The sequence below is a fragment of the Erigeron canadensis genome, chromosome 9 (genome assembly GCF_010389155.1).
Source record: "Erigeron canadensis isolate Cc75 chromosome 9, C_canadensis_v1, whole genome shotgun sequence".
NCBI lineage: Eukaryota > Viridiplantae > Streptophyta > Magnoliopsida > Asterales > Asteraceae > Erigeron > Erigeron canadensis.
Window position 1 is genome coordinate 34,277,546 of NC_057769.1, and position 115,418 is coordinate 34,392,963.

At 32.2% G+C, this 115,418-nt stretch overlaps 13 protein-coding genes and 2 pseudogenes across 13 annotated transcripts; 7 read left to right on the plus strand and 8 right to left on the minus strand.

Moving 5' to 3' along the window:
* Nucleotides 1-5,411: 5,411 nt before the first annotated feature.
* On the plus strand, nucleotides 5,412-10,071 carry LOC122582559 (alpha carbonic anhydrase 7-like). The gene is made up of 7 exons (XM_043754964.1): nucleotides 5,412-5,618; nucleotides 5,793-6,010; nucleotides 6,550-6,656; nucleotides 6,760-6,862; nucleotides 7,046-7,213; nucleotides 9,746-9,799; nucleotides 9,890-10,071. The coding sequence occupies exons 1-7, from the start codon at nucleotides 5,528-5,530 to the stop codon at nucleotides 9,965-9,967; spliced, it is 819 nt and encodes a 272-aa protein (XP_043610899.1). The 5' UTR covers nucleotides 5,412-5,527; the 3' UTR covers nucleotides 9,968-10,071.
* A 1,232-nt stretch (nucleotides 10,072-11,303) lies between these two features.
* Nucleotides 11,304-16,568, plus strand: LOC122582911 (alpha carbonic anhydrase 4-like). Its single transcript, XM_043755341.1, has 7 exons — nucleotides 11,304-11,475; nucleotides 11,903-12,120; nucleotides 15,034-15,140; nucleotides 15,280-15,394; nucleotides 15,861-16,028; nucleotides 16,170-16,223; nucleotides 16,336-16,568. Exons 1-7 carry the CDS (start codon nucleotides 11,388-11,390, stop codon nucleotides 16,402-16,404), a joined length of 819 nt encoding a protein of 272 aa, XP_043611276.1. The 5' UTR covers nucleotides 11,304-11,387; the 3' UTR covers nucleotides 16,405-16,568.
* Nucleotides 16,569-17,030: 462 nt separating this feature from the next.
* LOC122581734 (aquaporin TIP1-1) lies at nucleotides 17,031-19,785 on the minus strand. Its single transcript, XM_043754002.1, has 2 exons — nucleotides 19,341-19,785; nucleotides 17,031-17,588 (listed from the first exon to the last, which is right to left on the minus strand). Exons 1-2 carry the CDS (start codon nucleotides 19,722-19,724, stop codon nucleotides 17,220-17,222), a joined length of 753 nt encoding a protein of 250 aa, XP_043609937.1. The 5' UTR covers nucleotides 19,725-19,785; the 3' UTR covers nucleotides 17,031-17,219.
* A 21,805-nt stretch (nucleotides 19,786-41,590) lies between these two features.
* Nucleotides 41,591-42,623, plus strand: LOC122583268 (zinc finger protein ZAT5-like). The gene has a single exon (XM_043755691.1). The coding sequence runs from the start codon at nucleotides 41,637-41,639 to the stop codon at nucleotides 42,498-42,500; it is 864 nt and encodes a 287-aa protein (XP_043611626.1). The 5' UTR covers nucleotides 41,591-41,636; the 3' UTR covers nucleotides 42,501-42,623.
* A 3,958-nt stretch (nucleotides 42,624-46,581) lies between these two features.
* On the minus strand, nucleotides 46,582-50,399 carry LOC122582632 (ras-related protein RABC2a-like). The gene is made up of 6 exons (XM_043755051.1): nucleotides 50,115-50,399; nucleotides 49,334-49,402; nucleotides 49,152-49,217; nucleotides 48,585-48,706; nucleotides 48,019-48,147; nucleotides 46,582-46,994 (listed from the first exon to the last, which is right to left on the minus strand). The coding sequence occupies exons 1-6, from the start codon at nucleotides 50,251-50,253 to the stop codon at nucleotides 46,884-46,886; spliced, it is 636 nt and encodes a 211-aa protein (XP_043610986.1). The 5' UTR covers nucleotides 50,254-50,399; the 3' UTR covers nucleotides 46,582-46,883.
* Nucleotides 50,400-54,313: 3,914 nt separating this feature from the next.
* LOC122583662 lies at nucleotides 54,314-54,811 on the minus strand. The gene has a single exon (XM_043756042.1). The coding sequence runs from the start codon at nucleotides 54,809-54,811 to the stop codon at nucleotides 54,314-54,316; it is 498 nt and encodes a 165-aa protein (XP_043611977.1).
* Nucleotides 54,812-67,908: 13,097 nt separating this feature from the next.
* Nucleotides 67,909-69,662, plus strand: LOC122582378 (UDP-glycosyltransferase 73E1-like). The gene has a single exon (XM_043754762.1). It carries the CDS (start codon nucleotides 67,909-67,911, stop codon nucleotides 69,388-69,390), a length of 1,482 nt encoding a protein of 493 aa, XP_043610697.1. The 3' UTR covers nucleotides 69,391-69,662.
* A 7,325-nt stretch (nucleotides 69,663-76,987) lies between these two features.
* Nucleotides 76,988-78,489, plus strand: LOC122583877 (UDP-glycosyltransferase 73E1-like). Its single transcript, XM_043756250.1, has one exon. It carries the CDS (start codon nucleotides 76,988-76,990, stop codon nucleotides 78,482-78,484), a length of 1,497 nt encoding a protein of 498 aa, XP_043612185.1. The 3' UTR covers nucleotides 78,485-78,489.
* A 1,389-nt stretch (nucleotides 78,490-79,878) lies between these two features.
* Nucleotides 79,879-81,485, plus strand: LOC122582941 (UDP-glycosyltransferase 73E1-like). The gene has a single exon (XM_043755372.1). It carries the CDS (start codon nucleotides 79,928-79,930, stop codon nucleotides 81,416-81,418), a length of 1,491 nt encoding a protein of 496 aa, XP_043611307.1. The 5' UTR covers nucleotides 79,879-79,927; the 3' UTR covers nucleotides 81,419-81,485.
* Nucleotides 81,486-82,495: 1,010 nt separating this feature from the next.
* LOC122582639 lies at nucleotides 82,496-84,709 on the minus strand (annotated as a pseudogene).
* Nucleotides 84,710-87,609: 2,900 nt separating this feature from the next.
* LOC122581318 (UDP-glycosyltransferase 73E1-like) lies at nucleotides 87,610-89,259 on the minus strand. Its single transcript, XM_043753528.1, has one exon. It carries the CDS (start codon nucleotides 89,164-89,166, stop codon nucleotides 87,655-87,657), a length of 1,512 nt encoding a protein of 503 aa, XP_043609463.1. The 5' UTR covers nucleotides 89,167-89,259; the 3' UTR covers nucleotides 87,610-87,654.
* A 1,094-nt stretch (nucleotides 89,260-90,353) lies between these two features.
* Nucleotides 90,354-92,060, minus strand: LOC122581585 (UDP-glycosyltransferase 73E1-like). The gene has a single exon (XM_043753820.1). It carries the CDS (start codon nucleotides 91,970-91,972, stop codon nucleotides 90,458-90,460), a length of 1,515 nt encoding a protein of 504 aa, XP_043609755.1. The 5' UTR covers nucleotides 91,973-92,060; the 3' UTR covers nucleotides 90,354-90,457.
* Nucleotides 92,061-98,527: 6,467 nt separating this feature from the next.
* Nucleotides 98,528-100,100, plus strand: LOC122580859 (UDP-glycosyltransferase 73E1-like). The gene has a single exon (XM_043753012.1). It carries the CDS (start codon nucleotides 98,569-98,571, stop codon nucleotides 100,036-100,038), a length of 1,470 nt encoding a protein of 489 aa, XP_043608947.1. The 5' UTR covers nucleotides 98,528-98,568; the 3' UTR covers nucleotides 100,039-100,100.
* Nucleotides 100,101-100,131: 31 nt separating this feature from the next.
* Nucleotides 100,132-101,806, minus strand: LOC122580860 (annotated as a pseudogene).
* A 1,370-nt stretch (nucleotides 101,807-103,176) lies between these two features.
* Nucleotides 103,177-104,830, minus strand: LOC122583663 (putative pectinesterase 14). Its single transcript, XM_043756043.1, has 5 exons — nucleotides 104,430-104,830; nucleotides 104,178-104,349; nucleotides 103,866-104,072; nucleotides 103,459-103,694; nucleotides 103,177-103,336 (listed from the first exon to the last, which is right to left on the minus strand). Exons 1-5 carry the CDS (start codon nucleotides 104,828-104,830, stop codon nucleotides 103,177-103,179), a joined length of 1,176 nt encoding a protein of 391 aa, XP_043611978.1.
* Between the last annotated feature and the right edge of the window lie 10,588 nt (nucleotides 104,831-115,418).

Sequence of the window (115,418 nt, forward strand, 5' to 3'; positions counted from 1 at the left end):
CCTAATTTTGCTAACGATCTGAACTCGATAAATCAAAAGATAATATTTAAAAAGTGATTTATTATCTAAGATTTTTTTTTTTTTAACTACATAATTGATTTAAAAATAATTGATGTCAAGAGATAATAAATAAATTTTAAAAGATAAATAATTGTAATTTAATCACTTTAGACATTTTCCATATAACAGGGTTATTCTTTAAATAATATAGTATAGATGTATAACTATTTTATTTATAATGTCCAATAAAACAAACCACATTTTGTTTTTCCTTAAACTTTTTACCTTTGAAAAATTAAAAATACCTTCTACTTTATTAACTAATTTAAACATCTTCATCTAATATACATATAATACCATTAATGAAATAATTTACAGTATAAATCCTCAACACATAAAATAACTACAATACCACATTTAACATCAACTATTTTTACATTCATCACCATCGTCGCCCCATCACTGCCCCACCACCGTCACTAACATCCCCTTCCGCCATTACTATCCCCACCGCTGTCGCATTATGTGGACATAAGTCAAGTGTACTTTAATTAAAACTTTTATATTTAACAAAAAATCTTTATATATTTAAAAAAGTGCAATTACAAATGTTAGTAAAGTTTTCCATAATTAAGGAGAGTTTGTTGTAAGATGTAACGCTAAGGATACGAGTTTATTTGGACCATCTCCGATTATACATTTATTTTTATTACACGGATATCCACGCGATGCAGTGGTGATGGTAGTAGCGACGACGGCAGTGATGGCGACAATGTGTTGCGGCGGTGACAGTGGTGGTGGTGTGATGGTGAATATAAATTATTTGATGTAAGAGGGGTTAAAATGATTATTTAAGGGTTGGGGAATCTAAATTACAAGTTATTTAATTAAGAATATTATAGGTAATTAGATGAAAATATTTAAGTGAGTGAATAAAAAAAGAAGAGTATAATACGCTATCGCATTCAAGTATTGTGTTTGCCTCACAATCGATTAATGATATTGTCCATAAGATTGAACTTAAATAATATTAAAGAGTTAAAATTTCTGGCTCAAAAGTAGGCAACTGCCTATTTTTTTCATCATATATTATATCCTCGTTATTTTATGTTTTTCGAAACTAATTATCTTTTTGCAATAAACGGACAACTTATTCTAATCCTTACATTATATAAATCTCACTTCAAAATTTGTTAGTTATTGCCTATGTGGCATGCTTAAAAATGCAAGAAAGCTCAAAAATCATTACAATATTGCTCCTTGGAAGGTCTACGGATTAGTTATGCTTTCAAGAATTAGTTATGCTTTCAAGAAGTTCAAATTTTCAAAAATTTGAATATGTAACCGTTCGTGTATTGCTTGTGGCGGTTACTTCCTTGCATGTCTATGTCTATATAAGGCTACTTCCATTCAGTTTTAAGACATTTCAAAAGGTAAACACATAACAGATCAATTTTAGCATGGCTTCACTAAACCATGTTTCAATTAGAAATTTGCGTCGAAATAATAAGCCATGTACGATAACGGTTAGAATTTGCGGCTATGGAAGCAACCTCTATATGGAAATGTTAATAACATAGGTAGTATTGAGATGATCCTGATGGACGAACATGTAAGTATTCTTTGTTTGTGACTTCTTTTTTTTTTTATTAGATTACTTTTTAACATAACTTTCTTTCAAATTTATAACTAGCTTTTTAACATTCTAATGTATAAACATTTTCATTTTGACAGTTTGATAAAGTGGTTGTTGTTGCAACAATCAGTTTTATTCGTACCGACCAGTTATGGTATTCAATGGAATGTGTGAACTGTTCTCAAGAAGTTAAGTTGATCGATCTCTACATGGATGCAGTCGACATTATTGATGCTTTAAGGGACAACAAAATGTGGATTTGTTATTCATGTAACAAGGAAGGAGTTCTCATCAATCCTAGGTATATATTTATATTTCATATTAAAACTCTATAATCATTAAGTTGTGTGGTAAAATTGTATCTCTGTTTTTTTTGGTAGGTTTAATGTGCAAGTTAGGATTGTAGATGTCACTGGTGCTATTGGAGTTAAAATGAATGATCAACAAATTTCAAATCTTATACAAAGAATAGCCTATCAAATTTGTGATGAAAATTATGAGGTATATTTAGTTTATTTTAGTGCTAAATAAGACTTTTCTATGCATTTTAAGTCATTAATTTTTTTTTAAAATGGTCATTAGTTGTAATAGGAGTACATTTACTTCGCTACATGCATGCTTGAACTGGTGTTAAAGAAATTATTTAAGGTTATAGCGCATCCAAGTGGGTCTATATATCAAAGTGGGGGAAAATTCATAATACTTATCACATCCAGGTAACCAACATAATCCTTCTTATATGCGCCTACTATGGGCAATCAATTTTATAATTTCTCTCTGGCGAGCAATGTACGCGTTTTAAACCCTCGTGTATCATTAATAAATCCCAAGGTATATCTAGCAATTTTAATCTTTAAATTAATCAACTATAAGAATATTTTTATTATGTCCAACTCAGTTATATTTATTCATTGATACAATCTTAAAATAAAGTTTAAGAAAAATTATTTAGGTTTGTTCGTGCATCGCACGGGGTCTAAGCACTATCTATCTATTATATTAATAAAAGAAAATTGTGATGACAAAGATTTTTTAAAAGTTTTCTTATGTGATATTAGCACATATCATTTTAATTTAATTATGACATCATCATACTTTGTTAATTTAAAATACCATTCTTTTTTTAATATGTAGCATTAATATAGATTTTTATTAAATGCCCACATTATTATGTAAAATTTTAATCACCTTAATATTTCGAGATAGTAGGCCAAAAATATGGTGCCTCTTCGAAAAACTGTTTTATTTTTTGTTTTTGCCAACCGTATGTGCTATAACGTGTGTCCACAACTACACAATTTTTATTTTCATTTAGTTTCGTTTTTTGCATAATAATTTATTACAACTTTTCAACTTATTCAACGTTGTAATTATATATTTTAATATGACAACATGTTTCAAAGCTACCCAGGTATTATTCAGTATATTTACAAAGCATGTATCAGTAAACCCAGATGATTAGCTAGTAGTTAGTTACAAAACTACCAAATTGTCATATTAAAAGAGTTATTAGAAATATAGTTTTTAGATTAATTCAATGTGAACAAAATATTCCAGTTTATTTAGTTACTATATATTTAGTTACTAAATATTACAAAAAGTACTTCTTATCTATACTATTTAATAAAATAAATCATTTTTTTTCTTTTAAATTTTCAACCTTTGAAAAACCAAAAATACCACTCTTTTTTTCTTAATTTAAACATTTTCATCTAATATACCTATAATACCTTTAATGAAATAATTTACAATATATATCTTTCAGCCCTTAAAATAATCATACTATCACTTTTAACATCAATTACTTTTATATTCACCACCATCGCCGCCTCCACCTCCGTCATCCGTCGCTGCCATCATTACCCTCACTGCTGCCGCATTATGCGGACATACGTCTTAGTTTTCTAACAATATGGACATACATAAAAATTTTAAACCTTATAAATTTTTCAATACGCCAAAAGACATGACACCAAAATGCAACATACAAGACCAAAAGATCCCCTAAAACAACAAGATGAAATCATACTCTTGTTAGATTACATCAACACCCAATTACACCGATACACCTGACATTTTATCAATAGCCACAAGATAAAAGGTTTTATAGACTTGATTTGTCCAAAACATAGTGGACAGAGCGTAGAGGCTAAATTAACATCTCTCTTTTTTGGGGATTCTCACTTATTAAGAAGAGAATTTTGTGTGCGGTAAAGTTAATAAGCGATGAATTTTGTGTCCAATAATTATATATGACTGTGGTTAAAATTGAGATATTTATTTGTATACCACTAGCACCTTATCCGTGTAATGCGGCGGTGGTCGTGACGGCGACGGTGTGATGATGAGGGCGACTGTTGGTAGTGGAGACGAGTGGTGTAGATAATTGATGTAAAAATAATTGATTTAAAACTATTAATGAAAATATTTTAAAAAATAGAGTTGTTTTTGTAAGAAGGGATCTTTTAGACAATTATCTTGTGTAACTTTGAATATGTGTTTTTTTAATTAAGTGGTATAGATAAAGTTGAGTTAAGCATGAATAATAAACAAGACATCTATACATTAAACACGAATATATTGACATATATATATATATACCATTAACCATTGTACCCAAAAAAAAAAACGTTACTAAGTTAAATCTGGATGAAAGCCAACCGAAATTCATGTTATTTAAACACAAATTAGAAAACGAGACATTTTGATGCAAAGTATTATTAAGTTAAGTTATTGTACAATTAATAACCTAGACTTTATTGTACAGTTGCCCTATACGTTGACATAGCTTCTTGTGACATTGACTTTCTCTCGCCTGGCTACGACTATGCGAGTGACCTCTCTAGTTCCTCTGGCCCCTCCGAGTGGACTCGTCATCATGATGTCATCGATGTGTCAGCAAGAGAAACGGATTGCAGCAACTTGTCACGGACGTCTCAACTAGCTCGACACCAAATTAATTTGATTCTGGCGATGACAAAATGAAGACGAGAGGGTAGAGAGAGATCAAGTCAATTCACGTAGTATAAGCCACATAAGTTTTTAACTCGCCAATCTCTTTTTCAACATCTCGGTCATTGTTTATTACAATTGGTCACTTGCTATGGTTAAAAGGATATTTCACCCCGTACCTATTATTTATTATAGCTTTTGTCCATTTTATATATACTTCATTTGCATCACATTTATTTCCCAATTCTCCTTTTATTGTTTGAGTTGATTTGTAACATATCTGGTTTTAATATAAGGGTTGAGATTTATCTAAGTATGTTGTTGTGTTTGAGAGGATACTTAAGGGATATAAACAAATGTAAATGTTAAGTCATCATGTATTAAACATATTAACAATATCTTTAGCTACATAAGCAACTTACCGGAAGTTATTAGTAAATTAGATGGTAAAAGGAACAAAAATTAAATAAAAAACTGTTTCAAAATATGAATACATTCCTTTATGTTTTCCTTAAACAAGATTCTGGTGCGACATATACACACGTAGACGCACACGTTTGTAAAAAAAAAAACAAAAAAACAATAAACATTCACCAATAATGCTATGACACTTCTATACACCTATCTTTGTTCAAATTGATGTTGTCTCCCTTTGGCTTCTCGAGTTCTCCATCATAACTACTATCAATCCCTACCAAGCCAATAATGAAGAAAGTTCGATGTCGTTTCGCACATATAATGGTGTCCCTTTTTGCGTGTGATTTATATGTATATAATAATGTCCTTATATGAAGGGTACAACTATATAAGAGAAAGCACATTTTCATCTCTTTCTCCCCTCTATCAAACAAAACTTTATCAACTCTCTCTATCTTCCTTCAAAATAAACAAAAAATATAATACGTACACACATTTATATAATTCTCTTTATATATATAAATGATGAATAATTTAAACTTTTTGGCACTTGAATTTCTCTTGCTTATGATTATTTTCTCTCATCCATCATCAACCCAAGCTCAAGAAGTTGGTAACGCCCTCAACTTAACATTCTTCACTATATAATACTCGAACTCGATTGATATCTAACTGTAATTTAGGAACGTATACAAAACTCATTGGTGTATCAATTAATGTAGTTAAATTGTTTTTGTTTAATATGGTAGTTTCTTGACCTTTTGTTTATATATATGTGTAAATGAAGAAAATCAAAGCGAATTTGATTATGTGGGAGGCAGCCATATGGGACCGGAGAATTGGGGCGACATAAAGAAAGAATGGTCATTATGCAGCAACGGGACGATGCAGTCTCCTATCGATATGTCGAGTCAGAGGGTAGAGATGATGCTCAACTCTAAGAAGCTTAACAGAAGCTATATGGCTTCTAATGCTACCATCAAAAATAGAGGACATGACATTATGGTAATTACATAATTATACTATTGCATTACTTGTCTATACTTTAACAACAACTTGAACTTTTCGTGGGGAGAGCTTAACGGCATAAAACTAACACATTTTGACGCGGGACGAAAAGTGAAAAAGGTATCAAATTTAGGAATTTATTTACTATTTGTTTACTTTAGGGGTGAAAAGTAAAAAATGCGTGACAAAAAAAATGTGATTTTCTTTTTTTTTTTTTATGGACAAATTTACTCTACTCCAATAAATTAAAGATCAGTGAATGGGCTTTATGAAATGGGCCAACCCACATTTACAACTGGGTCTTTAATTGGTTAATGAAATTATCGAGTTGGCACACCTAAAATCTACCTCGATATTAGTATTAATAACTACGTACTCATATGGAGTTGATGTGTCTACGCGTAATTTATAGGATCATACCAATAAAATTAACTTTTACTCTTTCACCATGAGAAGATATTCGAGAATACGTACCATTTATCAGATTTGTAATAATTCATACATATGTTTGATTTTAATGTTATATATATATATAGCTTAAATGGGAAGGAAATGCGGGATCAATTAGCGTCTATGACACCGAGTATATTTTGAAACAAGCGCATTGGCACTCGCCTTCAGAGCATACCATCAACGGCCGAAGGTATTTTTACTTTAATTTGTTATGATTTAAAAATTGTATGTAAATCATCATAAATTTAATTAAATCAACAACGACACGTTATGATTCATGCATTCGTGAACAGATATGACATGGAACTGCATATGGTCCATCTTAGCAACGACAACAAAATAGCTGTCATCGCTGTTCTTTACAGTCTTGGCGAGCCTGACCATTTTCTTTCTAAGGTATACCGTACTGTTCTTATTCTTCACTTTTAAAGTTTATAGTTTTCAGAGTAAACAATATTTTATTTGTTCGCGTTGGAAATGAATATTTTTGAATTCTACTTTTGACGCATTTTACTTACAAACAATTTGTTTTCATAATTGAACATATTTTCATCTGACTAAAAATCGATTTGTGCGCAGTTGACGGTCAACATATCGTCTATGATAGATGAAAAGGGGGGACGTGGATACAGTGGGATCATAAATCCCGGAGAGATACAAATAAGTAGCAGGAGGTATTATCGGTACTTTGGTTCACTAACTGTTCCTCCTTGCACCGAAGAGGTTCTTTGGACCATTAGCAGAAAGGTACTAAATTACACTATTAATTAATAACAATATCAAAGTAGTGTAAACAAGAGTGTCTATATCTCACCTCCATCAGATCCCGCTCATAAGGATTGAGTCTTGTTGTATATATATATTATAGATAAAAAAAATAACATCTTAAAATTGCTCTAATAGTTATCAATTTGGACCTCTTTACTACATGTCTCATGTTAGAATCTCGTTAAGTACAATCGTGAAAGTGGCTTGGGAAAAATTCGATAACGGTCACGGCCTCACGACATATCCTTGTTAGATCACGTACATTAACTAGAGTAAAAGTTAGGTTCGTCTTTTTCATGTATCCTGAATTTAAAAAATCGTCCATATATATATAATTATTAAAACAGTAGTTAACCGAGCAAATCTAAGCACTCTTCTAAACTAAAGCTGTGTTAAAATACTGACACATAGGATTTATCCTATGTGGCATCTTCATACTTTTTCATGATATTTTATCTTATATTTATATAAAACAAAAATTAATATAAATAAAAATAAAATATAGAAAATATATATATAAAAAAGTGAAAATAAACTTTTAAGCAAACTTATTAATTAAGTATTCTTTAACCAAATTTAGAATCGTTATATTTTCATTGGAATTATATTTTACGTATTTTAGTTTATTATTTATGACTTTTTGATATTCACCAAAATTTGGTTTCAACTTTAATGTGATTATATCTAATCCATACATTACACATTTAGATTCATTAAGATATATTTTTCACTAACAAGTTTGGCTATTTATTAAAAAAAAATAAAAGTCTGCAATAATGGTCAATATTTTGATAACTTTTTATTGTTCTTTTTACAATTATATAGTTAATTTAATATGATTTCAAACCTTATTTAGAATGATAATTTTCTTTTTCAAAGTTTCATCTCTTTTTATATGATTGGGGTAAAATCTTAAGAGTCAAAAAGCAAGTTTTTGTGCCGAGTCAAAAAACGAGTTGACTAGTAACAAATTTTTTTTTTATCAATTCAGTCACTTAATGATTAATAATTTATTAATTTAAAGAGTTTTATTTAAATTACCAAAACAAGTTTCGAGACACATTTATTCTTCATGTACATTAAACATAGTTTAAAATACGAGAATACAATACCTTAATTAACTTTTAGGTTTAATGAAAAGATTTAAAAATAAATTCAATATAAATTTGAAGATTAACAAAAGAAACAAGTTACTACAGATTTATTTTAACTATACAAAATGTATGCAATCTTAAAAATAAAAAATCTTTAAATATTAATTTAAAGTTTCGTTAAACCAAATATAGATACCGAGAATTCAAACATTGTTTTTTATCTTTATTTATATATCTACGAAATACACAATATTAGTCAAAATTTTGTTGAATGATTGTTTTAAACAGCCGCACATCGTGCGAGTAAAAAACCTAATATATCTATATAAATATTAAAACAGTAAGAATCCTATCCTTTTAAGCCATCCTTCCTAAATCAAAGTTATGCTTAAATGTTGCCACATAAGATTTATCCTATGTGGCATCTCCATGTTTTTTTTAAATTATCAATATTTTTTTATAGAAAATATAGTATAAATTAGAATATAAAAACTATAAAATTAGATATATCGTATATGAAAAACAATATATTTATGGGATTGATCAACATTAATTTGGCAAAAATATTACAAATCCACAAATTCTTACATACCCTTTATTATTATTGTTGTTGTTGTTGTTATTATTATTATTATTATCATCATTATTATTTATTTTTATTTTTAATTAAATCATCACTTAGTACGTATGATTACAAATTCTATATTACTAAATCCTTAAATTTGTTAGAATTGTACATACGATTACAAATTCATTTGTTATTGATTCCATTTGTATGTATTTAGGATGAATGGTAATATAATCTAATAACATTAACAATTCTATAAAAAAGGTTTTTTTAAGCTTTATTTTGTGTATGTATATAATTGCTATTTAACAAATAGTTAAACATTTATCAAGCTCTATGTAGTCAAAAGATTCAATCATCATGATGTGGAAATAATATACTCTATATGAATTAATAGACGATAATAGATGTATCAAAATAGGTTGGTTCAGAGTCCAGACATCTTCACCTAATTCTTGATCATATATTCTGGGCACTCCAATAAATCGAATTCGCGTGTTTCAACTTTACATGTAGGTCTACACTACACTTCATTGTTTTGTTGACCTAATTGTATGTTGCGGGTATTCGACCAACTATAACAATTCTTTAAAGTATAGTCAAAGTCCTCAATGCCAAATTTCAATCTGAATTTAGGTCTATTTGTATGTTAAAACATTATGCATGGAGTTCACATTACATAATCTATCATCCAAGGATTAGAGGTCGCTATATTTTTCATGTTTCATAATATAGTTTATTATTATACTGCTTTAAAAAAAATACGCACATAGTTTGGGTAAAAGACCTAATGTGTGTATATATATATATATTACTGACACTGTGTTTATTTTTATTTTATGTATATAGATAAGAACAGTTTCAAAAGATCAAGTTAAACTACTTCGAAAGGCTGTACACGATGTAAGCACAAATAAAACCAAATTGATATTGATTTTCTTGTAGTTTAATTTCCTTTTTAATGCTGATTATCTATCGATGACTTTGTTGCAGTATGCTGAAAACAATGCAAGACCAATACAACCACTTAATCAACGCCATGTACGATTTTATGGTCCGATCTCAAGATAGTTAAGAGCGAATGTTTTAGATGAACAAGTTTCAATAATTAGTAATCCGGCCATTTTGGATGTTTTACATATCTTTTATTTATAGCTGTATCATATTTCTACCTATTTATATGAGACTATTTAATTTAGAAAAAATTACTTGCATTTGTTACAAATCACAAATCTCAGTTTAGTAACTTTTTGGGTATACAAATAATATTGAGCTTAATTGATTAATTAATGGTGGATTAGGGTTATGTGTATGAATTTAGTGTGTGGATGATGGGAGGTTGAATATGAAGAGGAAAAATAAAATAGGTTAAGTGTGTGTTTCTTAGTCAAAGGCTTAGTTACAAATGCAATTACGACGGATTATATATTTCTAACTAGATTATTAACCCGCGTAATACGCGAAAAACACATTAAAAAATATATATTAAAATTTAGAGTGATCGACATGAATCGTCCTTATGGTTTGCCCAAAAAAGTCTGATTTCTTTCTTTAACTTTAAAATGGTATGGTCTCTAGGATCATCCTTTATAGATGGAAAATGATCACGTTTCATCCTTTTCGAAAATGAATGTTAACTCGAATCTGTAACCCCCTCACGTGCATTCCACGTGAGGGTATTTTCGAGTTTTCCAATATGAAAGGACCTTCATTGATACTTTATGATGAACACTACAAAGTGGAAGCCTCTAAAAACCTGTGACTCGGCTTCTATGCGTGAGTTTTTTCTCATGTTTTATTTTGTAATTGACACAATGACAGGAGTTGTTTGACTTTTTTTTTCCAGTTCTCATAATTCAATACTAGAAAAGGAAGAGAGAATCATGCTTTGTAAACTATCTATTCCCCTGTCTTTTTTTTTTTTAAGGAAATGAAAATAGAGAAAGAAAAAGCTACAATATACTTTTATTTTCATTCCCTTTTTCAAACAAACAAGGGAAGTGTAATTATTTTCCTTTCTCATGCCTCCATTCCATTGTACCAAACAACACCTTATATGAGTATTTAGATCTTCAGTTAACCTAGCGAGTGGTATATTTGCAACAATATATTTTTTTGTATTTTACAAATTTCATTTCCTTTGTATTTATGCTTTTAATAAATAAAATAATTTCATTCTATATTTGAATTTATATTGAAATAAAATCAATCAGATGGAATATATGAAAGCATAAAAACAAATATCACCTTCAATATTTTGATTTTAAAAGAAAAGAAAAAAAGACACGATACATGTGATTCTTTCCTTGGTTGTATCAAACTGCCAAATCACTTATTTACTGCCACCATACCTTTTATAAATTCTCTCTACAAATATATAAACTGTAAATACTTTATGAAAATACATCTTCTTGAGTAAATCTCCATTCCTTTTTCTTCTTCTTTTTCCTCCTTCACCTCCATCACAACTATCCATCTCCATAACCACACAATGCGCATTGGCTCCATAATTCTGTCTCTACTAATAGTTTTACTTACTATTAATGTCTTTCCCAATTTAATCTATGCCCAAGAAGTAGGTATGTATTTCTTAATTAACCATTATACACAATTACTTATATCTATCTATGCGAGACGACACACTTTTAGCTTTTTCATCAACTAAACTTTTGGCAAACGGCTACCTAAAAAAATTGCCCAACTGATCCTTACATTGTGACCCATTGACGAAAGGTCACGGGAGTAATTGTACGATTTTGTTAGTTTTGATGTATTTAGTTTCGGTTAAAGTACGATAGCAATATTCTTTTTCTTTTTTTTTTTTTACCCTTTCCATGCAAGGTAAGTATATATTCTCACACAAATAGTTACAAATGGTCCATCAAGACACTATGACAGTTTCTAATTTCGTAAGAAATTGATTGATCATCTCAAATATTGAGAGTCTAAAGTAAATAAACCTTTCTAGCTAGCATATAATTATAAAGGCATTCTTGTGTGTGTTAGAAAATGAGAAGGAGTTCGACTATATCAAAGATGGCGAAAAAGGACCTGGAAAATGGGGGAAGCTACACAAAGAATGGTCGGCATGTAACAAGGGCAAAATGCAGTCACCAATTGACTTGTCGAATGAAAGAGTTGATATCATTCACAAATCAAACAAGTTATCGAGGAACTACAAACCATGCCCTGCCATTATCATTAACCGCGGCCACGACATTGCGGTGAGATATACTTTGGAAATGTTCTGTATATTATTGTTTTGTTTTTGTTAGCCGATAAATTATAACAATACAAATAAATACCTACTTTTTTTTAAAAAAAAAAATGTTTATAAGCAATTCCAAACACCCTTAAGCATAATGTCTTTTATTTATGAAGTCATATTTCTGAATGATTAGTTAAAATTTGGGATACATTCTATTCGTCCCGTATTAAATGTCTAATTTTGACTTGTCAAGTCTTCTGCTTTAAACTTTGACCATAAAAATATTTGTCTATACTTTAAACTTTGACCATGAAAATATTTGTCTATACTATATGACACTTCTTATAAAATATATAGACGGATTGGGTTTTCAATGTATTTTTCATTAATATAACTTTCGTCTACTATTATATAACAAAAAAAAATATTTATGGTTAAAATTGTAAGCAGAAAACTTAACAAGTCAAAATTAACAGTCGACGGGGAATATGTTTGTTGATGAAGGTGACATCATTATTTACAATAAATGTTATGAATATAAGATCACAAAACCGATGTTACATAAATATGATTTAACTTGTATTGAAATCTTTTCCATTCTTCATCTTTTTCTTTTCAACATATACAAGTGTGTTGATAATTTTATTTAAGTTTAGCATTTCAATTGATATACACTTACGGGCTATATAATTTGCGTATCCCGCCGCTATCTATAATGAGGAAAAGACAACCTTGGCACGAATGTTGTTCAGAATTTTTTTGATTTCACAACTCAAGTTTCTTTTCAAAAAATTTCATAACTTTTTCTATTTTACAACTCAAATTTTCAATATATATTTTACGAGAAATAGCGGGTGGGATGGACCCACAAAAGAGAGGTGGGGACTGGGGATTGTAATTGGCCAAGGGCCCAAGACACATGTTATTCATCTAGTTTAATAGAGAAAATAATCTCAATATCCATTTTTTAAAAATTTTTTTATTAATTTGTCAAAGTTTTTTTAGATTTTATTAAAATACCCACAAAAATCGTAATAATTTTAAAAAATTGCAATGAAATTGTTAAAATCGTAATAAGATTATGAAATTCGCATAAAGAAAATTAAAAATCTTATAAAGAACATTGAAAAATCGCATAAAGATTTCAGAATCACATAAAGAACTTAGAATCTCATAAAGAACTTTATATGTACAAAATCTTTATGAGATTTATAAAATCTTTATGCGATTATGGTTAAATCTTTATGCGATTTTGTTAAATCTTTATGGGATTTTAGAAATGCCATTGCGATTTTATATAATCTCGTTGCGATTTTCGGAATCTTATTGCGATTTTTGAAATTTATTGCGATTTTGTTGGATATTTTGTAAAAATCTTAAAAACTTGGGTATATTGATGTATTTTTAAAAAAAATTAGGTATTGAGGTTATTTTCTTTTATATAGTTGCGGTAGCTTGTAGGTAATAGATGTTCATAGTTTTGAAAATTAATTTCTTTAAAATCATCCTAAGAATGGTGGAATCATTAGATGAAGTCGTGTCAATATAGCCACATTTTGAGAAAAGGAATAGCTTATCCTAATTTCCTTTCGATTTTCTCCGTCAAAATGGAAAATTGAGTTTGAATATATACAATTTAGCTAGATTAATTTCTACTTTTCTAGTACTCGTACTTTTATTACTAAATACGAGTATATGTTTATACCAGACAAGATGCAGAAATATATGTCTATCCCAGCTGTTACACATGAACACTTAAAATAAAATATTGTTTAACTTTGAATCACACATATCGAGGTGAACATGTGGTGTTTTGCTAATAATGTTTGAGGCATGGGCATTAGGAAAAATGGAAAATACACTCTCGATTATTGTCTGTCACGTTATCTTAGAAAACAGTTTTTACTCAAATAAATCCCAGCTATATGGGTTAATCGGTAAGAAGACCCATACTTAGACAACGTTGGATGGCCCGATGGCTTATCAACGGGGTATTCTATTTGAGTTCGAGCCCCATTTTCTTTATATGTGGGAATGATTATTGAGGTTTGGAAATTCCCCCGAAATATGTAGATATACGTGTAGTTTGGCAACAAGATTAAAATAGTTTAGGGCCCGTTTGGTTGAATATTTACTAGTTTTTTATTTATAATTTTTTTACAAAATAAAAGGGGTTTTCATTTTTTAGAAAACATATAAAAATATTAAAAACGCGTTCGAAATAGAAAACGAGAAAACAAGTTCCATATGTGAGGGGAGGGGGAGGGAGGAAATAAAAAATGAAAAACAAGAAAAACATGTTTTCAAGTTTATATTGAAAAATAGAAAACATTGTTTTTTGTTTTCCTGGAAAACCTTCTTAGAAAACTATGATTAGGACGCGTTTTCTGTTTTTTTTTTATATGTTTTTTTGAAAAACAAAATTAGAAAACAAGGGATGTTTACCAAACACGCCCTTACCGTTTTAAACGAATTAAAACCTGGATGGTTTACTACTATGGATTATTAGCAAAGTAAAACCTAGATAGGGGTTGGGTATTGTAAAACAATTATTAATATAAAACAAATAAGACAAGATCTTGACCCTTAGATTATGGTTAAATTGATGCACGAAGATTCACGAAGCAATACGATGATTTCTATGATGCATGGTGATCTTCACTGAAGAAAAAACCTATTGTTTTGTTTGTTTTACTTTAATATTTGTTTTATTTTACCTAAAAAACTACGGAGTATATATCAAAACTAACATTAGTTACCAAATTCAGTTTTATTATGATAAGAAAAAGTTTTGATAGTAATATAATTATAAAAAAGTTTAGTTCTAATTCCTGCTTCTGTAAATATATAACAACACATCATTACTGAATGCCAAAAGAATTACCATGCTTGACTTTTTGATTGACTTGAATGGATATATGGTGTGCAGGTTCATTGGGAGGGCGATGCAGGTTCAATTGAAATAAATGGGACTGCATACGAACTAAAACAAGCCCATTGGCACTCGCCTTCTGAGCATACCATTAACAGTAGAAGGTCCGAGCCTTTTTGTATTACCGCTTAGTTAGTATAGTTCTTATGCGTTACATAGCGAGACTTAGTCTCCATCTATTTGTGCAGTTGACATTGCAATTCGTTGAACAATATATGTAATAGGAAATTAATAATTTTGTAGATATTCATTGGAGCTACATATGGTTCACAAGAGCACTGATCCAAACTCCAAACACCAGATAGCAGTCATTGGGGTCCTTTACAAAATTGGAAAGCCTAATCATTTTCTCTCCAAGGTATAATCATTTTTTTTCTTTTAGATATCCACATATATTTTAGTTCACTACATATTAACCTTAACCATTTAGCAGTAAAATAACATTTATAGATAACCTGAATGGGCTGAGACGTGCTGCATTAATTAATGTTACATTGAATAATTGAACTTTACGGACTAGAAAAATGTGGCTTTAGTTATGTCGATAACATGTTCCAAGTTAAGTTATATGTGCTTGCTAGCTACAACAATTATAAAGATACAATTACTAATTTTCATGAATCGGGCACAACGTGTGTTTTATAAATTATAACTGAAGATATTGTGCTTAAAAATGTGCCAGAAGATATTGTCTTTGTAATTGTTATGACGATAACTTATATAAAATGAATCTAACCTTAACAAGTTTGTGTCACATTGAAACCGACAAACATATATAGTGACAATGACTAGTGGATTTGTTGATTGATCCATGTATATATCAGTTGGTTGGAAACATAACATCATTGGTGAATCAAGATAACAAACACAGAGACCCAGGAGTGATTGATCCAAAAGAAATCAAGATGAGTCGCCGAAGATACTACAACTATATTGGCTCACTCACCGTGCCTCCATGTACCGAAGGTGTCATTTGGACCATTAGCAAAAAGGTATATATAGTCATGACTGCGTAATTCATATGTTTTTTTGTTATTAAAGTGTACTTGGAATGTTGCACTTATTTGGTGTTATATATACTGAGAATGAATATATGTTGGATTTTGATGATATCTTCGGAATATATGATGCAGGTGAGGTCTGTGTCGCTAGATCAAGTAAAATTGCTTCGAGAGGCTGTTCACGATGTAAGCATAATTTTATTTTTCTAATTGGAAAATAGTTTGGAATATTTCAAGCTCATTATTGATTTGCTTAATGTTCTAAAATGAAAAAATATTATTTGTCAATAAATTGCAGCATGCGGCAAAAAATGCAAGGCCACTACAACCACACCATCAAAGAGACATTCAACTTGTTGGTCCCTAGATCGACCTTCTTCAATTATCTACTCTATATTTGCTTTTTCTTCGTGTGTATATATATATAGAGATTTGAAAGATGAAATTCAAGGAAATCCTTTTTTAATGTTTACTCGAATGTTTGCATAATTGAAGATGCACGTACTTTTCACTCGTCCAAAACCACTTCTATTATATGGAGATAACATGTACAGTATTAAAGAGCCATATAATTCATCAATAACACTTTTATTAAATTCTAAATACTCGAATGTTTATCAATCCATTAACAGATATTAAAGGGCCATATAATTCATCAATAACGGGCCCAATTCTTTGTGATTTTATACCAACACCAATTTCAGGCCCTTTAGACTTTAGTGGGTTTGTTGCAACTCTATTATGCATTTTCTAAATTCTAACACATATATTGGCTATATACTTTCTGTTAGGCTAATTGTTAAAGTTATTTGTCTTCGTCGTTATTACATTAAAATAGTTTTATAAAAGTTAAGTTACATAAATTAAGATGATGCTCATTTTTTAGGTAGACAAACCATGATATATACGTCCCAAACATCTTCTTTTCATTCATTTACTTGGGAAAAATCTCCCAATGAATAAATAAAAGAAACATAAAAGCAACAATAAATATACAACAGAAACCGCAAATTTACAAAACATTAGAACGATATGGAGAAATCACAATCCAATGTCCACAAATTACAATTTGTCGAGATATCAACAACCACCAACGAAAGAAATGCACCAATAAAAACCCGAAAAAAAATACTATGTTTATACGAGTAATTTTGAGAAGTTCGTTTTTACTTTTTATGAACTTTAGGCTGATGTGGGCAAATGGTCATGGGTTTGGTTAATAAAGAGGAACTCATAAACAAGTCCAGCAATACCACCACCAACCAAAGGCCCAACCCAATACACCCAGTGGTTGGCCCAGGTCCAGCTCACCAAAGCGGGCCCGAAAGATACTGCTGGGTTCATGGATGCTCCGGTGAATGCTCCACCAGCCAAAATATTGGCACCAACAATGAAACCAATGGCAATTGGGGCAATTGTTCCCAAACTACCCTTCTTTGGGTCAACTGCGGTTGCGTAGACTGTGTAAACAAGACCGAATGTCATTACAATCTCGAAGACCAATGCGTTTGATACTCCAACTCCTGTGGACAACGAGAATGCACCCACGGCCTACAAAATAACCACATTTAGCCTTAAGTCGTATTATAGTTTCCCATTTTCACACTCACATATATAGATGGAAAAAAAAAGGCATACTAACTATGACCAACAACATGTGGATATAAATTGGTTCCATTGGGACATACTAGTAGATACGAGAGCAAGTACTTGCGCGTTGCGACGGTAAAATGATGAGGGTGATAGGTCATAAAGTGTGATAGGTCATAAGAGGTTATATGTCATAAAGTGTCATAGTCAAATGCCTTAGTCGTACGGGCTCCACACTCGGATTTAAAAACTCGTCGAAAGTATATCGAATGACATCTCTAATGAAAGAGCATGAAATTTTAAGAACACCCATATAATTTTTATAATTTATCGATGTACGGTTTTTGAGATAAAAGATTTTGAAAGAATTAGAGGAATAAAATGATTTATGGAGGAGAGAAAAAGTTGTATACATTGACGTATGGTACATGATGCATTAATATGTGTATATTGTTGAATTGAATGTTGAAAGTTGAAAAAGTGAATTTGCTTTATAATATAGTATAGAAAAAATTCGTCGAAAGTATATCGAATGACATCTTTTATGAAAGAGCATGAAATTTAAGAACACCCATGTAATTTTTATAATTTATCGATGTACGGTATTTGAGATAAAAGATTTTGAAAAAATTAGAGGAATAAAATGATTTATGGAGGAGAGAGAAAGTTGTATGCATTGATGTATGGTACATTATGCATTAATATATGTATATTGTTGAATTGAATGTTGAAAGTTGAAAAGTGAATTTGCTTAATATAGTACGAGAGTAAGTACCCGCGCGTTGCGGCGGTGAGATGGTGGGGGTGATAGCTAGGTCAGAGAGTGTGATAGTCAAATGCCTACTGTCTCCGCCCTTCGGCCTCGGATTTAAAAATTCGTCGAAAGTATATCGAATGACATCTCTAATGAAAGAGCATGAACTTTTAAAAACACCCATACAATTTTTATAATTTATCGACGTATGATTTTTGAGATAAAAGATTTTGAATGAATGAGAGGAATAAATAATTTATGGAGGAGAGAGAAAAAAGATGATTAGTTGAGATTTGAGGAGAGAGAAAGGGTATTATGATTATTTTAGATAAATATAGAATAGATGAGAGGGGTATTTTGGGGATGTACTTAAAATCAATATTGAAAATTTTCAACTCAATGTTGAAAATCTGAAAGAAATCTGCTTTATAATATAATACAGATAGATAATATGACAAATTAAAATCATTTTATCCAGATTGGGTCAATTCACTTTCTTTTCTTTCTTTTGTTATCTAATAATGAGTTTTGCTAAAAGCCAAATTCCTAGAAGTTTATTAAAACAACTATACAATAAACGAACTAATCTATTCAAATGCAGTATATATCTAACTATTCTTCTAAGACTAAAATACTAGTAAAAATGCACTCCATAATCCGTAACAAAATTTAGTGCTTAGATTAAAATCTACTTATACTTATATAGTAAATATTAATCACAAACTTAATTGGTAACGTAGAATAATGGGTCGGATCCTAAAACAGAACCACTAGAATCGGTTTTGAGTTTTTCTGGTTTACATGCTTTTTATTTTATGGTTTACTAAATACTAACTTAATTTAGCTTCTTTGAATTGAATACTTTTTCTATTTTATATTTTCTTGTTTTAACCGTTATCTCGATTATAAACAAGATCTATCGTTTAGCTTAAAAAATAAAAATAAAATTGAATGCTCACCATGTCATTAGTGACAAACTTAAGTAGCAAGCAAGCAACAGTGGATCCAAGCAACTGAGCAATGACATAAACAATACCACGCAACAAAGTGATGTTACCCCCAACAAAGGCACCAAAGGTGACCGCGGGGTTGACATGTCCACCCGAAATATTAGCACCTACGGAAACCGCAACGAAAAGTGCAAAAGCATGGGCAATAGCAGCCGATGTGAGGCCAGCAGGAGTGGCTGCACCATCACTTGTTAGCTTATTGAATGCCATCCCTGACCCTGACCCTGCAAAGACAAATATGAGCGTGGAGATGAACTCGGCCACCCCGGCTTTTATCGTGTCCGGGTGGCTAAGCTCCTCGTGTCGTCCCACCGCGATTGCTCGGACTGGCATGGTTAAAGGTTTATATAAGGAATGGTGGAGTACTGAGGCTAATTAGAGGATGGAAAATTGTTTGAAGTTTTAAGGTGTTTTCTCTTTGCATGCAAATAAGGTGATTATATAGTGGTCAAGTGATAATGGTTTACCAGCTACTGCCGGTTTTACCGGTCACAAAGTTTCTGTATAGTCTATTGTTTAGTTTATTAAAGAGTAGTTGGTGTTAAATGTCGCCTTTCTAAATTTAGAATTTTGATTATTGGAAATGATCGATCAAGTAGTTGAAGTCAAATATAATTATCTCATTTTTATTTGTTAATTTAAACTTTAATAATGCAAGTACTTATCTAACTATGTATCTTCATTATTAATTGGTTTCGACCCGTTTAAACCATCAATATCCGAACCACTTTAAAACTTATAAGACTATACCGGTTCCATAATTCAGATTTTGGTATAGATTATAATCGAAATTGAATTTTGTAAGATACTAACATAGTGCTCACGCAACCTTACTGTATATGTATATATATATATATATATATGTATATATGTAAATTTTGTAAAACTTTGTTTTGTAAGACATGTTTGAAATCTTAATAATTGAATTACAGTAGTAATGATAAGTTATAATTAGTTAATTACATAAGAGGTAGAAAGTTAGTTTGAGCTTAGAATTGAAGATAGTTATTAATTGAAATATAAGTGGTAAGATATACTAGGTATTACATTAATTTAAAATTTAAATTAATTAACAGCTTTAGATAATCTATAACAAAGTATAGATCATACATAGTTATAAAAATCTTTATAGTTAGTAGTTACAAGCTAGCTAGCTAGCATTATAGACTAATTATACATCGTAAAGCAGAAAATAAATACATATCTATAATCTACATCTATCTATAAATCTATAAACTAACCCTTATAAAGAAAATAGAATTTAAGACTTTAAGCACTTTTTACAATAATCATAAATTACCCCTAACCTTAAAATAAGTAAAATACGTTTCTTTCACACTACTTCTTTCATACTATTACTTTTCAGTGTGACAGTATCCTTCATCACCGACGCCCCGATCATCGTCTTACGTATCCATTATCACCACACTTAACAATCGTTTTTTAAATGGAGCTGTTGCAACGCGCGGTCACCCATCTAGTTTGAATCTTAGAAGAAAAAAGAAACCGTCTTTTAGAGCTAGCGCGCGAGCTTAATTTAAACTTACATTTTCCTAAATTGATCCAACGTTTACTAAATTTACGGGCATGGAACTTGACAACTTGTGTTCAGTGTTTTTTAAAAAAAAAAATTTTATTTTTATTTTTTAAAGGTATATTCCGTTTGAAACTTCGTATCGTGATTCGACAATATATAGAAGGTCTGGGTTCGTGTTAGAGAGCTCTCTCGACGTAGAAATGTCTATTTCAAATACCCGATAAGGGAATAACCCCTACTAATCTGCCCGAAGACACGATGATTATTAGGGATTTAGGGGTAAACCCTGCCCCTTAGAATTGAACCTGAGTATACCTAAGTCATCATAAAAGGACTTCATATGTCTTCAGCAATGCTTGAACATAAAATCTCTATTTTTAAATAGAGAATGACTTTTTAAACTAAAGCTAAAGTACTTTCTTTCATAGTTTGAAATATTATGAATCATGAAATAAATCCATCCACCCTATCATTCCAGCGAATCAATGGATAAACCAAAAGGGACACGTCCATGTTAGTCTGGATAGACAATCCATGAAAAAGCTACTTTCCTTTTAACTTATCTGTAATATTTTATTCTATATACAAAGTAATTGCTTACAAACTCTTTTTTCTTGTGTGAAAGCAATAAGCTGGTAAAAGGTAAATCGTAATTGCTGACACAATGTAACTTTTTTGGGTATATGTAATAGACTAATAGGTAATTGGTATGTGTTGTTGTGTTGTACGATGGATTTTTGGTATTTAGTAACATACAGATTGTCTTTAGTCTTCCGCAAAAACTTTGAGTGACATATTAACATAGCAGTAACGTATTTCTGATTGATACATTCATGTATTCATATGATTAATTCCTTTGTTCACTATTAAATAATCGATTTGTTTCTTGGAGTCTAATTAAAGTGTAGACATAGGCAATACATGTGTACTAGGAATTGTGCTAGTAAAATAAAATTGAACCAAAAGCAAGGATAAAATTGAATGGAGATGAGGGGAGTTGTGACCTTCCTAACTCCCTCAAAGAGTCAAAGTTTGTTTTGTTATGTCCTAAATATATGTATGGTAATTTATAAAGTATACTACATAAAATTATATAAAGTTTGATAGATACTTAATTTCACTCATCTAAATAAAATATTTATGTTTTGGTCTCTATAGTTCAAGTTCCATTTTTTCTCCGCCTAAAAGGTTGCAAGTGAAGACATTCACCTGTAACTAAGGGTGTAAATGATACGATACAGTTCACGAATTATCCGAAATTGACTCGCAAATTACTCCAAATCAACTCGGTCTTAGTCGAGCCAAGCTCGAGCTACTCGAGTAGACTTTCGAGTCGAGCTCGAGCCTCAATATACCCTACTCGAGAAGTTCACGAGCTTAATCGAGCTTGTTGTTATTTACAATTTTACCCTTGAATATTATATATTTTTACATAATTAATTTCCTACCGAGCCAAACTTAATCGAGTCAAGCTTGAAATTGTCGAGCTTATAGGACTAATTTAATTTGAAACTTAATATAATTTTTAATCGAGTCGAGCTCGAAAGTGTCAACACATAAGGCGAGCTCGAGCTCCAGCTTGAAAATAAAGGCTCGGTCGAGCTATAGTCAATTTCGAGCTTGTTTAGATAGTACATGTGTAAGTTAACTTACTTCCTTCTTCTAATTTCGTCCTTCTTCAGCGGCGAAACTGCCGCCGCCAACCACCACCATGATCATCTCCGATCACCACCATGATCCTCCGAAGATGGTAGCCGTTGCCGGAGGATCATGGTGGTAATCGGAGATAGAAGGAAGTAAGTTAACTTACAACTGTATTTTTTGTAATGTCTGTACTATAAATATCTTTCCTATATATATATATATATATATATATATGTTCTCTTATTAAACATATTGGATATCTATTTTAGGAAATTTAAGCATTTTTTTTAGTATTCTCATTTTACCCCTGACTATTTATAAATATCTAATAAACAAACCACCCTTTTTTTTCTTAAACTTTCTGTCTTTGAAAAACCAAAAATACTTTTCCTCTTTCAAATAATTATATTGAAAACATTTATTTTTATGTAACAATTTTCAGATTTACCACATTGGATCCCTTTAAGATTAAAAATTACGAGTTACTTCTTAGTTTTTTACATTTTTTTTTCTTTTGGGTTTTCAAATAGTATATCAAACCTATTTTTTTTGTATTACCTTTGAATAAATATCTATGTCAAATATTTTAACAAACATATATAACGACACATCATTAATAACAAAAGGTAACCGAACTAATTGAAACTATGCAAGATGCAGACGGAAACTATTGTGGTTTTGCTTTTAAATAAATATATATGTGATATGATAAACTTTTAAACAAACTTATGCATGACATAATTTTTGTTAATTCAACGCAAATATACTAAATAATACAATCGTTTCAACACAACAATTGATGCCCCGCAACGCATGGCCGGAAATTTCCTAGTTTGTAATATTTGAAGAGCTATGACGAAAAGACAATAAAGGTTAGGATCGTAACTTTTTTCAAACATCTTTCGGTACTTGTTGTATTTTGTTTCGCCCCATCCAAGATACAAACGCTAGCTACGCCACTGATTATACCCTACCTACAACGACCAATAACTTCCTATGGTGGTCCGTGATGGTTGTATAAAAGACGGAGTTATATTGGTATTGTAATAGATCGAACATGAAGTTAATTGATTTGTTATGTAATTTAACTTTTTTGTCGAGTTATTATTTGATAGCAAATAAATGAATAATCAAATATCTGATTTAATTGATTTGAATTTGTTAGAAAATTATTATGTAATGTACTAATTTATGATTATGAAAAAATTAGTCAATGACAAATTACTTTGCCCGCGGAATAAGTTTAAACTTATACTTAATTTTCTTTAATAATGTTATCCCATATAGCTTTTGTATAGTATATTGAATAAAAGGAATATTGCTATCTGGTTAACATATAAGTTATATTATCCCTATTTATTTAATATATATATATATATATATATATATATATATAAACAATCAACCATGATTAGTATTGCGATGTGATTAGTCAAGTCCACTAAATTAATCACAGACATATGCACTGTTCATTTCTGAAACTATACCTGTGGATCTAGAATATAAAATCAGGGACAATATTAGGGGGCAATATTAGAATGATGACACGTGGAAAAATCAGGGGGCAATATTAGGAAAGAGAATTAGTGTATTCCATATGTCAACTTCCTAAGGTTTTAGGCATATCTTTAGGCACACCAATTAGGTTGATTAATCATTTTCCAACATAAAATACCAAACTATATTAAATGTTAAAATTAGCTTAAACTATATCAGAAATAAAAAGTTTCATTGCATAGTATTATTTGTGTATAATCGAAGTCGTGCAGGTGTAGTGTAGTTATGTCTAGCAGTGTCCTAATTGGTTGATTTGTTTATAGAAGTTTAGGTTATTATATAGGGGGAAAGGAATATGAGGCTGTTAAACATTTAAGTTTGGTGAAAAATCTCTCACATACTTTTTTTAAAACCATAAAAATCATGAGGGCCAAATATTTATTCAAAATATTAAAATATTGATATGTGAAGGGTTTTTTATTCAAGTTGGTTGCATAAAAGACTCATACTCACTTTTTCTCTATTATATATATATTAATTGTTCGAAACCTAATTAAACAGGTTTATTTATCCACTTTTGTTACTGGCATATATTTGCAATTTTATAAACCCATGCTAATCAGTTTTGAATGCTTTACTAATCAAATAAATCACAAACATGTATGATAATCAAATCTACTATAATAATCTTTGTTTGAGTTTTACTTTTCACATATATTCAAGTTAATGTTCGGTTGAAGAAATGAGACACCCACTTTTATCCAATTTTTAACTCGGTTTCGTGGGGTTTTATTTCTCCTTCTAAAACTGCTGCATTTTGGTAGCCTTAAGCTTATATTCGGCTGAAATAGTGGCGAGTTGTGGGCTTCGGCTCATGTTAGTGGTGTCTTTTCCCCTTTGGCTATCATAGATGAAAGTCTGGGCTTTGTGTTTGTTTGCCCTACAAAATTAGTATATGTTCAAGCTAATATTAAAATACTCACCTATTGCTGTCCAATTTTTTTTTTAAAAATATTATCTTTAAATATTATCATCAAATTTTATTATACTCTTAATCTAAATAACAAGAGCTTTCAAAAAATCTATATTAATCTACCCCACAAATGTAAAAGGTGAAACTCGAACTCAAATGGATACTTTCAAGGTCAAAAACCACTACAAGAAAAATGTCGATTAGTGACCATTTTGCTTAGTGACAACTAAAATTTGGTCACTAAAAAACTTATTTACTTACCATTAAAAAAATAGTCACTAAATTTGGTCACTAAACAAAATTAGTGACCAAAAACTAACATTCCTTCTCTAAACAAAATTAGTGACAGACCTTTAGTGACGAAAAATGACCACTCCAAATTTTGTCACTAATTTAACATAATGACTAAATTTTCGTCACTAACAATCAAAATTTGGTCACTATTGTCGTTAGTTACCAATTTTTCGTCACTAACAATCAAAATTTTGAGTGGTCATTTTTCGTCACTAAAGATCCGTCATTAATTTTGTTTAGAGACAAAAAAATGTTATTTTTTGCGACTAATTTTGTTTAGTGACCACTTATCTTAATGATAACTAAATAAGATTATTAGTGACCAAAAATTAGTTGTCACTAAATAAAGTGGTCACTAATCGACATTTTTCTTGTAGTGAACTTTAGGAACCACTTACCACATTGACAATATTATCTTCAAATTGACATAGTTGGTAGCGTATATGAAAAAACTATTTTCATCTTGAACATCATATCGTAAATATCAAATATCATGAGAGTGACAATAAAAATGATTTGGAAGCAATAATCACATACATGTATGTGAGCTATGAACTACCAAATAGCATTTGGGTAATCGTTATTGACTCGGGGATCGAAAAAGTATAAAGTTGCTAAAAATATTAGGACAATTTTTTTTAATGTTGAATTGTCAGATGATGTTCGTACCACTTATCTGCTTATATATCTTTCGGGAAGGATATCATTCGAATTTTCAAAGAACCACGGAGGGAGAAAAACCTCTTATTAATCCGCCAAACGACACGACGATTAATAAGAGTAAATCTTGTCTCTTCATTATTTGAACTTGGTCTTCCTGTGCCTAAAACCCTCATAGAAGGACTAGGATACCACTAAAGTTTTATTTATAATATTTATTTAGGACAAATATTATCTATAATACCTTATAAAATAAATTGGGTTCCTCCCTTAACTTAATTAAGAACATGATAAGACAAAAACGCCCTTAAATAATCTTCCTTGCTAAACACCCTCTCACGTGATATACCAACTATGCCCTTCAACTATTTTCATCTCTAACAAAGTAAAACCCTATCACCGCCGCCACTGGACCGCCTTCCTCACCACCGTCGTCGCATTGCGCGGGTACCATGCTCGTAAATAAAAATATACATCGACCTCTCTTTGCTGTTTTTAATGCAGGAGTATGATTTTGTTAATCATAAAAATGTCTAACTTTTTAATATATCAAACAAAAAAGCATTTTGTAACATGGTTTTCGTCGAGCTTTTGTAACAATTTTATCTTGGTTTTGGTAGAAAAATAGTTACACCTTGAATATGCTCATATAATTGTATTTTATAAAGTATTGGTTAATTAGGTTTAAGTTAGATCAAGTGGTTTGTGCATAATATTAAAAGTTAGATATCGTGAGTTCTAATCTTGTATTTGGCTTTTTAACCACTGGGTAATAGCCCAGTAGCCACCAGCCGCCACTTTCCAAGAGAGATCTTGGGTTCGAGTATTGCCAAAGGCAATTTTGAGATAATCGGAGGATTATTAAGTGGTTGAAATTCACCTGGACACTAGCTTGCACTACTAGAAAAACACCTTTAATGACACCGATTTGGTGTGATAAAAAGGGTCAGATGACACGCTTTTTGGTGTCATAATGAGACTTCGATTTGAACCTTTAGAGCTTCGATTTTGACTGTAATGGAACCTTTGGAGCTTCTTGTTGTATGAAGCCAATGTTTTCTCATAATCCTTTTATTATACAAGTTAATATATACATAAAGATGAAAAATTTACCAAAAAATTATTCTAAAAACACAAGCAGATCTTGTAATACATCAACTAAAAACAGATTTGTTTAAAAAATATCACATCGATTTATAATTAAAAACGAGCATATATTCACAAATTAAGTAAAATTAATCGCAACTATGTGTTTGTCTGTATATTATATATATATATATATATATATGTAACATTCCAATAATTTTAAGATAAATAAATTAACCCCTTTTTGTAGTTTTGACATTAAACTAATTTCTATTTTTAGATATGGGGTTAATTTAGTTAGAACTTTAGCGGATAACGGGTAAAATACCCACAAATTAGGAGATGGGTCGAGGCATCCCTATGGAGTGCCAGCCATCTAATTTTCCATGAGTCATATTTCCATTCACCCTCATTTTCTTCACCTCCATTTTCTTCATGCAATCTCCTTCCTTTTCTTTCAAAATCAAAGATTATTTCTTCCAATCCAAGGATAGAAACCATAATAATAATCATCACCATCAAATAATCTTCATTCAAGAATTGAAAAGTTAGGGTTTGTGGGTATTGTGGTGGTGGCCGAATTTCAAAGAGAAAAGAAAGGAAGAAGAATTTCCAACTTAAGTCTTGCATTAACTTATTGTTTATTGAGGTATTGAATTCCCCTAATTTAGTTTTCATATTTCTTTTGAAATTAGGGTTCATGGAGTGAACCAATTTGGGGGTTTTTGCTAGAAGATGAATTATGGTTATATTCTCCCCAATTCCTTAGTTAACCTAGTTGTCATTGAGTTATATGATATGTTTGATTATGAAATTGATAAGTTCAAAGTAATATTTTGAGTTTGCAAGAAAAGATGAAATTTTTGCTAGTTATTGAAATGTGGTTGAAAAAGGTAAGATGAACTACCTAATTTTGTTATTAAAGGTGGAAGTAACTCAATGACAGATGGGTTTGGGTTTTGGGTTTGGAAAAGGCTAGTGAACGAGAATTTGGTAAATTTTGAGCAACTAGATGAAATGGCCACATGTTGGTTGTAAAATGAGATTTTTAGCAAAATGATAGATAATTGAGATTGATGAGTTTGAAAGATTGAACTTTGTTAAGTAAAACTTGATTTTAAGCCAACTCAAGCAAATTGAGTTTGGGTGAATAGGAATGCTAGTGAATCGTTAGTTTGGTTAAGTGAGTTAGCCAAGATTGTGAATAAAGTCTTATGTGCATATTGTATTGAATTGATAGGTTGAAAGCTTTGCACTTGTTGTTGCATTGTTGATTGTTGATAGTCGCGGAGGAGGTGAGTACTCTTGCAGACTCTTATATGTGCGTTGGGTCGATTACCATACGATGGTGGATTCCATGTGTGGTAATCGATTCGGCGTTAGGGCCTAATTTGAGGCCGGGGCCTAAGAACCCCATAGTTGAGATGAGATAAAGGCCTAAGAACCTTTGAGGCCTAAAAACCTCTTGAGATTATTGTTTAGCGTATATGGATCCATGTATGTTTTGTTAGCGCAAAAGTGAGTATGCAAGTGATGATATGACGGTATCATTGGCTACATGCGATAGTCTTTTGTGTTTTTGCCCTCCTTCGTATGTATAATTGTATGCAAGTTTATTCACTAAGCATTTGCTTACGTTTTAGTTGTTTACCATTTTATAGGTGGTTCCGGAAGAAGGAACTAGGTATTGTTGATTTGAAGTTGTTGACTTGAAGTGTTAGTGACTTGAAGGTATTTGGTCATCCATAAAAGAATGACATTTTGGTTAGAAACCTAGTTAATTCCCTCTCAAACTCTTAACTCTTGATACATGTGTCTTTTGAATGAGAATGTTGTGTATGATGTATTTTAAGTCTTGAAGTCTTGACTACTATGGTGGATTGAAATATAAATCATTTTGGAGTCAACTTGGTCATTTCGTCACTTTGGGTAAATGCGGGCGAGTGACCCACTTGGTTGTTTTAGTGTAAATTTCAATTGTTAAAGTTTCGAATGTAGTAATTATGTTGTAAATTATGTCATGTGAAGGTTTGAAATCAAATTTGATGTGTGATGGAGCTTGTGTTTGAGTTTGGAAAAGGTTCCAAATTGAGTTAATAGTCAAATTTGATGTTTTGTGTGTGCAGTAAGAGTACAGACGCAGACACGGCTGACCGTGCTCAGCGTCTGCAGTATTTCCTCTTGGTGTTCAGTTTCTGAGAGCACGGACGCAAAGCACGGTTGACCGTGCTTGCGGCCGCAGTTTCTCTGTCTTCGAGCAAAATTTTTCCGAGCTTCATCCGATGTTTTCAAGGTCTGAAACTTATAGGATATGTTTATTATAACATATTAAGGTGTTCTAATTTGTTTGATTTTGAATTTGAACATTTTGAGTTTTTCACCTTATTTTGTCTAAAATTTTTCTAAGTATTAATTGGTAAAATAAAGTCGACTTGTAAAAAAAAATAAAAAAATGGTTGAGTCGAGTTGAGTTCTTTCAATATATTACAAAGCAAAAAACGAGATAATTGATGAAAAAAACAAACTGATCTATACATGCTAAAAGTATATATATATATATATATATATACATATAAATTAGAGTAAAAAGATTAATAGATGATGAAATCATACTTGGTGTCGACTTTATTGTCCGATTTAGCTCTTTTCATCTCGAGATCTGAAAAAACAATAATTAACAAAATAAATACAAAACTCGATAGAGAAAATAATGAATATCAGCCAAATTGAAAGATTTTGACTATAAAACGAACGATTTTCGGGCTTCGATTTTGTGTAGACGATGTCGTTCGATTTTGGAGCTCCTCTTCGTTGCCATGTACACGTAGGGCTTCTTTTGGGAGGGATTTTGTTTAACTACAAGTTTTATATATTTGTAACAAAATTATAAGACGACACGAAGGGATGACACACAAAGAAAATGTATCCCGTGTTACACTATCTTTTTTTATGACACCAAAAATTGCGTCTCATAAACCCTTCTGATTTTATAAATTATGACAGTATTTTTATGACACACGTTTTTGCTTGTCATTAAAATGCATGTTTCATAATTTAGGTGTCATTAAAGGCTATTTTTCTAGTAGTGTTGTCTGGGGGATTAGTGAATACCAAATAGTACATGGGATCAGGAGGTTAGCATTCACACGTAGTAATTTTTACTTTTACATGCTTTCAATAATTTTTTTAATCCTTATTTGAATATATTACAGTGACAATCAATGAGAACCAACTTAAAATGAGAACAAATGAGAACACTTAAAAACTACATTTTGATGCATTAAAAGTTCATAAAACTGACATAGTGCATAACTAATTATCATTATTTAAGTGTTTAACAACACATTGATCCGTCAAAATAAAAAAAAATCACGTTTTTTGTTGGATGCATCATTTTGATAATATGCATCCAAGAAAGTGTTCAAGACGATGTGACAAAGATCAAAGCTTCAAAGGACAAAAGGCTGAAGATTCAAGACAAAAGAAGAAAAGCTTCAAAAAGAGTCTTCATCAAATTAAAGATCTTCAAGTCATACAACAACACTTTACCAAAAGCTATATTGCACACATCAAGGAGGAGAGTACATATTTCTGAAAATTCATTCCAAGACTTCAAAGAAAAGACTTCAAGATTCGAAGATTGAAGAATTCAAGACAAGTTCATACCTTCCGCATTTCAAAAGACAACTCTGATCTTTGATTCAACAATCCTCGAAGATGGATGCACAAAACAAAAAACGTGATTTTTTCGATTTTGAAGGATCAATGTGTTGTTAAACACTTAAATAATGATAATTTGTTATGCACTATGTTAGTTTTATGGACTTTTAATGCATCAAAATGATGTTTTTAAGTGTTCTCACCAGAGTGTTACCCCAGTAGATAATATAAAAATACTTAAAATTTCTTTAGAAGAAAATACAAGTTTCCTTTCACATACAAAGATAAACATATGTCTAAATGCTCACTTGTTGACTTAAAATTATATGTGGTGGCATGAAAGAGATTATTCTGAAGCATATCCGTTGATACACAATAATATAATTAGATGATAGCGCTGACATGTAAGAATGATTCATTTCATTATGTAAAAAAAAAATACATATCTTCAGATAAAGCTTCATGCTACACGGAACAAAAACCTATTCTTTTTAATCATAACTCTTTTGCCTTGCCTTTTCACGATGTGATATATTATGTTAGACAGCATGACATACAACTATTTTTCACGGCAAGTCAACATTTATTTCTAGACTATCCCCAACAAACTTGTACTCATGCCGGGAATTAAACCCTAAACTTCAATTTTAAAAAACGTACGATATAATTTATCAAGTGAGATAATAATGTTACATTAGCATGACATAAAACTATTAGCTGATGAATCAAATTATTATAAGGCCCTTGATTAATAGAAAATAAAAAAAGACATCTTGAACAAAAATTCAACTTTTGATACGGGTTGAAATGAAGGAATTTGGTAATGGCCTGTGCACTTCTTGGGTTTTGTATCGGTCCATGTTCACATATTAAAGTAATCACAAAATTCATCCAAAATTGGGCTATATTCTTAAGGCCTTTCTTGTCACATTTGAGTATCCTTTCATAAAACTGGGGCACTGATTATTATCAATCATTATGTTTTTTAGAGACTAGTCTTCTTAAGACAGAAATTAAGATACTGAAAGCTTTGATCACTTTATTTGACAATAATTATGGTTCATATCTTCAAACGATTTTTTTTTGGGGGGGTGGGCCTGTGAGGGAGGCAGATCAAATTTTATCAATCAAAAGGTGGGTATCAACATGATGGCCCATATCTCTTTGGGCCTTCACTATCATTTGTTGTTCAATACTAAAAAAAAGAGTATGGTTTTTATTTTGTATGCCCAGAAAGATGTATAAACAAAGCTGAAGAACTCTCTTGTAGCTTGTTTTCATATATACATTGATAAATAAATAGAAAAAAGACGTGGATTAAAAAGTTGTATGTGTGAAAAAAAATCAAAATATATTGAATGTATTCATGTTCATGCATAGAAAACTCTCTTGCAAATATGAATATACGCAATGCCAATATCTTGAATTACATGTGTTTTTTCAAGGATTACTTTTATTAATCACCTGTCTTGTATTATTAGCTAAATACATATATCGTGGTTCAGTGTTTTTCCGTAGGCTGTATCTAAGCTACGGGTGTCATAAGTTTAGGGTTTGATGTTAGCCCTCACCAAGAAATCTATATATATGAAGTATGTCCAACAAAACCGAACAATTCATAATCCTGCAAAGGGTGGCTCATGGCTTCTGAAAATGTCATCTCTAACTCTCTAAGTATATACTTCGTAAGTCAATAAGAATTTGTAAGTATTTAGATAGCCCTGTCATGTTTAATGATATACTTATTTGCTAAATAGCACATAAAATTGCAGTTGCAACATAAGTAACAAAAGTTGAAAATTTTCTAGTGTACATCGAACTGATATTTCTGTATCTACAAGACAATTATATTATTCTGAAAATGATAATTTTATGATAAGTTGATAACTCTTAATTAGCATGTGGGTCAAAATGATTGTATGATACGAGTATCACTCCATTCAATAATAGCAGCCCAATAAATCAAAAATAAGCCCAAGATAGAACAGATGTTCCATTTATTTCTATGGACAAAAGTACATTATAGCCATCGGCTCGTCAGTAAAGAAGAGCTGATTTCGGCCCTCCCTTAACATTTTTCTCAATTTTTATTTTTTTGTATTGTAGAAGACACAAATGTATATATATTGGTAATCGATGTATGACTTAATAACGAGTCACATTGCTATAACTTCAAATTTATTTGGTTGTTTTCGGTAGTCAAAATATCGAACTAAAAACCTTGTTTGCCCTTTTATTTCAGCTTATAATGGGGGTGTCATAACGGTTATAACACAAAAACCACTCATTTAGCAAGACACTGATTATATAGAAAACAAGATTAAAAACACGACCATTATTAATTAGGTCATAGAGCCAACCTGGTCTATCTAACTTTTTATAGTACCAATTATAAGATCAAATTAAGGCATATGACTTGACTGTAAACGAAGCAAAGAAAGATTTTTTTTTGGAACATCAATTTTATAATCTAACGGCCTTTCAGCGAATTACCGAAAAGACACAAAAATTACATGAAATAAATGGGGCAGATTTGCCATAAGTTCCAGACTATACTATTTTTTTTACTACGACATTTGATCCAAAAATAATGAGAAGAAACAATTTCACGGAAAATCTCTAGGTTGGGCATGGTGATTCTTTTGAAAACAACACTGTTCCGATACTTCCATATTACCCACCACCAAGTAAATAAAATAGCTTCAACAATATTCTTAGCTTTCTTTGTCAGATGCATCCCCAATATCCGGTCGAAACATTCACTTGGGCCCCATCTTAGTATGGGACAGTTAATTTAAGATTTCATTCATATATTTGAATCAATTAATTTCTCTAATTTTTTTCCCGAACTTTAAATTATGATACGACATCAGGAAAACTTAATCATGTAATAGTGAAGCCTTGCACGTACCATAGACAACGAGATACTGACCATGAGCCGTTACAAGTATTTGGAGGAAAAATCCTTAAACTTTACCATATATGAGGGTTTAATTTAAAACGTTGGGTAAAACCGGAGAGTTAATATACAGCCGAACCTCAATCATTCATCTAGCTTCACGTACGACACTGAGAAAATATATAGTTTATTTTAAATTTTTAATAAACGGTTGGAAGTTGCACATGAAGGAACCTCATTGAAGAAGAGTACAAAAAGCAATCTAGTTAAAGAATCAAATGAAACAAATAAAAAGGTGTATATTCCCCTTTAATATTATCTAAATTGTTCACATAATTTGACATTACATTGCATTTTTAATAATCACCTGAGCATGGTTGACTCAATCATTACATCTTTAATATACAAGCACATTATCCACGTAATGCGGCGGTGGTTGTGACGGCAACGGTGCAGTGATGGGGGCGACTGTTAGTGGTGGAGGCGGCGTCGAGCGGTGTAGATAGTTGATGTAAAGGTAATTGATGTAAAAGATTAATGAAGATATTTTGGATAAATGACTGATTTTGTAATTTAATCATTAATGATATTTTAGATAATTCATGTATAACTTTTAAATTGAGAGGGTTGTTTTATTTATTAAATAGTATAAAAGTATATATTAGGTGTGTATATGATAATTATGATTAATAAATAAAGATATTTTGAGTATAAAAAAGTACTAAATTTCTTAAAATAGAAGAGCTCAATATTCTTTATAAAAGGTTATAGATAAAAAACGATAACTTTTGAGCAATGCTACACTTACAAACAAGTTTTTACTAACAAAACTTACAAACACATGTGGAATCAATAACTACTAATAAAGTTATATGTATTTTTTCTTTTATAATTTACATTTTTTTTATTGGTCCATATGAATTTATAATTAGTAAACTTTTGTTTTTAACTATATCATTTCTCTAATTTTAAAACCTGTATGCATTTTTTGGAAACGGATTACCCAAATGGAGTTCGTATATATGTACCAAGTTTACTAAAAAAGATAGAAATGTGTTCGCACAAAAAGGATGACACAAGCTAGAATTGAGGTTGAGGATTTGTCACGTAAATACATGTAACATTAATGTAACAAGCATATATATTCAATTCTGTTTCGCAACAGAATACAAAAAAGTTATATCGATCATTTTTGACATATAATATACAGAAACTACAACAAACATATGTGTTAATGTATATATGATTACTGTATAATTGGTTATCTATATCTATACATATTTTTAACATAAATTATATACCCACATTACATATATATACATAATTTTTTTTTTAATGTACACAGAATATTTTTGACGCTCTCCACACTTAATTATAAGAACCAAACAATAAAAAAACAATAAATCTTAAGACATGATAATACATAAAGTTTTACTTAATTAGAAAATTAAAAGCAAGTCGATCCAAAAGAAACTCTTTTTCAAACTTAACAAGTAGTTGATTGTAAGTTGGTAACAATAACAATACTAACTCAAATCATGAAGCTTTAATAAAAATTACTCGATCTATAATTAGATTGCTAATAATTATCGAAATGATAAGTATGCATCTTCGTCGACAATGAAAATTAAGTTACAATTGTTGTTAATATTAAGTTAATTTTAAAGATGGATGGCCAAATGTCAAGCTAGCTAGAAGTTATGAGAATTAATAGATCGAAATATAGTATTATGTTTGTTAAATCTAGCTATTTGGTAGAGGTTATTGTTTCCTGTAATGTATGTCAAGAATGAATTACATCCTTACAATTATTTGAGAGTTTGATGTAAGTGTTATATATAAGAAATTTGTTGGGTAAAAAAAATAAAAATTGTTTGAAAGAAAAACATATATCTCATGCATGTGTTGGTACTACTAACTCCCAATTCACAAGTCACAACCCATGATTCGATCTCCCTTAATTACGTAGAAAGTTCATATATATTACGCCAAGAATCTTAATTCACATCTAAAAAGTCATTGTTTTCTGTAAGTTCACACACTACATGCATGCAACACCAATACCATTACAACTCATACTATCAGGATATATGAAATCTTGTTGAAGCCACCGCCAATTATTTATTACTCTGGCTATTTACACAAAAATACAAATTAATTATTTAATTACCACATTATATAATTTGATGATGGCGAAAACATAATATATATTTTTAAATTGATAATCTATTCATCATTGGTCTTCCACTAATCGGTTTTATATTAACATGAAAGGAAGAAGGTAAGGTACCACGTACTGACGTGTCTAAAAAAACATATGTGACCAACTTTTATTTTAGAAGTTGTCACATATATATATAGTGGAATGCTTCTTAATTAATTAGGTAAGATTTATCGGGGTGAATCATTTTTGTTTGTTTTAACTCAGAGCATTGGACTAGACACGTACATTAATTTAATCAAGGACAAATAACCTTAGTCGATTACTTGATTAGAATCACACACGACTGAATCTTTATTCTTTTTAACATAAGTTACTACAACCCGGATGATGATTTCTCTCTAGCTACATATTTGGCAAGTTAAATTCATTTTGGCGATATTTACCAAGACAAAAGATAATGCCACCCTACAAGTTTCAGTCCATAATGATGATGAGTTTATTACAATGTTTTAAATACCGGTAAATACCAGCCGGTATTACCGGTACCAGAGACCACGCCGGTATTTTAAGTCCGGTATTTTTTCGGTATTTTCACTATTTAATACCGACCGGTATTTCTGGTATTCCCAGTATTTTCCGGTATTACCATACCGGTATTTCCGGTATTTTCAAAAAATAAATTTTGATTTTTAAAAAAAATTATTTTTATGATACTTTAATGTTATTTTTTTGTTATTTGTGAACTTTAAAACCTATATTTTGTTATGAAATACATATTTGGTATTATTTTTGAGTAAATTATAATTGCATTTTGACTATTTTTGTTAAATTGTAACAAGCTTTGTAGGATTTTACACAAAAAAATATAATAAATTAAAAATATTCGTACCGGCCGGTATTTCCGGTATTACCGATAATACCGGTAATACCGGAAAATTTTTCCACGCCGGTATAACTAAAATATCGGTTTTTAAAACATTGGTTTAATAAAAAGATACTCTACTTAATTAATTTGTTATGCTCCATTTATTAAGCTAATTGTTAATTAATTAGTGAAGTGGTTGGGTTAAGTTTTGAAGTGGGTATGCATTATCTAGGAAAGCCATGTGTATCAATCATATGATACTTCCATTAGCTTTTGACTTGTGTATAATAAGTCAACTAAATTATTTTGTATAAGCAGGGGTAAATTAATCTTTAATTGTCTGTTCATGAAATCAAATATTGTTGCAATTTATCTTTATATATTAGTATGTATAATTTCTTAAAGAATGCCAAGAAAAAAAAAAAAAAAAGAGGATGACACCACTCAAAAGTTAAAATTGTTCTCAAAGTTACAGTACGTGTATATATATATATATATATATATGATCACTTGTCGTAGTTATATATATTTGTCAAACATAGACATATGATTAAGTTTTGGAGTCGGTCGTTGATCGATAAGAATGTAATTGCTGAACAAAAATATACTATTCAAGATATAATAATAATAATAATAATAATAATATTATGTTCGGAATGGCTGTATATAAACGTGTTAATTTATGATCGGTACACCATAATTTTCTAGCTGTATACCATTAAACGTGTTTTATAGTGTTTTTTTGGTAAAATATTGTTAAGCAAATTTGAGAGTTATCTATGGGTATGTTTGGTACAAAAGCTTAAAGCTGAGGCTGTAGTTAAGGGCTTGGGGCTGGAGCTTGATGTTGAGGCTAGGGGCTGGGGCTTTTTTTTCAACTCTCTTTCTACGAGCTTTTATTTTAAAGACCTTTTGGGGCTTTTAAGACTTTTCGGGGCTGGGGCTTTTGATTTCTTATGTATTACCAAACAAGGCTATAATTTTCAAATGAGCTTATTTTTAAAAGGTAGGGTCTTTTAAGCCCTTAAAAATCCCTAAAAACCCCTTGCCAAACAGTCCCTATATGTTAAAGTGCGCATAAATGGTTTTTTTCTTAAAAAGGCTTTGGGTTTGAGTCTCTTTGTTTATCTTCATATTGATAATATCGGTAATTAATGTATTTTTTGAAGATAATAATCTATAATATAACTAAAATAAGTTGGGGGTACACTTGCACCTTTAATCCTCTTTTTTGAGCCTAAAACTCTCTACTTAGTAATTTTTTTTTAATTAATTATTAAATCTATATAAGTTATTAAATCTATATAATATTTTTTTTAATTAATTATTAAATCTATCAGTTTCTTAGTCGACTTACTTTTATTCTATCCACACAAAAGGACAGCTACCTTGAACTTATGTCGACTTTACTTTTACTTAATTATAATATATGATTTTTATAAAATATGTCCAAAACAAAATATATTTCTAACTAAAGGGTGAGTTTTCAGTACTCTTTAGCCTTTAACAAGGGCTAAGCCGCTACGAATGGCTTGCTGGCCTGTTAGGAGAGTGGAGCGAGTTATACACTTTTTGTTTCTCTTTTTATTTAACTAAAGTTGAAAAAATAAAAGTAAACTGGAATCAATATTTAGATGGAGTTAATTTTCATATATTTCTTCTTTAGCTTTCGTATTGATTAAGTTGTGATATTGGTCATACACTTTTTGTTTCTTTTTTTATTTAACTAAAGTTGAATAAAAAAGGTAAACTGGAATCAATATTTATATGAAGTTAATTTTTATATGTTTTTTTTTACATTTCGTATTCATTAAGTTGTGATATTGGTGATACACTTTTTGTTTCACAATTATTATAGAATTTATATATCTTAAGATTACCCGTTCAATGGACGGGTCTGAGCACTAGTATGAAAATGTGGATCGGGGTCTTAACTATTGGGTGTCAAAGTTATTCGATTGTTAACAAATAACTCATCATTCCAATTAAAGATTTTGGTTGCATATGGTTAAAAAAAAATGATATAGGATCACCTCTTCATTTAAAAGATCGGGCATCAATAATAGTACGGAGTAAGTGATAAAATGTTGTACTCGACACCAAACATCTATAGACATATATATGACTTGATCGATAGACTTCGAGATTTGTGATGGATTTTAATTAGTGTGATTTACTGTGAATTGAAGTTGAATACATAAAAGAAAAAGTCGCGCAATGCGGCGGTGATAACAGTGACTGTGATGTGGTGGCATCGACGACCGGTGACAGCGGCGACAACCTTTGGTGACGGCAGATGTGTCAAGTGGTGTAGGTATTTGATATAAAGATATTTGATTTGAAAGAGTAGTAGTTATATCTCTTAGAAATTTATGGAATGATTATATAAGTTATTTAATTAAGGGTAAAATGGTAATTTCACATGTCTTAAAATTGTAAACTTTTCAACATATGAGTTATAATTCTTATATAGTACTCCCTCCGTCCCATTTTAATTGTCCACATTTGACTTGTCAAGTCTTATGTCTTCAACTTTGACCGTAAATAGTTTTGTTTGTACTTTATAACACTTAATGTAAAATATATGAATGAATTGAGTTTTAGATATACTTTTCATTGATATAAATCACACCAAATAATATATAACACAAACAAAGATATTTACGGTCAAAATTTAAAGAAAAAGACTTGAAAAGTCAAATGTGGACAATTAAAATGGGACGGAGGGAGTAGTATAGAATTATTTTAAGCCTAAATTTGTTGTTAAAAAATAAAAAGGTGTTGTATTCAATGATAGATGGGAAATGATTAATCCTTCTAACAAAATGGCCTAAAAATCCTCCTAATTATTGGATGATGACGTGTGGAAAAATCAGGTAACAATATTAGGAATGAGAATTAGTGAATACCACATGTCACATTCTTAAAGTGTTAGAAGAATTTTTAGTCTATTTTATTAGGAGTACTAGTCAATTTTCCATGGTGAATCAAGCAAAATATATTTCTTGAACTAATTAGGTAATGATTAAGTGAATAATTGAAGTAGACTGAAAACCGGCGTGATTTTTGGGTCATAGCTAGGCTCATTTAAAATTTTATTATTTCACAAATCAATTTCTACAACCCACATGTAATGCAATTGCATTTTTAAACATTCTATCTTCTTTTTCTTACTTTTTTTTTTCACATTCACTTAAAACAACTCGAAAAGCAGTAATCTTATAGGAAAGCCAACTAAATAATCTAAATTTAGCCCATGTAAATAAAGTATAATCTGAACTCTACAAGTCTACGTACAACAAATATGTTATTTATTAACACTTACTTTTTTCATACTTTTTAAAAATATTTAAAAAATTGTTAATTTGTTCATACTTATAAATGCGTGAAAAGAACTCACATTTAAAAGTGAGAATAAAGTTAAAAAATCAAAATCTTTTCACAATTATATATGTAGAAACAAAAAGTTTACATTTTCAAGTGTGTAAAAATATATAATTGTTTACACTTAAAAGTGTAAAAGTAAGTTGTGACACCCAATTTCCTCACACAAGAGGAAGTGCGAGGAATTTAAGTGTAACAAATTAGCTATCAGACTTTTAAGTGTGAACATTTTATTTATACATTTATACTTGTGAAAAAAGTATGACATTTTATATTTTTTTCACACTTTTAAAAAATGCGAGGAAATAAGTGTGAGCAATTGACAATTTTGTTGTAGTGAAAGTTATTTTTAGCAATATATATATATATATATATATACATATATATATATTTTCCTAGATGGAAAACATAGAATTGAAGCTAGAGGAAGAAGTGTGCCAGGCTTGCACTCCAATCCTCCACAAGGTATCGTTATGGCATATATAAATAATAAGCAAGCAAGCTCCTCTTACCTGGGTTTACTTGAAAGCCAACCGATTCTCCACCTTTATTTGTATATATATTTAAACCAATTTAATAATGATACACACACACACTACATATATACATACAAACATTATCATAGGTATATAGAATAACTTGCAAAAGATATCTTTACGTATGATTCCATCTCTCCTTCTCTCTCTAAATAATTAAAAACATACATTTTTCATATAAATACAACCCACAATCATAGAACTAATATAGTATACAAGTAATTATCCAGCAATGATCTAGTTAAAGTCCTTTATTAGATCACAAATCTCTGAAGCTAGCTAGCTAGAAACATTTGAGATCGAAAAGTTTAAACTTATTTAACTAGTCATAGTTTACATTGCCATTTGTACGTGCCCATGATTTTAATTAATTTGTTGCAAAACATTTTATTGAACAAAACTAAGGCCGGCAAACACTAACATTTTCACAATTTTTATTTTTCCATCACGTTATTGCCAAAGTTTATAATGTAATCGTTAACCATAATCCTACAAACTTTCTCGTAAACTTTATATAAAATTTGTTTCCTTACTAGTTAATTTTAGAGTAAGAACATAACATGCAAGTAATTACCTTAGCATAACGACTTTAAGGTAGGTAATTAATTTCTAGCTTATGGCCGTTTGAGAAATTTAATTATACACACTTTATATATATATATACTCTATATATCATGTTTCAAGTTCATCTTATTTACAAAATAAAGAAGTCGTTTTATATCAATAAACTAATCGGATTGAAACTTTATATATATTGTAAGCCTTTCAACTAACTAAAAAAACAACTTTATTTGAAAGAAAGGAAAGAAAGATCAAAAGAAAGGAAGATTAGTTGCCTTTTTATAGTAGCTTCCAAGGTTGGAAAGGCAAAGTTAGATTGGTGGATATACTCTCTCACGGTTACACTTCACGAGAGCGGCCCCTCCCTTACTCGATCTCAATCTATATATCTCTTTCTATATATATAATACTAAACTTCGACTTCATTACTTCTCTTACTCCACCTTTCTTTTTCTTCTTTCATTCTCTCTTTCTCGATCTCTCAAATGGAAGCTCATCAAGATGATGATTATAGTTTGATCATGGAAGAATCACGGAACATGATCATCAAGGGAAAACGAACCAAGCGTCCAAGGCCCTCTTCCCCTCTTGCCCTAACCATGGCTTCTACATCTTCCACCGCGACTACCGCTAGTGATCAAGATGGGGATATAGAAAACCCTAGTAATAATAACTTCTTCAACATGCCATCAAGCTCGATTGAATTCACTAAAATTACACAAGATAACGACGAAGAAGACATGGCAAATTGCTTGATTCTTCTGGCTCAGGGTCAGTCCTCGTCACCCCCTCCACCACACAAGGGGGTGGTGGAGGTGACGAGGACTTCAGGGTTTTATGTTTACGAATGTAAAACATGTAATCGTGGGTTCTCCTCGTTTCAAGCCCTTGGTGGTCATAGAGCAAGTCACAAGAAACCCCCAAAGGCTAATTTGGAGGACACCATTAGGCCAAACATGATGAAAAAAGATGTGGATGGTCTTCATAGCTCTACAACGCTATCTCTTCAAATTGGTTCGAACCAATTGATTCAATGTAACCCTGGTAACTCCGTTAAGGTAGCCAAGATTCATGAATGCTCGATATGTAGTGCTGAATTTGCTTCTGGTCAAGCACTCGGTGGTCATATGAGGCGACATAGGTCCATGCCACCCATGGCTGGTACATCTACAAGTTGTGGTGATTCGAGTGGATGTCAAGAATCCAAGAAACCAAAAACCCTATTATCGTTGGACTTGAATCTTCCTGCTCCAAGCGAAGACGATCAAAAGGAAATGAAGTTCCCATTTCGGTCAAAAGATCAAATGATCGTGTTCTCAAATTCGTCACTAGTTCATTGTCATTTCTGAATTCAAATATGTTACATATGATTCTTTAATTTTTATTCATCCAATTCATACATAGCTAGTTAATTTGATAATTATAATGTAAAGTGATTCTTGAAAATTAATTCATTTAGTTATTTGTTAATATATATAATTGACGATCGGCATGATTGAATTCTTTGAAGACATGTGGTTCATTACGTACAACTCATACATTCCTTGTTTTCATGTTCTATTTTGTACCAAGCATTTCTTCATTCTAAAGCAAAGAAACGTTTGTCTTGACACTTGACAGATACATGATTAATAATTAAATTAAATAGACTTTTCTTTACTATATATATAGTGATCATAGTCATAAGTAAATGCCAAAAATTTTGTGTATAATTGAAATTTTTGGTACGTATATATTTACATGAAATTATATATAAATATAGCGTTTTCGTTACAATTTCTTTATTGTTACTGTATTTTTATTTTTTGGAAAAAAAAAATACACTAAAACTTACACACGCATATGTTAGAAGGAAAGAAACAACATAACACTTGATAGAGATTTGTGATTTTACTTGTTCGTGTAGTATTTATTAATCGATTAGTAATAATTTTATATCTTTTTATATATATATAATCGAACAAGTCAGTATAACTAGTTTTGAGATAAAAATTATAAAAATTTACAAGAATATAAAATGTGCGTACCATAAGAACATTTTATATATTGATCTGAAAGTATAGATTCTATATATACTTATGATCGAAATATTGGTGAGGATAAATTTTTTGATTTACTTCATTTGTTCTTTTCATAAAAATTAATTTAAAATAGAGTAGTATGAATGGAAGGGGACTAGACTCTAGAGTGCCATAATTCACGGTGACAGTAGCTTCACATAAAAGTTTGGTACTTTTAGTTGGTTTTTCCCTTGTGGGCTGGTGATTCCTGTGATCACTAAATGCCAAAGGCCTATAAACGCGGCTACAAGTTTTAACCTTTTAAAAGGGTGGACGGAGTGGGTAGGGGAGGGAACCAGTACTGGTTGGCACACTACGCCGACCCTTTGGTACCGGTGGGGTGAGGAGGAAAGTGAAGAGCGTCGTGCCTATTCCTATGCCTATTCATCCGACCGTTACGATGTTAAAAAAAGGAAAAAAGTCACAGGAGCCCACCACAAACGGCTCTCTTCTTTCTCTCTCTCTCTCTCTTTCTCTTCTTCTTTTTTTTTTTTCTTTCTTTCTTTCTTTCACTGCCTCTGTTCGACTTTCTTTCTTTCTCTTTTCTTTTATTTTTTCATTCAATCCATAAATAAAAAGGGTGGGGAGGGGAGGAGAGGAGTGGGGAAGCTCACCCCCACCCTAATATGAAACATTTGTGCTGAATACTCATACTATGTTAAACAATTAGTTTTAAAAAATAATTAAATAAAAAATCTAGATATCCGATATAGCCTTACAATTTAAATCTTAATTGGTATTAATCTTATTTTACAAACTTTTCATTTATTTATAATCTCTATATTGGTTACGTGGTTATTCATTTGTTTGTCAACTCAGCTTAATTTCATTTTATGGTAATATTGTTTTTTTAAAATATGTATTGATAATTAAATGTCTATCTTTTAATGTTCATGTGACACTTCATTTGCCACATCAGCATTGTCACACTTGTTTTTATTAATTTAAATAGTAAATTTAAAAGACAAAGACAAAATTAAAACAACCTAATAGAATGGATAATGTTAAATCAACTTAATTGTATGAGTTAGGTTGATTAATCATTTTTCATAATTATAATAATATCATACATAAACCACTTTATCTAACTTAATATTTGTTTATTTTTTACAAACTCCAACTCTCACAAGATAATTGATTGTCTTAACTGGCTCCGTTACATCCTTGCTTAGAAAGACGTCTAAAGATTGAAAAACCTCATATGACTTAATGGGGTTAACAGGTTAGAATTTTTATCTCATATAATAACTAGTTAAACTTCGGATCATTGACTATCTTAAGTTTGTCGTGAATTACAATTTATGAAATTTATGAGATTAATCAATTAATGCTGAAATTCATTAAGGTTAAGACAAGCTTGATTAACACGCAAACAGAACCGTGTTTGGTTACTCCGATTAAATGACTTCATCAATAGGGAAAGACGTGGCCGGTTTGACAAAATATTATTTGTGGTTAGAATTATATCCTTCCAAAGATGTTTCGGAGTTGGAGTTTGGTTTTTAAACTTGTTCAAGTTACTCAGATTAATGTTTGAAATTGAATTTTCGAGGTTTTCTTAAAAATAATAATAATAATAAAAATCAAAGTATTACTTTGTCCATGTTATGTGTATTTTTAGGGGACCATCTTATAAATAATTTGGTTACTATTAAAATTAGGGAAATGATAATCGTATCATAATATTTGATATACTTACCACACTGTATAAGTATGTAATGCACAACAGGCGGTAAATTTATTAAATGTTGTAGTACGAATATCACTTTCCTTAAAATTACCGTGTTAAGTCGATTGAAGTGGCATGGAGTCCATGATAGGAGACAATGTCTCTTGGAGACCAGTGTCCGATCATTGGGACAAATGACTTTTTGTCACTAATTTATCGTTATGTTGATGGAAATACAGGTTATTAATAATTTTTCAACTCAAATATTGACATGTCTATTGAATGAGGGATATATTGATTGAATATTTGAGAATATCATGGACATTCTTTGTCGTCTACTAGAAACTAGTACTTGCTATGAGATGTCTTATGCGATATGCCATGAGCTTGTTGAAAGTGGTAAATAAAAGCCATTTTAGTGAGTTGCGTCTATGACTTGGACTAGAACACAGTACCCGTGTCAACCTTTAAGTCAACTTATTTCATCTCCATTAACCGGAAGGAATCAGTGAGGCACCATATTGAATCAACTTTGATAAGCATCCTCAAATATCCTCATGGCGTAGTAAGAGTGAGATGGGTAATCAGGTCCACTAAGGTGGCAAATTGGGTTGATTGTGTGCTTGTTCTTAAATCCCTTCTAAGGCCCAACCTTGTGAATTAAGCCCATTATGTCTGTTACATAACATATGATCATGAGAAGGCGAGAAGCAAAATTCTAGTATTTAAGAGCCTCCCCACCATCTATCCTCCCAATCTTTAATCGACTCACCAGATGTCTCATTGTCTCCTTTCTTTTAAACTTAGCATAGAGATCAATATTAAACTTTAAAATTGGTAACTTTCTAATAGTATTATTTCAATTACTCATCATTAGGACGGATTTCAGCATGTGCAATACAACCAATCGAAGCCCAAACTTCACAGCGAGCCTATACTCTAAATCCAATGTATTTATTTAGTTATAGGTGAAAATAGGGGGGTTTTGGAAAAACAGATTAAAAAAACCTGTTCCCTGTCCGGTCAAACCCGGCTTTGACCAAAACTGGCTTCGGTTTTGGAAAATCCGACAGTTTGGAACTGGTTCGGGTATTCGGGAAAAACCGGGAAAACCCCGTTAAAATAAAGGATCCACGTTGACTAGAAACCGGTTTTGGTTTGGGTAGAACCCGCTTTTGGGCACGACTATATCCCAACTTGCTATCCAAAAAATTCCGATCAATGATTCAGAATAAGGCACTGAGTTTTATTAACTGTGTCCCCGTATCTAAACTAGTTTGACTAAGAATTAATGAATTATATAAATTTTTATCTATGGGGACTACTACTACATTTTAGTTGTTGCACAGGGGCTAAAACCCAGGGGACGTCCCTGCTCATTATGTCCCATACTCCCATAGTATTAAATTGAAATCATCATTATGCCACATAATCTTGTACCAAATTGCGCTTAAAAATTTCCAGAATCGGTTCTTGCTCCAACCAAATGAGTAAATGATATCACCTTTCATGCTTTAAGACGAGGAAATCCGAAGGAGATGACACGTATGAAGAATCATCATCTTCTACCATTTACTATGAAAATTCATAGTATAATTTGCGGGTTGCAAAGTTAAGGCAAAGGTAATGATATCGATCAAATATTCATTAACAAAGAAGCTAAATTTCAAAAGCAACATAACTAATACTCCTCATACTAGCTGGGGAAAAAAAAACTCATGGCACATTTTAAATTTCCGAGTTATATACAGAACACACTTGAATAAATAAAGCATTTCTTTCTGAGTTATACTTGACATAGAGAAGCACAGACAACTTTACAAACACTATATTAGATGCTTAATTTCCTTCTGGGATCACTCTTACAGGATAATATCAACTTCGAAACTAGCTTTGTTAACTGGTTACCTTAATGACTTGCATGGACGTTGAAGTTTTTCATGGAGAAAAAGGTCAGCAAATAGATTGAATCATCAAGACCGATCAAGAACATGAGCCGTCTTCTATGAGCAACAGATATTGGTAGGTGCACTTTGGGTCTCCGGTTTTTGCTTCAATATATTTCTCTTTACCATAGTTGATCCTTCTTCTAAGAGGCTAGGAACCTCCATTATCTGTGTTATCAGCAAGAAGTAAGCACAGATTATCGATCTACTCAAGACTTATTTTTTCTAAAATGGGGACATCTGCTTTCTATCAACTTTAATGGAATATAAGATGTACAAGTAATATGTTGGCGTCTTACGCCCTATGTCAATGTAGTGATATTTATACAACAAATATTAGCCATTCACAAAAACTGACATGAACTATTCACCAAACAACTTGTTATATAATTTACACATGTATGTCTAACAAATTGCAAAAAACTGACATGAACTTGATACGAATCATGGGCAGAAGGGACAGAATGGACAGAATGGGCTGAATGGACAGAATGGGCTTAATGAGCAGAATGGGCCAAAGTCAAGGGATCAGGTTTGTCGAGACTACAGCCGAAGGAAAAAAGACGCAGAAGTGAAGGGGGGTTGAATGTTCAATTTAATAATTAATTAATATTAGGAATTACTTGTACACCAAGTTAGGGTGAAACCTGGTTTGGTTAAATAAGGCCATCGTTTTTAGGGATTGAGTTTATTATTATTGTTCTAAGGAACTTAGGGGCTACTGGAGCTTTATTCCAGCTATTCAATTAATCGTAACAGCCAACTTCTGTTGGTATTTGTCGTGACTTGCTTGTGTGATTGGTCTAGAATTGCTGTTGTTCTGTTTGTTCTTATCAGAACTATTGTATGATTTCTGTTTTGGATGGATGATACAGTTTATTTGCCCCAACATGACGTCAAGAAGGCATCAACTCCAAGTCACTTTGCCACATCAGAAAAGTCAACACGGTCAAAGTTACCGACACATAAGCTGTTGTGTTACAAATTTTAACAGGGTGGGCTGGGCTAGAGTACCTTGGAGTGTAATATTAAAAAGCTTGTTGCCTTTTTATGGCTGAAATCAAAGATGGTTAACCGAAACAAAAATCATAACAAAGATGGTTACCCCATTTTTGTCATTACATAACCCAAGGATTCATTCAGATTTCAAGACTTCATTAATTTAGCAAGGGATTTAAAATCGGATAATTACCTTTAGTGCAAGCTCTTCAAAGCATTGCTGTACATTTTCCCGAGTTCTGGCACTACATTCAAGAAATAAACAATTGAGCTCTTTCGCAAGAGCAATGCCTTCTTCCCTGCTCACAAATCTTTCAGTGTCCTGCAACAGCATTCACAGCTTTACAACTTTGCGACTTCACAACTTCATATACTGACGAGGTAAGTAGGTTATGTAAAAAGGGGTCAGCTTAAAATTTGAATATTCAAGAAATGGCTGCAATTTGTCAATTCAGAAGTATATTGTCCTTGAAAAGAGGCTGGGTAACAAGTTGGATCAGATGACCCAAAGCAGTTTTGGCTATACATTTAAAACATTCGCCAAATAATAAGTGTGCCACATGTCAGATATGATAACATAAAGCTCATAGTTATCAAGAATTGTTTTGATGAGTAAAATAATATGGGAGGTTTTAGCATTAGAGAATAATTTTTGGCCAATTTCAAGCAGTGCATTAATCCGCTAGTAATATTTTTAGTCTATCCATTTGACATCTTAGGTGAACCATGACTCGCGTCAAGTTAGAAGATTGAACTTACCTTGTCAACTTTATTTCCAACAAGCATCTTGACACAATCCTGATTCGTAGAGTAAAGGTCAATTTCTTTAGCCCATATGTCTGATAGGTTTGTGAATGTCTCTCTTCTTGTAACATCATACACTATAAAGCATACAGAGTTAGACATATCACTATATCGTCAATCAAACTCATACAATTATGCTTACTAAAATGACAACATTTTGAAACAAGCATGATGTTGAAAATTTCATTCCACCTTTTTCGATGAACTAATGAAATACTCTTTGGTCCACAAAAATGCAGACATGACACATGGTATGATAAGAGTGTCAAACAGAAATGATCAAATACCTAAATCATCCAACAAAGCTAAAAAGATGCATTAACTATAAACCACAATCAATTTCACAAAAGTGCAGTTATCTTTTCCATTTTTTTGACGTTGTATTACCTTATCAGGAAAATTTCCTTTTCTTGTAAGACAGGATATAAGGTAGTAATATATTATCGAAAAATGTATTCATACTTCCAATAATGCTCGACTACTAGAATATGTATGGAACAATGACGCAAAAGTAGCACATACCTAAAATAATCCCTTGGGCACCCCTGTAGTAAGAACTTGTCAATGTTCTAAATCTCTCTTGTCCAGCTACAACAACAAAGTTTATCAAATCACATGAGTGTGACACTTCTATTTGTAGGCGGGTAACTTGTCAAAAATATACTACATAGGAATCATGTCCATATAGTATTGAAAATACTTACCAGTGTCCCAAATTGTAAGTTTTAATCTTTTTCCACCAACTGTAAGTTGCTTGATTTTGAAGTCAACACCTGGCGAATACAAACATGTACGTAAATAAGTACGATCTAAAGCCGCTTATACATATACGTGACTACATTTAACGAAACGGAAAATGAATAAGAAACACACTTCCTCTGCCATTCTGCCCTACAGAAGGCAGCTAGCCTTTGACTTTGAAGGTCAAACAAATTACTAATAGTCAAAATTACAAGATGGACTACCGATATAAAGTTTTAAAATTTCTCAAAAAGCTGACATCCAGATTCTAGCCTATAAAAGCCAATAAAATCTAAAACATAGTATCTACTTACGACACGGGCACATAAAGTTTTTGGGCAGCCATGTCGTTGTCGTTCAGCGATGGATTTGTAGTCGTGTTATTAAAGTTCATAAATTACAGGGTTCGAGTATTGTCAAAATCCTAACGTCTTAAATATGATATAACTGTCTTAAATAAAGGAACAAAGTTTTGAACTACAAAAAATGGGTTAAAAAAAATAATTACCAAAACATAACAGAATAATGATAACAGAATTACCAAAACTGATCACCTTCTAAATTATATTGCCACTATTAAAATTCTCACTAGATAAATGACAAAAGGAAAAAAAAAAAACATGATTTACCAACAAAAACACATAGAAATTCAACACAGATTCAAATTACATAAAATTCATGTAAACAAACAAAACAAAACAAAAAAAAACGAAATATAAATATAGGTAAAGTAGAAAAGAATACCAATTGTAGGGGCAAGATGTTGAAAAGAATCATCATCAGAAATGAAACTGACAAGAAGACTACTTTTGCCAACACCAGAATCACCAATCAATAAAATCTTAAATGATGCATCATACTGTCCTGACGTTATTGTCCCCATTTTATTTTATCTTTTTTTATAATTATCTAGTTATCTACTACCACTGTATGATTTTTGATATATAAAAAATTTTTGAACAAGAAATGATACGAATGAACTTGATTAATGTATATTTGTGAAGGAGAGATTTAATATGAAAAGGAGATAAAACAGAAGAATGGTAATGGTAAGGGTATCTAATTCCTTTTGTTAAGTTGAAGAAAGAATAAGAAACTGCTTTTTAAGTCGATGGATTAAAAAATTTAAGAGAGAATATGTGTGTAATGAGTATGGAACGACACAAGTACAACACAAAAAGATTTTTTTGTTTTCTTTTTTAATTTTTTGAATGGCATATGAATTCCGTTTTTGCGCGGAACGCACTCCAACATACCCATTACGCCATAGTTTCGTATCATAAAATTTAAGATATATACTCAATAAATAAGAAATGTGGTTTCGTATCATAACTTTTAGACATTGAAAGTATGGAATTTTTATCTTGAAATGAAACAAACGTAATGAGGGTTGAAATGTAGTGTAAGTTGATGATGCCAAGTGTTAACAAAAATAAGAAATGTGGTTTGAAAAAGTGAATTTAAGATGTTACAAGAAGATTACTTGAAAATATGAATTAAATAGTGTGATACCCGTTCCAAGAGTATCTCACAATTATCTATATATTTTAAGTTAGGCATTACAAAATTCTAAAACGTAAAACTTTATTTGAGCAAAAAGTAACATGTATATTTTTAACGACAAATATTAGCAGTTAGTTTTTAAGTTAGTAATTCGCACATAAAGCATATATACCACAAAGTTTGAAATCCAAATATCTACACTAAAAAGTAAAAACTCTATAGAAGAAACCTTATAATCAATTTATCTAGGGTTAAGTGCTACGAAATGTAATTAACTATGACCGAATGTCTATTATGTGCACAAACTATCAGAACCTCTATTGTATCCACGAACTTAGTAAAAATATTTAAATCATGTAAATAGTATACGTGGCATCCTATATAAGCGGTCATCTACAAGTTTTTGATTGTCTGGTCATGATTAGTTACATAATTTAAACATTTTTACTAAGTTCACGCATACAATAGAGAATCTGATAGTCATATAATGTTCATAAGTTATTAATTTATTTTTTGTGGGATCATTTTTTTCATTTATTTTGGGATCAAAGGATTGTATGTAACTACTAGAATGAAGACATGTGCGATGCACGACTTGAGCTTTTCGTTTGTTTTGTGCTTATGGTGAGGTTTGTTTGTTTATAATGAGGCTTACGAACCATCTTGGATAAGAATGTATTGTCAAATGTGACGGTTGTTGGCTACAAGGATTACTAATACAGAAGAGAAGACATTATAAAGGATAGATTAAAGATGATCAGATAAATTGGTAATACTTCATTTAGGCTCTAATTCTTGGGCTACACTAATTTTTGGACATAGTGAGTAATTAACTAATGCTTAATATAACTTACTAAGTAATATCATAAATTTCATCATTAATAACTGATAAAGTAAACTTGCATTGCCACGTTATTGCAATGACAATATTTCTTTTTCACTTGGATTGTCATGATCATGGTAACAAAAGGGTGTAAATTAAAATAGAACATTGTCTGATCTTGTACTGCATGCAACACGTTATTACCGGATAGGTAGATTTATGATAATATACCATCATACTAAACCATAGTTAAAGGTGAACAAAATTGTATGATGGTTATATTAACGATAGACGGTTGGTCCCCCCCCCCCCCAATCATCTGGTGCATACTAAAGAACAACAATCGGGTTTCAGATTCTCCTTCTTCACCTGGTTCCAATTTTGTGCTTTGAATTTCCGGGGCCTTAAAAGATATCTTCTTCTTATGGTAGTTTGTTGAGTGTCACTATCAACTATTTCATCATTTGAAGAATTGACTTGTTGTGTTTCATCATTGTTCTCTTCTTCGGTCTCATGGTCTAGTTGTTGGACCCCATCCATGTTGACATTCATGCCTTCGTCTATCTCATTTTCCGTTGTTTGATCCATATCATTTTCTGATTCATTACTTGTATGTTCGTTAATGTGTTTGATAACTATAAGCATGCTTATAAAGGACATCAAGTATAACAATCATAATCAAATATGAAGTAAATTATCTCAGTAAACTAATATTATTTCATGTGCAGATTACCACTTACTAATGATGGTATACCAAATGACTATTCCATTTGTTAACGCTATTAATTACTAACGTTTCATTCATTATAATGTATTAACTACCATACTAATTCACATAAAATGAAGTTGCATTGGTATATCATTGAAAGGCTTACATTACCCTAATATAGGAATGGTTACAAAGCAAATTTCATTCAAATTTAGTATCTCCATAGATATAAATATAGACATAAATGCACCGTTATTGAAGAATGGATATAGACGTCGTTACAGATTATGTATTATGTATAGTCATACCTTGATCACGTGGGTCTGGATATTTGGGTTATATTGATAGAGGGGTGTCCTTTTTGTATTCTCTTATGAAAAGCTATGTAGTCGATTTCGGTGGTATACCAGTGGTATACTAGTGATATTTCGGTTTTCGGTCCTCCACTGGTATACCGGTATAGATTTTTGTCTACAATTTCGGTACCGATATTTTCAGTGAAGTTTATCGAAATCTCACCGAAATCAGTCAAATTTCGGTGGTATACCAGTTTTTCAGATTTTTTTTATTAAATTATTTTTGTCCAAACTAAAAAACAACATAAGAAACACTAAAATTTTGAAGTATTAACACTATTCTATCAAATATTGACACTTTTAAGCTTGACTTTGATATTTAGATTGAGTATTAACTTAATATACTTGATGTGTGTATAATTGCAATCTTTTTGGTATATATATAATTTTATATAACATTTTTCATAATATTACGATTACCGAAATACCACTGAAATAACCGATATTTCAAATACCAGTCCTTGACCGAAACACCGAAATTTTGGTCCTTAACTACTTAGATGAAAAGAATGCTTATTGTTATGTTGTCTTCTTCGTCTTCGGAGTCCTCAATATAGGAGGCAGTCTTTTATTGGGGCGTGATAGTAACTAAATTTGTTAAAATCTTTTATTCGAAATGCATTGACTTCTATAACAATATTTCTTATAAATGAAAATAGCATTGTTTTTTATAGATTGCAGGAATCATTCTATTGTGTTATCACTTAACCAAACTAAATTAATTAAGGCCATGTAATATTACAATTAATGAATGATTTATACATATGTAATCTATATCAATGTAACATGAAATATGAATTGGTTTTATATGTCAGTATCTTTTCCCTTCGAGTTTGACTTGTTGTGTAGTAAGGTCAACCTTGTATCATTTGTCTTTGATTTTTTCAAAAATGATTTTCTTTGACTTAATGGGATGTTATCTTCTTCATCTTATGATGTTGTATCATGCAAGACATGCTTCTTCTTATGCATCACACCTGTTGATTTGTAATGATTAAACACAAAAGATATTTGTAAATTTCCCTAAAAGTAATTTCTTTTTTTCACAATTTATCATGCAACAATATAAATGATCACATCAAATATGTATATATATATATATATATACTTAGAAGATGATGAATTTATTAAAATGTTTGACTGATTTTGTATTATATTACCTTTATCTTCTGTCATGTGTTCTTTGATCTTGTTTGATCCAGTGATTATTCTTGCCTTAACAACAAATTTGCCTAGATCGGTGATGATGAGACGTGTACCATTACATAAGCCTTCATTTGGGTTTACATTCCTTAGCAGCATTACAGGGATTCCCTCTTTGAGTTGTAAAACGTGTGGCGACATTCCAGGAAAGTTTAATGAATTCAAAAATTCAATTGGGCATAATTCCTCGTGGCCCGAAAAGTCAGTAGAAGCTTTGCATACTTCATCTGAACTCCTATACAATCTCGCTGGACGATTTAGCTTCTCAAACATATGCTTGTTTATTTTGTCCGCAGATGCATTTTTTTGGTGTTTGAATAGCTCTTTCCCTTAGGTACTCTTCGTTTTCCTAGTTTTCAAGGAAGTCTGGAAACGTGGCTTTGATGATCTCCTCAATTGGTGAAGTAGAGTATGGAACAATAAACTTCTCAAGGATAGGAATCCAAGTTGGTTCGTCCTCACTTTCTTTTGCCTTTGCTTCTATAATTCCATCACCAATATTTAGGACCCATTTGTTAAATTCTTGTTTCTCGATATCAACGACTCCTGTTGATGAATATTCATTGACCTGCATACTACGTGAAAGGGTAAAAAGCCTGCAATATTTCCATAAGACATATTTGTTGATGCAAGAGTGAACAATTTCCTGTTTCTTACCTTTTGGGATAACTGACAGGATCTGTCTGAAATCCCCACCAAGTAAAACTGTCATTCCACCAAAGACCTGATGTTTGTTTCTTAGATCTTTGTATCCCAGTATATCTTCCAGTGTTTTGTCAAGTGTTTCAGAAGCATATTTTTGAGTCATTGGTGCCTCATCCCATATAATGAGGCGAGCTTCTTGCATAAATGCGGCTAGGTGGGTATTTTGCGTTATACCACATGTGCTACTCTCTAGCAGTTATAATGGTATTACAAATCGACTACGTGTTGTTTTCCCTCCCGGAAGCAACGATGAAACAATTCCTATCATAGGTATAAGACCCGTAAACTAAATCAGAGGTCGAAAAAGATGTTGAAAGGATAATCAAATGATGTATAAATTAAGTCGTTTTATATATTTGTTTAGATATTATTATGTATTACGTATTTATGTGATGGTTAATTTTATATTACTCGAAGATGATACCGCAAGTGCAATTGTCCCCTCTGAACGTAATCGTGAGAGTATGGCCCTGTACAAAAAAGTTTTGCCGGTACCTCCTTGTCCATATACAAAAAACAAGTAACCTTCTTGTTTCTGGACAGAAGAAATCAGACTCTCATATATTGCCAATTGGTCTCGATTAAGTGCCCCATATAGATCTCTGTATTCGAGTGCTTCTTGTGCTCGAATGTAATTCATTTCGTCACGAATTAGATGATTGTCCAATACTGTGAGTAATGATTTATTTGGTTCTGGTAGATCTGGGTAATCCTCCAATGACTTTCCATTGCGTTGCAAAATTTCCTGAATTTCGACTAAGCAGTAGTTCTGCTTCTGCTCATCGGAAAGTTCCAAACCCGGAAACATGGATTGTTTCTTTTTTTTGTATAAGATATCCTCAGTTAACATTTCCCAAGTCTCTTCCCATAATCGATGTGGACTACTGACTTCACAAAACAATAAAATTGTAACAAATAAGTTGCGAAGTTGTGTTCCTGTTGCCCAGAATTTAGCCTTAGTGATTGCTTGTGTCCATTCCTTGTTATCGTTTAAAAGTCCATGGGCGTAGCATGCTTCCTTATATGATGCATATTCATGGTCATTGACGGTTTTAATTTCATTAAAAGATTTCGGGCGTTTGACGACACTCAATAAAATTTTCAAATAGTATCGTGGGCCGGCTGTAGGGTTGCAATAAACAATCCGCCCAACATTTTTTTTCTTCTTGTCTCGCCTTTTCCATATTTTATCCTTTTATGTCCACATATAGTGGCGAGGAATCTGAGCATAAATGTATTCCCGAACTTTGGAATTCGTTGCGTTTAATTCACCCATTTTGTGAAGATTGTATTAGTGATCCCTTTTCTATTCGGTTATGAAGGAAATTTTTCCGAGTCACGAAGAGTGATCATTTGCTGGTTTTCAAGATAAAATGTGAGTCTGATCACTGACGAATAAGAGTAGTGGATGGGAAATGCAAGCATACGCCATATTGCTTCACAGGGAGATAAATAACGGCAATCCAGGCAACTCTTGAACTCATCTATGATAACAATTTTTACAGAGAACGTTTCACCATCAACCTTAACATTATCTTCAATCACCATTGTTGCTCTGTCGGGTCCTTTGTTTAGATACTTGAAGAGGTATTTGATCGCCCGGGATCTATTAATGTTGAATGGTGTAATAGATCTAGAGCGATAAAATACCTCTTCAAGTATCTAAATAAAGGACCCGACAGAGCAACAATGGTGATAGATGATAATGTTAAAGTTGATGGTGAAACGTCCTCTGAAAAAGTTGTTATCATAGATTAGTTCAAGAGTTGCCTGGACTGCCGTTATTTATCTCCCTATGAAGCAGTGTGACATATGCTTGCATTTCCCATCCACTACTCTTATTCATCAGTGATCAGACTCACATTTCATCTTGAAAACAAGCAAATGATCACTCTTCGTGACTCGGAAAAGTTGCCTTCATTACTGAATAGAAAAGGAATCACAGATACAATGTTCACAAAATGGCTTGAATTAAACGCAACAGATTCCAGAGCATGGAAATACACTTATGCTCAGATTCCTCGCCACTATATGTGGACATAAAAGGATAAAATATGGAAAAGGCGAGACAAGAAGAAAAAAAATGTTGGGCGGATTGTTTATTGCAACCCTACAGCCGGCCCACGATACTATTTGAAAATTTTGTTGAGTGTCGTCAAACGCCCGAAATCTTTTAATGAAATTAAAACCGTCAATGACCATGAATATGCATCATATAAGGAAGCATGCTACGCCTATGGACTTTTAAGCGATGACAAGGAATGGACACAAGCAATCACTAAGGCTAAATTCTAGGCAATAGGAACACAACTTCGCAACTTATTTGTTACAATTTTATTGTTTTGTGAAGTCAGTAGTCCACATCAATTATAGGAAGTGACTTGGGAAATGTTAACTGAGGATATCAATACAAAAAAAAAAAAGAAACAATCCATGTTTCCGGATTTGGAACTTTCCGATGAGCAGAAGCAGAACTACTGCTTAGTCAAAATTCAGGAAATTTGCAGCGGAATGGAAAGTCATTAGAGGATTACCCAGATCTACTAAAACCAGATAAATCATTGCCCACAATATTGGACAATCGTCTAATTCTTGTCGAACTGAATTACAGTCGAGCACAAGAAGCACTTGAACACAGAGATTTATATGGCCACTTAATCCAGATCAATTGACAATATATGAGAGCGTGATTTCTTCTGTTTAGAAACAAGAAGGTGGCTTCTTTTTTTTTATATGCACCAGGAGGAACCAGCAAAACTTTTTTGTACAGGGCCATACTATCACGATTACATTCAGAGGGGACACTTGAACTTGCGGTAGCATTTTCAGGTAATATAAAATTAACCATCACATAAATACGTAATACACAATAATATATAAACAAATATATAAAACGACTTAATTTATACATCGTCTAATTATCCTTTCAACATCTTTTTCGACCTCTGATTTAGCTTACGTTCCTTATACCTATGATAGGAATTGCTTCATTGTTGCTTCCGGGAGGGAGAACAACACATAGTCGATCTATAATACCATTAGAATTGCTAGAGAGTAGCACATGTGGTATAACACAAAATACCCACATGGCCGCATTGAAGCAAGAAGTTCGCCTCATTATATGAGATGAGGCACCAATGACTCAAAAATATGCTTTTGAAGCACTTGACAAAACACTGGAAGATATACTGGGATACAAAGATCCAAGAAACAAACATTGGGTCTTTGGTGGAATGACAGTTTTACTTGGTGGGGATTTCAGGCAGATCCTGTCAGTTATCCCAAAAGGTAAGAGACAGGAAATTGTTCACTCTTGCATTAACAAATTTGTCTTATGGAAATGTTGCAGGCTTTTTACCCTTTCACATAGTATGCAGGTCAATGAATATTCATCAACAGGAGTCATTGATATCATTCATCAATGGGTCCTGATTATTGGTGATGGAATTGCAGAAGCAAAGGCAAAAGAAAGTGAGGACGAACCAACTTGGATTCCTATCCTTGAGAAGTTTATTGTTCCATACTCTACTTTACCAATTGAGGAGATCATCGAAGCCACGTTTCCAGACTTCCTTGAAAACCAGGACAACGAAGAGTATCTAAAGGAAATGGCTATTCTAATACCAAAAAAATGCATATGCGGACGAAATAAACAAACATATGTTTGAGAAGCTAAATCGTCCAGCAAGATTGTATATGAGTTCAGATGAAGTATGCAAAGAATCTACTGACTCTTCGGAAAAAGAGGAATTATACCCAATTGAATTTTTGAATTCATTAAACTTTCCTGGAATGCGGCCACATGCTTTACAACTCAAAGAGGGTTTCCCTGTAATGCTGCTAAGGAATGTAAACCCAAGTGAAGGCTTATGTAATGGTACACGTCTCATCATCACCGATCTAGGAAGATTTGTTGTTAAGGCAAGAATAATCACTGGATCAAAGATGGGTAAGACGACATTGATTCTCAGGATAACCCTAACTTCTACGTCATCGAAATGGCCATTCATAATGAAACGTGGACAGTTCCCCATCAAATCATGTTATGCAATGACAATCAATAAGAGCCAGAGTCAGTCACTAAATTATGTGGGATTGTATTTGCCACGGTCAACTATATGTGCCAGATGCGATGATAATGTAACCGAACAGATTACAATCAACGGGCTACAGTAATTGGGTGCCGGTTTCCAACTTTTGATCTTCCCTCACTATTAATAGATTTATTCATAGAAAACATAATATTCTATTTAAATACGTTTAAATTTGCATATAATTTCAATAATTATATCCTAACTTAGCAAAATGACTTTCACACTTTCTATTACTTATATTCTCCTTATTTGACCTCTTCATATACAGCATTAGCCAGCTTATCCTTCATAATTTATACTTATATTTTTTTTTTAAAAAAAATGACACATCTTGCATACTCTATGCTAGGGGTGAGCAAAAATCGACCCAAAAAAACAAACACCAAAAAACCCGACAAGCCGAACCAAAAGAACTAAAACCAAACAAAATCCATTGGTTTGGTTTTCATTTTCTAAAAACCGAACAAATCCAAAAAACTGTTCAAAAACTGAACCGAACCAAACCAAATATATATTTTTTATTTTATATTTATATCATATTACATATACATTTATTACTTATAGTTTGTAAATATATTAATGTATTTAAACTTTTAATCTTTTTAGTGTACAAATCTATATAAATTGTATCTTTTAGATAAAAAACGTACGATAAAATCAATTCATTTTATAAAAACTAAATCAATTTTAACAACTAAAAAATATAATTAGCTAATAAAAACAATTCTATATTGTAGTTTCTATATCATTATTTTTTCTAATTAATTAAAAGTTAAATTTATAACATAATAAACAGAAATGACAACAAAAAAAAATTATAAAAGAACCGAAATAAATTTCACATCACTTTTACTTATGTTATAAATTTAACTTTTACTTAAAAAACAAAAACGAAAAACAAAGTACATGCATAACTCTTTTATTAAAAACATAATTTCATGTCACTTTAAAGAAAACACACAAAACACTTCCAACCGACTATGTATCATATCCTTCCTTATGTTTTTCTTTAGGGTTAGATGCACCTTGATTTTTCCTTTGATTCATTAATACGTTGATGAGCGTCCAAATTGTGATAAAAACCCCTATCGAAAGGCCTCATTTTTATGTCTAAAGTGAGTTATTATTCCGAAACTATTGGCACTTAATAAGTCCAACATTTTAATAAATTCATCATTTTGTAAGTATATATATATATATATATATATTTGATGTGATCATTTATATTGTTGCATGATAAATTGTAAAAAAAAAAATTACTTTTAGGGAAATTTACAAATATCTTTTGTGCTTAATCATTACAAATCAACAAATGTTATGCATAAGAAGAAGCATGTTTTACATGATATAACATCAGAAGATGAAGAGGATAACATCCCATTAACTCAAAGAAAATCAGTTTTGAAAAAATCAAATAGAAGTCAATGCATTTCGAATAAAAGATTTCAACGAATTTAGTTACTGTCACACCTCAATAAAAGATTAAAACTAATTTGGTTTTTGTCACACCTAAAACCAACAACCCATGTACATGTAAAAAACACTGCCTCCTATACTCAGGACTCCGAAGATGAAGAAGACAACATACCAATAAGCATTCTTTTCATGAGAGAAAACAAAAAGGACACCCCTCGATCAATAAAGCCCAAAGATCCAGAGCCACATGATCAAGGTATGACTATACATAATACATAATCTGTAACGATGTCTATATCCATTCTTCGAGAACTATGCATTTATGTCTATATTTATATCTATGGAGATACTAAATTTGAATGAAACTTGCTTTGTAACCCTTGCTTTTCAATGATATACCAATGCAACTTCATTTTATGTGAGTTAGTATGGTAGTTAATACATTATAATGAATGAAACGATAGTAGTTAATAGCATTAACAAATGGAATAGTCATTTGGTATACCATCATTAGTAAACAGTAATATGCACATGAATTAATATTACTTTACTGAGATAATTTACTTCATATTTCATTATGACTGACTGACTGTTATACTTGTTGTCCTTTAGAAGCATGCTTATAGTTATCAAACACATTAACGAACATCCAGGACATGAATCAGAAAAAGATATGGAACAAACAACGGAATATGAGATAGACGAAGGCATGAATGTCAACATGAATGAGGTCCAACAACCAAACCATGGGACATAAGAAGAGGACAATGATGAAACACAACAAGTCAATTCTTCAAATGATGAAACAGTATTGTTTTCCAAGAATGTTGAGCCGGGTAAATCAAGTTCAGTTAGAAAGTCCTTCCCTCTCTGATGACTTGACGTCATCCTCACCTTCCTGCCCGACGAAGGGGGGACGGGTAAAGCTACAGGCCCAAAAACTTCGACCCTTCTTTGGGGGTGCCCAGGGCACCTCATCTTGTCATTTCGTCATGACACTCAACAAACTACCATAAGAAGAAGATACCTTTTAAGGCCCCGCAAATTTAAAGCACGAAAATTGAAACCAGGTGAAGATTGAGAATCCCTAATTCAACCCGATTGTTGTTGTTTAGTATACACCAGATGATTAGGGGAAAAAAAGAAACAACCGTCTATCGTTAATATAACCATCATACAATTTTCTTCACTTTTAGCTATGGTTTAGTATGATGGTATTTTATCATAAATCTACCTATATCTAGTAATAACGTGCTGCATGTAGTACAAGATCAGACAATGTTCTATTTTAATTTACACCCTCTTGTTACCATGATCATGACAATCCAGGTGAAAAAGAAATATTGTCATTGCAATAATGTGGCAATGCAAATTTTCTTTATGAGTTATTAATGATGAAATTTATGATATTACTTAAGTTTATTATGTATCTTTTTTGTTTTGGGATAGTTAATGTATTAAGTTATATTAAGCATTAGTTAATTAATCACTATGCCCAAAAATTAGTGTAGCTCAAGAATTAGAGCCCAAATGAAGTATTACTCATTCATCTGATCATCTTTAATCTATCCTTTATAACGTCTTCTCCTCTGTATTAGTAATCCTTGCAGCCAACAACCGTCATATTTGACAATACATTCTTATCCAAGATGGTTCGTAAGCCTCAATATAAACAAACAAACCTAAACATAAGCACGAAACAAACGAAAATCTCAAGTAGTGCATCGCATGGGTCTTCATTCTAGTAGTTACATACAATCCTTTGATCCCAAAATAAACAGAAAAAATGGTCCCACAAAAAATAAATTAATAACTTATGAACATTATATGACTATCTTAATCTTAATTATAGTATCTTAATCTTAATATATACTATAAAACAGTTGAACTAATAACTTATTAACCAATCAATTCGCCCAATTTTATCAAATTGTCTCTCGCGTATGTCATCATTTAGATTAACTATAAATTAATAATACTAATAATCATTATCTAAATGTATTATTGTATTGTATTTATTTTAATTTGTAGAAAAAGTCTCATTAATTTACACTTTTTTGTTTTTCATCAATAATTTACACTTTTTAGCCCCGAATACTTAATTTATATTTATTTTTAACCAAATTGAGGAGTTTTTTTTTTTGAACGATAGTATTTATACATTTAATTTTTAAAGTTACAATTGTCACTCAAATCAAGAGTCCTAATTGTTATAAGAGAATATCAAAACAGTCATAATTGTTATTATGTTATCATAGGACAGGTGATTGAGAATAAACATATTCGTCGCATCATGATCAAATACATATACTTAAATGTCAAGTACAAGATCACAATTTATATTTTAATTCTTAGTTATCTTTCATAACGAGACAAAATACCCGCACGTTGTGGCGGTGAGATGGTGGGGGTGATAAGTCATAGAGTATGATAGGTAATAGGGGGTGATAGGTCATATAGTGTGATAGCCAAATGTATTAGTCGTCTGGGCTCCCCCATCGGATTTAAAATTTCGTCGAAAGTATATCGAATGGCATCTCTAATGAAAGAGCATGAAATTTTAAGAACACCCATATAACTTTTATAATTTATCGATGTACGATTTTTGAGATAAAAGATTTTGAGTGAATTAGAGGAATAAAATGATTTATGAGGAAGAGTAAAAAATAAGTGGTTAAGATTTGAAGAGAGAGAGAAAAAAAAAAAGTGGTTGGGATTTATTTTAAGGGAATTATATGAATGTTGAAAGTTGAAAAGTGAATTTGTTTTATAATGTGATATAGATAATATCACATAATGAGTAAAACTAGTTTCCAAATACTCTATAATAGGGAAATTATTGTAGCACGTTCCTTGTTTTATAATAGGCAAACCATTTCATCAATATGTCTTAGCTAATAATGACAGTGATAAACATGTGATTATTGTACTACAATTTGTAAAGTGTATCACTTAGAACTGTATATCTTCAAAATTATAAGTTTTTACGAATTAAATGTATGAAGATCTAATATTGATAATATCGTAAACTTCGTGTCTAATTTAGACTTTATAAAAACCAGAGGTCGCAGTGACTAGGCTCGGGCGATTGGTTTTTGTTCTTGTTAGTTAAATATCTAGAATTCTAAAAAAGTTTGTGGAAGAAATGTATTTACTCCAAGGCATTACAAAACTAGATATATTACCCCTAAGTTTTTGACCCATCTACTTTGGCAATTTTAATGAAAACACTTACTATCTTTGCACATAAAGGGCGTCTTTGTCGTTCGGCGATGGATTTTTTTGCGTGGTATAAAGTTCATAAATTAATGTGGTCAGGGGGTTTTCCACAAAGTGGTTTCCTTCTGGGGGGTCTCAGGTTCGAATCCTGCCACATGTAAATATGGTGCGGGGCCTTAACAATGCTATACTCATCTAACACATGAGGAGCAAACCCTTTAGGGCATTGCCAGGAGATAAACCGACATGGACGCATCTGCGTGGAAGTGTTAGCCATTTATCCGTTACTGCCTTTCAAAAAAAAAGTTCATAAATTACTGGGTTGTCAAAATCCTAACATCTTGCTAATTTTTTTGTTAATTACGATAATAATAATTGTCATCAATAATAAAGGAATAAAGTTTTGAACTACAAAAAATGGGTTAAAAATACTTATATAATTACCAAAACATAACAGAATAATGATAACCGAATTACCAAAACTGATCACCTTCTAAATTATATTCCTACTATTAAAATTCTGACTAGATAAATGACAAAAAAAAAAACAAACATGATTTACCAACAAAAGCACATAGAAATTCAACACAGATTCAAATTACATAAAATTCATGTAAACAAAACAAAAGAAAATAAACGAAATATAAATATAGGTAAAGTAGAAAAGAATACCAATTGTAGGGGCAAGATGTTGAAAAGAATCATCATCAGAAATGAAACTGACAAGAAGACTACTTTTGCCAACACCAGAATCACCAATCAATAAAATCTTAAATGATGCATCATACTGTCCTGACGTTATTGTCCCCATTTTATTTTATTTTATTTTATAATTATCTAGTTATCTACTACCACTGTATGATTTTTGATATATAAAAAATTTTTGAACAAGAAATGATACGAATGAACTTGAAAAATGTATATTTGTGTGAGAGAGATTTAATATGAAATGGAAATAAAACAGAAGAATGGTAATGGTAATGGTATTAAATTCCTTTTGTTAAGTTGAAGAAAGAATAAGAAACTGCTTTTAGGAGAGAATTTAAGAGATTAAAAAATTTAAGAGAGAATTAAATACGTGTGTGTAAAAAATTTAATCTTTTAAAAAATTTGAGAGATTAAAAACACAATTTCAACACAAAATGATTATTAGTATTTTTTTTTATTTCTTTATTTTTAAATGGCATAAGAATTCCATTTTTTCACGAAACGCACTCCAACTATCCAACATACCCATTATGCCACAGTTTCGTACCATAAATTTTTTTAAGATTATAAAACCTCAAATTAATAAGGGTGATGAACATATGTGGGTTGGAATGTAGACAACCTGTATAAGAATATCGTTGTTATTGATAGGGGTTGGACATTGAACATGGTTGCACAAACATGAATTGTTAAACCATAAGGAGAAGATTTCTTCAAGTTATTATTACTGATAACTTGACTGATCAAGTTAGAAACATTTTGAACGTGGATTATAATCAAATGTCAAAATTTAAAAATATTATTTGAATAATAACTATTAATTTTAATCCAATAATCTAAATTCATGTTAAGTAACGTAAGGGAATCTTCTCCCCAACCATAAGTCCATAATTAGCTTGGGGGAAAATTTGTCACCATTGAACATTCAGTGTCTATAAGACGAATACTTTTAGACATGGAAAGTATGAAATTTTTTTCTTGAAAGTAAACAAACGTAATGCGGGTTGAAATCTCTATCTTCATAATAAATAAAACACAATTGTCGTTTAAAAATATTTTTAGAAAAAATTGTGATGTGGTAAGTCTTACAATATTTTTAATAAGAAATAGCTCACTATTTCCATATAAATTTATAAAATATCAATAACAAAATATATATACATATTTTTTTGTTTTATAAATTTAATTAAAATGTCCGGATAAATTAACAAGGGTAATGTAAGGTGATGATGACAAGTGCTAACATATGAGAAATGTGGTTTGGAAAGGTGAATTTAAGATCGATGTTATAAAGAGATTAATTGAAAATATGAATTAAATAGTGTGATACGCGTTCCACCCTAATTGAACATTCATGCCAAAAGTATTTTACAATTTTTTATTTTATCTATAGAGAAATGCTAAGGGCTGTATTTAACGTGTATAAAAAAATTTGTATATTCTATATTAAAAGTCCGCCCTTTAATTTTCATGGTAAATGTACAAACAATTTATGAACCTTAAACACAGCCCTAAAGGCTATATTTAGCAAACCCCTTATCTATATACGGAGTATTTTAATTTAGGCATTACAAAATTCTAAAACGTAAAACTTTATTTGAGCAAAAAGTAACATGTATTATTTTTAACGGCAAACATTAACACTAAAAAGTAAAAACTCTGTAGATGACCAATCTATCTAAGTTGAACTGACAACATTTCTAAATGTGTTGTGTTTGTGTATGTGAACAATGATTTTGAAACACATAATATAATGAGTAATATGTTTTGGTATATAAGTTTTCGTTGATTACGAAAGTCTTTCTATTGGGCAATGGCCGCAATGTAAATGTATATCATTTATTAATTCTTGAGTAGAGTTGTAATTGTATATATATATTTGGCTTCTAGCAACTTGTTAGTCGTCTGTTTTTTCTATTAATGAAATTCCGCCGTTTTAAAATAAAAAATGTATATCATTTATTTTGAAAACCAATAAATTTTTAATTTCATTGAGATTAATGTACTCTCTAGATTATTTTATTCTTGGAGGCATTAATCTTTCAATTTTATTGTAAAATATAAAGTCAAAGATTATAAACATACTAATCAGTTTTATTATAATTATATATAAAGTCGAAAAATATGAGTACGCTTACGAAAATTAGACGTATGTATAGTTACTTCTATCTATGTGATTTTTTACATGTGATTATCCAATCATGATTCTTTTTCTTTTTAGTTTCAATATTTATTTAGTTAATGGGCTATTAGCAAGATAAAAATACAAAAACATTATTCATAACTTAATACCTTATGTATGAAAAGACTAAAAGAGAGCATAGTCAATGTTTGAGCTTTAAGATTTTGATGGAATGTCATGAAGTGGTCCAATTTCACTTTATAAGATGGTGGGTCGACATCAAAGTAGCTTAGCAGCAGTTGAGCTTCTTGGATTCAAATCCAAGTTTCTTTCAGAAGCTTGGATTATTAATTTGAACAGTTAATTTATCTTAAATTAACGTAAGGTTACTAGCTCAATTGCTATGGAAATGAAGAAATGGATTTGAGCTCATAGGTCTTGAGTTAATTCCGATCCGAGAAATGGGTTTTATCTTGAACTTGACTTACTTTTTTTGTTAATCGTCATAAACCGATTTCATCAAGAAGTTTAATGACACCAATCATCAATAGATGGATTTCAAATTTTGATGTGATCACAGGAATGGAGACATGGATTTTCCTAACTCAAATTTACCGTTAAAAAACAAAAGGAGTTCAATGGCTTTTCTTTCCATCAATTTTAACCTTATCTTATTTCTTTTAATGGCTCATAGACCCATGGGCCATGGTGGCAAAAACACAATCATTTGACGAAAATAAAATAAACATAAAAGATAAAACAAAAGCCCACCCGGAAAATACCATAACTTGAAGATGCTTTTAAAACGGTCATATCTAATGTTTTAAAAACGGATATTTTTAGCGGAAAATTTTCGGGACCATTTAAACTGGATCAAGCCGGTTTTTTTTTTAAATATAATTTAATAATGTATGAAAAAAAGGATAATATTACAAGCAATAAAACCAAACACCATCCTGAAATACCATAACTTTTGCATTGTCCAGGCCCAGATTCCATTCAATACATATGGGCTTAAAATCTGACTTCTTTTTCATTGTCGTTTTTCGTCTTATTTTCTCCGTCAATATCTCGATTGTTTTTTTTTTTTCTCTGAATATAATTTTGAATTGACTTGAAAATGAAAATGACTATGGGATTTTTTTTACGAAAATGAGAATGGATATCTAAATCCATCCTTGCTCATAGATTTTAAACATGTACAATATGATGAGGAGTTTGATTCTTATTTTTCAATTCCAACTCAACCAAACATGTACATTGATAATGAAAGCTAAAAAACGTACGTGAAGTGGCAAGTTTGTGTTTTTCAAGCCTTTTTTAGACTATTGATTTTCACAATCCAATCCGACTCGAATCTTTATTAAAAAGTTAATTTTCTAACCCTTGATTTTCACGTCATTTAACTTTTCACTCAAATCTACATCAATACTTTAGTACATACATATAAAGATAAATTATAATATTATTGCTTATATAAAAAGACAAATATTAAAAAGCTATATGAACTTTTGTCATTTTCTAAACTTTTGAACTTTTGTTACACCCTTGTAAACAAAATCATCATGCAATTTTTATGACACAAAAAGACACATCTCATATTTGCTATACATTTGTATTATTCAGTGACAACAACATTTACATAAAAATCACCGAAAACCAACAACTTGAGGATCTCCAATGGATTCTCCTTCAACCGATCTTCACTTTATATTGTTCCCTCTAATGGGTCAAGGCCATATGATACCCATAGTGGACATTGCCCGAATGCTAGCCCAAAGAGGTGCTACGGTTACTATAGTCACAACTCCTGTTAACGCAAAGCGTTACAAATCAATTATTATCCGCGCAATTGAAGCTAAGCTTAAGATTCAAGTTCTTGAGCTTCAACTCCCATTAGCTGAAGTTGGTTTGCCTGAAGGATGTGAAAGTTTCGATTTGCTACCATCATTTTCACTCGGAACCAATCTTATTTCCGCCACTTATATGCTAGAAGAACCAGCCGAAAAAATGTTGAGAAGTTTAAGTCCTGCTCCAAGCTGCATTATCTCGGATAGCATGTTTCCATGGACGGCCGATATGGCTAAAAGGTTAAACATTCCAAGGCTCATTTTCTATGGACCTGGATGTTTTGCTTTTGTATGCATACACAAATTGAGAAATACTAATATACTTGATGAAATTGACTCAAATTCTAAGTACTTTGAGCTACCCGGTTTGCCTGACAAGATTGAAATTACAAAACCACAAGCTTCCACTTGGGGAAAAGGACCCACAAAAGAATTGTTGGACAAGTATGAACAAACGCAAGCCGCGGAGAAATCTGCCTTTGGGATCGTGGTTAATAGTTTTCACGAGTTGGAACCCAAGTATGTTGAAGAACTTGAAAAGGCTAGTCATAAACAGGTGTGGTGTATTGGCCCGGTTTCCTTGTGCAATAAAAATATACAAGATATAGCTGAGAGAGGTAACAAGGCGGAAATCGATGGTTATGATTGTTTAAAATGGCTGGATTTGAAAGAGCCAAAATCCGTGGTTTATGTTTGTTTTGGAAGTCTATCTCGTGGCTCCCCGGACCAAGCCGTTGAGCTTGCATTAGGATTGGAGTTATCAAATATACCCTTTATTTGGTTTATTAGGTCCAAAAGTGATGAATTTGAGAGATGGGTCATAGAAGAAGGATATGAAAAAAGGATACAAGATAAAGGTCTAACAGTACGCGGATGGGCCCCGCAAGTCTTGATATTGTCACATCAAGCCATAGGAGGATTCGTGACACACTGTGGATGGAACTCGACTCTAGAAGGGATTTGTGCTGGAGTCCCAATGATTACATGGCCCCATTTTGCAGAGCAGTTTCTAAATGAAAGATTTATTATAGACGTGTTGAAAATTGGAGTTAGAATTGGTGTTGAAGTTCCAATTCTTTTTGGAGAAAAAGATAAGTTTGAAGTGATCGTGAAGAGGGGAGATATTAAGATGGCTGTCGAAGCTTTGATGGATGATGAAGAAGAAGATGCAAAGGCAAGGAGACAGAGGGTGAGCGAGCTTCGAGAAATGGCAAACAGAGCAATGGAGGAAGGTGGTTCGTCTCAATTTAACTTGACGTTGATGATTCAAGCTATTACTAAAGAACTAGCCAAGAACTCGAGTCCAGTTTAAGATCTTGTTCATGTAGCCGGCCACAACGTGATCCATTTAACCGAAAGACCTTAGCTTAATTTGCTCTGCTTCTTTACAATAAAGTGTTTTTAATCTCTTAATTAAGATACGGTTTTGTTCTTCTTATTTTAAAAACTAAATCCAAGTTTTTTTTTTTTCTCTCAAAAAGAAGTCTAATTCCAAGTTTTCCTTCATATAAAATTTCCATAAATCTTAGGGGACTAGGAGTGGGAGGCGGGTTGATGATTTCATGACAGGAACCGGGTGGGTATACCACCGCCATGCTCGATTTTATGGTTCAACGGGTTCCATGGAGGTTTCACAAACCGCTGGCCATAAAATCAAAAGTGACCGTTGCTAATTGAATGCGTGGGGCCAAGTTCAAAAAAATTAGTCGTTTTGGCTTAATTAAAAAAAAAAACAAAAATTTCTTTGTTTTTGAACTCAAACTAGCCGTTATTTTTACTTGTATATCAACCTCCTTTTTCTTCATTCACAAACATCACAAACTCAAACTAGCCGTAATTTCTTTCTTCACACTTTCATCACACTTTCATCATGGATCGACGAAGGCAAAAACACGTTGCAGCCGGCTTGAACAGAGGCCGAGGATTTGATGATGCTAGTCGAGGTCGTGGCCGTATCGGCTTGACTCGTGGGCGTGGTTTTGTGCCTCAACAAACAGTGTACCACCCACACCCATCAAATCCTCCACAAAGCGTGTCTCAACCATCTGTCCATCATTATCAATTGAATCCACAACCTTACTACCCTCAACCTGCTAGTTCCCAACCGTTGTATGGGTATAGTTCACAGCCGTTGCATATCCGGGATTACGAATTCGTTAAAACAGCAGAGTTCGAGCCTTTCTTACATACCTATCATGACAAGTTGCCGAGCGACGATGATGAAGAAACTATCCCCGAAACACAAGAAGTTCCAACCGATATTCCTTTTTATCAATTAATCTTGTCAATGTTTTTAAAACTTTTAGGCCATATCAAATTTTTTTGGCAATCGTATATGGTAGATGATGTTCAAGAAGTTCAAGAAGTCAAGAAATTCAAAAGGCGTGCGGAGAAGAAACCGTGGACTCAAGAGGAGGAAGTGGCTTTGGCAAAGGCATGGATTCATGTCTCCACTTGTAGAGTAGTCGGGAATGAACAAGGAAAAGATAAGTTTTGGGAACGGATCTTGGATCATTTTTCAGAACTTGTGAATGGAACAACTCGAACCCATCATAGTTTAAACACAAAGTGAACTACAATGAATGGAGCAATGAACTTGTTCAATGGCCTCTATCAACAATCGGTTAGTAGTAATTTTATTTCGATTTTTAGCACTTTGCATTTTGATAAATTGAATTTGATTGAATTTTATTTGATTGAATTTTGTTTGAATCGGCCCATTGAATTTTGTTGTATTGAATTTGATTGAATCGGCCCATTGCATTTTGTCATTTGATTTGTATAGTTAGTATCTATGTGAATGTGATTGAATCGGCAGTGTGAATGTGATTGAGTTTCATTGTGTGTGAATTTGATACAAGCAGTAGCTTCGTATGTGGGAATTGGATACACTTTGATTGAATAATTTGATTGAATTTGATACACTTTGAGTGAATTGGACCACTGTCAATTTGATTGAATTGGACCACTTTTCCCATCGGCCCACAGTTAGTATAATTTGATTGAATTTGATACACTTTGAGTGAATTGGACCACTGTCAATTTGTTGTTTCTTTGTAGCTTCGTATGTGGGAAAGTGGTTGTAACGATCTTGACGTGTTGGAAAGCGCCTTGGCCCAATTATGACACTAAAGTAGGCAAAGTTTTTCCTTACCAATTGGCTTGGAAAGTTGTCAAGGATGAAGCTAAATGGAAGCCACAAAAGACTACTCATGCTACTAAACATGCTACTCAAGAACATGTCGGCACCAATTCATCCACTTCATCCGACAAGAGAAGAAAGTCATTCGATGGGGGCAACTATGCATCGAGTTCCAATGATCCGGTTACAATCATTCCGGATTTGAATGAAGACAACACCCCCACTCGTCAAAGAAAAGGCAAGAAACCGGTTAGTGGGGCGTCAAGTGCGACTACAATTGTTGACTCTGTTCAATTGTATGCGGATGAGAAGAAGAAAATGATGGCGGAAATCACCGAGAAGACAAAAGCTATTTTGGACCTCCAATATCAACAACAAAAGGAAAAGAGTGAGCAGGATGACTACAAGTTCTTCAAGAAGCCGCATGATGATGAAAAAGATCCGATCGTATTGGAATGGGTGCTCAACAAAAAACGTCTCATTGCCAAAACGTACAATTGGCCTTTTGATGGTTAATTTATTATCTTTCATTTGTTGGAATGGACGTTTAACTACTTTTTATTTGGTTTTTATGTAATGGACGATATCGTTTAATCGTTTAACTACTTTTTACTTGGTTCGATGGTTAGTTTGTTATGTTTCATTAGTAGTTTCGTTTAATCGCATTTTCATTTGTTGGATACGGCCATCTCCAAATTGATGAAAATGGTTGATTTTGATTTAGTCAAAGTGGCAGCAACATGTGATTCTGGTTGATTTATTTCTGTCGTAGCATTTGATTGATAAAAACAATAGCTACGTTTTTTTTTCTTAAACCCAAATGTTTTTTTTTCTGATTTCTTTTAATTAAGAAATAAAAAGTTTGAAAAATAAAAAAATTTGAGAGGGTTGGAAGATTTTAATGAATGCTAATGAATTATGTTTAGAGGATTGGTTGGGAGGTTTGAAAAGTTTAAATGAGATGGATGAATTGTATTGGTTAATTTTGAGAGGGTTGATAAACTTATGCTTACCACTCCTAGTCCCTTTACCAACAAACATTTGAGTAAATTTTGTTAGAACGACATATTAATCTAATCTTATTCCTAAATTACACGCATGTCTAAGATGAAATACAGGACTCTCGAAAAATCCTTATTAATCCACCTTACAAATGTGAGAGGTGAATGTTTTTTTTACTTACATAACTAGTAATCAAAATAGACTTAAAAAAACCTTAAAAAGAAAACTAACCAACTAATATTTGAGTTTTTATTTTAATTTTTTTTAATTAAAAACTAGTCATCGAAACACAATAAAAAAAATTTAAAACACTACCCGTTAATTAAAGTAATATTTATGATTTTATATTTTACGATAATGTATTCTCAATTTTTCATAGACATAGTCAAAGCATGAGTTATAAAAAAACAAATATGAGATGATGTAATCTCAATTTTCCATAGATATGGTTAATGTTTTATTAAATAAAAAATTTACAATATCTTAATAAAATAGTTAATAATTAACAATAGTAACATTAAATCAATGATATTTTAGTTTAAAGAAAAACAAAACAAACCAATTTTTTTTTTTAAATCATTTTATTAGCTTTACTCTTTCAGTTGCTCACGAATCCAACTTGCGACAATAGTTGGGCTTGATAGGATGGGAGGCACGAGGGAGTCAGAGTCAACCAATCTCTTATAATTATATAAAAATTTATTAGTTTGATAAGCCACATATATAAATACAAAATAAGATTTTTTTAGTAACAAAATACTCTAGTTGGTAGCCATTATTGCCACATTCATCAAAATTTTTGATGATGTAAGATTAATTTCATGTATCTTCTGAAAAATTTATCTTGTTTGAATCTGAGTTGCTATAGTTCAGTCACAACTTGATCAGATTGACAAGTTTAAAGTAGGTGAGTGCACGTAGTAGCGGTAAAATATTGATAAAGTAAAAGTGAAAAACCCAGTTGATTGAAAATGACTTATGATGATCTTCACACTTTTTAGGTTTTTAACACTTTTACTTTATCAACATACAAGCGCCACCCACTCTAAACATGTCATCCGATCAAGTTGTGAATGAACTACGAAAAATTGTATTCAAACAAGATGAACTTTCCCAGGAGATACAAGAGTAATTTTACATCATCGAAAATTCTGATGAACCTAGCAAGAATGGCTACCCAATTAGAATATTTTGTTTTACCAAACACTTCTTATTTTATATTTATAAATGTGTTTAAGTATTTATCACTAATAAAATTATTACATATTTATAGAAGATTGAGTGATTCTATTGTGCCCCCCGCCTTACCAAGCCCAATCCCTGTCGCAAGTTGGACTCGTGAGCAACTCCAAGATTAAGCTAATAAAATGATAATTTTTTGTTTTTTGTTTAAGTGAGATTTAATGTTATTATTGTTAATTATTAACTACTTTTTTAGATATTTTATTTTATAAAAATTAACCATATCTATGGAAAATTGAGATTACATTATCTCATATTTGTCTTTAATATACCTCTTGCCATTAACTATACGACTATATTTATGAAAAATTTAAAATAAATTATCACATACATTATTGCAATATATAAAATCATATAAATATTACTTTAATCAACTGATAGTGTTTAGAAATTTTTTTTACAGTCTTTTGATGACTAGTCTTTAATAATAATAACAATACTCAAATATTGGTTAGTTTTCCTTTTAAGGTTTTGTTTAAGTCTTTATTGATTACTAGTTTGTAAAAAGAAAAAAAAATACTCGAACGTTAATTGGTAAGGTTTATGGAAAATTTGTAAAGAGAAAAAAAAATACTGGAATGTTAATTGGTAAGGTTTATGGAAAATTTTATATGAAAAAACATGGAATTAAATTTGTCCAAATAAACACCAGTTAAACATCAATTTTGGTTTTACAATATAAAACAAGTAAAATTATGCTTAATTTACAACCATATACGTGTCAAGGATAAAACCTTTGTTTTAATTTGAATCGTTTAAACCTAACCCTAAATTTTAAAAATTTTGGCCAATACATCAAAATATCTAGTATCCAAGACATACAATAGCATAAATCAAGTATTTAGAGAGTAAAAACACTTACCAAAAGTTCTTTGAAACAAAGATCTAAATTTGAAGCAATATGGAAGAGATGAACACTAGAAATGAAAGAAAACTTTGAATTTTTTATGATGATTATTATTATCCAACAAAATACTATGAGTAGTAAATTTCACTAATTCATGTCTTGATAAATCCAAAAGTTTGAAAAAAAATAAGAAGAAAGAAAGAGATAAATGAAAGTATGTGAAAGATAAAGTGAAGATAAGAAATGAATGATGTTGGAGAGAACTAAATATTGATTTTTGATTTTTATTTAAGTGTTTTGATTCAAATTGGGAAAAAATAGCTTAATTCCATTAGATTCATAGAGTGGGTGAGGTGTGGGACCCAAATTACTTCAGCTAGCAAAAATACAAATTCGTTGGAAAATCTTTGAGTCATGGTTGTTGGAGTTTTTGTCGTACAAAAAGTCAACTAAAATATTGGACGGAGGAAAAGGTTGTTTTTTTATTCTAAAAAGAATCTGTAAAGGTGGATACTTACATAGCATGCCACGTCAGTTTAATCAACCCATTCTTGGTTTGAACTTTCTCTAATGCTATGTTCTTGAGTTACTATTAAAAAAAAAAATATGAGATGAGATTAGAAAATAATCAATCCTTTCAAATCATTCTAAAAGTGAGAGGAAGATTTAAGGAACAAAATCAACTAAATTATCACTCCATTTCCTATCATTTCACTTCTCTTACACCTTTAACAAAAACTCAAGAACACAAATTGTTTCAAGATCATTTGAATTCCTTTCTTTTCATCTCTTAAAAAAAACTCAAGAACATAACATAAAATCAATCTAGTTTTACTCTCTTTTTAAAATAAAATATATATATATATATATATATATTAGTTTATCCTTATTAATAAAGGTGATAAATATATAAAAGTGAAAAGTTTGATCCTTTTATACAATGATTAAAGTTTTTTCTTGAAGCAACATCTTTCATATAAAGGTAATTAAAGATAATGTTGTTTATATACACTAGCTTAGTAACCCACGTATTACATGGGCATATCAAGAAATACGTTTATAAATATCATGTAATCTAATAATATAAAAATATATATTAAACTTAAAAGAAAGCATGTAACCTATTTGCATATAACAAACTAAAATATTTAAAAGTGAAGATATTTAATGTAGGAATAGAGAAAATTAAAATATGATGTCATAAATTAATGTTTATTGATGCCAAATTACCAAGTAATATTTTTAAAAAAAATATAGATGTTTACAATCTTGCTTTATTTATATAACAAATTATGCATGTTTTTTATTTTGTTACAATGTTAGTTATCAAGTAAACTAATTATTTATTTCTTGACAATTTTCATGCAAGATTCTCGATTCAAGGCCATTAAGTAATCTGAAGTATGAATATCAGAATATGAATTCCAATTTTTCACTCATTTTTTCACTGGGTGCAATAAAGAAAATCATCATTTGAAGATTTCATCAACTTTCATCTATTTTTTTTCCATTAAAATTGACTGATATATCTTCAATATATATAAATTGTCTAAATGTCATGTTTGTTTCACGAAATTTGATGGAATCTGATGGAATTGAAAATGAATTTCATTCTTTAGCGTGTTTGGTTGATTAATGATGGAGGAATCACATTACGTTGGAATGTAAACATTTTCTCATTTGATGGAATATCTTCATTCCCTGAGGATGGGGGAATGAATTTCATTCCGCCCCTCATTTGAATCTAAAAAAATCAAAAACATTCAGTCAAATTACATTCCTTCAGATTTCAATTCATTTGACAGATTTCGTTTTTTCCAAAAACATTCTGTGAACCAAAAACGCGTTCAGTTTGTAAATTTCTACTTATTTATGAAAATGTCACTACACTAATTGGTATGAACCCATTAATCTGATCAAACGCCAAATTAATGAACAAAATTGACCTTGTCTATCTTATCTAAGATCCGTGAACTCACTGACTGAACCTCTATATAAATTTATCTTAAAAGTAATATTGATGTAATCGATATATATGATCCAACAATTACTTTTAAAAATTAAAAAGTGATACCTTGAGATAGCCGGATCTTTTTTCCTTGTTGTAAACGAAACAAACGTTATATAAAATATATTTATTTATTTATTTTGTAAAATTAGGCATAAAAAGTTCATATATCTTGTTGTAGCAAGTAATCAACTATGCAAACATGATATGATGCTGCCGAATGGCCCAGTAATTTATAAACTAATTAATCCACCAAAGTGATACCATTAATTTTTTATTTTTATTTCGAACGTGATCTACTTTTTTATAACAACCAAAGTGATCAATTTACTAAGCCATCCATAACAAAACATACTTCATAAGTTGTATATGTGGAATAAAATATGCTTGATAGAGTTGTACTAATATAGCTTGATCATGCCTTTTAAAACAATCCAGCATTTTTGTTTTGTTTAGACAGAATACTACAATACTAATTACTTAGTATCAAATTTTTATAATGAGACTCACTTTGATTTCGAAGATTACAAAGAGCACTGACACATTGTTCGCAGTTATACAACGATGTGTTTATCCTATATACATATATCCCATAGTATATATATATGTACGTAGAAATGAATAGCCCTTTAATAGTATACTACACAACCACCAAAACCAACACTCCAATGGATGACCCTCCCATAGACCTTCACTTTGTTTTGTTCCCATTGATGGCTCAAGGTCATCTGATACCGATGGTGGACCTTGCCCGGATACTGGCCCAACGTGGTGCTATGGTTACAATAATCACGAGTCCTGTTAATGCAAACCGCTTTAAATCAGTCATTGGTCGTGCAATTGAAGCTAAGCTCAACATCCGAATTCTTGAACTCCAACTCCCTTTAGCAGAAGTAGGTTTGCCTGACGGTTATGAGAACTTTGACTTGCTTCCATCACCTGCTGACGTACTAAAAATGTACTCAGTAATGCTTCTGTTAGAAGAGCCAGCTGAAAAGATGCTCCGAGCTTTATCTACCCCTCCGAGTTGCATCATCTCCGATGGTCATTTTCCCTGGACTAGTGATTTAGCAATGAGATTCAATATTCCGAGGTTGGTTTTTTATGGACCGGGCTGCTTTGCGTTTCTTTGTATACATATAATGACAAATACGAACATACTAGATCAAATTGACTCCGACTCAAAATACTTTGTAATACCTGGCTTGCCTGACGAGATAGAAGTTACCAAACCACAGGCATCAACTTGGGGAAAGGGGGACTCGGAAGAAACTACAGATATGTTTGAAAGAATGCAAATAGCCGAGAAAGCTTCAAGTGGGATTGTGGTTAATAGCTTTGAGGAGTTGGAACCCAAGTATGTTGAAGAATTTGCAAAGGCAAAAGATAAAAGGGTTTGGTGTATTGGCCCTGTTTCACTATGCAACAAAAGCTTTCAAGATATAGCCGAGAGAGGAAATAAGGTTGTGGTTAACAAGAATGATTGTTTAAAATGGCTGGATTCAAGGGAACCAGCGTCTGTAGTCTATGTTTGCTTGGGAAGTCTATGGTATGCCTCCACAGAACAAGCCATTGAGCTTGGGCTAGGATTGGAGTTATCAAACACCCCTTTCATATGGTTCGTTCGAGAGACAAGTGACGAACTTGAGAGATGGCTTTTAGAGGAAGGATATGAAGAACGGATAAAAGATAAAGGCCTAATGGTCCGTGGTTGGGCACCACAAATCTTGATACTGTCACATCAAGCTATTGGGGGTTTTGTAACACACTGTGGATGGAACTCGACTCTTGAAGCGATTTGTGCAGGGGTCACAATGGTTACATGGCCTCATTTCGCAGAACAGTTTCTAAATGAAAGATTCATCATAGACGTGTTGAAGATTGGAGTGAGAATTGGCGCAGAAGTCCCGGTGATGTATGTATTGCAAGATAAGTCAGAAGTTACAATAAAGAGACAAAATGTCAAGAAAGCTGTGAAAATTTTAATGAATAACGATGAGGAAGGAGAAGCAAGAAGAAATAGAGCCAAGGCATTAAGCATAAAGGCGAAGAGATCAATGGAGGAAGGGGGTTCCTCTTTCCTCAACATGACACTGATGATCAAAGGTGTCACAGAAGAAGTGGCCAAAAATACCAACTCAATCCAAGATGTCTACCCAATATAAGTACTTGTTCGCTGATAGTATTAGTTTTACGCCAAGACATACTCATCCTTTGTCTCGGTCTAGTATGCAAGCTAGTGTTATTGATTATGTTTTTAAGTCTTCTATTCAAAAGTTGTACTTCTATATAGTAACATAAAATCGCGTTACCAAACTTTTTTAATAGATACCGACACTTTCCTGGTTAGTGTTGCTATTGTCAGATCTTCTAGGCATTATGACACTTCAAAAAGAGTCACAATATAAAACCTTGCTTGGGTACAACTTTAAAAAGGGGGTTCCCCCCGTAATCATAAAGTACCTCAGTCCCAATTTAAAAGTCTTGTTTGACTTTTGTTAGTCTATCTTTTCCAACTTTGACTTTAAATATTTTTGTTCGTGTTATATAATAATTTATAAAAGTTATATCAATGAAAGTATATTCAAAAGCCAAATGATTTATATATTTAGTATCAAGTATTATAGAACACAGATAAAAACATTTGAAGTCAAACCTTTGAAAAAACGACTCAAGAAGTAAAAAAAAAAACATGAGTTGAAGCATTAGAACAAGAATTGACAACCAATTAAATTCCATAAATCCCCTGAGTGTGTATTTGTGTAAGTCAGTGTATATATATATATATATATATATTGTATTATTGTTAATTAGAACTCGCCATATGCAGTCCTGCTAGGTTGTAATATGACACAGTTACTTTGTATCTGAAATGCAACAAGTGGCACAAGCTGAAATAGTTCATGGGTCGGCATCAACAAAGACCATTCCCGAAATTAAATATTTGGTTGGCAAAGTCACATTCAGTCTGCATGTACTCGGTAGCAAGGTCATGAAAATAACAACTTATGCTACCTCAGATTTTATTGTGCTAAATTAATAAAAAGTAAAGTGACAAAGTAGTGTTAAGTGACAAAATTGATTTGAAGTGACGTATGTCACTCTTGGGAATGATTTTGTTTTTCACTTGGGCTGTAACTTAACTAGAAAACTATCATCTTGTTAGTACAAGAAAAACAAATGTGGTAGATGCTGCAGCCGAACATAAGATGATAAAAGGAACATAGCAACTATGCAAGTTTGGTGATATCTATTTATTATCCCAGTATACAATACACTAATATACAATATTGTGTAGCTCCTTATTTAAGACATACCAGCCAAGTTGTGGTAGATGCTGCCAAACATAATATGTTGTGAGCATGGCTTCTATAACATCTATTTTATTAGGCTGGCCAATATGAGCTTGATGTTACCATAGTGATCATAAAATCTTATTATATATCATTTTTTGTTATTTAACGACTACTACTTTTCGAAGATGACAAAGAGAAAAGATACATGCTAAGCACTTATATAGTGATGTGTTTTTTGGTATTTGTAGAAGTGCAAAGCTCTTTGGTATACTTACAGAGAACCATTATAACCAACTTCTGAAAACTGATCTAATGGCTTGCTCTCCTACTGACCTTCATTTTGTTTTGCTTCCATTGATGGCACAAGGTCATCTAATTCCCATGGTGGACATGGCCCGAATACTATCCCAACAAGGTGCAACTGTCACTATAATCACAACTCCAGTTAACGCAAACCGTTTTAAACCAACCATTGATCGTGCAATTGAAGCTAAGCTCAAGATCCAAGTTCTTGAACTCCGACTCCCATTAACTGAAGTTGGTTTGCCAGAAGGATGCGAGAATTTTGACTTGCTTCCAACGGCAGCCCAAGCGTTCAATATGTACGCAGCAATGAGTATGCTAGAAAAACCAGTAGAAAATGTGCTACTGAATTTATGTCCACCCCCGAGTTGCATTATCTCAGATGGTGGTTTTCCTTGGACAGCCAATATGGCAAAGAGGTTAAATATTCCAAGGCTTGTTTTCTATGGACCAGGATGCTTTACGTTTCTATGCGTACACATTGTCACACATACTAATATATTAAACGAAATCAATTCCAACTCAGAGTACTTTGTAATACCCGGACTTCCTGATCGGATTGAAATTACCAAACCCCAAGCTGCAACGTGGGGGAAAGGAGAATCGGAAGAATCAACAAAGATTTTTGAACAAATACTAGAAGCCGAGAAAGCCTCAAGTGGTATTGTGGTTAATAGCTTTGATGAGTTGGAGACCAAGTACGTCAAAATGTTTGCTATGGCAAAAGATAAAAGGGTATGGTGCATTGGCCCAGTTTCCCTATGTAACACAAGTTTCCAAGATATAGCTGAGAGAGGAAACCAGGCTGCAATCAATGGGCATGATTGTCTGAAATGGCTGGATACACAAGAACCAGTATCAGTAGTCTACGTTTGTTTGGGAAGTCTATCATATGCTACCACAGAACAAACTATTGAGCTTGGGCTGGGATTAGAGTTATCCAACATACCATTTATTTGGTTCATTAGACAGACAAGTGATGAATTCGAGGGCTGGCTCTTAGAAGACGGATATGAAGAAAGGATAAAAGGTAGGGGCCTACTGGTACGTGGTTGGGCACCACAAATCTTGATTTTGTCACATCAATCGATAGGGGGTTTTGTAACACATTGCGGATGGAACTCGATTCTAGAAGGGGTTTCAGCTGGAATACCAATGATTACATGGCCACAGTTTGCAGACCAATTTCTAAATGAAAGATTCATCACAGACATTTTGAAAATTGGAGTGAAAATCGGGATGGAGGTTCCTGTTTTGTTCACAGAGAGAGATAAGTGTAACGATCTGGTGAAGAAGGAAGATGTTCTTACAGCTGTGGAAAGTTTAATGAACAATGGAGAGGAAGGGGAAGGAAGAAGAAAGAGAGCAAAGGAGTTCAGCATAATGGCAAAGAAAGCAATGGAGGAAGGCGGTTCTTCTCACGTCAACATGAAGTTAATGATGGACTTTATTGCTCAAGAATTAGCCAAAAACACTAAACTGATTCAAGATATTGTGTAGTCGTCGTTTGTTACTGAGTAAATCTTGGCTACAAACTTATAAATAATACTCGGTAAGTTTTTTTTGACATTATTTACTGTGAAAATGAAGAGCTTTTTAACATAAACAGCTCGTTTATTAGTAACCAGCTAGATAGCTAGTAATTGTTAGATATACAGTATGTTGCCTACCTCTTTAATTGAAAGTCATAGCAAAATACTCTAGCCAGATGTTTCAAATTCAAACAGAGTCTGTTTTGGCTTCTTTTTTGTTTAAATATGCAATTTGGTAAGTTTATAGAACAGACAAACGGGTTGGGTTGGGTGACACTTTAAAATTGTCAACCCAAACCACACCAGATAACATAATCGGGTTGAGCAACTCAGCCGTATGTAGTTTGGACAAGCTAATCCAGACATGACCCGTTTAAAACTGTAACCGCTTAAACAATTAAGTCAAATATGTTAACCACGCTAGTTTAAGATCAAATGGGTCGTTCATGATGGTGGTTTTGCAATCTCCGATCAAAAAATTGATCTCTTCTTCGCATTAACACCCTGATATCCCATTGTTAACAGCATTCTCACCGTACAATACAGAACAAAGGTTGTTAAGTAGCATGCTTTTTCAGAGGTGAATCAGGCGAATGTGAATATTAATTTAATCATGACTGAAGAACGTTGACTTGCAACATGGGTATACTCCCATTATTTCAGCTTTGACTTCTTCCAACACCCAGTAGCTAAAAGCTTAAAATTCCTTCTGCTTGATTGACTCAAAACTTGACCTGTTAGAGCACTTAGATTAACCGACCTGTTCAGACCCGCTGGGCCGTGGCCCATTCAACACCTGTCACTCACAACAGCGTTTTTCACCGTCTTTTGAACCATTTCAACTTTTCCTGGACACCACACTACTCACGTCCAAAAATCTCCCAGCCAATTCAGTCCACCACTCTTGTAACATGTAACATGGCATCTTATTTTCACATGAATGTTTTAAAACATATGTAAGGTACCAAAAATGTAATGAATGCTAACTTGCTATGCTTAAACACTTCTTTTCTTTATCAACAACACTCAATCACTATCAAACACGTCAAAAATATGAGTATATAAGATGTAGACAGTTATACATAGTATGCCTCTAACCAAAAAGACAAAGTCATACTTCTTTTATTTTAAAATACATATAAACTGACACAGATATATAGCGGATAACTATATATGTTACTCAAAAATAGAAAGAAGTTACAATTCTAGCACAATGTTATCTTGAGCAGGTTTATAATCTTTGCCTAATAATCCGATAGTGTCTTGAATCATGATGTCAAATTGAGGTGAGACGAGCCTCCTTCCTCCATCCCTCTTTTTGCCATTTCCACAAGCTCTGTAGCTCTCTTCCTTCTTGCTTCTCCTTCCTCTTCTTTGCTCATTATACATTCCACTGCAATCTTGACATTTTCTTTCGTCACAAAAGATCCCAGCTTGTCTTGCCCCCCAACAAGAACAGGAACCTCCACACCAATCTTGACTCCAATTTTCAAAATGTCTACTATAAATATTTCATTTATAAACTGATCTGCAAAATGTGGCCATGTAACCATAGGAAGTCCAACAGTTACCCCTTCTAGAACCGAGTTCCATCCACAATGTGTTATGAAACCACTAATGGCTTGGTGTGACAAAATTAAAACTTGTGGTGCCCATCCACAGACTATAAGCCCTCTATCTTTCACCCTTTCTTCATACCCTTCTTCTAAGAACCATTTCTCTAGTTCCTCCGTGGTATGCCTTATGTACCATAAAAAGGATACTTTTGATGACTCTAATCCCAAACTCGCCTCAATGTTTTGTACGGTGGAAGCACGATCAAGACTTCCTAAACAAACAAATATTACAGAACTTGGTTCCCTCGAGTTCAACCATTTTATGCTATCTTGTTGGTCAACTGGAGCCTTGGATCCTCTCTCTGCTTTATCTAGTAGATTTGTGTTGCATAGCGCAACCGGGCCAATACACCATACATTTTTGTTTGTCACCTTAGCAAACTCGTCAGCATATTAAGGCTCCAACTCCTTAAAACTATTAACCACAATCCCATTAGCAGCTTCCTCCGCTTTTCGTACAGTTTCAAAGAAACCAGCCGTTTCATTCGAGACATCTGTCGCCCAACTCAAAGCTTGCATTTTGGTTAGTTCAATGCGGTCAGGATGCCAGGGAGCGCAAAATACTCCGAATCAGAAACAATTTCATCTAGTACATTAGTATACATCGCAGTATGTATGCATAGGTACGTGAAACACCCCGGTCCATGGAAAACAAACCTTGGAATCTTAAGTTTTCGAGCTAAATTTCCTGTCCAAGGAAAAAGATAATCAGAAATGATGCAGCTTGGAGCTAGATATAGCCCCTTGAGCATCTTTTCTGCAGGTTCCTCTAGCATTCCTGCAGCTTCAAACACTTTCATAAAAAGTGGTGCTGATTGAATCATGTCAAAGTTTTCACATCCTTCAGGTAAACCAACTTCTACAGACGGGAATGTGAACTCAAGAAGTTGAATCTTGAGCTTATCTTCATCTATTGCACGGGAAATGACCGGTTTGAAACGATTGGCATTAACAGGAGTCGTGATTATTGTAACCGTACAACCACGTTGGGCTAGTAGTCGTGCTATATCGACTATGGGTATCATATGGCCTTGGGTCATTAGAGGAAACAAGACAAAATGAAGGTCTGGGGGAAGTGAAGCCATTGGTTTATCAAAAGATATGTTAATATGTTGGTGGTGTTGTGAAACTATGGTGACGATACGTATGTATATATACTAGCTAGAATATTGCCCGCACAATGTAGCGGGATCAAATAAATTTTGGACGCCTCTAAATAATAATTATAGTGGTTTGTCCCAGCTTCATAGGTGTAGTAGTATAAAAGATAATGTTTCGATAAATTATAAAATCTAAGCTATAACAAATCAAATTGGTAATTAAATAAGGTAGTTATATAACAAGAGATTTTGTGATGGGAAAGTGATAAGGTATTGTTAGTAGAAGTGTGTCAGTTGAAAATCACTTTTAGAAGTGATGAGGGGAAATTAATATGACAAAACTAATGAAAAATAAAGTACGTCACCATTAGGATATCTTATAGAGTAACTAATACTCAATATACCTTTAGGAAAAAAAACTTCTACCTTTGTCCCATTTTAAACATCCTATTTTGACTGTTAGAGTCTTACTCTTTTAACTTTGACCGTTAATAATTTTGTTTGTGTTATTTAATAGTTGATGAGAGTTATATCAATGAGAAATACATGTGAAACATAATCCATTCATATATTTAACACAAACAAAAATATTTACGGTCAAAGTTGAAAGAAAAAGAGTCAAAAAGTCAAAGTACGAACTAAAATGAGACGGGAGAGTATTACCCAATATATTAATTGACAAAGTAATTGAAATGTCAACCATTTTGATTGATGGCTGCTTAAACTCTATTTTCGATTACTTTATACACTAATTAATCGTTAATCAATATTATCAATTACTTACTCTATATATTAATCAATAGTCAACCATTTTGCTGAATGGCTGCTTAAACTCTATATATCAATCAACAAAATGTTTAAAGCGAATATGAAACTATATTACTCTATAATCTATATATTACGAGTACTTGATGAATAGTCAACTAATTTGTTCAATGGCTGCTTAAACTCTATATATCTATTACTCTATCTCTTAATCAATAGTCAACCACTTTGCTCGATGGCTGCTTAAACTCGATATATCAATATATCAACAAAATAGTAGAAGTGAATGCCATGATTATGTGTATACCTAAGATGTGTACAAATCGCCAAATTGGTCATAACCCACCCCCATCTATACATAGAGGGAAGAAATTATAGGCAGCAGTGGCGGATCCAAAAATTTCTAAGGTGGGGGGCATGATTACTTACCTTAGACGCCTGCAGCAAAAACGTAACCGGAATTCTGCACTACTAACAGCATAAAAAACCCATACTTGTACAGCAAAACAACTACAATTCTGCAATAATAAACAACAATAACAACATAAAACCAGCAACAAAAAAACAAAAACAGCAAAATTAGTAACAAAAAACAGCAATTCAGCATCAAATAACAGCAACAAAACAAAATGTAAGCAAGAAAAAAATAGCTAAAAAACATTGTTTCTTTCATTAAACCATGTTAAAAGAAGTTACAAACTACAATTAGACAAGTAAAAAATTACATAATTCAACAACCATTCACAAATTATATAGTATTACATTACTACTTATACCCTAACTCCTACTAACAAACTTCATAGCAAATTTTCAATCGAACTTTTATCATTCCACAATTCAAATAATTCTGCCCTAATAATAAATAAAATGCTTCATATTTTTAAATAGCTTTAAAAAAAAAAAAAAAAAAAAAAGAGCTAGGGTTTATAATATTGACCTTTGACTTAATGTTGTATACTGTAGTGAAGAAGGGGATTGAGAAATTGTCTATGTGCTTGTGAATTGGAAACAAATATGTGGCATGGAAATAGACAGACTGTCACGTGACTTGTTTGTGGTGATACTTGATAGAGTTTGTAGGGAAAACAGAATCGTCGGTGCCGGATGAAAAAAAAAAACCGACCGGATGCGATACTCGAACCGTTCGGAGTGGGGCATGTCAACCCGATACAATATCAGTAACTATATTGGGGTGAGTACGGTTCGGTTTGAGTCGGATTTTGATTAAAACTGAAAACCGAACCGTTATAATTCGGTTTTTGAAAACTAAAACCGTTGGGTTTCGGTTTTTTCGGTTTCTGTTTTTCGGTTTTGGTCTATTTCAATTCAGTTTTTCGGTTTTAGTCGATTTTTAACCACTTGCGGTTTGGGTCAAATTGAGTTTGAAAAGTTTATTTATATCTTTTACGCATTTTTTAATTATATAATTATTAAAGCGAATCAATCTTATTGTGTATTTTCACTGAAAACATAGTAAATGATATTTTATATATATCTAAAAATGCAAATATATTAACATATTTACCAAAAATTAATAATAAAATGGTATATATATAAAATAATGTAAACAATATATATTTTTGGTTCGGTTCAGTTTTTCATTAGAAACCAAAACCAAACCATAATTTTTGGATTTTAGAAAACCAAAACCAATGGTTTTTGGTTTTTTCGGTTCGGATTTTTCGATTTTCATGGTTTTTTTGATTTTTGGTTCGGTTTTTGTTCACTCCTAACTATATCTATATACTTAAAAGTGATTAGTTTTGAATTTAAATTCTACCTCTATAAATACAATGTTTCACACTAATATCAACTAGTTTTGTATCTATATTTCACAACTTGCACATCTATTTTTCAAAGCATCAATAGCAAGTAATATCCCTTATCAAGTTATACAAGTTTTGATAATTATTCTTGAAAAATAGCTATTTTTATCATGTCGGGTTTCGGATTTTGGGCATAATTTTATTTCTGATGGAGTTCTTGATAAAGTACCCCATAGATATCGGGTCGGTTCGAGTAGCAAATTTCTTATCGGGTTCAAGTTCGGATTTAGGTTTCACACTATCCGCTCAAAACCCAACCCCAAATCCATGTGTGTATGAATTGTTAGTAAGATTGGGAGTTTAGAAATTTTGGATTGTGGGCTTAGGGAACTTTATCAATATTTGGTAACAATGTATATAAAAGTAAAAACACTTTAAAGTGTAAATAATGGTAATTACGCTTTCTTTTACCCTTTTACTCTGTGCTATCTACCAATAAACTAAAACATATCGATTAATTGAAATTTGAAAATATATTTTAGTGTCAAGCCCATGCCCATCTCCTACATTAATCATGGTCTTACTTTTCATTTCACCAGCCCAAGGTTTACCCCACCTGATATATGTCTTTTGGCCCAATACCTTGGATGTGACAGTAACAATTAAAATCCACAGTTGAGTTCATGTAGAAAAAAAACTAGTTAGAAGATAATAAAAACAAGTGTTTATGTTATACGAGTATAGATCAGGGAACAAAGTACTATTGATTTCTTTTAATCCCATCAAGGACAAGTTATGAGGGAGGTAATTCTAATTTACTTTTATTACATGAATGTTTTAAAACATATACGCAACAAAAATGTTAAGATTTTATGTTTGATTACTTCTTTTCTTTTATAATTTCAAATAGAATGACAAAAAATTTATGGATATATATTACTCAAAAATCGAAGGAAGTTACAATTCTTGCACGATGTTATCTTTAACGGTTGCAGCAGATTCTTTGCCTAATAATCCGATAGTGTCTTGAATCATTGATGTCAAATAGAGATGAGACGAGCCTCCTTCATCCATCGCTCTTTTTGCCATTTCCCCAAGCGCTTTAGCTCTCTTCCTTCTTGCTTCTCCTTCCTCTCCTTCGCTCATTATACATTCCACTGCGATCTTGACATTTTCTTTTGTCACGAAAGATCCCACCTTGTCTTGCTCCCCAATTAGAACAGGCACTTCCACACCAATTTTCACTCCAATTTTCAAAACGTCTACTATAAACCGTTCATTTATAAATTGGTCTGCAAAATGTGGCCATGTAACCATAGGAACTCCTGCAGTTACCCCTTCTAGAGTCGAGTTCCATCCACAATGTGTTATGAAACCACTAACGGCATGGTGTGACAAAATCAAAACTTGTGGTGCCCATCCACGGACTATAAGCCCTCTATCTTTCACCCTTTCTTCATACCCTTCTTCTAAGAACCATTTCTCTAGTTCCTCAGTTGTTTGCCTTATGCACCATATAAAGGATACTTTTGATGACTCTAATCCCAAACCGACCTCAATGTTTTGTTTGGTGGAAGCACGAGCTAGACTTCCTAAGCAAACAAATATTACAGAACTTGGTTCTTCCCTTGAGTCCAACCATTTTATGCAATCTTGTTGGTCAATTGCAGCCTTGGATCCTCTCTCTGCTTTATCTTGTAAACTTTGGTTGCATAGTGAAACCGGGCCAATACACCATACTTTTTTGTTTTTCACCTTTGCAAACTCGTCAACATAGTAAGGCTCCAACTCCCTAAAGCTATTAACCACAATCCCATTCGCAGCTTCCTCCGCTTTTAGTACAGTTTCAAAGAACCCCGCTGTTTCCTTCGTGTCTCTAGCCCCCCAACCCGAAGCCTGCACTTTGGTTAGTTCAATGTGGTCAGGAATGCCGGGTAGCACAAAGTACTCGGAATCAGAGACGATTTTCTCCAATAGATTAGTATGCATGGCCATATGTATGCATAGGAATGTGAAACAACCCGGTCCATGGAAAACAAGCCTTGGAATATTTAGCTTTCGAGCTAAATCACCTGTCCAAGGAAAAAGATTATCAGAAATGATGCAACTTGGAGCCGGAGTTAGCCCCTTGAGCATCTTTTCGGCAGGTTCCTCTAGCATTCCTGCAGCTTCAAACAGTTTCAAAAAAAGTGGTGCTGATTGAATCATATCAAAGTTTTCACATCCTTCGGGCAAACCAACTTCGACAGATGGGAATCTGAGTTCAAGAAGTTGAATCTTGAGCTTCTCATCATCTTTTGCACGAGCAATGACCGGTTTGAAACGGTTGGCATTAACAGGAGTTGTGATAATTGTAACTATACAACCTCGTTGGGCTAGTAGTCGTGCTATATCGACTATGGGTATCATATGGCCTTGGGCCATTAGAGGAAACAAGACAAAATGAAGATCTGAGGGATGTGAAGCCATTGTTTTCCAAAAGATAGCTTATTAGGTTGGTTTCTTGTGAACTATTGTGAAGATTATGTATATATATATATACATATATATGTTTATCTCATAGGAAGTATTTTGCAAGAGTCACCTCATGTTATGCATGTGGATGATATGTTTCCATGCCCCCTTTCCTGATGTTTCTGTAGTCCACCAATTCCAATATCTTTTACTTCATATGTCCAAAAACATACTACTATTTTAATACGATAAATCCCTCTTTCGGCCTTTTCTTCATATGATATATGTTACTCAGAAATGCAATCTTTCATGGGTTAATTTTAAGTCGTGTAATAATACTGTCTTTGATGGTGTATGGTGTTTCGAGTATTTGGGATTCGTCTAATACATAAGTTTTACTGCATATATATACCTTATAAATTATAATGTCAAAAATATATGGTATATATGTTACACAAAAATCTCATCAAGTTACAATTCTTGCACGATGTTATTTTGAACTGGTGTAGCAGAGTCTTTGCTAAATATACACTCGACTGCAATCAAACTAATCTAGCTTGTCATGATAACTCCCAACTAGTCTTGCCATCGGACGAGAAATAATTTCCAATCAATTAATGTTCAAAATTTAAGGAAATAGAGCATTTTAATTGTTCAGCATATATTTCCATATATAAAGAAAGATACATCTTCAACCATGTATTTACTTAAAAAAGAACCGTGTATCACTTATTCTTTCCTTTGAATTTTTTTTTTCTTGCGTTCCCACGCACTAGGGTGGCGGCGGCGAATGGGGGTCTGGGTGGGGGGTGTTAATAAAAAGTACTTACATGAATAACTTGAAACATGTAGGCTACTGTATTTGCTATGCTAGATTGTTTCCCGACCTTTTATAAATACTAATAATAGAATGATAAAAAAAAAAATTATGCTATATATATATATATATAAATTTTAAAGTAAGGTAACTCCCAATGTTGTATTTAAAAGGTTATGAGTATAGTACGTATGTTACTAAAATCGAAACAAGGTACAATTCTTGCGCGATGATATCTTGAACGGTTAGTCTTTGCATAACAATCCTATAAGTCATTTCCCCAAGCTCTTGTGGGGAAAGGAGGGGGGGGGGGAGGAATAAGAAGTACTTGTAATGATTGCTATGCTAGATTGTTTCCTTTCTTTTATAAATACAAATAATAGGATGATAAAAATATATGGTATATATAAAATCTAAAGTAAGTAACCCTCAACGTCGTATTCTATGGGTTACGAGTATAGTACATATGTTACTAAAAATCGAAACAAGTTACAATTCTTGCACGATGTTATCTTGAACGGTTGCAGAGTCTTTGCATAATAATCCTATAGTGTCTTGAATCATTGATGTCAAACCGAGGTGAGACGAGCCCCCTTCCTCCATCGCTCTTTTTGCCATTTCCGCAAGCTCTGTAGCTCTCTTTCTTCTTGCTTCTCCTTCCTCTTCTTTGCTCATTATACATTCCACTGCGATCTCGACATTTTCTTTTGTCACGATAGTGCCCAACTTATCTTGCTCTCCAACGAGAACAGGTGCCTCTACACCGATTTTCACTCCAATTTTCAAAATGTCTACTATAAATCTTTCATTTATAAATTGGTCTGCAAAGTGTGGCCATGTAACCATAGGAACTCCCGCAGTTACCCCTTCCAGAGTCGAGTTCCATCCACAATGTGTTATGAAACCACTAACGGCATGGTGTGACAAAATCAAAACTTGTGGTGCCCATCCGCGGACTATAAGCCCTCTATCTTTCACCCTTTCTTCATACCCTTCTTCTAAGAACCATTTCTCTAGTTCCTCAGTTGTTTGCCTTATGCACCATATAAAGGATGCTTTTGATGACTCTAATCCCAAACCGACCTCAATGTTTTGTACGGTGGAAGTACGAGCTAGACTTCCTAAGCAAACAAATATTACAGAACTTGGTTCTTCCCTTGAGTCCAACCATTTTATGCAATCTTGTTGGTCAATTGATGCCTTGGATCCTCTATCCGCTTTATCTGAGAAACTTTTGTTGCATAGTGAAACCGGGCCAATGCACCATACGTTTTTGCTTTTCACCTTTGCAAACTCTTCAACATAGTAAGGCTCCAACTCCTTAAAACTGTTAACCACAATCCCATCAGCATCTTCCTCCGCTTTTCTCACAGTTTCAAAGAAACCCCCGGTTTCCTTCGTGTCTCTAGTCCCCCAACACATAGCCTGCACTTTGGTTAGTTCAATATGGTCAGGAATGCCAGGGAACACAAAGTACTCCGAATCAGAGACGACGACGATTTCATCTAATACATTAGTGTTCAGTGCAATATGTATGCATAGGTACGTAAAACACCCCGGTCCATGGAATGTAAGCCTTGGGATATTAAGCTTTCGAGCTAACTCGCCTGTCCAAGGCAACAGATTATCAGAAATGATGCAACTTGGAGCTGGATTTAGCCCGTTGAGCATCTTTTCTGCGGGTTCCTTGAGCATTCCTGCAGCTTCAAATAATTTGATAAAAAGTAGTGCTGATGGAATCATGTCGAAATTTTCACATCCTTCAGGTAAACCAACTTTGGAAGAAGGTAATGTGAGCTCAAGAAGTTGAATCTTGAGCTTGTCATCATCTTTTGCACGAGCAATAACCGGTTTGAAACGGTTGGCATTAACAGGAGTCGTGATTATTGTAACCGTGCAACCACGTTGGGCTAGTAGTCGTGCTATATCGACTATGGGTATCATATGGCCTTGGGTCATTAGAGGAAACAAGACAAAATGAAGGTCTGAGGGATGTGAAGCCATTGCTTTTCCAAAAGATAGCTTAATTAATATTGGTTTCAAGCTTGTGACACTATATATATATTATGAAGATACCTATGTGTATATGTATATATGTTTATCTTCACCTCATGTTATGCATGTGGATGATATATATGCATCCATTTTCCTGATATTTCTGTAGTTCACCAATTTCAATATCTATTTTTTTGATACGTTCAAAAACATACGACTTTGAATAATTGTCACACACAAAAAAATAAAATTCTGCCTTTGTCTTCATGAAAACACTCTATACTAAATGTTGTTATTTTGGATCCTAATGCATAAGTTTTACTGCTTATATTCCTTTTTAATTTCATGGTACTATTTCTAAGTTAACATTTTCTTTTTACTACGAATATGGGGTGCTATTTTAATTAGTATTCCCGAAAGGGACCATGTTAGAATTGGGCAGGGGCGAAACCCACTGCCCGAAAGCCCATTATAATTAGAAACTCCCCGGATCAAACGTGATGGGACCTTCGGTACCCACTTCTCCCCTTCATTTTTCATGACACTTGTTGAGCTAACTGACAAGGGCTTCTAAGTTGCGTTTTGTTTTTGGATTTTGTAGATGAGGTCAAATCGGTTACGTCTCTAATTTCTCCAAGTTTACAATGACAATTATTAAGTATTAATGGCGATGAAGACAGGATTTAGAACGAGAGTTGACTTGACTCCATCAATTTTTTTTTTAAAAAAAATTTATCGTATTATTATTATTTATTGTTATTCAACAAAGTAATTGAAACTGGAATGATCGAATAGCAAACCACTTTGGTCGATGGCTTCTTTTAAATTGTATATATATTAGTTAACGAAGTAAATGAAATGAATAGTAAACTATCTTTGTTTGTTACCTGCCTGTCTTCTCTTCTTTTTTTTTAATTTGCATATTACTCTAATTTTTTTCCCTTTGTGCTATATCTTTAAATATAGTTCCAAAATACTAAAATGAAAATTCACATTATGAGAGAAATTCAAATTAAAATAGAAATTTGGTGTATATGTTGAAATAACCATGTTTTACTGTAAAAAATATTTTCAGTTTATACCAAATATATGCATCATATGATGCATGCATATATATGTTAGCGACGCTCTTAATAAAGAAAAGAAAAATAAACTATTGCTCTTTTGCAAGTTGCAACAATATGTCCAAATATATATGATCATGAAAATTTATAGTGTCTTGTATATGAAAGTCTAAATGGTGGTGGACTGGGCCAAATTCGGACCAGACGAAGCTTCACGAGGCCGGTCCCCACTTGTTAATCAGTCCTGCTTAAAAGGTAAGTGAAATTGAGATGAGTAGTGAAATTATTCACCAAAGTAGAGAAATATGGGGTCATTTTATTATTATTATTATTATTATTATTATTATTATTATTATTATTATTATTATTATTATTATTATTATTATTATTATTATTATTATTATAACTTATTATTATTATTATTATTATAACATCACTTTTATTGAAACTTCAAAAAATTTACAAAAAATTAGTGAGAGGCGCGATACTATTTGGGCCCCACTTTATTATTATTATTATTATATTTTGTTTCATTTTAATTAAGCTTGAGACTGAAAGGTTTTTAGTTCAAATCTTGATGTAAACAAAATGTTCACAAGAAGAGAAAAATGGTTTCTTAGCGTGAGATTTGTCTATAATTGAAGTTAGATATATGAAGAAACATAAAGGCCGTTTACCCTAAATTTATTATTTGAAAAGATAAATAAAAATTGTTAGATATAATAAAATATTAGAATAGTACGTATATGTACACAGCGAAGGACAACTACCCCATGTGAATAATATGTGATGTTCATTTCAATATTTGTTTACTTTTTTGGTATTGGTTTGTCTATTTGTGTGGGAACATAAGGCATAGTTTTAACTTTTAAGTACGTGTTCCAATTTTCGGGATATTATTACAAATGTAACGTGGATATAGTGTGGTGTTAATGTGGCATATCATTTTAGTGTGGTTGTGCGACTATCACTAATTTTTTAACGGGGAAAAAAGAAAATGATGATAACTATATGGTGATATTAAACAAATATATGTAAAGAAAATGAACGGTTAAAACTAATCTAAAATGATATTATTTGACATTATATATAAACCAAAAAAAAAAGAACATTACGGGGTATATGTGTGATTTTACATATTAAAAGTTGTAGACTTTAGTAGATAGCTTTTAAGACTAGTGTTTTGTTTAAGAATTTTGTTTCAAAATAAAAAATAAAGCTAACAAAGCCTTCGACAGAAGAAGAGTTTTTCATCCAAATTAAAAGTTAAAGCTATTTAAAAACTCATTGAAAAAAACACACCGAAATGATTAGAGATTTGGGGGTATATGTGTAATTTTACAAATTAAAAGTTGTAGACTTTAGTAGATAGCTTATAAGACTAGCGTTTTGTTTAAAAATTTTGTTTCAAACAAAAATTAAAGCTAACAAAGCTTTCGATAGAAAAATAGTTTTAAGTTAAAGCTATTTAAAAACTCATTAAAAAAAACACACCACCCTACATATATTTGATCAAAGTTCCTAAATCGAATATGGCTTACAGCTAAGAGTCGAAGGACTTTATTTTTCTTGTCAGTCACGGTAGGAAAACTACAAAAACCTTTTTGTCCATCAATTTGTTACCACAATAACATGTTTACTGGTTCAAGATTGATTGGTTGAAGAATATATGTTTCTATATTTATAATGTTATGTAAGTTTTTTTTAGGTTAGTAGAATATTAATTATATATCATTACTAGTGTTTAGACCTGTTTAATGGACGAGTAGTTTCAAGATTTAGAAATCTTATAATAATTGTGGAAAAAAAAATATATGACCAATATCACAACTTAATGAATACGAAAGCTAAAGAAGAAACATATGAAAATTAACTCCATATAAACATTGATTCCAGTTTACCCCTTTTTTCAACTTTAGTTAAATAAAAAGAAAAAAAAAAGTGTATGACCAATATCACAATTTAATGAATACGAAAACTAAAGAAAAAACATATGAAAATTAACTCCATATAAATATTGATTTTAGTTTACCCTCTTTTTAAGAGAAACAAAAAGTGTAAAGTACACAAAGTCGTATATGATGGTTAACATGTGTTGACTTAAGAGATAATAATAACAATAACATAAATTCAATGTTAAATTATAATAATAATAATAATAATAATAATAATAATAATAATAATAATAATAATAATAATAATTAAATATGAACAAAGTATATAAATAAAAAAACCTTTTTGGTAGTCGATCATAGCTTCTTTTTTTTTGTTGTAGGTTTTTTTTTAGGGTTGAGAATATGTGGGAGTTTTTTCTAAGTGGTATATATATAGTTAATAATAATAATAAAGATTTTTTTATAAAATGTTTTTATTAAAGGTCGGTCATTCTTTATTAGATAAATATTTAAAAAAAATAAAGGATTAATAAGGATGAAGTATTAAGCTAAAGAAGGAGATTAAAGGTGTCAAGTGTACCCCCAATCCCCTCTTTTGGTTATATTACTAGATTTTAGACCCCTGTCTGATACTTAACACGGGTTTTATGATATTATCAATATTAGATATATTCATATATTTAGCATGTAGAAGCTTCTAACTTGAAATTTGATACACATTAAAAAAGCCACCATTCTATTGAAATAATAATAAGTTGACGGAGAAATGTTTGCTAAATGAATACTAAATAAGAAAATATAATGAAAAAGAGAACTAAGTAATGTAACAGTGGAAAATAATTGGAAGAATGTAATCATTATAGAATGTAATGTAATACTTTTGTTTGCCCTTAACTTTTGTTAATTGTCATTGCGAAAGAAACAACCAACGAGAATTGTCTTCTATGAAACCTGAACGGGATTCGTTGATCCGGATCAGCTTCATTCTCGGGATGTAAGTTTTGTACCCATGTTGTTGTCAGATATCACTTCCGCTTCAATCACATGCTTTCCTAATCTTGTAATACCTCAATTCGTTCCATTGCATAACCCGTTTGGCCGGTCTATATTGAGAAGTAACATCACAGGTACGCCTTCCTTTAGAACCAACTTGTGGTTTGGGATTCCCGAAACTTTGAACCCGTTTAGGATTTCCGGCGCATACAAAGACTGTTCGAAGTTTGAACTCGTCAATGAACTCTAACTGTCAAATGTTGTCTGAGCTGAAGTATGTATGCTCGTTGCCTTTTATCTTCGATAGTGTACGTATCTGTTGAATAGTATGCCTCTCTATAGTTTTGTTCCATACATGTGAATGCCTCTGTATAGTTTTGCCTTTTAAATACTTTTAATTAATTACATTAATTTATCTAAAAATTTAGATGATGACATCATCAAAAATCAATTTAATAAAATTGAACGATTTGATTGGTTAATAACCCATTAGTTCTATAAATCAAGATAACATAGATAGATTATCATTTAGTTTTTCACGCTAAAGTGTTCGTGAGGTATTGGTTATGATTCATATAATGATCAATCATCATCATTCAATTTTTAGGGAGTTTTAAGAAACTTGTGTTCAATAACTAGATATATCATAAGCAGTGCCGGAAACACTAGTCAAAACCCAATAGTCATATGTTTGATATATAATTAAGACGGGGAATCCAAGATTAAGTATCTAAGTTAGTTACTTTTACATTTTTTTTATTGTGTCAATATAATTTTCATTTGATTTATTGTATGTAACTAACCCTTTAAATTAATCGATTTATGTATAATTTTTATGTTGACCAATTAAAAAAATTCAAAATTCTACCTGACAACTTATATGGTTTGTCACGTATACACTTTTATATCAATAGTTTAAATAGTTTAATTTAGTAGTTTAGTCACATCCAATGAACAAAATGAAAGTTGCATTCACAATAAAAAAGGAAAAATGATTAATCCTCTTAAAAGAATGGCCTAAAAATTCTCCTGACTATTAGATGTAGTCAATTTGGCAAAATTAGTGAGTGAGACTAATTAGAAAAGAGAATTAGCTAATGGATAACACATGTCACCTTCTTATACTTTTAAAAGGATTTTTATGTTAATCGTTAAGAGGATTGATCCTTTTCGATAACAAAAATATAAAAATTACTTATACCCCAAATAGTTATCCCTAATTAAGACATACGAGCATGATACCCGTGCAATGCGGCGGCAGTAGTGGAGAAGGCGGGCTGCTTTATTAGGGATTTTGGGTAGTTACGTAAAAAAAAAAAACAGAAAAAGACCAAAGGCAAATAAGGTATTTCAAAGATAGAAATATTTAATAAGGGGGTGGGAGTTTGCTTGGCGGCTGGTAACCCGACCACCTTTTTGGTAACCCGACCAGACTTTTTGCAACGACCCTGACAGGGGGCCCGCTTTTATTCTGCCATATTTACCATTATAGATATGGGGGCCCGCATTTTTTTCACTTTTTGCAGCGACTCTCGCTGCAAAAAGTAGTAGTAGTCGAGATACCAAAAAGTAGTGGTGGGGATATGGGGAGCGATTATTAAAGAGTAGAAATTAAGTTTGTGTAGACACGTATGCATAATTCATAATTGTCTTGTCTTGTAATGAAGGAAGAGTCAGAGTAGGCAACTTAGGTTGGATGTGACTAGTGATAGAAAAATGGCAATCACATACTAACTTGTTCAAAAACTTATCAATTAAGTCTTCGTCAGTTCATATCTCAAGGTTTTATTTATTTATTTGGGTTATCTAAAAGATATTTATAAGATTTTACATAATTGTTTCTTCCCGTAAAAAAAAAGTACTTATATAAAAGAAACTTTGGCATATGATTTTGTGATGAGTATTGAGTGATATACAAATATGTTGGTTAATAATATATTGTTTTTGGAAGCATTGGATAAACCTTTGAAGACTTTCTTCGCATTCAAGTATTTCGACCTTTAACGTTTTCGCAAAATCGTTTTTTGCAATAAAATAAATGTTGCGACTCCAATATGGTAACCAAACAACAATCAATAAGAAAGTGTATATATATGTACGGAATTCGTATAAAGACCATGAAAGGTTTGAACCTCTTGGTCTTGAAAGTTATACTTTTGACAAAAAGATGTGTGTGAATGGTGGTCATTTCGTGATGAAGAGTTTTCTTTTTATAAAAAGTAAAAAATAAAAAAAAATTGAAAATAACACCAACTAACAAACAAAATCTTTCAATCTAGCTATTCTAGTTAAATTAAATCTATGTGCACTCTCGAGTACTCTCCTAAATTAAATCTTAACTCAAAAATATAATATTCAAATAAATAAATTACTGGTATATATACTAACTCATCATACTAAAATCATCAACATTAGATATATATTTTCAAAAATAGATCAGAAGGCAATTAGAATGGATAATGCTTTTCAAGAAATTAAATATAAACTTTTACATATATTCACAAATTAGTGCGCAAAAACGTATTGATCAAACATATACTATATTCTTCACGTGTTGGCCAAACATATGACACAAATGCAACGTCATTTCACTTGCTACAAAACTAGAAGATTTCTGAATGGTTCATCAACAACAATTCTTCTAAAACTTATCATGGCTTCCTTACCTAAAGACCTTCATATCGTCTTGTTTCCTCTAATGCAACAAGGCCATATGATACCCATGATCGACATTGCTCGTATACTAGCCCGACACAACGCCACAGTCACGATAGTCACAACTCGGGTCAATGCTGATCGTTTTCGTGCAGCCATTGCTCGCGCAATCGAAGCTAAGCTAAAGATTCAACTCGTCGAACTTTATCTTCCATTATCCGAAGTTGGTTTGCCCGAAGGATGTGAAAATTTCGACATGCTTCCATCCTTTGATCTCTTTGTCAAAATGTATACCGCAATGGGCATGCTAGAAAAGCCTGCAGAACGTGTTCTTCGCGGATTAATTCCGCCTCCAAGTTGCATAATCTCGGATAATCAGTTCCCATGGACAAATGATGTAGCTCGAAAACTTGGTATCCCGAGGTTTGTTTTTCATGGGCCAGGATGTTTTACATACTTGTGCTTGCACATTGTAATGAATACTAATATACTAAATGAAGTTGAGTCTGATTCGGACTATTTTGTGCTGCCCGGGATCTCTGACCGGATTGAACTTACGAAAGCACAAGCCGGGGGTTGGGCGAAAACAGACACAAAAGAGATGGAGGACTTTTTTGTACAAATGAAGGCGGCCGAGGAAGCTGCAAATGGGATTGTGGTTAATAGTTTTCATGAACTAGAACCTAATTATGTTGAAGAACTAGCAAAGGCGAAAGGGAAAAAGGTATGGTGTATTGGGCCGGTTTCTTTACATAATAGAAGTTTTTTGGATATAGCCGAGAGAGGAAATAAGGCTGGAGTCGACGAGCATGCTTGCTTAATGTGGCTGGATATGAAAGAGTCACGGTCCGTGATCTTTATTTGTTTGGGAAGTATGTCGAGTATTTCAAATGAGCAACTATTTGAGCTCGGGTTGGGCTTAGAGTTATCTAACATACCGTTTATTTGGTGTATAAGACACAAAACAGAGGAAACAGAGGAATGGTTATCTGGATATGAAGAAAGGGTCAAAGATAGAGGCCTAATTGTTCGCGGTTGGGCACCACAAGTCTTGATACTGTCCCACAAAGCTGTTGGTGGTTTCTTAACTCATTGTGGATGGAACTCGACCCTTGAGGGGGTTTCAGCTGGGCTTCCGATGGTTACCTTCCCACAATATGCAGATCAATTTATAAATGAAAGATTCATCATAGACGTATTAAAAGTTGGAGTTAGCATTCGTATGGAGAAGGCGGATAAGTATGGAGTGTTGGTGAAGAAGGAAAACATCATGAGAGCACTGGAAAGTATAATGGACAAACACGAGGAAGGAGAACTAAGAAGAAAGAGAGCTAGAGAGCTCGGGGAAATGGCAAAGAGAGCAATGGAGGAAGGAGGATCATCTTATCTCAACATATCGTCAATGATTCAAGATATTGTTGGGCAATTAGCTACGAACAACACTAAATCGATTCAAGATATTGTGTAGCTATTGTTATTAGTGTGATTGTTTCCATTTTCTGTATTAATGCAACTGATCACTTTGATCCACAATCATTATTACAAATCAATATGTGCTTAATTTCTGCAGCTATAAAACAATCTTTGATATATTCAGATAAATTTCAAGACATTATGTGCTCTCTACATAACGCATTTAGGTAATATTTGTGAGCTTGTTCAATTCAGTTTATGTAAATGCATAACATGAGTAAAACCACAAAAAAGTCCAAAACTTTGAAATATAGACTTCAATTCAGATTGATGGTTTTTGGTTTTTAACGTATGCAAGTTCCATTAGATCTTCTATTAGTAGTGTCAAGTTGTTGTGAGAAGACCCCCCCTCTTCTATTGCTTTTTTAGCCAACATCCCGAGTACTTTTGCTTTCTTTCTCTCATTTCCTTCTGTACTAAAATCCATTACCTTTTCTATAGCCTTCTTCACCTGCTCGCTTTTCACAGTAACCCCAAACTGGTCTTCCTCACCCCAATGCACAAGAACTTGAGCCCCAACGCCCACACCAATTCCCAAAACTTCGGTTACTAATTTCTCGTTCAAGAACTGCTCGGCAAATAGAGGCCACGTTATCATTGGGACGCCAGCACAAACACCTTCTAATATCGAGTTCCAACCACAATGGGTCAAGAACCCTCCAACCGCAGGGTGTGATAAGATTAGGACTTGAGGCACCCAATCTCTGACTATGAGCGCTCTATCTTTTACTCTCTCCTCGAACCCATTTTCTTGTATCCATTTTTCAATTTCATCCGCTCTGTCACCAGCCCGAATAACCCATATGAATGGCGATTTTGATGCTTCTAACGCCAAACCAAGCTCAATTAGTTGTGGAGGGATGACTTGACTACTACTACCAAAGCACTGAGCAACTGTTTCCTCTTAACGACTTTCTCAAGGTGTTATTATTGATCAGTGAAAACGGGCCTAGACACCAAACCTTACCTCTTTTTAACTTCTTAAATTCCTTAACATATTCTTGCTCTAACTCCTCAAAACTATTAATCACCATCCCATAAGCTCTTGACTCGGCTTCCTTCACTCGTTCAAGTTGCTTTTTAATGGCTAAAGGCGTGTGATTAAACTCGGCTGGCAACTGAGAACGGGTGATCTCAATCTGGTCAGGTAATCCAGGGAGTACAAGTGGTTCTGACTCAGGCAAATCATTTAAGTTATTTGATGCATACAAATGATAAGTACATAATTGTTTGAAACAGCTCATTCCATCAAAAACAATTCTAGGTAGTTGATACTTAGCCGCTATAGCATCGGTCCATGGCATGTACTTATCAGACAAAATACAATTCGGTCTAGGCTTTAGCGACTCAAAACGTTCTTCAAGTCTTTGTTGCAACATGTCAACTGCAACGGAAAAGTTTGGAAGTAAATGTAGACCGGGCAAAGTATCCGCGCTTTCACATCCTTCAGGTAGCCCATTTTCGGATGCAGGAAAAGGGAGTTCAAGAAAACGGACTGGGAGGCCGGATTTGATGTCTTCTTGGAGGGTAGGGGCATATCGAATGGCGTTTAAGGGTGTGGTGACGATAGTGACTTAAACGTTTGGTCGTTGAGCAAGTAGTTTGGCCATGTCTATCATGGGAATGGTATGGCCAGGGGCTAGTAAGGGAACCAAGAGAAAGTGAAGCTTGTAAATGGATTCAGAAACCATATTGTAAGATTGTGTGGATTGATGAAATTATGAATTTGATTTTTGAGGGTTTTATAGTGAATATAAATCATGTGTTGTTTTTTTTTTGGCTTTTGAAAGTTTTCTACGAAATTTCTACCTTTTGAAAAGTTGACAATTTTGGTCTATTACGAATGTAAAATATCTGGAAAGATGGGAAACTTTGAAAAGTATAATACATACAACATAAAACAAAACAATGTGTGGGCCACATATTTTATAGCAAGAGTGAGTTCATTTGTATTTCCACACTTCTTTTCCTATGTAAAAGATCCAGGAAATTGTGATGTCGATTACAACATTAGTAAATGAATCTCAATCTGGTAAGAGTTAACTTGCAAGCCAAAATATCTTAATGGGCCCAAACTAGAGGTACATAATGGATTAAATCCCGAGCCTGGCCAAAAAATACAGGCCCAAAAATCCCAAACTTGACGTGCGGCCCGACCAAAAAGTCCTAAACATGCGTTAAGACGTTAAGTACTCAAACTGTACGTAAAAGCTGAAGCCCAACATAGACCAAAAACAAAAACTGAAAGTCTGACCCTAAATCCCTGACTTTTTCCAATAATGGCCCGGTATGTTTCATCAATAAAGCCAAGCTCTTTTTTAAAAATCATTTTTATTTATGTTTCTAATTATTATGTTGATTCTAATTTGAAAATATCCTAATACATCTAGATTTTGAAATTTTCTTGTGTTTCTACGGTGGGCATTGGATCAGAACCGGTTCCAATCAACGTTGACTGAAACCGGTTCTTGGTCAACGTGGACCATATTTTTCGGGTTTTTTTCAGTTCGGAACCGATTGGAACCGATAAGGAACCGATTTTTGGATCCAAAAGTGGAACCGGTCCCGAACCGGCGGTTCTTGAGGTTTCGGTTCCAGTTCTTGGATAATCCAGATTCGGTTTTTTGGAACCGGTTTTTTTGCCCACGTCTAGTCCCATGTAGGGATGATATATGTTTCTCATCGTTGTAGGATGTCGATGTTGTTGAATATGTCCGGAGAATGGTGGTGATGGTTTATGAAAACTTGTGATCTTTCTTTTCCAAATGAGAAGTTCATGCGTTATGCGTTTTAAGTTCATGCCGGGATTTCTAACATTGTAAGGAAACTGTATATATATTGTTTGTCCAACAAAGAATAAGTGCACACGTTAACTCGTCTTTCAATTAGGAAGGACAAGAGTACAAGAAAAGTCTACATTGCTTCTATGCCTAACAGTAAGTGCACGTACACATGATGCGTTTATAAGTGTGTAACGTTTTAAATCACAAATTAGTAGTCTACTGTTTCTAATCATCTAAATTTTTTTTGGTTACATCTTATATTCTTATGAAATAAAACACACTCATGATATGAACAATACTATATGACATGAAAATCACTTAAAGCCGTACATTTGAAGCTTAATTTGCTGCTAAGTATTGACGTCTTTAGGAAGCCAATCGTTTCCATCTATGTAAGAGATATCCATGTAAGGTTTTGCATCTGCAGCGCTTAGTTGTTTTGCAAATTTTACTCGACCTTTGGGATTTGCTCCTGGACCAGTGCAGTTATATTCTCCAAAGAAAACTTTCCTGCAAACATATACATGAACATTAATTAGACACATATAGCTGAATGAAACCAGTAAAAGAATATAAATAATCAAAGATGGGTAATTTGGTAGATGGTAAAAAGGAAAAAAAGGAAGCCTAACTGATTTCTAGAGGGATCTTTCCAATTATCCCAGCCTTCAGGAGAAACAATTGATGTCATTGATGTTTTTATGAACACAGTGGTTGAATACTCACCCCAAGCCCTCCCAAGCAATATCTTACCCGTTCCTCCAAGTTTACAATTCACAAATGAAAACCCTGTTTTCTCTTGCAACGAGCCCCTTTTTTGTGCTGCTACTGCTCCACGGCCCTTTGCTACCGAGTTCAATGTACAATTCTGAAAAGAAAAATTGTTTATCTTTGATCTATGTATTCTTCGCTACAACAAAGTTATGATTCACACACTTTTTTCTACAGGCACTCAGGCAGTGTATTCATTTCAAAGTCATTTACACTTATAGATGAAATATTCATTAAGCACAAAGAACTTAAAGTCATCTGAATCTACCTCATAGAGTGATCTACCATTTCCACATATAAAATCCCATGTTCCTTCAATGTAACAATTCTTGAAATAATGCCTTCCTTGAAAATCAAGGAGAGTATCTTGATGTCCATAGAACCCACAATTATAAAAAGCTGCTTGATCGCCCGCCACTTTCAACGCAACTGCCTGGCCTCCAGCCGCATCTCCGTTTGAGGGAGGAGCTGTGTTCTTTGCCATTCAAATCAGTCAAAAAAATCGGTCTTGAAAATTAAAATAAATCTATTCGTGGCAACTTAAGTACTGCACGTGGGAATCTATGATCACTTGCGTTACCTTAAAACTGATGTTATAAGCTGTGAACTTTGGAGCATAAATGGCAACAGAGTAGCTGAAAACAGTACCGTTGCTTGAGCTTGCAGTGGCGTTCCAAGAAAGAAATGTATTGAGATAACCTTGGCCTTGAATTATCAAATTAGACTTACTTTTTGGCACTGCTACTTTCTCCCTGCCACATACATATCATCAAGTTTTTGGACTTTATTGCATTTTATGAAGTGTAAATATTGTACAAACAAGAAATCTTACGTGTATGTGCCCGAATCAAATATTATAAGTGTTGGTTTTGGGGAATTTCCAGGAACAGCATCGACGGCCTTTTGAAAGGTTTTGAACGTGCCACAACCCTTTTGATCAACTGTCAAAACAGTCGCCACCCCATATTTTTTGATGAGCGGAGACTTCCACTTGTTTTCATCACAAGATAGCTTTTGTCGACTATGAAGAGGGTTAAAATTTTGGTTTATGATAGATAAGAACTCGTAAATTCCACTTGGCTCGATGGCCCTTTTGACAATATCGAGATTTGAATTTGAGAAAGAGAGAATAGTAGTTATGTTTGAATTTTTTGCGTACAAAGAAATGATTATGAAGACGAGGGCAATGGTAATGACATATAGCCGAAACAATTTGCATCTTTTGGTATTCATGTTTATGCATGGATGAAAAGTTTAAGACTAAGCTGCAGAGGATGTATTGTTAAATACGTAGTCATAAGGGAGAAAAGCATCATATACCATGCAATTACGTCAAATTCTATCGTATAAGAGTAAACAGGCTTTATTAATTTTAATTAAATACTTAAAAAGAAAATTGGATTTGATCAGGCAACCTCCTCTGCGCCAAGACCAACTTGGAATTTACAAATATATTATCAAGTGAACTGTTTGATAATGGGAGTTTAAGAACTTAGCCTTAGCATTATAATGTTATCATTTGTATGATATCAGCTATTTATGATATCAATATTTGTAATGGCCGGTTCACACCAGCAGGTGGTGTGACACATCGACGCCACATCACCACCACATAACACCATCCAACAACCACATTATATCCGTAACAATAACCATACCTCATCATATTTTTACATTAAAATATAATATATTTTTTACTTTTACATTAAATAAACTAGCAGTCTAAAAACATAAAATAAACAAAAATGAATTTAAATCAATAACTTAAAAAATTATTGTATCTCAAACAAATAAATTACTTCAAATTAATCAAACAACCATTAGGGTGGGGGGAGAGCTTCCCCACTTCTCCCCTCCCCTCCCTGATGTTTCTTCTCATCCCCTCCCCTCCCCTAATGCTAGGAGCACCTCGCCACCCTTTCCCTCCTCTCCCCACCCTTTTCTATTTAATTTAATTTCTATTTATTTTTAAAACTAAAACATTTTATTTAATAATAATAATTATTATAATCAAATAATAATAATAATAATAATAATAATTATTATTATTATTATTATTATAATGATAAATAGTAATAATGTGTAATAAAATAATAATATAATGTATAGAAAACAAAAAAGAAAAAAAAAACATTGAACCAAATTATAAATAATTTAAATTTCAGGGTATAAATTGTAAATTTGAATTTACTTAATATTATATATAGATAGTGCTTGTCTTCTTTTCCAACCACACCTGCAACCTATATATATATATATATATATATATACTCGTAAATGGCAGCTCAATATAAAAAAAATTTAAAAAAAAAAGAAAAAGAAAAGCATAGCAACGGTCACAATATCGGCAGCAAAACCGGCACAGCCCTCCCCAAAACGCTGCCCACCCAACCGGTACCGGGGGGTCGGCCCGATACCGGTTCTCTCCCCTACCCACTCCGTCCAGCCTTACAAACTCTAAATTACCAATTTGTTAAAACTGTCAAACTTTGGAGGGTATAAAATGAGTTTAAAAATTAGAATATATTCTCTTCTTCATTTATAAAACACATATAACCAAAATGGAACCTTTTAAAAACAAACAAAACAGAAAATTTGTCGCTTACCAGTTTACCACTTAACCCAAAAAAGAAAAAAAACCGACACCATAGCCAATCCACCGTCTACCACTCAACCTCGGGTTTCCACACGAGAAAGACCCTGCAATCACCCCAATGTGGTAACCGTCCACACCACCACCCCGCCTTCGTTGGCCTTCCACGCCGTCAACGCCGGTGCCATTACAATCCCTCTAAGGTAATCTTTACATGGTCAAAGTACGATGCTCAAAAGTCAAAATAGAAGAAGGGGTTTGCTACGTATTAAGGTGCATACATTTAACATGAAAATTAGGGCTGTATTTATTAATTAATTGTCAAGAATAAGATATTAAAGCTCTGGATACATTTTATGTATCGTATATATATTTTTGGAAAAAATATTAATTCCTATTAAATGCCAAATTGGGCTTATAAACACAACACGCTGTTTTATATAAATCGATATTCTTAAAAACATACATCCACAATGCCTTGTTTACAATCTACAAACCTTTAATTTAATCATCGTTTTCTCAATTAGTTTGCTGACTTTGATATCCTTGTCAAATGTAGATGTTTCTAAACCATTTGAATTGGATGACAAAGTTTGTAGCCAACAAAGCGACGCCAACTTCTGTTTGAAGGTTTTAAAATCCGATAACAGGAGCAAGTTTGCTAAAAACACAAAGACCCTTACAAAGATTGTGGTCGATTTGGCAACTAGATTTACAATCAGGACACGAGATTATTTCATAAAAGTGAAAACAGGACCACCTGGCGTGTTGAAATCTCTCAAACAATGTATTGACTCCTATAAATAATAATGTTATCTCTAAATTATGCATATAACTTTTCACTTTTTCTGTTCTTTATAATGATTTGTATTTAAGATTTGATTGAATATTTGTCAAAGAAGTCAAAAACAATATTCTTGACAACCAATCATCCCGATCATACTTTGACTATGTAAATTAAGATCATCCTATAATAGTCCTCCTAAGTAGTATATGTATCTTTATAGGTTTGCTTATAAAGCTTCATTTTCTCACAATCTATAGCGCCCATAAACTGTTTGATAATTGATATGCGTTGACGGACAATGATTAATCAACCTAATTGGTGTGCCTAAATATATGCTTAATAGTAAGATGGTGACACGTGGAAAAATCATGGGGCAAGATTAGGAAAGAGAATTAATGAAATCCACATGTCAAATTTTTAAGGTTTTAGGTTGATTTTTAGGCATATGAGTTAGGTTGATTCATTTTCCTAAAAGTAATATGTGTCAATTCTAAGTAGCTATGTAACTAGGATGTTATTCATTTGTTAAATATTCTAATGAAAGTTCTGTCTAAATGAAAGTTCAACATCCCCTAAAATATCTCATGTTTGGCTCGGTAGTAAACCCAAGAACCGAGTCACACAGGGTAAATAAATAGGGTGAGGTGGATTTGGCTCTAGCCGCTAACAAGAAATTAAGAAATCAGAAGGGGTTGTTGCGACAAGGGCTTTTGTCGATTTTTATGAGCTTTAAAGCAGCCCCAAATTTTTAAATAAAAACTTATTTTAAAATTATATATTTGTTTGGATATACATTTGAGATAAAAAAGAAATCAGCTTAAAAAACTCTTAAAGGCTCTAAAAATTAAAGTTTCTATAAAAAGAGTTAGGGGGATAAAATAAGGGAAATTTACAACAAATTTGATCCATTTACATCATTTTCCAAGACAGTTGTATATTGCGCAATAAGTCTTATACCTTTGTTGTAGATGGTAAAAATTTATTGTATTAATATCACTCCCCATAAAATAAAACAACACAACTCCTAGCCTGAGCCTCAAACTCCAGCTCATGACCAACTCAAAGTTTTTGCGCCAAACTTACAATATGGAGCTGTGTGGTGCATGGTGCCAAGTCCTTATTTCAAAACCGGTATTTTAGTCGTATCGGTGTGATTCTATATTTTATGTCTTTATATAAAAAATACTACAAAACTTGTTATAATTTGACGAAGATGATCAAAATACAATTCCATTCAAATAAAATACCAAAATAACAAAATGAGTGTTTAAAGTTTACAAACAATAAAAAGTAGAGTTTAGTATCCCGGAGTGTAAGTAACTTTGCAACTTTTCTATTGTGTGTATGCATCAAAACATTTGAAACTTTTAAAAGAGTATCTCGCTAAATTGAACGCTTAATGTAAAAATGTATACGTGGCAACCGCATGAGCTGTCCACGTAGAAGTTTTTTATTGGTAAACGTAAAAATTTTACATTAAGTATTCAATTTTAGCGAGATACTTACATAAAATGTACAAAATTTTTTATACTTACATACAATAGAAAAAGCTGCAAAGTTGTCTACACCCCGGGATATTATAAAAATAATTTTAAAAAAATGTGAAAACCGATTTTACAATATCGAAGATACCGAAGGTAATGAATAGTGAATATACCGACAAAAAAGCGGGCTAGTTATACTGAAATACCATCCGATATCGATAATACCGATAATACCGCGAAATATATACCGATATTTAAACATTATTGTTAACACATAAATATAATGAGAAAAAAATGTGAGTGGCGCGTGATTATCCAAATGAAGGTCTCAAGATGAAATTCAACAGGTGAGTGGTGCGTTGGCAAGCTGAGGAGTGGAGGTCAACACATACCTAAGTTCACCAAAATAAAAATTGAGGGAAAATGATTCTCTCAAGTTATCCTAATTTGACTAGTTAACTTGAGAGGATCTTAGCCCTGATTTTTAGTTAAGGGGCTAAAATTTAATAGCCATTAATTTTAAATCAAGGGTCAAGATTCTCTCAAACTTAAATAATCAAGTTGGGGATCGAAAATGAAAGGGGATTCCCTCAATGTGAGGAGGCCTATGCTAGTAGAAAATGTGGGGTCTTTGGCTGGTGAATGGTGTACGTGTCCTTTTCCGCTTGGCACCGAAATAAAGCTCTACTCTACGTCTCTCCCCCAAAAATTAAATACTCCAAATCAAATGTTTTGCTGATTGTTCCTTTTGCTCAACTGGACTCCAAAACAAAGAAATTTAAGTGGGCTGGGCTTCGTTTCACGCCGTTTTTATTTCCAGGTGGAAATAAAATGTACCCCACAAAGTCTCCAAAAGATTTAGACTAAAATGTGAGAGCTGATGTGGTGAGTTTCTATTGGCTGGTCAAAAGGTCAACTTACAAAGTTGACCTAGATGAAAAGTGGGAGTGGATGGAGCTGCTTGTTTCCAGAAAGCCATATCTATGCATTTCTTCATCTTTTAAATTATTTATTTATAGAAATGTTTATTATACTACAAAAAATATACTGTAGTCATTTAGCAATAACATTCTTGTCATCGCCGAAAGTCCACAAAACAATTTGCCGTAAAAAAAAAAAAAAGAGTTAATTACATAAATCTTCTCTGTCGTGGAATGTCACTTGTAGTTTTCGTTCTTAAGTTTAATAAATTATATACTTAGTCCAAAAAACTTTGCCCTGTCAACAATTTTAGTCCTATGTGGTAACGTCCGTTTATAAACATAAAATATAAATTAAATTATAAATTCAAAAAGTAAAAAGAAAATAATCAAATACTCCGTAACTATGACAATAAATATGAATTAAAACTGCAGAATTATATATATACTAACAACTTATAAGGATTTACAAGTTTTCTAAGCATACAATGTACAAGTCCTAATATCACATGATAGTTTTTACTAATTTTCATTTAAACCCTCTATAGTTTCTATCTTTTAACTTTTACCCGACATCAAAGTTTTCGTTTTCATTTTCTTGATACAAAACTTTTAGGTTCACATGATTTTATCAAACAACTTTCACATAGTTACGTTTTACTTTTAAACATTTGGTTTCTAATTATTTTCATCTGTATTTTTAGATACATAACGTTTTTAATATATAATAACTTTTTATCATCGTTACTTCTTACGTTCATTTAACATTTAAATTATTAATATAAGTATTATTCTATGTTTTTATTTATCTTATTATTCCTTTACATTTTTTCGTGTTATTGTTACATGTTTAGTTGGTTTTTTCTTGGAAAGTTTCTATCTTTTAACATTTAACTCACATCAAAGTTTCGTTTTCGTATCCTTAACACTAAATTTGTAGGATCTAATGTTTTCATCAAACTACTTTCACATATTTAAAAATTTGGTTTTTGATTATTTTATTTCGTCTTTTATATTTTGGGCTAATTGCTTGGAAAGTGCTCCAACTTTGACACTTTTGCTTTTCTGAGGTCTTAACAAAAAAAAGTTCTATTTGAGGGAAGAAAACCGCGTAAAATGACTTTTATGGGGCCGCGCCTATTTTTTGCTTACGTGTCCTGGATCTATCCGATTTTAATAAAATTTTAATATACTATCTGCCAGGACATTTTAATTTATTTAATTCAGATTAAAAAATCTGGATATATAATCCATCTTCAACATATATCTACCTACAAAACTAGATCTGGCCATATACTTCACCATCTATACATATAACAATACAATTAACCAAATCAACATATATATATATAGAGGATATATATATATATATATATATTTCAATCCAACATATCACAATTGGAATCTTTTACCACGAGCGTCGAGCTATGATTTGAAAATTGAAGATATTGGAGATAATATAGATATTGAAAGTTGTGTGATGATTCAAATGATATTTTGAAGTGACTAATCATAAAGTCAGATGTATAGAAATGATGATTTCGAAAAAATGAGGTCGTGAACTGAAAGAAATCATAATATCGCTCATCATCTTCTTCTAGTGAATATATATATATATAACACTTGCAATTGTACACTTTCTAGTTCTATTCTTCTCACTCCTTCTTCCTTTTCAGATTTCGGCCACCCCACTGTCAGGCCGCCGCCACCTTGCCGGAAAAACGACCAGATCTCGTTTTTAGCAGATCCGATATTCGTGTGATGAATGATGATGTTCACGATTTGAGTTTTCTGATACGATGATTTTTGATGACAGTTTTTTCCGGCGAATAATGATGATGTTCACGGTTTGATTTTTGATACGATGTATTTTGATGATCTTCACGCGTGATGAATTCTATATTTTTTAGGATGATTCGTTGTATGTATATATAAATTGAGAAACAAAAATATCCTTTATAGGTGTATATATAATGACATGAAAATATAGGTGTATATATAATGACATGGAAATTACATATAATCAATAAATGGAATTAAAGAAAATAAAAATAACTTTCAAAAATATCTTTAACAGGCAACTTGTATGGAGCCCCATAATAGTTATTTTAGCCGGTTTTCTTCCCCCGAATAAAACTTTTTTTTGTTCGAGCCCCAGAAAAAGTTTAGGTGACAAGTTGAAGGATTTTCCAAGTAATTAGCCCTTATATTTTATAAGGATTTACAAGTCCTTTAAGCATGCAATGTACAAGTCTTAATAGCACATGATAATATTTACTTATTACTATATATATATATATATATATTTCTAAACACCCTTAGGAACAGTGAAACAAGCAGCCTACTTGCTGCGCAGCAACCTGCTAGCCTACTTGCTAATTTTTTTTAATTCGTTTTTTAATTATCCCCTCTGACATGTTACTGCGCAGCTAGATCTAACTATGATGTTATATTTTTTTAAAGTCTCTTGAACCACTTTTTATTCTTCGTGTTGTTTTTTTTAACTTTATGATACACTTTTGTAATGTACATATATCTATACGTATGTATTTCCAATCTTATACGTATCGCAAGTTTATCTATCGTTATGTTTCTGGAGCAACTCCCGGATTAATAAACTGATATATCTCCAAATCTCAAAGCATGTGGACACTTGATAAGTTGATAGTGTATTTCTTAATAAAATATTCATCAAACATCAAGTGGCTCTTCGACCTAGTCGGTTGCATCGTAATTTTTTCAATATTTTTCTTGTCACTATTTCAAAGACCCACCGAATAATAATTCCCCGATGGGGATAGTCTTAGCTAATACTTAGAAGCACCTTCACATTGAAATATAGATATAGCTATGGTATAAAACTTTAGAAGTTAATAGAATTGACAAATGCATTTGCCGTTTTACTCGTAAGTTATAGGTTTGATATAGTATTGACATGTCTGTGATAATCTTCTTTGAAGAGTCACTCTAAAATATAGTGAGTCAGAGACTTGGATGTGATTCAAAATATATATGTCATTAAATTTGTCATATTTTAAGTTTTTTAAAATCAAACTTTATGAACTTTAAACATATATTTTTTTGTTTGTGTTATATAACATTTAATGAAAGTTATATGAATTGATTGTATTTTAGATATGTGTTTTAGATGTATAACTTTCATCAACTTATTGTATAACACAAAAGAAAAAATTTATGGTCAAATTTTATATAGTTTGACTTTGAAATCTTAAAAAGGTACGGAGAGAAAATATATAGACAACAATGTACTATAAAATTTAGAGCCCGGCTTGAATAGAGGCGGGTGATAGTGTTCCTTATTTGGCAGGCAACTAGATTTTAAACTCGTGTCCAACATTAGATTCGGGATTTACGATATTATCAATATTAGATATTTATACATTTATTTCATAAAATCTTATAAATTTGAGATATACAGTTTATACTTTGCAAGTTGTAATACAATAGTCATAGGTTTGTCACTATCATTATTAGCTGAGACATATTAATGGAATTGTTTGTCGTAGTCATTCTACAAAGCACATGCTACAATAATTTCTCTATTATATAGTTTTGTTTAAGCCAGTTGTACTCATAATGTAATTTTATTATGAAAGATAATTAAGAATTAAAATATAAACATACTTGTAATCATGTACTTGATATTCAAGTATATGTACTTGGTCATTATACGGGTCCATAACACAAATAGGGTTATTTTGAATCATCTTTTCTATGATAATTAGATAACAATAATGATTGTTTTATAACAATTAGGACCCTTGATTTGAGTGAGAATTGTAACTTTATAAATTAAATATAAATACTTTTTGTAACTTGCTTAAAAAAATTTAGAAATCTTCTCAAGTTATTGGTTAAAAACAAATATAAATTAAGTATTTAGGGTTAAAAGTGTAAATTATTGATGGAAAACAAAAAAGTGTAAATATATGAGACTTTTTTTACAAATTTATATAAATATTAATATAATGATATATTTGGATAATGATTATTATGATTTTTAATTTATAGTTAATCTAAATGATGATATAAGCGAAAGTCAATTTAATAAAATTGAGCGATTTAATTGATTAATAAGTCATTAATTTAACTGTCTTATTTTAAGAGTTAAGATTAAGATTAAGATTGTAAAAGTTAATGATTTATTAATTTACTCCGTATTTGTTTGGTGAACAAGTATTATGACTATCGTAATGTAGCTAGAGATTTTTTTTTTCTTTCTTTTTTTTTAATAAAAACCAATAAAATTCCTATTTCGGTCTAGATTAAATGGATAAATTTGATTTGCCTAACCACGTGATTTTGTTTTTGTTTTTTTTTCGTTCAAACTTAGCTTGTGTTTGACTCAGAATCAACTTTGTTTTCCTTTTATTTAATTGCAAACCAAACAAGTCGATGATTTTTTTGTTCGTTTAAATTCGGGTATTGAACATCAAATATCTACCGTATCGTCTTTAAATGGAACCAAATTCGTCTGTGGTGGTTTAGGAATGAGCAGTATATAATTAGAATATATCCATATCACACGGGTTTCTATTTATTAAATATCTACCGTATCGTCTTTAAATGGAACCAAATTCGTCCTTAAAAGACTACGAGGGTTGTTTTAATTTAATGCATATCATACCAGCCTTTGGGCGAAAAACAAAAGGAAAAAACAAAAAACAGAAGCACAAAATTGAAAAAGAGATGAAGCATAGTACGTAAGGAATGATCCCTTTTAATATGTTAAGCGTATTATAAGTGATATGATATGATATTATGTGAAAATAAATATCCTAAAATCTTCACTCAATTGTGACACATATCTTCTGCCAATCTAACACCAAGCAAAATATAATTTTGAGTGACATTGTTGCAAGTCGTGATGAAGGAAGCATGTGCACCATTTTCATTTGCAAGATCTTGACAATATCTAACATTATCTGAAGCAACCATCATGTCATAATTAACTAAGCCACACTCGCCTTCATTTAGACAGATTTTGAAATTAGCGATGGCATTATTATAGTAGCCAATGCAATCTTTGAGAGATTTCAACACACCGGGATGACCTGTTTTCACTCCCTTAAAGTAATCTTGTGTCCTCGTTAAAACTTTCACTGTCAAGTCAATCGCAATCTTTGTAAGGGTCTTTGTGTTTGTAGCAAACTTGGTCCTGTTATCCGATTTTAAAACCTTCAAGCAGAAGTTGGCGTTGCTTTGTTTGCTACAAAGTTTGTTAGCCAATTCAAACGGTTTAGAAGCATCTGCATTCCAAGAAGAAGATATCAAAATAATTGAGAAAATGATAGTTAAAAGGTTTGTAAATGGCAAACAAGGCATTGTGGATGTCTAATTTCAAGAATATCAATCAGGTTATATGATCGACTCGATTTATATAGTACTCCGTAAGTAGCGAAGTGTGTTTGTTTATAAGCCCAATTTAATGTTTAATAGGAATTGATATTTTTCCAATAATAGACGATCTAAATTGCATCTAGAACTTCAAAGTCAGTTTTCTTGACAACTAATCATCGTAATCATACTTTGACTATGTAAAGATCATCCTAGAATATCGAAGCATGTTATGTTAAGATGCTTAAAACTTAATGTAGATGTGAGATCTTGCAATGTGCCGGTAGTGGAGGTAGCGGCGGCCTTGTCGTGATAGCGATGGGTTGTGGTAGCAGCGACAAGATGTAAATGTAATAGTGTAGTTAACTTAGAATTTAACGAATGAATAGTATAAACTAATAAGGATATTATAAACAAGAAATGTTCAAAAAGATAAAATATATATATATATATATATATATATTCGAAAAATAATCTTTACATTGTTTATATAGGCTTTAGCTGAAATAAAACAAGTATTAAAGTAAAATAAATAAAACAATAAGTTTTCCTTCATTGAAAATCTTCGTGCATCATGAAAATCATCGTGCATCAATTGCTTTATAAGTTTTCATGCATCAACTTTACCATGATCTAAGGTCATCATCTTTTTCTTGTTTGTGTTACTTTAATAATAATT

What these genes read in the sequence shown, in the direction of transcription:
- LOC122582559 (XM_043754964.1), top strand. Translation starts at nt 5,528, where the DNA reads ATGATGAATAATTTAAACTTTTTGGCACTTGAATTTCTCTTGCTTATG. An exon ending in AACCCAAGCTCAAGAAGTTG is followed by an intron (nt 5,619 to 5,792) that starts GTAACGCCCTCA and finishes GTGTAAATGAAG; the next exon opens with AAAATCAAAGCGAATTTGAT. An exon ending in CTGACCATTTTCTTTCTAAG is followed by an intron (nt 6,863 to 7,045) that starts GTATACCGTACT and finishes ATTTGTGCGCAG; the next exon opens with TTGACGGTCAACATATCGTC.
- LOC122582911 (XM_043755341.1), top strand. Translation starts at nt 11,388, where the DNA reads ATGCGCATTGGCTCCATAATTCTGTCTCTACTAATAGTTTTACTTACT. An exon ending in AATCTATGCCCAAGAAGTAG is followed by an intron (nt 11,476 to 11,902) that starts GTATGTATTTCT and finishes TGTGTGTGTTAG; the next exon opens with AAAATGAGAAGGAGTTCGAC. An exon ending in CTAATCATTTTCTCTCCAAG is followed by an intron (nt 15,395 to 15,860) that starts GTATAATCATTT and finishes TGTATATATCAG; the next exon opens with TTGGTTGGAAACATAACATC.
- LOC122581734 (XM_043754002.1), bottom strand. Translation starts at nt 19,724, where the DNA reads ATGCCAGTCCGAGCAATCGCGGTGGGACGACACGAGGAGCTTAGCCAC. An exon ending in AGTTTGTCACTAATGACATG is followed by an intron (nt 17,589 to 19,340) that starts GTGAGCATTCAA and finishes GTTATTTTGTAG; the next exon opens with GCCGTGGGTGCATTCTCGTT.
- LOC122583268 (XM_043755691.1), top strand. Translation starts at nt 41,637, where the DNA reads ATGGAAGCTCATCAAGATGATGATTATAGTTTGATCATGGAAGAATCA.
- LOC122582632 (XM_043755051.1), bottom strand. Translation starts at nt 50,253, where the DNA reads ATGGGGACAATAACGTCAGGACAGTATGATGCATCATTTAAGATTTTA. An exon ending in ACATCTTGCCCCTACAATTG is followed by an intron (nt 49,403 to 50,114) that starts GTATTCTTTTCT and finishes TGTATTCGCCAG; the next exon opens with GTGTTGACTTCAAAATCAAG. An exon ending in TTGAAGAGCTTGCACTAAAG is followed by an intron (nt 46,995 to 48,018) that starts GTAATTATCCGA and finishes CTGATAACACAG; the next exon opens with ATAATGGAGGTTCCTAGCCT.
- LOC122583662 (XM_043756042.1), bottom strand. Translation starts at nt 54,811, where the DNA reads ATGCAAGAAGCTCGCCTCATTATATGGGATGAGGCACCAATGACTCAA.
- LOC122582378 (XM_043754762.1), top strand. Translation starts at nt 67,909, where the DNA reads ATGGATTCTCCTTCAACCGATCTTCACTTTATATTGTTCCCTCTAATG.
- LOC122583877 (XM_043756250.1), top strand. Translation starts at nt 76,988, where the DNA reads ATGGATGACCCTCCCATAGACCTTCACTTTGTTTTGTTCCCATTGATG.
- LOC122582941 (XM_043755372.1), top strand. Translation starts at nt 79,928, where the DNA reads ATGGCTTGCTCTCCTACTGACCTTCATTTTGTTTTGCTTCCATTGATG.
- LOC122581318 (XM_043753528.1), bottom strand. Translation starts at nt 89,166, where the DNA reads ATGGCTTCACATCCCTCAGATCTTCATTTTGTCTTGTTTCCTCTAATG.
- LOC122581585 (XM_043753820.1), bottom strand. Translation starts at nt 91,972, where the DNA reads ATGGCTTCACATCCCTCAGACCTTCATTTTGTCTTGTTTCCTCTAATG.
- LOC122580859 (XM_043753012.1), top strand. Translation starts at nt 98,569, where the DNA reads ATGGCTTCCTTACCTAAAGACCTTCATATCGTCTTGTTTCCTCTAATG.
- LOC122583663 (XM_043756043.1), bottom strand. Translation starts at nt 104,830, where the DNA reads ATGAATACCAAAAGATGCAAATTGTTTCGGCTATATGTCATTACCATT. An exon ending in TTTGATTCGGGCACATACAC is followed by an intron (nt 104,350 to 104,429) that starts GTAAGATTTCTT and finishes TGTATGTGGCAG; the next exon opens with GGAGAAAGTAGCAGTGCCAA. An exon ending in AAAGATCCCTCTAGAAATCA is followed by an intron (nt 103,337 to 103,458) that starts GTTAGGCTTCCT and finishes ATATGTTTGCAG; the next exon opens with GAAAGTTTTCTTTGGAGAAT.